This window comes from Pholcus phalangioides, unplaced genomic scaffold (assembly GCF_987345545.1).
Source record: "Pholcus phalangioides strain wild (caught in Gottingen) unplaced genomic scaffold, Ppha-v1.0 ptg000009l_1, whole genome shotgun sequence".
NCBI lineage: Eukaryota > Metazoa > Arthropoda > Arachnida > Araneae > Pholcidae > Pholcus > Pholcus phalangioides.
In genome coordinates, this window is record NW_028301602.1 from 21,710,328 (window position 1) to 21,827,327 (window position 117,000).

The 117,000-nt window shown below is 35.6% G+C and overlaps 2 protein-coding genes and 1 non-coding gene across 3 annotated transcripts; 1 reads left to right on the plus strand and 2 right to left on the minus strand.

The window, feature by feature from the left end:
• Nucleotides 1-13,089: 13,089 nt before the first annotated feature.
• Nucleotides 13,090-19,597, minus strand: Rsph9 (Radial spoke head protein 9). Its single transcript, XM_089236757.1, has 5 exons — nucleotides 19,398-19,597; nucleotides 18,969-19,119; nucleotides 16,927-17,056; nucleotides 15,183-15,338; nucleotides 13,090-13,250 (listed from the first exon to the last, which is right to left on the minus strand). The coding sequence occupies exons 1-5, from the start codon at nucleotides 19,595-19,597 to the stop codon at nucleotides 13,090-13,092; spliced, it is 798 nt and encodes a 265-aa protein (XP_089092883.1).
• A 1,392-nt stretch (nucleotides 19,598-20,989) lies between these two features.
• On the plus strand, nucleotides 20,990-21,066 carry TRNAA-GGC (transfer RNA alanine (anticodon GGC)). The gene has a single exon. It is a non-coding gene; the product is annotated as a tRNA-Ala (tRNA).
• A 23,841-nt stretch (nucleotides 21,067-44,907) lies between these two features.
• LOC149082525 (adenosine receptor A2b-like) lies at nucleotides 44,908-109,635 on the minus strand. The gene is made up of 2 exons (XM_089236879.1): nucleotides 109,476-109,635; nucleotides 44,908-46,161 (listed from the first exon to the last, which is right to left on the minus strand). The coding sequence occupies exons 1-2, from the start codon at nucleotides 109,567-109,569 to the stop codon at nucleotides 44,933-44,935; spliced, it is 1,323 nt and encodes a 440-aa protein (XP_089093005.1). The 5' UTR covers nucleotides 109,570-109,635; the 3' UTR covers nucleotides 44,908-44,932.
• Between the last annotated feature and the right edge of the window lie 7,365 nt (nucleotides 109,636-117,000).

Sequence of the window (117,000 nt, forward strand, 5' to 3'; positions counted from 1 at the left end):
GTTGAGTAGCAGTAGAGTTCTTGCCTGCTTTTTTGCCACCAAACATTATTTTGCCAGTGAGTGTGGGTTCGAAACCAGATTTTATGTTTCTATAACACATTTTTCTGTTTCTGTAACACATTTTTCTGATAATATGATACGGTGAAGCCTGTACAAGACGGAACATCAAGAGACAAATAAAATTCCATTTCGGACAGGTTTCCGTTTTGTGACGGTTCACATAAAAGCATTAATAAATGAAGCGACTATTTTTCGACTTCGTCAAAGACCGATTTCCGTCTCGTATCCTAAGTTTTACTGCATTTGCAACGTATTAGTTTGAGTGCCATCTATCTTTCACAAAAGGCAACTGAAGAAATGGGAATTTTTTTTGCACTGCCGTTTTGAGAGAAGCATTTCTCTGACTATTCCAGCAGACTAGGGGTTAGAGATCAGTTCTTTTGTGTATAAACAAATTCTTTGTGAGATCATTCGAAATGTTTCACCGAAAGCATTAAATGAACAACAGAGTATGGTTCAGTATGATGAAATAAGATTTATAAAATTAATGTTTAATTTGTCTCCCTATTAACAATGCATAGTCACAAACTTATTTTGAAATACTGATTGAATCGAAAATACATTCTATGAAATATGGATTTTTCCCTTATACTTGTATTTTGTGAGTAGGAAAATGAAATTTCCACATCCCTTCGTTTTATTCGAAACATTTCCAAAACGATTCGTTCTGAAACGTGAATCGAATAAATTTCTTGGATCGGTTTTCTTAGGAAATTTTCTTCTGTGTGTGTGTGGAATAAATCTCTGTCTTTTTTTTCAAGTTCTTTGAACATGAGTGGCATGCTCTGTCTTTTCCAGGTGAATTTAACGTTAACGTGCATGTACACATAATTGAGTTACATTAATACAAAATTTTGTTTCTAGGTTAGTGTGAGATTTATGTGCACAGTCGAGTCCCTATTTAACGAAGTCTCATCATTCTACTTGAAATCTTCGTTATAAATATAAATTCGTAAATTAAATTGTGAAACTGAGACAAAAACAAATACTGAACCCTACATGTCCACTTCACTGACTAAACATAAATCCTGATCTGTGAAAAATTTTATAATCTTGCTTTGTTTATCGCCTATTGCTAGAGAGTAAACTTAACAGGCTTTTCAAGTTGTTTTTTTCTGAATAACGCAGACTTATTGCTAGAAAGACAACTTAAAAGAGTTCGTTCTCTTTCTCTCCTGCTCGATTTTTCATGAATATATTAGCTAGTTATTCATCCCCTTCTCCAAAACACTGTGGTTGATTTTGGTGGAACTTCCACAAATTAGAAGTCACAAAATGAAAATTCATGAAGGAAAAGAAATTAGTCAGAAAAATTTTGTTATACAGAAATTATCTTCCGTAATATAAAGAATAAAATAACATGTAAATATCGTTCATATCCAGAATTCAGTAAGAATTTCGTTAAGGCGACTGCCTGCCTGCAAATAACAAATTTCACAAAAAATTATGAAATAAATTGTATGTGTTCATTAAAGTTCAGCTATTCTAGAATCCAAAACTGTTAAATTTTTGTCTCTACAATACATGAAGCTAGGTTATTGCCGATTAAGTAAAACAAATATAATGATCTGAATCCAGGGATGAAATTTTTGAATGTGTTTTCTGAAGATTTATGTTTTTGGCCTTTTCCCTTCACGAAAAACATCATAGCTCAAGCATTTTTCAAAATATTTCCATGAAACTTTTCCACTGTATTTTACACAATTCATGCTGTGCAATCAGGGCCGGACTTAGGCAGGTGCGAAGGGTGCGGCCGCATCGGGCCGAAAAGGAAATAAAAATGTTTTGATTACATTTTCACTTCAATGTCTTAACAAAGCAATTGCTTAAAATTCAGCCCAAGATAGAGAAAGAGAATCTCTAGGATTGAGGGCCTAGGTGGATAATCAGTTTCTAGCCCTGGGAGCCCTAAACCTTCAAGTGCCTGGGAGCTCACTCGCAATTTTTTCACTGGGAAGCGGACACTTTCGTCCAAATTTATTGAAGAATAGCACTTTTTATGACCACAAAGTAGTCTTACAGTCATTCTCGGGCACTTGGTGCACCTGACGGGCGCAAGAGTACCCATGGACCCCTGGGGTATTGAAAAAATCCTGTTCAGAGGGGACCGCAATTTTTTTTTTTTTTTTTGCACCGGGCCGCAAAATACTTAAGCCCGTCCCTGTGTGCAATGAACTAAAAAGTAACCAATATGATTGAAACTTTTAGATTTACAGGATTTTGAATTGAGAATATCAAGTATTTTCATTGAAAAATGTGAATTTTGTCATGTAAACAATCATATCGCAAAATGTTTTCACAGTATTCCAAAACGTTTCGTTCATTCCACAGAAACATGTAAGAGAAATAAGCTTTATTAAGGATATGTTGGTACACGCAGTAGTTTATAGTGTACAATGTCTAGCAGAAGTAGTAAAAAAATACGTTAATTTTACATATAGAAATGACAATAACAAATTTTTACCAAAATATTCATAATTATTTGGTAAACACACAGATCATTAAAAAAAATTCTAATGGTCAATTTTGGCTCAGATTTGAATAGGTTAAATTAGAGAAGGCACTTTTCAAGAGCTTCTAATTTTCATGTACAATATTCAGAAATTTCCAAGATAAAATAAAAGAGAACTTAAAAAATAAGCATAGATTTGAAAAATTAAGTTAATTATGATATTTCGTAAATTAAACCCCCAAATGAATCAAATTCAAATACAGTTAAGGGAGGAAAAATAGAAGATATGCGAGATATTTGGCATTGAAATGTAATTATAACACATATATATTAATGAACTTTATTAATTCCCTACTAATAGGTTTACGTCTATAAAGAGTCAAATTAAATAGCTATCATCCAAAAATTATCTTCTCGATCTCAATTTTTTTAATTGACAGAAATATGCAGCTAATTTAATAATTAGCTTACCTTTATCGTTTGGATATTATTATAACTTTTATCAAACAAAAGTAATTATATCATTAATATTCATCTTGATATTAATTAGTTGAAATTCAAGAAAAAAACTAGACAACTGAAACTCTTAAATTGATTTAAGTGTAGAAACGTGTATACTATCTATCAACTTAAAAATTGTCTTAATGCCTTAATTATTGTCTTAAAAATTGTCATAAATTGGATATCTTTTGTGATTTTTAGAAACATAATTTTTTGTGTGTGTCTATTCTACTGAAACGGGTTTCATTTGTTAAGTAGCCGTATCTAATTTGTTCGTGATTTCTAAAAATTTATAATGTATGTGGTTTTATTTGCTTTTTTTTTGGAATCGATGATGGAAAAAGAAATGTTGAAATATTTCCATTCCATTAATTACTGCTTTGCATAATGGTTCTGACAACATCGATGTCAAAAATAGCAGGCTAAAATTGTTTAATGGTTTGCTTCATCCAAAAACATGTCAGCATTTACTTTTCCGTAATCTATCGTTATGTTGATATTTTTGCCTTTCTAAATATAAATCGACCGTATTTTATTTTTCGCTGAAGGGACTCAAAAAAGAAAAAATCATTTTATGTCAAGAATATTTTCAATGAATGAGGAAATTAATGATCCTCCAACAGCGCAGGATGCTTTTTAAGAATTAGGATACGTACATCATTCCAACTTACAGACCTGTATTCGCACAAAACACTTTTTTCATCGAATAAAATAAAATTTGTGCATACATGAAAAATGTGTCTTCGCCATTCAATATTGACTTTTTTTTAAAAAAGATGAATTTTATTTGAATGAAATATCAAATTCCAATGTCTATATAATTCATATTGCAATGTGACATGAATTACACGTTAATTTTTTTATGGCTTTAAATCAGAAAAAACAGAAATTTACTGATTACAACTGACGATGTGTGTTCTCTAATGGACATAGACCAGAGGTTTTCAATTGTGGGCAGCTGGATCCCCTGGGACCCAAAGCTTTTTAACCGGGGGTCCACGGTACAGTGGTGGAATAATTTAAAGGGTCTCATATTCCTTTCAACATGGTGAAAAAATATGCTCTAATAGAAACATCATTGAAAATACTATGTTCTGTCATTGATTTATTTGAAATAGATTACACGTAATTTTGATTGTACGCGCTTTCCTATAGCAAGTACAAAGTTTTACATATCTCTGATACTTATTTTTTTTGTAAATTTAAAAAAAAGCATTAAAAACAGCTTGAACGCATGATATATACCATGATATCAATGTAATTAATTGAATAAAAATCAATTCAAAGTAGAAAAAAAGCTGTTCAGTTCATGAAATGAAGCAAAAGTGAGATTTGATTGTGATTCAATCTCATTTAACTTTCAAATTCAAATTTCGGAATTTAATTCAGTATTATTTAAAATTTCATTTCAAATGAGATTGTGTCACTCAAATTTTCAACTTTTGCTTCATTTCATGAACAGAAACCGTTTCTTTTCTGTTTTGAATTGATTTTCATTCAGTTGATGTCATGGCATTTTTTTAAAATTTACAAAAAAATATCAGAGATATATAAAACTTTATACTAGCATGCCATCAAAACTGTGTAAAATGTTTGAAATAAATCAAAATGATCATTTATGAGCATGTTAAAAGGTATGAGACCTCTTAAGTAGAAAAAATGAGTAATATAAATAAGTTACTAAAACTATAAAAGTTTTAATCAAGCTAACGCTTAAAAGCAACGCTGCAACGTTGGTAGATTACAGTTGTAATATGGTTATGATCTGCAAAAATTATGCTTCTGGTAACGTCTCTGGATAGGAGCATGACACATTGCTTTAGTTCTTTTGCATTTGTCCAGTAGATGCCATTGCTATCGCATCACATTTATTAGAACTAGATAGTGTCTGTCCTCCATTGTTCGAGAACATTATCGCTCGTAGATGGCTTAAGTTTCTGCTACAATAAATGGCAGACACCAGGATTTCCGGGGGTCCACGACTAAAAGTATTTGGGAACGGCTGACATCGACCGAGATAACTGTATCTACAAAGTGTGGTATGGCAGTGATTTTTAAACTAAGGGTCCATGGTTTCATGGGGTCCGTGAGCTTGGAGAGAAATGAGATATAATTAACTTAATATTTTTCATTATTATTTGATCAACATTGTCCTTTTCCATATTAGTTTTCACAAGGAATGTAGTTATTGAGTGGTCGATAGTATATTTCAATGAGGATGATATGAGAATCGGGGGATAAATAATGATTATGAACTTTCAGATTTGGCCTTATGATACCCTGATTGTATAATAAAAAGCCATAGAATTTACGTAGCTGAAAGCACACTGTGCAGTCATGCTATTAAAATAGAGGTGAACCCTATTAACAAATATTGGAAGTTTGCAGTTCATGAAATATTTCAGGTCTTTCTAGAATATTTTCAAGCCCGAAGCTAATTTCTTCCCATTGGAAATTAACAGTTATTTTATTAATGCGATGAGATCGAGATTTTCTAATTGAGAACGTCAACTAAAAACATCATTAATAAACATCAGAAATGAATAGTTCAGCCGCTGGGATAAATTATTGTATTCTCTTTGAGAAATATATTTTTTTTATTTATTTTAGTAATGAATAATTTCGATTTCTTTCGAGCTTTCGATGAAAATAATTAGCAGCAAGATGAGAAGAAAATAATTATGTTATTAATCGATATCTCTTCTTGGTCGGGGCTCATCGCTTATTTAAGACTTGGCTTATAATAGTTTAATTTCTAATGGAACTAGTCACTGACGCGTGAGTCGGGCACTAACGAAACAAACCTCCAACAGCATTAATTAGTCAGCCTCACCAATTGTGAAAATCGCTGTTGAAAATATTCAAAACTGTTTCTTGGAAAGTCGAAACCGTGTCTTTTAATAGTTTATTACTTGAAAATCTCATGAGATGAATAATACATTGGTTAAACGGATTCGTTGTTCTTGTCTTCTAATAAGCATCGGGATTGAGACTGACGGAAGATAATGGTGTCGTTTTGTATGTTAATTACAACGATAGTTCTCATGGGAACATGAACTAATTCTCAACCAAAAATAATGGATTTTCGGATTAAAAAAGAAACATTTTCTTGTCCATTTACAGCAAAGAAGTCATCAATCGAATAATTTGTTTTAACATTTTGAAAGGATGCCTCGGATATGGTTGGTTGAAAAATAGAATTATGAAAATACCGAGTGTAGCAATTAAAACAGTGGAACCTCCCGATAACGGACACCGTGGGACCGGAAGGTTTGTCTGCTAACGGGGAGGGATGTTCGTTAATATACAGTAAGATTACCTATTTAATTACCCCTTGGCCGGAAATTACTGGCGAACCGTTGATCCTAGAAGCAAATTTAGTACAACATTAGAAAAAGCACTGTAAAAAAAATAGAAAAAGTATCCAAATAACGTATAGAACTCAAGATACGTCATTCATATTGCAAGGCGTTGTGTAGTTGTTAAAATAAAAAAAAATAACTTTTTCACTAAGATCACCCTTCCTAAAAAAGCCCAATTAGAAAGTTATTACCATGTCCTCTTTTGAGCTCAGCAAAACAAATTTCACGCTTGTAAGTGCAAAATTTGCTGAGATATTTGAATTCGAAAACCTTTGGAAATGAGAAAAAGAACCACGCAAATTAACGGACAAGCTCATTTTATGCTATTATTTATTTATTTATTTATTCACAAAAAAAATACGAGACTGAAAGACAAAAAGAAAACTACAAAACAAACACTATTTGACCCAAAGAGATATACAGATCCTTCCATCGGTCATAAACATTAACACAAATGCGACAATTTTTATACAAGTTACAGCTAATTTTGAAATTCTATTTGACAATTAAATCGCTGTTTTTCTGAGCGAAAATGCAGCAAAAGGTACATCTTTTATCGCTTCCCCCTTCCTTTTCTCAATTCACTTTTAAAATGGGCCCGTCAATTCTAGGATACCCAGCATATAATGGTCACTGATAACATTAGTATTTAATGGAACTATCCACATACGAATCTTCATTAATCGGAGCTGTCATTCCCCGTTAGATTTATTACCATTATTTTCCATTTCTGCTCAATGTCAACTTGTATGTTGATCGGATCTGACATATTGCCTTCGTCAATTTACCTTTTCCCGAACGACGAAGTTCATTTGTGCGAATTAAAAGGAATATGTTGGACGAATGAATGGGATTACTCAGACAAGTCCTAATCCAATCAAAAGCCGTCACCGCGATCCGGTTAGAAATTTAAAAGAAAAAGCGATCAAGATACCCATTCTGTTGTTAATTCATTTTAATTCGGAAATAAATACTGCGGTTGATAGAACGTTATTCAAAATTTGACATTATCAACATTTCAGAAAGGTTTAAAAAAATCGAAAAAGTATCTAATAATTCAGAAATGTAATTGTAAAAAAAAATGCATGGATAAACATATCAATTATTAACTAATCAGAATAGATGACTTCAATCAGTTCAAACTACAGGGTGTTCCATAAATCAGAAATAGTTTAAACATTCATGACAATTGAATTAATCGGTATGAGATAGTTAACCCCCGGCCTAGCGAATATGATTCACTATATTGCTGGGTTTTATTTCTTCCAAAAAAAATCTCATCCCAGGAAACACCATTAATATTTCGCGAGCAGAAATTCAGTGGCCCTGATGCCATTTTTGCATCAAACGAAAATATAATTAAAGCATTTACAATAGGACCTCTTGATAACGAACACCCAATGACACCAAAATAAAAAACCATCCGTATAACGTATATGTTAATGCGAAAGTGATACACTGGTGGTTATGCATAGTCACCAATTGTCTCGATGAAGAAAGTTCGATTAAATTTCATTAAATTTATCATTTTTATTGGCGATTACGCACAATTCCCAAACAAAGTTGGAAAGTCTGATAAAAATGGAAAAAATTTATCATCTTTCTTCTCTAAAACCCCCATTAATTATTTTGTTACCCGTACATGATACGTGCACTGAACACATTTTGCAATAAAAATTAAATTATGTGTGAAGAAGATAAAAACTATTCGTAACAACACCATCAGTCTTGTAATGTTGACTTTCTTCACACATATCAATAAACAAAACCAACATTAACATTCGAACTCACCCTTCTGGACCATAGTTACATTCACTTAATTAATTGACGCTTTGTCACATTTACTAACACGAGCTTGGGATTAAACATAATCTTAGTTGAATATCGTCAATTCTCGGATTATGACCAATAGTTAATAAATTAGTATTTGGAAAAAAATTAGAGCTTGCCTGATTTTACTGTCCGCTGTCGGGAGTGTCCGCTAACGGGGAGTTGAAATACATTAAAACCCTATTCCATGGGACCGGAGATCATAAAAGTGTCCATTAATGGGAGGTATCCGATGACAGGTTTCACTGCATATGCCAGCCATCAGGAAACGCTGACAATCATAAGCTTCCTCACAAATATTTTCCAAATAAGAACATCATGGATCCCCGAGCCCTACCTACTACTGCTACACCACACATTCACCCCGCCCACACCCCCCCCCCTCCGCGGAACCCCCAATGAATCGGTATATGCGGGAATGTGCGTGTACGTGTAGTGAAACCTGACGTGAAGTCTTTTTGTTTCTCTGTAATGCTTGTTATGTGTAGTGCTGCCATCTGCCACCAGTTTTTCTAACTATGAGTGAAGTGTTATGATTGAATGATTTATCGTTGTAGGACTGTTGCTCTCTGTGGCGAGACTTTTTAACGGGGAGATCGGCTCGCATTTGCGCCTTGAACTTGGGAACCACAGAAAACCAACTTCAGCCGACCACCACTGTGGGGTTCGAACCCGGATCCTCGCATCGCGAGTCCGTCACTATAACCACTTGACCACCACAGCGGCCATAAAATTACATACGTTATAAAATACAGACAGATCAATATGAGATTTTAAAAAAAAAGACAAAAATGTTTGTTGATAGAGGGCGGCAAATCACTGGAAATATACAAATCAGAGACATAAAATGCAGGGTATACTCTTAAAAGCTCATTTCTGAATTTAACTGTTACTGGCGTGGTTTTCATTGTGATGTTGGCATTGGTGGATAAAGCACTAATGGTGAAGTTGTTTTACCTCAGCCGCGAATCATCGACTGATGCTTTACGACGAAATTCGGACGTAGAAGAGATTGAAGAAAGAATTTGAAACGGAATTCTGAGATTTGATTTCGTGACGCAACCTGTATTTTCAGAAATCTGCAATAATTCTTTTTCTGTACCAGAAAAAAAAAATCCCCCATCGCGAGAATAAGTTTTTCACAAATCGCATTCAAATCTACCAAAATTACGTCAATTTTTATGAATTTTCAAACACTTTACGAATTTATAGGACAACCTGTGAATAAATCTCAATTATATAGGAATTTCCTTGACACAAAAAATGTTATGATATATCGAAAGAGAGCTTTTGAACGATTAACTAAAGCTGATGATTCAGCTTTATTTATTTATTTTGAGATAAGAAACGCTTTTTTTGTCAAGTTCTCAGATATTTATGGATAACATTTCAACATTCATTGGAAGAAAAAAAAAATTGTGAAGGTTTTCCCGAGCAATTTCATGAAAAATCCAATTTCGATTAATCAACAAATTTTTATTCATGTCATGCAATAATCATAGCATATTCATTAATCGAAGTGGATTTTTTGAAGTTTTTATTTGAGAAATATTTTTAGATTATAATCCATCGCTGAAGTGCCGTAGGTGATTTTAAATATTTTATTTGCATTATAGGTACCGTTCAATGATGAAAAATGAACTAGAAATTTTTATTAAATATTGCTTACGAATTCCCAGAAATATGAAACGAATGGATTAGTGACAGATTTAAAATATCTTTCCATCTAAATATGCCTATGACTGAATTTTACGAGAAATTTTGATGATGTTTAACGACTTCATACTCGGTGTTTACATTTGATATATTCAAATTATATATAAATACCAAAAAGTAAAATACATTTGTAGTTTGTTTATTTAATGTTTCAAAGTACCAATTCATATTTAAGAAGTAAATGCTGCAGGTGCATTAACTATAATCGGCTTGAAATTTATGTGGATTATTCAATAATTTGTATTTTATTTTTTAAGTAATTACATCATACCCAATTCAATGTAGGACCATTCGGAAATATCACAAATAAATGAAGCAATGTTTCTTGAAAATTCAAAAATTATCATACGCATGAGATTATCTAATTTCAAAATATCTCTTTTAACTAATGTAAAAATGATTTTAACAAAATATATCTTTATGAAAGGAAACATATATTTTTCATTCATTTAACGAAATGTTACAGATAAAGGGTGGTTCAAAACTCCCGTTACTAATTTAAAGGAATGACAGAACCTCGAAACCCCCCCCCCCCCGACATTTTTCCTTGTTGGATTATGCGGTTAAATATAGACCAACCAGTTGGCTTTCTACGGTTTTCCAACTTCGATTAGTGAATGCGATCTGCGGGTCTCGTGGAGAAAGTCTAAGCTGGCAGAAACTAACATGAAAATTTAAGCATTTGTCACGTTAAGACATGAAAGAAAGATCACGGCACCGGGCATGACACAAACATAGTCCTGGCAACATAAATACGTCAGGGTCACGCACGTACACACACACACACAATACATTTCTGCATGTACCAATTTGTTACAAATTCCGTAAAGGGATGTTGACGAGGTACTACCAAACTGTGTAAACGAAAGCTTAGGCTGCCGCACCTCACATCTTGTCACCCGGGTCTACCGTACCCCTTGCTTAAGCCTCCCCTGGATTGTGATGTGATTGCAACAACTGCTTATAAATGGTAGTTTATAGCCTTTTTCAGTGCGTATCTGGTGCATCGTTTGTATTTTTAGTGTTCCCATCTATATTTCAATTTGTGAGTGAAGGCTACTGATTGAATATTTGTACTGTTGTAAGTCTAGTGCTCTCTCAGGTGAGACTTTTTAACGGGGGGGGGGGGGGGAGGGACAGCTTGCATTTTCGCCTGAAAATTGCGAACCACAAAAAAAAAACTTCAGCTGCCCATCACTGTGACATATAAACTGAAGAGCCAAAAAACTGGAACAGGCATGCGTATGCAAATAAAGAGATATGGGACCAATCAGAGTACGGCGCTGCGGTCGGCCACGCCTATATAACACAACAAGTGTCTGGCATAGTTGTTAGATCGGTTACTGCTGCTACAATGGCAGGTTATCGAGATTCAAGTGAGTTTGAACGTGGTGTTATAGTCGGCGCACGAGAGATGGGACATAGCATCTCCGAGGTAGCGATGAAATTTGGATTTTCACGTACGACCATTTCACGAGTGTACCGTGAATATCGGGAATCCGGTAAAAAATTAAATCTACGACATCGCTGCGGCCAGTAAAAGATCATGCAAGAACGGGACCAACGACGACTGACGAGAATCATTAAACGTGACAGACGTGCAACCCTATCGCAAATTGCTGCAGATTTCAATGCTGGGCCATCAACAAGTGTCAGCGTGTGAACCATTCAACGAAACATCATCGATATGGGCTTTCGGAACCGAAGGCCCACTCGTGTACCCCTGATGACTGAACGACACAAAGCTTTACGCCTCGCCTGGGCCCGACAACACTGACATTGGACTGTTAAGGACTGGAAACACGTAGCCTGATCTGACGAGTCTCGGTTCCAATTGCTTTGAGCTGATAGACGTGTACGGGTATGGAGAAAACCTCATGAATCCATGGACCCTACATGTCAACAGGGGACTGTTCAAGCTCGTGGAGGCTCTGTGATGGTATGGGCCGTGTGCAGTTGGCGTGATATGGGACCCCTGATACGTCTAGATACGACTCTGATAGGTGACAGGTACGTAAGCATCCTGTCTGATCACCTGCACCTATTCATGCCCATTGTGCATTCCGACGGACTTGGATAATTTCAGTAGGACAATGCGACACCTCACACGTCCAGAATTGCTACAAAGTATCTCCTGGAACACTCTTCTGACTTTAGACACTTGCGCTGGCCACCTAAATCCCCAGACATGAACATTATTGAACATATCTGAGATGCCTTGCAACGTGCTGTTCAGAAGAGATCTCCACCCCCTCTTACTCTTAGGGATTTATGGACAGTCCTGCAGGATTCATGGTGTCAATTACCTCCAGCACTACTTCAGACATTAGTCGAGTCCATGCCACGTCGTGTTGCGGCACTTCTGCGTGCTCGCGGGGCCATTACACGATATTAGGCAGGTGGACCAGTTTTTTTGGCTCTTCAGTGTATTAACCACACTAATTCTGATAATGAGATCATAGGGGTTTCAGTTGCAATCACGTACTTAAAAGCGTCGGAGCACGATTTTGCGTGAGGGTATTCCCACATAATCCCACAATTGATTTAGAATTCGAAATCATTTACTTCAGGCTCAAAATGATGATCCACATGCCTAATAAAACTTTGGATGCTCCTTGCGCCTATTCAATAGTCAAGAGGTGAATCCATAAAACGAAGTCGAGCGAAAAGGGACCTTGGGAAGGAGGGGGGGGGGGACAAATATTGCTTTGTGTGCCTATTTATGTTCTGAAGTGGTTCTTTTATAAGGGAAAATATATCTACTAAACTATTTTAGGAAGCCGCAGATGAGCCATGAATTTTTAAAGGTAGCCGCGGGTGACAAATGTTTGAGAACCACTGTTGTAGTGGTTTGAAATGTACTAAAAATATCGTTATAGGGGGAGTTGTCGTAATAAAGATACAGTTGCATTGAGAGAATTTTACCATTGGACTATGGGTGATTACAAACATGATTTGGAGAAATATTGTTGTAGAGAGATTTATATCGTTTCATCGAGTGTCGTTGTAGTCGCCGGGTTTATGTATTAATTCCCATACAAAGAAAAAGAATTCTCTATTGAAACGAAACATCATATTTATGTGTTCCTGATATAAAATATTTGTATACATTATACTCGACACACACACATACGATGACATGAGAGAAATGTTTCCATGCATAATGCATCACACCATGAAAGGTAGATCGTCGTTCCTATCGCCATAACCCATGTAGATGGACCCGAACCGATTAGTATTGACTTTGTGGTAGAATACGTATCCAGGCCACCACAGATTCTTTATCGTTACCAAGCTGTTAGATTCATCAAAGTGCAAAGTCCATCCAGCTGCAAAAAAAAAATAAAAAAAAAATAAATAAAAATTCACGCATGCAATCAAGTGGTATAACATTCAAAAAGCACCATCAACATTGAGAATTAATAATTGGCATATAGCCCTATCTCACACGGAAAGGTTCCCAAGGTGAAGCCTTCAAAATGCTTGGAAAATTTTCTTCACTGATTCTACACGTGATTCATGCACAAAAAAAAAAAAATTCGGTGAAAATATTGTGAGTCACTCAAAAAGAATTTTAATATTAGATATTTTGAACGCCTATAAAGGCCAAAATTGAATTTGAAAATCCCGCCATCCTTAGAGTGACGTCATTCGAACAACACGCGGTCTGGTATAGCACAGACAAAGAAAGAAAGAGAAAAAAAAAGAAAACTATAGTTACGAATGTCGGTGGAAGAATCCATAGACATGCATTATGTATAATATGAACATTTACTACACATAATAAAGTAAAGCGGCATTAACAAAGCTACAAACGTGCGTACGGTACGACGGACATATAGCAACTGACAAATAGTTCACATTACCGATTGAGGGCGCTGAGCTCAATACGGAAATTGCATTCTATAACATCAACGTAGTTTTCTTTAGAGAAGAGAAGCTGGTGGAGGAACGAAAAATGAGAGCTAGGGTGTGTGAGAGAGAGCGAAAAGAAGTTTTTTTAATAGATTGTGGTGTGCTGCCAAAGACCGAAAGTGGCAAGTTCGCGAATTTGCCCATTTCGTTGAATATTGATCCATTCATTGCCAATCCATACATTGCAATGTATCCTTGCAATGCCAAAGTCCGAAACCAAAAGACATGATTCATGATCGCCAAGTTGGCATATATTCTCATGATAAATGGCAACCCATCAAAACGCAATCAGAATGCGGTAATTATTTTTTCCCCTTCAAAATTTGACAGAAAAAACGATATGCCTATTGTTAATTACATAAATAGTTTTTCTCTCAAATTTCTGTTTTTTTTCTCTCTTGTCACATGGAACTAATCCAATACAGCTGCTAGATATAGTCAAGCATCACACGTTGGATTTGGCGCCTATTGAACTTTGGCCAAGGGTCTCCGACCATTTCGCGAATTCTCAGGGCAAATCCCGAATAATTTCTGAAAGTCGGACTTCGTCCATACCTCTCGGTCCTTTCGTGAATTGGCCACACTTCGGGCATTGGTAGTAACATACATAACCACTGTGATTGTCACGTGGTCATAGTAACGGACTTACAACCTACAACTATACAAATACTTCACTCATTTCACTTCTGAATGACAGATGACAGCACTGGAAAATCCGACACAACAATACATACGCATTAACACTTTTTAGGTACAAATACATTTACACATCTGGTACAACTCAATCGGTAGTAAATTGCCCATGGCGATAGACCGGAGATACGCTCAGTTTGAACGAAAGAAATGAAGGAAGGAAGAAGTAACATAGATATCGCCAAGAAAGACGGATGGCGATGAGTAGCCAACTGTTACCATTTTCAATATTTTTTGCGGCTTTATGACTTTACCGGCACTTCGCCCGTAGTGTTTTTTGTTTTTACATATGTTTCTGGGCGAGATGAATGTACTTACATTTTTTTAAAGTTCTTCAAAACGACACCTTGGGAGCTTTACCTTGTCGGTGATCTTTTTCTGATAAGTTTCAGTTGACAGCAGGGCCGTCGCAAGAGCATCATGAGCTCCCGGGCCAAGTGATTTTTCTGAGGCAATTACCTGGTAAATTCTAGAAACTTTTAACTAGATCTTATTTTCGTGAGGCTCCTCTACTCTTGGGACCCCCGGGCCGTTCCCCGGTGGGCCCATGCGTTAAGATGGCACTGGTTGAGAGATTGTTTCTCCAAATTTATAAATATGTTGATTAGTAAGTGCGAATCTTTGAAAGCTGTGTGTGTGTTGTGTAGAAATACCTGGGTTGGTATCCTTGCTGATCGGCTCTAGAAAATCGATGGCCCGGTCACCACCTGGTGGAAATGGAGGCATTTCTGGTGCGTAAGGGACTTCACTACGAATCAATCTCAAATGTCCGTAAGAACTGAGCAGAACCGCTTCGTCAACCGATAAGCCTACACACAGACAATACATGAATAAAATTATTAAAATCTAACTTAACACACATATGCTTTATATTAAAAAAAAAATAAATGCAAGGATGAAATTTTGAACAAAATGGTATTTAGATATACTTACAAAATTTCATATATATATATATTTTTTAATTTAAATTTTAAATCTAAATTTGGGAAAAAAAATTTAATTATATCATTAATAAATTGAAAAAATCTATATTTCCAATATCTACAGTCAAACTCGGTTATGACGACCTCGGTTGTTACGACACCTCGGCTAATGTCAATAATCGGCTGGATCGGGACTGATTCCCATAAAGACTAACGTTAATAAACCTTGCTTATAATGTAGGTGCAAAGCAACCAACTTGCATATAACGACAAATTTTTCGTCACTTTTATTTCCGAGAATTTTTTTACCAAAGAAATTCCTAAGATTAGAGCTGATCGCATGCAGTCAATGTTCGGCTATTTCATTTGTACCTAACGTTGAAAAAAATGATTTATATTATTGACATTTCATTGACATGACCATTATACGAAACATTTCCGTATTTTTCTCTTTTTCACACTATTCTTCATCAGAAAATGTCCCGGTTTTTTTTACGGAGCTTGCTTATATTCACAATCTTTACTAGAATCGGGAATGAATGTAATTTGCATAATTCTGCGGTGTTTGGTGAGAACATGATATCTCCAAAAAATAGCTTTTTGGAGTCTTACCAATTATAACTAATTAGAAGTGACATAAATGCACATAAATGCGGCTAAACAACATGCCGATGAATGGTATTTTCATTTGTATTTGTATACATGCTTTATTTTTAATTTTTAAATGACAATGCAAATACTTATATCTCAAAAATGTGATTTTGAAGTTATCATGTTCTGACCAAACACCACAGAATTGTGTTCTAATGAATATGACTATAAATATTCATCTCACATATGTTTGTCAAGTTTTTTTCTCCATGAAATATATTTTAGCGAAGAGAGACTTGCTGTAACCTTTTTTTCTCACCAAGGGTTAGCTATAAACCATATTTGGTCAACATTTGACAACATGTTTAGTGAGAATCGGCAATAACCTTCATTTATGGTCCTAATTTCCCGTGTTTTTACCGATCAAATTGGTCACTGAAATCATAAATAAATAAAAACCTTCATGTAAAGTATTCGATTAGCTCTGATTGTATTTTCCGTCATAAAACGGTTTCGAAAACGTCAACCCCGGTTATAACGACAAAATTTGGTAGAATTTTTGACGTCATCATAACTGAGTTTGATTGTATTATTCTGTGTATATTTTAACGCGTAGCAATATCTTATTCATGTCACTAAATATGATTGCAGCTATCGCGTTACCGAATTCTCCACGATATGCCTGGGGCTGACCAGATCGTACAGTGACGGGTCTCAAGAGCAATGTCTTAGAAAATAGTAATATAATAAAAGAAAACTCGCAGCTCTATATATTATTTTGAAAAAAATTCAATTTTCCACGTCTTTCTACAGAAGAAATGAGAAATGTCACGTGGAGCGCTAAAAAACAACAACAACTGACTCGGGTTTTCAGGGAAATCACCTCTGAAGTAGTCGTTCCTGACAGCCCGTCCTTTGGGGTTCAGTACGAATGCTCCCCTCGGTGCAATAGCCGCAGCAGCGTCCACCAAATACACAACTGTACTCAGGCGATCTTCTTCTTTCATAACTTCCTAAGAAAAGAGACCAGATTCAGTAAGGAAAGCACTATAATAATAATAATAGCAACTATGCCAAGCCAGTTTTCTTCGGAGAGTGTTAAATTTTGACGCTAAATATAGGCTAGAAAAATTTCTACTCCTGCAACCAATTTATTACCCATTTGGGGAAATCAATGATCGGAATTTGAGGAAAAAGACCTGTTTGACCGGATAGTAATAAATAAAAATAAGCAATGAATATACAGGGTAAAAACTTGGCCTGTTTCAAATCAAATCACTCGTGAGCCGTTCGTTATGGATACATGCTTTTAATTAGAAGAAGTATTCAAATAACGTGCTCATTTTAAGCATGCGATTTATTTTGCTGGGGGCCGTATATGTACCAAAATACAAAATTAAAGTTTTTATTCGGTCCACCTGCTCTTAGAGCAATAACCTTCTAATCGAAACTTTATCTCCAGAACCCAATAAAAAAAGTTAATGCTTTTAAGTGCAATATTAGGAGATATTTGATTTCAAAAAGCGCTGAAAATAAGGGAAAAAACAGCATGTATCAACCGTTACGACGGCAAACCCGATATATCTCGTCTAACTTGATACGCTTTATTTTATAAATCCCGAAATATCTCGCGTTCTTAAAACCCCTCTCATTTCGGCATTGGCGAGCTCAGATATCGTTGTACAGTTTTCTTCTCCTGTTAATATGTTTTCCTTCCCCCCTCCCCCGTTCCTGCTGTGAATCAACTGCCGCTGGGCGGATTCAGCTTTTATTCATAGTCTGATGAAGGGGAGGGGGAAAGAGATGTTTTTCTCTTTCCCTTCGAGGTAGTATACGATTAAGCGTATAGTACAAATAACAGAAAACTATAGTTATTTCTGCTCCTTATTTTTACTATTATTATAGTTATTTTGTGTTGGGGGAAAGCATTTATTAGCTCATGCAGAAGAAAACATTCTTCTTGAAAATAGGTGGCAATTTCTAGAATGTTTAATTATTTCCACTGTGGCAGTTATAATGTGGATCAAGATAATTTTAAAAACCGCTTAAAGGGATAATATGTTGCATTTTAGTTGTTTTTGAAACTGTATCACCATATGCTGTGAAAAAGTATAAATAATGCAGATAAGGAAAATTTATTATAATGGGTTAAAATTTAATATAATAATGCGGGTAAGGAAAATTTTAAAAGGTTTAAAGGAAAAAACCTGTGCTATGATGTTCATATGTATCATATCAAGGGGTTAGAGTCAGAGTGGTGGTGGTTGTGAATTAATTCTCATTTTGAGATGAAAAGGTTTTATTAGAAATATTGTCACAGGTTTGGGTGACATGTTAAAAATTTTGTAATTTCAAAATCTAGTGACGAACTGTTGATAAACCCTCTCATATCAACTCAGATACCTTGGCTAATATTACACTTAGAAACATGGAACTTTTTGCATTCAGTTCAGAAAAGACGGTACCTTCAGACGGTCAGAACTTCGGTACCTTTCGTATTTTAGGCACCTGCTCACATTCCCCCTTCCCCTCTAAAGAAGAAAATTCTCCTCTCAACTGTTCCTCAAACAACATTATATATAAGGGACCCAAAAATTCATATTTGCCGAGGGCCCGAACTTGTGAACAAGCCCTGGTAACAATTTTTTAAGTTGGAAGTTGTGAGACAGAGACGGTATAAAAATTTGAATTTTTTAATTTTTTTGTATCTTAGTACATATAAGCCTCTCCTCCACCCTAATAAAATCAATGATATTTCTGAACTGAGCACGTTATTTGAATACTTTTTCTAATTGAAAGTACGTTTCTCTGTAACCAACAGTTCACGAGCTATTTGAGCTTAAATTGCCTTGATTTTTTTTTCACTCTATAGGCCTATATATGATGAAATATCCCCGGTGTAATAACGGAATCATTTTCGCTCACCCTGGTATCCTCTTCATCATCGTACAGAGACGGGTCGATGAACCTATGGTACTCGGTAGGATCACCCACGAAACGTGATCGTACTAAATGGAATTTAGCGAGGTGTTCCGAGTTCGGAGCCAAAAGTAAGCGCCAAAGTTGACCATCTATGCTATAGAAACAATCATACAAAGTAGGGCATCTTTAGAATTCGGATTCAAATTTTGTCAACATTTTATTGAACTTCATTCATTCATTCATTCATTCTTCCCCTACTTCTAACATGAGAAGGAAACTTATTTTGCAAATTCATGACCTGTACTTCAAATACAGATCATGCAAATTTGTTGCCAAAAGCCTGTACATGAAAGGGCTAAGAGATAATCGTTCTTTTAAACTATTTTTTGAGAAAATTCGAAAATTCATAGGAAAAAAATAGAGAAAACCTGCCTGTAGAAAGACATCTTCGTCCTGATGTAGTCTTTGGCCCTACCTTGAGCCACGTAATAGTCCCCTTTGACGCCGAATATCTTACCCCAGAAAGAGACCTCACTGAAGTTATTCTCTTTCCTTAGGACAGGCAAAGAAGTCCTCAACAACAGTTGCTCCTCGACAGTGAGAACGCCACCGGCTGATGCGAAGTTCGTCATGTCCAAGTTGAGACCAACGAGATCCATAACCAACGATTGATACAAAACTGGGTATTCGAAGAAACGGTGATTAAGGCAAGACTTATATGGTTGGAAAATATCATAGAAATACAAACAGATTCTAACCCATGAATCACAAACCTGTGTCTTTACAACGTGCGTTTTTATTGCAAAATTAATAAAGGTAAGCCTTTCAAACGGTTTGGAAATTGGTGTATGTGTTAGAACATATCACAGTGGCCGTTGCTAGTATTTCAGGCTAAATATCCGTCGTGTGTTAGAAATATTTACTCATTCACGAAGTCGACAGCCAAGCAACCCGCAATCCGTCCAATATATTGATGCTGTGTGTTAGTGGATTCTGCCATTTATGCTGGCAATCGGCAACGTGGATGTTGGAATTAACAACGCGGCACTCGAAGGCTTTCTTTTGACATTTTGTCTACAAAAAAAAGTTTTGTTTTACATGTTTCTGAAAGTAAAATTTTTTTATTTGCTCATACCACAAAAGGGACTGGGGGAACCTACGAAAAGATGCATTTTGCAATTTTTAGAAGAAAAAAAAACGCAAATCTATCGGTATTTATGTCATTTAAAACATTTTTACAATCGGAAATTTTCGCCTCCGACAACGGTGGAAAAAGAAAAACCACAACTTTTGATCCTTTGTTTGAAAATATTTACCATAAAATTTATGGGAAAATTTTCGTTCATGTTTTCTGGACTTGAAACAACATTAACCTCTTCGCTTACAAGGTATTGACAAAGAAATCCGGATGATCTCTATTTGACGATTGGGCGATAAATATGTTAACCTTCTCCCAACCTAACCGCGTGTTAGAAAAAATTAAAGAAGGTGAAGGAAAAAAGAAAGTAGAAGAAAAGGACACAAAACCAAATGAAAGGTAAAAAGTGTAATAGATAAATAGGATAAAGATGAAGAGTAGGAATATGAAGGAGATTTCTCTTTCCACCTTCACCCACCTGTTCGCTTTTGCTATTAAATGTATATAGTAGAAGGGTACATCATATGTCAGGAAAAAACACTAATAATTGTACAGAACTAAAGGGAAGGTAAAAGTACAATTTCTTAGGGTTACAACAAATCTTCACGAGGATGAGGAGAGATTAAAGAAAAAGAAAGAGATTGTTTGAATTTATTCCTCAGTCGTTTGGACGCAATGCTACGTCCTTGATCGTAAAGTGGTTTAAATAAAAAACAAAAAATTTAAATTTTATTCTTCCTTAAATATAGATGATTTAAAACAATCAAATTTATGACATGAATGTCGCTCTCCACTTGTTAATACAAGATATACAGAAGACTGGATGTTGTGAAGATATTTAGTATTTGAGATGTTAATTTTTTAAGGAAGGAAAAAACTCATCTCTGCCTCTACTCTGTAGCTTAGTGGTCAGAGCACTCGTCCGGCAATCGAGGGACCCGGGTTCGACTCCCGGTAGAGGCAGAGATGAGTTTTTTCCTTCCTTAAAAAATGAACATCTCAAATACTAAATATCTTCACAGCATCCAGCCTTCTGTATATCTTGAATCAAATTTATGTCATAAAGTGCTGAAATTAATAAAATCTTTGTTGAAAATTGAGTTTAAAATCTCACACGTTCAGGAAAAAAAATGCTTTCCCATAAGAAAAATATTTTCTTCCAATTGATAAAAACCGGCGTTCCCAATTGGGAACACATTGGCAGTTAAAAGGTTAATTAAATTGTGTGCCCTGGCTGACTATTGTTTCCATTCTGCGAGTGAATTTGCCGTGTCTCTCGAGTGCAGTGTCACCTATCAGTGAATTTTCGAGTTCTATTGTTTTTCCTTCACGAACAAAATTCCATAGTTTCAAGTGTTATTATTTTACAGCGCTTTGAAATCGTAATTTTAATTATAATCACCCTGTTTGTATGCATGATCATACCCCGTATAAACAGGATGCACGGTCTTTCGAATATAATTTAGTGATAACACGGCTTGGAAAAGGGATTGACAGTCCCGTGTTCTAGGGAATCCTCAAACTTCTATTACACTTGAAAAATGCTATCAATTAAGAAATACTTGCCAACTTACTACAGACTTGACGGAGGGCCGTAGAATATTTTCGCGCGTGTGTGTGTATTTAATGCTGTTATCTGTACCTATCTCTGCAAGCGATATACAGGGTGATTCAGAAAAGTTGGGAAAAACTTTTAAAGGTGATAGTACATACCAATAAAAATAATTATCATTAAAGAATGCATGGTCTAACATGAAACGCAAACGCACAGGGAATAAAAGGAGCGGACACTATCCCGTACGTTACAGCAGTTACAACGGTTGCACGCTGGAATAACTTCACTGGGCTGGGGTCCGCGCCTGTTGTTCACTGCGACGCAGATTTGTATATGGTTTCTTCTTCTTCCCCAGGTTACATTTCCATGCATGGTGTTCTTTTTCTCCCGATAAATTCCAATAGGAATGTTGTTTTAACGTTTGCGGAGCGGCCGTTTCGAAACACGCTAGCGCGTTTGCGTTTCCTGTTAGACCACGCATTCTTTGATGACAATTGGTGTATATCACCTCTTAAAATATTTCCCATCTTTTCTGAATCACCCTGTATACTGTATAGTCTCCTTATAAAAATATTCCTTATTTTTCTTTGTTTTGAAGGAAACAATGTCGAACGGACATCATCTGACCGCTACGTGTTCACATCGTAAACCGCCTCTTTCTTTAATTTTATGGTGTCTTTTTTACTCCCATCACAAATATATATATCGGCGTATCATCATACCAATAAAATATATCTACATCATCCTAGTATAAAAATTAAGCAAATATATTTTATTTTGTGTTAGGTTATTTCATTCCTTCAATAAGCGCCTCGGGATGAGAACCACTGGCCTATTACGATTGAGAAACATTATCAAATCGATCCATGGGTTTTCAATACACCGTCAATCTACTGCTTCGGCAAGGGGACGCCAGTATCGTTCAGTATGAGAAAACTCCAGGTTGCGGTATCACAGGGAGTTTTTCTCCAATACGGTTGTTAATAAATGGAACAGCTTAACTCCGGCGATCGGGAATCCGATCATATTTGGCATGTGTAAAAAGAAGTACAGTAAACATATTGGATAAATCGAGAAGCTATCTACATTTAAATGAGACAACCAAAATCTTTTCTATGGGCAGTGTATTATATATTATTAATCATTTTCGAGATATACACTTTTATATTGGTTTGCTGTATTTTGATTATATTTGACATTTGGCAATTTGCTTGTTGTGGCCTTTGTATTTCTATTTGTCCAATTGAGCAAAAGAAACAACATCGATGGCAGATCATTATAAGATCACGGAGAGAATTTCATGAGCAATTAAGAAATACTAGCCAACTTATCACAGATTTGACGGAGGGTCGTAGTATATTTTCGCGCTCGCGCGTGTGTGTGTGTGTGTATTTAATACTGTTATCGGTACTTAACTCTCGAAGCGATATATACTACATAGTCTCCTTATAAAAATGTCGTTCCTTATATTTTTGTTTTAAAGGAAACGATGTCGAACGGACATCATCTGACAGCTACGTGTTCACGTCGTAAACTGCCTCTTCCTTTATTTTTACGGTGTCTTTTTGTTTTTTTCCTCGCCATCTTATACATCATCCTGGTATTAAAAAATAAAATAATTTTTTTTTTGTTTTGTGTTTTAGGTTATTCCATTCCTTCAATAAGCGCCTCGGTGATAGGGTCACCTTGGCCATTTTTTTTCGCTCCTTCATCTCTGTTTTTTTTTCCCCCTACACTTTTACGTGTGCTTTTATTTAATATAAGCCTTTCCCCTAGTCTTTTTTATTTTTAAAGAATTTTATCTATTTTTTTTTTTCTGTCCTCCGTTAGACACCGGAAAGTGAATTAAACATTAGTTGCGGCTGAAGTATTTCGATCAGTGAGAAAGGATCAAATGACACTTCAGTTTATGTACTTAAAAGGTGTTTTCTTTTTCCTTTTTTTTTTCCCCGACTCCTCTCTCTCACCTCGATAATCTATATCTAATTGTATATACGGGAATTTTTCGGAAAATTGAGGGAACTAGCAGGAAAAAAAACAGAAGAATTTGTCTGGTATAATCAAAAAGTAAAGTGTTATCATCAGCGGAACATATTCGGTCTGTACGAAAATGTCGGAGCATTTCTGATGGTGTGTTTATCGCACTATCTGCTAAAAATCGATGTCTCTTCTTAAATAATATAAAGCAGAGTTGATCAACCTATGGTCCACAGACAGACTTGATAAAATTATTCACCCTTTTGTAATTGATATTAGTATCATTCATACGGGTTCAAATAAAATACTCAGGTTCACCATACATCATCGAGGAGAATGAAAGAAATTGCGATCCTAAAAACGGGATATCACTAATTTTTAGAAAAAAATTGCAATTTATTTCTTTAAACCAGGGAGGTACAAATCCTGAGTGTCTGGTCTTCATGCCGACTAAAAAATTGGTATTGGCACCTAAAATGTTCTTTGTGTAGTTTTAAAATTGCAGGCTGAGAGCAGCACAAAATGTTTGGAATTTATAGCAGCACGTCTGCTAGCATGAAAGAAGGTCACTATACCATGAAAACGTCAAAAGGAGCATTATTTATGGACCTTTATGTTTGGGTAAAAACTTTTTTTGTTCTAAAAATAATTTTCAGGTGCCTAGATATTTTTGAGATTTCTCCAGCTCTGCTTTAAATGCAATTTGCTAATCACTGTTAAAATTGCTGAAGATGCGGAAATGAAGCGGGTGTTATTCAAATCCCAGTGAACAAAAATGTATTTCACGGAAAAATATTCAAATGATCTGATGACCATATTTCATTGATAAAAATAAAATTCAGTTTACTGTACGATCTCAAATAATAATTCGTAAAATACAGGACATCAGCAATTGCCATCAAAAACATTGTTGGAAGTAGGCACAATCACCAATCGTAAACCTGACAAATATGTGAGAGGAGTATTATTCATAAGTTTTACCATAATATTATCATAACATAATTTATATTATGAAAACTGTGCGTGCGTGCGTGCGTTCGTGTTTCGTACGATATCTTTACCTCTGGTTGAATATCCTGTTCCAGATATTGCATCCCAGTTTGCCAGAGATGGCTCATTTTATAGTCGGAAAGGCCTTGAATGCACTAGAATGCATGAAAGTTTAGGACAGTAGTTGCGAAACTTCCATGCTTCAAGTACCTCCGTGGAAATGCTTAGGTAACTTGCATGTACCCTCAAAGAAATAAGTCTGTGCATAGCGTGCCGTAAATAAAATAAGTTTATTTCTCGTCTCTAGAAGTGTGAAGACTTACTTCTCGTAAGATAGTAAGATAGTAAAAAGATAGTCTTGTTCACTCCTGTAAATGTGGTTGAAAACATGCGTATCCTTTGAAATGCATTGAAAGCATGCGTACCTCTTGAAATGAGTTGAAACATTGTACTTATTAGATAAGCGTGCTTACTTCTTAGAAGCTTACCTAACCCTCAACGTGCGTTCGTTACTTCCATGCCCCTAAAAATAAATGGACGCTCCTGTTTTGGTACAATTACAGCGAATCTTCTCCATAAGAGACATCCATGGGACCAGAATTTTTCCTCCTTTAAGGTACCCCTTCTTCGGAGTGTCCCTCAAATAGAGGTGTCCCTTCTTAAGAGGGTCCCTTATTCGGAGTGTCAATAAACGAGAGTTTTGACTGCATTTCCCACCGCATACATGTGAAGAGCAAGGCATGCCAGCGATGGAATTAACCAAACAATACTCTCATACTTAGCATGCTTCCTCAAAAAATGCATGCAACTCGTGTCTCACGGGAGTGGTTGTACATATTTTACATATTTTTGTACTTAACTGCATTTGAAATAATACAGCAAAAAAAGAGGGAAAAAGAATCGTTTTACGTTGCGAGACTTGATTACAAAAACCGCTTGAAATTCTTTTAAGTTATTCCCATAATTAAAACCAGGAAAACAATTGTGTGCGTTTCTGACATTTTTTATTCAACTTTTTTTTTTCATTAGACAAGGGGTAAAGTTGCAAGTAATTATTAATTTTTGAAAATCTCTGCGATACTTGTTTAAGAGGACGGCATCTGGAGTACGAGGGAAAAATAATATCCAACATGTTCAGATATTTAATTACCATGTTTAACATGATTACAAAATGCTTTTTTTTTCCCCCATAACGCAACTCGGGTCTAATGAAATAACAAAAAATCATTAACATTTCAACTACCACCACGGGGTGACCACGAGTCAGAATTCAACTTGGAATATCTCATTTTTTGTCGTATGTGCAGTCACCTATTTTATTTATTAGTAAGTAATACAGGATGTCCCATGAACGTGGATGGATTTTAAGAAAATGATGAAAAAATTTTACAAACTACTTTCTAGCTGAGTGCCATTTAGGGCACTTAGACTTGCCAGTCAGATTTTTTTGACAGAAGAGAAGAAATTAAGTCAGAATTCTAGCCAATAGTTGGCTCTGCGTAATTATTGATTCACGATGATAAAAAAGGATAGGATTTCTATGAATATACATATTTTTATGCATTTTACATATTTCGCTATTTTTACGCAATAGAGATTTCTTCATTATTTTCAGTAATTTTAGGATATTTTTCACGATCTTCAGAATTCAAGGCATATTTCCATATTTTGGAGCATTAGTTTGCATATTTCAGCATGACATTTCACCATAACAATGAAGAGTTTTTTTCCTCAAGCTACTTCTCCCTTCTTTAGCTTCATTTCCCGCTATTGCCGATATTAGAAATAATTGGCAATTTCATTTACCTTCGACATCGTTTTTAGTCCCAAAAAGTGAGAATTCCAAGGCACTCTAAGGCGAAGGCTAGGGAATTCTAACCTCCTTGTTTTTGGCAATGATTGGTGATTTTTCTGTAATATTAGTAACTATTGGCAATTTTATTTGTATAACTATGGGATCATTTTTGACCAAAGAGGTTAGAATTACCCTCTAATTAGGATTTATAACTTTCTTGATTTTTGACAATGACTGGCGATTTCCTATAATTTCCCGTATTTTTCTCGAAGAAATATGGTCAGCCCAAAAAAACAAAAGCATATTTTTAGGTTTTAACGACATATTTTTAGGGCATAAATATATTTTTTATGGAACATATTCTGTCGGTTTTGAACGTGGGGGAAGAGCGAATGCCCTTCTCTGCTTATGCCAATGATACAGAATTTTTACTTTCCTGAACGGAGATGAAGCTTCTTATTACTTATCGAACGACGATCCAGTCCATATTCTTAGGAATTTCTAACTGAAACGTCGTCGTCGGAGTATGCAAGTTATACCCCTACGGGGCAACAAGAGCGAGCCACCCAACACTGCAGCCAGGTCATCGATCTACCCCTGCAGCGCCGGTTCCCCCCACTCTCACTTTACCTGAAAATTCAAGAACAGACCAAAGTCCCCGGCTTCCTAGCCCCAACATGACAAGCCTCCAGCATGACCACGACAAATCCACAGCACCGGCCCCATCAAGAACGAATTCTGGAGGGCAGTCTATCGATGAAGCTATCGCTGCTCCATCGACCTCCCCCCCCCCTCTTTATCCGCCAGAGCCTACCAGTTTGTGCTGGCAGGGCGGGCAATGTGCGATTTACTCAGAGCATGGTGTGAAAAACCATACAGTTCACTTCAAAATAGCGAAAGCAGGTGGTAGCACCAGTATCAGACGGTACAAACACGGCTCTAACAGCATAAATACGCTAGGGCCACGCACGCATTCGCGCGGCATTTACCAATTCGTCAGAAATTCCCCAGAGGAATGTTCACGAGGTTCATGTACGGTTAAGTAGTAGTGATTTTACATCGCATAATAAATACCCTGAAATCTGTATCGGAAAATTACATGATATATGCTGTTACAACGAATTATTCAGAAGGCTAAACAGGAATCATTGTCGAATTTTCGTTTAAAACTAACATGGGAAATAGCAGCGTCCATTGAAAAGGCTGAGGTTGGAATTACGTACTAACGTGATAACGCGATCTCGATCTCCGAGGAGGACGTTGTTCTAGATGAACAGACGTTCTAAAACCATCTCATTCAGTAAATAGTGTCAGAGTGTCTTCATCAGAAGCTTGAGAAGAAAACTCTGTCAGTGATCCGACTTTTCGGGAATCGAACGCCAAGCAGTGAAACATAACATCATGGATAACAAGATCATCAAAAACCCCTCATCCGGAGGAGCCCAACAGCACCAGCAAGGTAACGTCGCCGTCACTCCGGGTCCGAAGATCGTGAAGCCAGTCACCAAACCTGCTGCTGCGAAAGTCCCGAAGGCACAGGCCAAGGCGAAGGCTTCTGCCGCCAAGAAAAAGAAGAAGGCTTCCGCTAAGAAGACCAAGAAGAAGTCCAAGGCCAAGAAAAAATCCAGCAAGAAGAAGAAGTCGGCCGCCAAGAAGAAGAAGCCTGCCGTACCGGCCATGTGATTGGATCTCCTGCCTACATCTATTTCGATCGGATAGACATTGACCAAAAAAAAATTCTGTATTAGAAATTTCCGTTGAGACTCTTCTAGTTGTAGTAACGCACGTCCGCCATTATTTGAGCTGATTTCAGATGATTTGTTGAATGAGATAAAAATAGATTTTGATTTCTTGATTGTTTTGTTTATATCGTTGAACGTATGAATTGTATAGTGTGTTCCAGAACACCCTATAACACTCTCACACTCTGTATATACACTCTACTTCCAAAATTCATGTCCCTCCACATCTTGCAACCAGGCCCCCTAGGCTAGGGTATATGAAGCGCGGATCTTGTTCTGGTATAGTGGATAAGTATAGCATCTATAGTATCTGGTATAGCAATAAATTGTAGGTCCTGGTCTACTTAGCCCTCGCGTGCAGAAAATGACCGTGGTATGACAAAAATAAGCTTAATGATTTCAATATCTACAGAAGAATATGTGCGAGGTACGTGTAAGGTTCATTAGCAGTAGTATTTAGTACGCGCGTTTAGCACGCGTCGCTGGTTTAAATTTACCTATCACTCACTGAGCCTTATATTGTGTCTGTTGCGTGCTACCACGTTCTGATAAACCGGACATGCATCTCGTAAACATTCATTCCCCAGTGGAACTTCTAACGAAATGGTGTTCGTCGGAATGTGATGCGTTGTACGCCACCTTACTTAACTGTTTTCACAAAAGATGGCGTCACTATACTTAAAAACAATTTTTTCTAGCAAAAAAAAAACAAACTTATTTCTATTTTTTCCCCGAGTTTTCGTCAAAAGTATAAATTTTTGACGTATTAAATAAAAAACAACCTATAACGCACATATAAACGCACAGATTGAAAGATATATATGTTCCGTAGTGCGATTTTTCCTCCTAGAAAGAAATAAGAAAAATAATGCTGGAAACATAAAAATGAGGACAACAGGGAGAAATTTTAAAAGTGTACGAGGACGCTTAAATTGAGCGTTAAAATATTATTCCGAGCGAATTGGCTTCCATTCGCACATCGTTGCTCTGAAATTATCAAGAAAGCCAAGGAAGCGAAAAGAGCTCTTAGCAAAATATGTCGAAGAAACTCGGCTTTGTCGATCAACATTAAATCAATTATCCACAAAATGATTTCTGTCCAAAGTCACTAAATTAGTCTGACAATGTGCCGCCTGCTGCCTACTTGAGTGCCCTGGAACTGTGCTGCTGGTCACTCAAATGATCTGGGAATCTGCCGTGGGTACTTAAAGGCTCTGGAATGCACATTTCGGGAATCTGTAGATTTTCCTTGGATTGAGCTCACGGGCGACATCAGATGACTCCGGACAGTCCCATAACTACTATATGCAATATCTATCTCTACAGGAATTTTTTTTAAGAACCCGGTTTATCCTTGTCAGGAACTTTCCCGGCACACGGGTACAACAGAAAAGGCGACATGACCACAGGAAAAGATCACGACCGCAGGGAGTCCCACATCGAGAAGTTAGCTCACCTCTCAGTGAGTATAAAAAAACGCTGCCGTTCGGAATCGGCAATAAATTCTAGGACCCAGTCTAGCGCAGAAAATGACCGTAGAGTGACAGAAATGATGAATTTTCCTGTTACTGGCGCTTACATATTGTGCCCATTGCGATATTGGCGTTAGTGGATAAAGCTCTGTTAGTGAAATTGTTTTACCTCAGCCACAAATCGCCGACAAAAGCTATACGAACGTTTTGGACACAGAAGTGATTGAAGAAAGGTTATGGTCCTATAGCTCCCCTGGCCCTCTATCGCTAAATTTTAAACTAAACTTTTTTTTTTTTTTTTTTTTGAGCCAAAAAAAAGAATCCCCTTTTCGTGAGAATAACCTTTTCGCGAAGAGCATTCAAATATACAAATTCTTTCAACTTGTATGAATTTACGGGACACGCTGTACAATGAGATTAGTACCACTATAATTGCAGAATTTATTGCTTAACAAAAGTAAATTTGAAGAAAAATTACATAAGACATCAAAGTGAAAAGCTCTTTATTGATTCTTAAAAAAGAAGCTATACTATATACTACTATATGTATTTCAAAAACAAAAAAAATTGTATATAGTTCATGTCCACTCAATTAATTTCTGAAGAAATTTATTAACTACTTAACTCCACGGTAATTTTTTTTTTTGCATGTCAGAACACTTTTTAATTATGAATTTCATTCAAAAAATATTTCTTATTTCTCAAAAACTGTTCCGTGACGATTAATTTTCCTCTTCCTCATGTAGAAAAATATATTAAAAGATGGAAAATAGTAATAATAAATAACATAAAATTAAAATGCATTCCAAGTGAAAAGAATTTGATTAACTTTCGATATTATAATACGGATGAATGATCCCAAAGAATGTATTTCAAAGGGGGAAAAAAATATTGTTTTTCCTAATATCTGAAAATTCTCAGAAATCAAGAAAAAAAGTTGATGACAAATTGTTTTTCCTTTGTATTTAGAAATATTCATGCGAATTATAATTAATAAATATGATTGTTTCGCATATGAAAAAATTGAGGAAATTAATTACCAATTATGGATATATATTCAGTTTTTCTCTCTCTCTCTCTCGATAGTTTCCAAGAAAAAGCAGAATTACTTATTAATATTGTCAGATCAATCCCTTTCTTGAATATATATAAGATTTGAAATAAAGTAGACGCTGCTTAATAGAATCAGGATAATATATCATTCGGGTATTTCTTTTTATCACTTTCGCTGAACGGATCAACATGTCGGTTACCAACTACCAATTTTACTTGAAGAAATGAAACCAATAATTTTGTTTTTATTTGATGGCGGTAGCAGGGATCCCACATCATGTTTCCCACATGATCAAATATAATGAGTCATAAAGGTTAGGAAATTTTCTCCTATCATATTTTTGGCATTGAAAAATTGAGAAAGAGAGGGTGAGGACGAAAGAGGACTCTACTGAACGTAGAGTCCCAATTCTATTTCTAACATGCGAACAGGAAACCAGTTTTTGACATTTGTCACTGATACTTCAAATACGGATTGTCCAAATTTGTTGCCAATGTTCCTATACGTGAAGAGGTTCTGTTTTATTCGGAAAATTATTGTTATTGTTCGCAAGTATAGTGATAATATCTGACAAAACAAAAATTTGTGACTGATAATTTTATCTGATTGTTACCATGTTATGTTTAATATTTGATAAAGTTTCCGGATACATCCAACTTTCGGGAACGATTTGAACTCACTCTCTAAAACGTGAAGCGGGATGTATCCGCTCCTACAATGTAAGTATAGTGGCACCATCTGTTGTAGATATATGCAGAAGACGTCATCAAGGGTGCTCATGCATGCGTCCTCATTTCAAAGTTCCGGAATCTGGCGACCTCACTCATATCAGTGTCAGTTGATGCCCCCATCTATATTTTTTAATAAGCAATAAGTGAATGAAATGCTGAAGTTGAGGTATTTTGCGAATGCTGTGTGTGTGTGTGGGTCTAAAATATAATTCTTCAAGACTTCCCCAACGGAAATTTTTTCTCATATCTCCCATTCAAAATGTAAACTTCAGCCAGCTAACCTTCTGGTCTACTATGGCTAAGATTTGTATCATCTAAAAACTGAAAATTATCCATAAAAAGTGCATTTATGCTCTAACACAACTAAAAATATGCTTGATAAAACAAGGAAATTGTCCAAAATATTTTTCTCTTCCGTTTCCGGTAAAGTTAATTTTAGTGAAATGATATAACGATGAGGAATATTATCGAAACCAAAACTATTTTTGAATCATCAGTTGTAGACTAAACTGCAATTCTTCAATTTATCAACTGCCTAGTGTATCAGCCTTTCTCACAGAATCAGTAACAAAGATTTTTTTAACTACTTTTGTTTCTATGCAGACCTGAAAGTTTACTGCTTAAAAGCATATCTCATTTAGGGGAAAAAATTGAAAATACAAGTTTTTATTCTATGAAACTCAATGCTAAAGTGGGAGTGTAGTTGAACCTCCTCAATACAAATATGACCAACATAATTTTCGCTTTGCATATATTACGTATTTTTCATATTGAACATAATTAATTCACATTTGTGTTGATCAATACAAATTCATTTAGTTCTGAATATTTTATGTATTTTTCGACTCTGTAAATACGTTTGGCTACATTTCATTTTTCTGCATTGATCTATTAATACATACAGGCGAATTCATCTACTGATTGTTGCTTCCGGATTGAAAGACAGATGGCAACTTTACTTGAACACATGACAACATGAATGATAAATCTATGTAATCAACAAAAATTATAAATCAATTTACTGCCATGTTATTCTTGGGAGGAAGGAGGGAAAAGAACAGTGGAAGGATAACTTGAGAGATTACCGTGAAACCTTGAGGACAAGACTAGCGTGCAACAGTACCTCGTAAAATTCTGTCTAGCTTGAAGAGAGTAGAAGAGGAATTGGTATCCTCACTAGCACGAACTTACAGATGTTCTGAACACTAAGATCCTCTTTTTTTTATCTCGACCTTGTATAAGTGTTTGAGTAGAAGATAGGATGGCAACGAAAAAAAGAAATATTTCTTATTGGAAAATGCAGATATATGCAAACTAATGAACTAAAATCATTGAAATATGTTCTATCACGTAAATGATTAGCATGAGGTTTAGCGTTGATAAGTGCGTGGTCGCTCATTTTGGTTCGAATAACCCACGGTTTTCTTACGAGTTGAATGGTGTCACTATCCCGGATGCAACTAGGGTCACCGATTTGGGAATTCTCATTGACGAGCGGCTTAGGTTTTCTGAACATTGTTCAGCGGTGGTCAAAAAAGCGAATAGAATGCTTGGTCTCATTTCAAAAAGGTCTCTTCGCGTTCTCCTAAAGTCATTCTTCCGCTTTTTTTCCTTGGCTTAGTTCGTCCTGGACTGGAGTATGCTGTAAGGTTTTGGAGACCATACCTACAGAGGGACATAGACTTGGTTGAAGGGGTGCAGAGAAGAGCTAGGCGTGTCCTTATTGGCACACGGGCCGTGAGCTATGAAGAGAGACTTCATTTTTTGAATATGTTTACATTGGATGAATGCAGGTGTCGAGGAGATATGATTGAAGTGTTCAAAATTTTCAATGGCATGGATAGGATGGACCATGAACTTTTAGTACACCGCCATTCGACTGCTTTTACAAGGGGACACCAGTATCGATTGGTGAGGGACAATGCAAGGCTATGGTGTCGCAGGGAATTTTTCTCTAATAGGGTTGTTAATAAATGGAATAGCTTACCCCCGGAGGTAGTAAATTGTAACACAATTGACACTTTTAAAAAGAAATACGATAAACATGTTGGGGTAAATCGAGAAGCTATCCATTCTTAGAATAAGACAACCATAAGTATTCTTTATGGGCATTGTATAATATTTTATCATGTGTATATATTGTTTGTAATTTGTGTTAATTGCATTTTTAATTGGGTTGCTGTATTTTTGAAACATATGACAACCATATTTTTATGGGCATCTTTTTATCAGCCACCTCGTTGGGCATTTTGCCTGTTGTGGCGTTGTATTTGTATTTGTAAAAATAGTGAAATATACAAAATAAAAATGCAAAGTCATATAGAAATTCTAGCCCTAGCGATTACAATACCAATATGGCTGCACGCATTCGCTGCAAATAGGTGAATTTTTAAAATTAAATTAAAAAGAGTTTTCAGTTTTTCATAATATTCCATCATTTTTTGTGTCATAAAATATTTTCAAGCTGTTTAGATCAGTGATAAATTAATGAACACAATTTACTCAATAACTTCCAAATAAATATACGATTAATTCTGAAGAACTCCAGTGCAAGAAAAAACTAAGACATTTGGATCTTTTTCTTGTAATTATCCTATATATCATCCAAAAAATTTCATAAATGCTTAAACATTCATGAAGATATTTATAAAATTCTTGAAGATGTTTATAAAATTCATGAAGATGGCTTGTAAAATTCATTTCGAACATTACTTCTCCATTCAAGAAATAGTACTTTGTGGGAATTTAAATGTATTTATATGAGGAAAAAAAAAGAGAGAGAGAAAAGTACCATATCCTGAAAACATTCAATGAATTAATGTGAAATTCATGAAGAATTTCGCTACATTAATGTTGATGAAATTCTAATTCCAAAATATTTAATATTTAACGAGAGATTATTCTGTTGTTGCGGTTTTTTTTTTGTTTGTTTTTTACGGATGAAGCTGTTTGGAATACATCTTTAAAAATAGATCTTTTTTTTTCGTAGATTATGGAAGTTTCTTAGATTTTAATACTAATTCCCTATTTTGTGAATAAAGGACTGTGAAAGAAGATTCCAGAAAAGCGTCTTTTCTTGATATAGTTTGACTGGGAAGAGAGAATTATTTTTAGTAATTATATAAAAATAATTTTTGCACAAAGCTATGTTATTTGATTTCTACTCTTTTGAAATTGAGATGAAAAAAATAAACAAAACAGCGATGAAAGGCACGTATCACAATGCATCAAAATTGAATATTCGTTTGAATGACAGAAATTTTATATTGGCAAAAAGATATATTTAAATGGAAATTTTAAGTCTGTCTTCCATGTTATATGTTATTTTAATTTGATTTCTTTTTCTTTTTAATTTCATGTTAAATATGTCAATTTAGTTTCTTTGGAGCGAATTGTTGATAAAACTGTGACTTATCTTCTTGGTTTGAAGGGCTTAATTTTGAAATTTTCATTGAATGAAGTTGTGAAATTAATTTGCAAATTATTTGTCGTAAACGTAGACCTGATCTTGAAATTTCAATGCTGCTCAGAAAAGAAACTATGTGATAAATATCAAAGTAATTCCCGTTATTTTCCGTCAAAAACAAGTAATCAATATCAAAAAAGGCCGTTCACGAGAGTGTTTATGAGATGCAAAGCAGTACATTATTTTTGAATATTTGTCGAAATATAAGGAGGAAAAAAAAATAATTTCCTGGCATAGGGAGTGCTGGGATTTGGGAATACAATTTTTTTTATTATCTAATTTAAAAGACGATATAGTAATCTGAAACCTGTTTTTTTTAGATTATTGTCGTTTTATTGATAAATGTATGGAATTTGAAAATATAACTGAGAAAAAAAAATATTTCAAAATAATGTTATAGTTGAGATATATAGAATATATGGGTTTCTAATGAAGAAAACATACAAAATTGAGCGAAAACAAGATTTAATAAATATGATGATAAGAAATAAAAACAACATAGTTTACATAGTTTGTTATAATAATTGAGTCGTAGATGCAATTGTGTAGAGCTTCTCTACTCGAAAATAGTCAAGATGGGGTCACAAAGAACAGGGCACACTTTATTTCCAGACCTTTCATCTAATTTATTTCTAAGCTTTTCTTCTTGAAGAGATATTCTAGCCAATCCCACAGATGATACTTATAGTGCTCCATAGTACTCAACAGCGACACACCATCTTAGAAAATGAAGTAGCGTCCCATCTGACCCGGAAAGGATCGCTAACTAAAAACAAAAAAGCACAGTGCAATAAAATTCAAGTTTTGTTACGCACGTTCTACTTAGTTTAAGATTATTAGGCCTATTATAATATTTAGTTAGGGGCCATTCAAGTATTACGTAAGCAGATTTTCAGCCATTTTTGACCCCCCCCCCCGTCAGCAAAATTTCGTCAGCAACTTAGAATATTTCATATCTTCAAAAAGGGGTGGCGTAAGCAACCTTCAAACCCCCCCCCCTTGTCATCAAAAGTCAGCAATTCCGAAACTCCCTTCCCCCCCCCCCCTCGATGCTGACGTAATACTTGAATCACCCCTTACGTCTCTGCAGAGAATAATTATTTTCCTATTTATAGTTAATAAACACTTTTTCACAACTTACCCAAGTAAATTTCTGTAAGCGGAGAAACAACCATTCTCCTTTAGCAGACGTAATGGTGAGAATCGAGCGACATTAACTCTATATCAGTGTTTCCCAAAGTGGTCAATATCGCTCCCTGGTGGGCGATGGAATGGTCCGGAGGGGGGGGGGGCGATGAAAGCTTCAGGTTTAACATAGGATCCTATGAGTTTGCTTGAGTAGGGGGGCGATGAGAGAGAAAAAAATTCTGAAGAAGGGGGCGATGGAACAAAAAGTTTGTAAAACGATGCTCTATAGCATCAAGACGGAAAATTTGAAGTAGTTTATCATTGTTCCATCTAACGGCAATGCGTGAAGACAGAAGTAAGCTCGGTATTCCATGCCCCCTCCCCCTCCCCCCCCCCCCAACCCCGACCGTTCCGTAATTCCCGTGAACAAACTTTGACGAAATTCGTAATATGAATATTTAAAAATACAGTAAAAAAACCTATCTTCAACAAAATCGCAAAAGACCGAGATTTTTGTTCCGTTGAACACAGGTTTCCGCTTAATAGAGGTTCAATTAATACAATGTGTAAAATTATGTAATGATCTCGTGTGTGATTGAAATAAAATAAAAATAAATTAATCGAAGATAAAATAAATAATTTAAATATAGATAAAATAAATACATAATTTTAGTCTGTAATTACTAAATACTGTACTATTTAGATTGCGGTGGTATCAGTATATAAAATTCTGACCTACACTGTTTTTCTTCTGAAGTAACGACGTAAAAATTTACGTTTTCTTTAACTTCCTCAAAAAATTTCAATCAGGGTGTCAATATCTTTCGTGTCAGGTTCGGTTTGACAATTATCGTACATGTTTATATAATCCTCAGCACCAGGGCCGTAACTGGGAATTTTGTGAGGGAAGAGAGAGCAGCATGATTTTGCCACCCTACCACTGTAAAATTTGATGATTTTATAACGATGTTTTCGTCATCACCTAAAATTTTCCACCCCCCCCCCCTGAATTTTGCCGCCAGGGCAGTTGCCCTTTGCTTCTCTCTAATTAATTTCGGCCCTACTCAGCCTCACGATCACAGAATATACACAGCTTGCCTACAATTTTGTAAGTCTTGCATTATCATTTGGAAATTCAACCCTCACACCGATTTCTCCCGTGGAAAGGCCTGCTTTGACGAAACAAATTTCTTACAATTTCAGAAAGCAACTGCTTTACTAAATATGGCTTTTCAAGACCACAGTATCAAGTGCAGAAACGAACTCACATTTGGGAGCATAGATTTGCTTAAACAATTTCGGTGTACCACTTCATAACATTTTGTATGATCCTTTAGTGCAGGCATCTTCAATCCGTTGCTCGCAAACACCAGGGTAGACCCCCAGGGTACACCCTGAAGCAACCAGAGTGCTCGATGCCCGATTTGGTGCTCGCGCGCACATCATCAGCGTTCCAATCAAACCACCTTGTACAATTTGCATTTAAGAATTTAAATCATCCTAATTTCATGCGTTTTTATGTAAAGTATGCCGTAAGGGTGTTCTTTTTATGATGGGTACAGGCAGTGCTCGCGACTTGAAAAATGTTGATGACCTCTACCTTAGTGTATTGGTCGCCAAACGCTAACAGTATTTCTGTGAAATTTTTCGTTAATGGGTACAATTTTCCTTTCCTTTTCCGCGTTAGACAGGTTCCGTTTAATTCAGGTTTTTCTAATGTGTTTTAGCATTGAAATCACGGTACCACGATTTTTTGCCGTTAAAGACAGGTTTCCGCTTAATACTGGTTCCGTTATACACAGGTTTTACTGCGTTAATATGTGACGTAAAATGCATTGTTATGCGTTACTGTAATACTGTATTAAGCCAGGTTTCCTAGGAGCAGGTTTCTACAATGCGTGCAGCGTAAAAATGCTGATTGGTCGGAAAACCTATATTTCAGGTTTATAACCAATCAACGTTTTCACGCTGCATTCGTCGCAAAACTTCTACTCCTAAGAAAACCCGGCATTAGTTTTATATGTTTCGCCGATGTCCGAAGCGGAACGAATTTTAGTTGCGGTAATCGAAATATTAGCATGCATTATTAATGTTAATATCATGTATCTCTATTTTGTGCCGTTTTGTGAATGCAATATCTCTCCGTATCTGCATGAATTTAGATGTGCAATTTTTCTCATAAACTGCTCATTCAATGAAGTAATGCCTTCTGGAAAGTACGTTTTTAACTGATCTATCATCTTTCTTCTTTGGTTTCTAAAAGAAAAAAACTTTTTTCGATACTGAATAGTTGTAATTGTGAAGTAATAATTAATGAAATGAGTAATTTCATTTTTTTTAATTTTATGGAAGAGAAATTATTTTCACGTTAGTTTGTTTATTAAACTATGCTGATAAACTTTAATAGGGAAAAATGACTATTTCATAAAAATGATAAATATCAATGAATCATAAATAAATATCCAATTTAGTTGAATAAATGAATTATTCATCATTAATATCTGTAATCATCATCTGACTTTCACTTTACCCAAAATACTGACGTAAACATATCCACGTATGAAATTGATTTTAATTGAGATTATGATTTTTTAATATAAAAAAAAGCGCAGCTTTAATAACTAATATTAAAAATTTTCTGATTGAAATGAGCTTTATCAATGCATATTCATGGATATCTCACGAATTTTTGATGAAAAGGTTCACGCACAGGAAGATTTTTCAAGCATAATTTTCGAACATTAATTAGAGAAATGAATAAATATGATTAGATTGCAAATTCTAATTTTCATTTAATCTGGAATGCCTTAAGAATATAAATTACGAGGTAATATTAAAAAAAATTCAAATAAATTTTGAAATAAAAAAATGAACAAGAAATTTCTTGTTAATCAAAAATATATCCTTTCTTTTTCCTCTTTTTAACGTGAAACGAATCTTAGTTGTGAAAATCTACTGCAGTAATATTTGGCAAAATTCATGTTCTTATCTTTAATTATATGCTATTAAAATCTATTTTTCGAGTTCTTCCGTTAAATTTTCTTCTCCCGACCCCTCAAATTATAATACTTGCTGCGAAATTATATTCATTCGTTACTGAAAAAACTTTCTTGACCTTAATGCCTATTTACTCAAAAAATTTGTTTTCAAAAGTACTTGTAAGAAAGATTGTATGCGAAGCTACTGAATTTTTTTTCCTCGTGCTTATTTTAGAATAGAAATAGCACGTTAAAATATGATTTCCGTTTTTTTTCCTTTGTTTTTGAATACATTCATGTATTTTCTCTTATTTAACCCTCGATATATTCCGGTGTATATTTGAATTATATATGTGGCAGATATTTTTTACACATGGACAAGAAAAAACCATTATGCCAATTTGTTCTCTCAATTTTTTTTGGTATTTCAGAAAGTACATGCTTTAGCGTCATTTTAGTACAAAATACACTATTTAAGTACAATATTTTTTTAATGTATACAAAAGACTTGATTCCTTGTTGGTGTCATTTTTTGAGAGCTGCTGAAATTTTACGTGTTCGGAGGTTTGTAAAAGCACATGAAATCGAAGGGATTGGAAACAAAATTTATGGTAACAACTCTCCGACTTTCCTAAGAAAGCCGGAGTTCCTAATAAGCCAGTTTATAGGTAACAGTAAAATGAAAGCAAACTATGTTTTGCGCTTATTCCGCCATTGTAACCGATTAATGGGTCTCCTACTATTTAACATAGGGAAAAACTATGCCCTACGAGAAAAATCATTATAAAAATATTATTTAACCATAAATTTATTTCAAACAGCATACATTATATTTAATTCTATATGCAACCCTTATGCTGCAGTACAAAATTTTACATATATTCAATACTTAAGTATTTGCAAATTTTCAAAAAAATGGGTTATCAACAGCTTGCGCTCATGATAAAATAGCATGACATTAATATATAATTGAATATAAGTTTATTCAAACTAAAGTGAACTGTTCAGTTCATAAAATGATGAAAATCATCGAGATTTCACTGTCTCAATATTTTTTTAATAATTTTTTAATTATTAATTAAAAAAATAATTTTTAAAAATTAAATTTTTAATTAAAAATATATTTTTTGACAAGGGGACTTGTCAAAAAATATAAAAATTATTGTAAGTTTCCCCTTAAGTATTTAAGATGGATCTCAAATATTTTCCGTCATTTAATGAACTGGAAATATGGTTGCTTTTTCTGAATCAATTTTTATATTGAATTAATTAATATACATTGAAATAATCAATTAATTAATATACATTGAAATAATCAATTAATTAATATACATTGAAATAATCAATTAATTAATATACATTGAAATAATCAATTAATTAATATACATTGAAATAATCAATTAATTAATATACATTGAAATAATCAATTAATTATATTGATATCATGTTAATTTATCATGCATGCAAGCTGTTAATAATGTTATTATTTTTTTTAATTTAACGTGATCCTCACGTTTTAACAAGTAATCAGAATCTACTGTCCAGGGAATGTGTTAGTGAATATTTGTAAAAACGTGAGTGTAGGATATGTAAAACCTTTTCTATTGGCATAAGATAACATATACAATCAAAAATATGTGTACTAAATTTGGAATAAATACAAAAGTTATAATGATATTTATAACAATAATTTAACAAATAATAACAATATTTAAATAACATTTTTAATATTTCTACTAGAGAATAGTTTTTCACCATGTTAAAAGGTAGAAAAAAACCTCCCTCTAATTAATTGAATTACTCTGTTGATATTTATTTTCAGTTAAAAACATGTTAACAGGGCTCATTTACATCAGTTTTTGTAAAACAAATTTTCAATATTACAATGGGGGGCAAACCATAAAATCTTAACAGTCAACGAGTGTATGAGTACAAAGAGATTACAAGAAAATTTATTACTTTTTTTTTTAATTGAAACAATACATCAACACAGTGCTTCAAATAATTAGAGTGGATTTTTAATTTTCTAAAATAGTTAATAAAACGTATATGCAGTTTGCTTTGATTGTAATAATGTTTATAAACAGATAAAATATTGCTCAGCAAAATATTAAATAGTTTTTCCTTAAATTTTATTTCCAATTCCTTGAATTTGGTGCGATTCTATAGATCTCTGAATACGTAAAATTTCAGCAGCGCTCAAAAAATGACAACGACAAGAAATATTGTATTTGCATAGCATACATTTATGTCATGCATGGTATAGCACATTTGCAAGTATACTGTATTTACATGGCACTCAAAGATGAACTTTCTAAATTAAAAGAAAATTGAGAAAAGAAATCAGTATAATAGATTTTTTTGCAATGCATATTCAAATACACTGCTAAAATAATTAAAGATTATTTATTATTCATAAAATATATTAAATTTATTTACAAAAATTTATTAAAATTTAGTTGATGATTTAAATGAATATTTAAGTTAACTCTAGTGACAAAACTCTTTGTGAATACCTATCAATGTTCTTTGTCAATATTTTATCAATTAAAATGTTTAAAAATCACAATTAAATAAAAACTGCATTTCCCTAATCGTTTTGAGCGGTGTATACACGGGGCCGCTGTGCGGTAGTGTGGGCATCGTGCTGGACTCTCATCCTGAGGATCCAGGTTCGAACCCCGTTGACGGCAGAGTGGTGGTCGGCTGAAGATGGTTTTCTTCTGCGGTTTCCCAGCTCCGAGGCACGAATGTGAGCCGGTCTCCCATTTGAAAAAGTCTCTCCGCAGACAGGCCTACAACATGATACTGACAAAACATGACAATTCAATCAATTTCCATCTTCACATCAAATAATGGAAGCCAGATGGCAGCATGAACACGAAACAAGCGCAACATAAATACGTTAGAGCGAAGCATACACTCAAAACACACATTCTCTCTCCGGTATGTGCCGATTCGTTAGAAATTCCGTAGAGGAATGTGTGCATGTTCGATTAAGTAAGTAGTAGTGTATACACGGGACCGTAGGAGATTAAGTTTTATCAAGTTATCCAAAACTCGATGGCGAATATTTAATTGTACCGAAACCAATGAATACGCTTTGCACAGCTCTTTTCAATGAAATGCATTCCACATTGTCGGAATCTGACACACCCTCAGCGAATTGAATGGGAGAGAAATACTAATTTAGAATTCTCTCAATTCCAGATTCAAGTAGTCCATTGAAGGGAACGAAAAGCGGTGACAAATCAATCATGTCTGAAAGCGTTTTCGCATTAAACATTCAGTTGGTTTAACGGCATTCTCGGAAATAGTTCATTGGAAGTATATCGAACACTCTCTCTCTCTTGAGTAAAAATTAAAGCTCCGGAAACTTTGTTCCAATGCGATTTAATTTAACCTTCTCAGCAACTATTTATAGTACGTACGTCCTTCGATTTTGTACGGATTAATAGAAACAGATTATGCCATCGCTTGAAGGTTTTTTGCTTTTAAGCGGCTTGGAATTCGATGTTTTTCATTCAAAGGAACGTGAGATGATTCTTGAGGAAATTGGATACCGTTTGATTTTTTTTTTTCCTGATCCCATTCCAAGACATATCGGACAGGAATTAAATCCGAGTCTTTTCTTTAAAAGTGAAATGAGTAAAAGGTTCGTTATGTGTCTCACTATTTCATCAAGAAGAACGTCTTTTACGGAAAAATATATGTAGAGATAGTTGTTTTCTCCTATAAACACGGTTGATTTGAGATCAGGAAGAGATTCGTACGTGTGTATATAAGATCGGTATTTTCGTAATTTTTATTTTTCTATGGCAGCAATTACAAATTCTATGTCGCTTTCTTAACTCTTCGGGGAATTTACCGAAGGAAATGTGTACTGTTTCCTTAAAGGAACGCGCACGATCAAACAAATTGGAATTTTTCTGTCGCTGTTGACTTCCGTAAAATTTAAGTTCGATATTTACTCATTTATATATTCATGTCTCTTTAAATTTTTAATGGCTTTATACATTTTACATGGGCAAAAAATCCTAAAACTATGCTTTAGTAGTGATATCCTAGTTTAGTGGGGAATAGTTAAAATCAGTTGAAAATATTACTCAACCATTGATTGATTTCAAATTTGGTACACATATTTGCGATCGTACAGGGTGTCCCATAAATTCGTGAATAGTCTAGAAATTTTTAAATGTTGTCCTAGGAAAAGTTATTCTCCCGAACGGAGATATTTTTTTTGGAGTACAGAAAATGTATGTAGTTCAAATTTTTTGCCAATAGAGGGCGCTGAACGAAAGTGCAGCACTAGTGATCGGAACTGAACTTTTCTTCAATCTCTTCTGTGCCCGAAACGGTCGTGACGCTTCAGCCGGTGATTTGTGGCCTGAGGTAGAAAACTTCACCAACATTTCTTCATCTATCTATATCAACATCACAATTTCAACATTATGTAAGTGTCAGCGACAAAAAAACATCGAACATCCTGCATTTTATAGAACTGCGATTTTCATATTTTCACTGATTTGCTTTTGTGTAGCGCCTCAAAGCGACAAATATTTGAATCATCATTTTTTCTATACAAAAATAAATTCTTCGTGAGAATAATTTTTCGCAAACCCCGTTCAAAATCACCAATTAATTGAATTTTTGTTAATTATTTTTAACTATTTACGAATTTATGGGGCACCCTGTTTATGATATTGAAAGACAATACAATGATTTACATATCTCTAGTTCTATTTTTAATGCAAATTTTGAAACATTAATGTTGTCTTTTAAATCAAATATTTCTGAATGGATGTCAAATATTTTGCTTCATTTGTTGAAATAGACAGTTTTTCTTGAATTAATTTTCATTTTAATATATTAATGCTATATGCTATTTCATCGTGCGAGCAATATGCTAATAATACTTTTTCTTATTTTCAAGTTTAAAACTTTATTTAAAAAATAAGTATCGTATAGACATGACAAAGTTCAGGTTGTCCCATAAATTCGTAGATAATTTGAAAATTCAGAAAAAAATGAAGAAATCGAAGGAAAATTTGGAGGACGTTCTTTCACGAAAAAAGATTTCTTTTGGTAGAGAAAAAAAAATTAGTTCACATCTTTGCCAATACAGAGCGCTGCACGAAAGCAAATCACTGGAATTATGCAAATCAGAATCCAATAAAGTTCAGGGTATACGATGTAATGATCATTCCTGAATTTTCCTGTTACTGAAGTTACATAAGATTGTCATTGAGATGTTGACATTAGTGGATATAGTACTACTGTATTAGTGAAGTAGTTTTTCCTCAGCCATGAATCACCGGCTGAAGCTTTACGAATGTTTCGGACAAAGAAGAGACTGCAGAAAGTTTAGGTCCAATCACTCCTGCCGGACTGGCATGCAGCACCCTCTATCGGAAAATGTGAATTAATTTTTTTCCCTATACCAAAAAATTTCCCTTCGTGAGAAAAACTTTTTGAAACTGCATTTTTAAATACATCAATTCCTTTAATTTCTATGAATTCATAAACTATTTACAGATTTGTGGACACCCTGTATATAAAATTGAAAACATATGTACACAATTTGAAATTAATCAATTACAACGTATATTTTTGATAATAAATAATATATTTTGGGCATTTTGTGCATGTTAAAAGGTATGAAACCCCCTTAATCATGAATCGGTTGATCACACATTTGCTACGTTTAGTTGAATACTTGAGACGGAAACCTAGAAATAAAAAAACATTTTTTCTCTTTTCCATGAATGTCCATGTTTATATGAATAACCATAAAACACAAATATGTACATGTGTGCATATATGATTTCATTTTCCAAATATATCACAAAAGTGTTTTGTGTAAGAGATGAGAAGAGAAAATCGCTCTTAAGCTCGCCAAATAGATACACAGAAAATTATTATTTTTCTTTCTTCCTTTCATTCACATGTAAGCTATCTCATCAACGTGTACCATCGGTATCTCGACGAACGTCGGTGGACACACCGTGTCCATCGAATGCCGAAGAGCGTTCGGCATCACGCGAAGCGTGCAACGATCTTGTGACACGTAGCTCGTAAAACCAAGGCTCTGCCTTCTGACACGGGGCTTGTAGAGGGCACCGCTGAGCTGCGGGGATATGTGCTCCAATATTCTCCAAGAAGCCATCCTGAACTCGGCGCTCCTGTAGCCGTACACCCACGGATTCACCGCGGCGTTAGACAACAGCAGTACGCCCAAGTAGACCGTGGTCATGTCTTCCAGAACGTTTCCCAGCATGGCTATCTGGAAAGGCAGCCAGGTCAGCAGGAAAGCTCCTACTGTAATCGTCAGAGTTCTGCCGTACTTAGGCCCGTGGCACGGGTGCTGGCCGAGAGTGATCTCTGAGCTCTGTATTGCGAGGGCGTGAGACCTCGCGACGGCGTAAACGTACCCGTAACTGGTAAGGATAAGGGAAGCGCACGGGAAAAATGTAGTCATAAACAGGAGGATCCTCACAACAGGAACGACGGCTATCACGAACGAACACGGACGTCCTGGTTCCAATCCGTTTGCTGAAGCGTACAGTAGAGGGAAGAAGGACGACAAGAGGGAATAGATCCAGAACATGGCTATGTATCTCAGAACGGACCTGTGCGTGATGATGTTGTTGTATCTGAGTGGAGACGCCAGGGATATGCAGCGATCGACAGCAATCGCCGTCATGCTCATCAACGAAACGGAACACAGCAAGATGAAGAAGCAGTAAGGTAACAGGCAGAGGATCACAGATCGCACGTGGTTTTTTGAAAACTCGAAGTACAGTCCCGGTGGCAGGAGAATCCCCACCCCGAAGTCCACAGAAGCGAGAGAAGCGACGAAGTAATTGCTGGAGCTCCTCAACCTCTTGAAACGATAGACCGACAACAAGATGAGTGCGTTGCTGCATATGATGATCGGAGCCAGGATAAATATGATGAGAATCGCGATGGAAACGTGAGCGTGGTAAGCTCTTGACGTTGATGAGGTCTTCAACGCCCATTCCATGACATCGATTCCATCACCCGTTGTCGTCATCGTAGTTAGAAAATCTTCAGGGATGATCTTCGGATCGCCTCTATTATCCATCCTCAGTGAGGTCATGTTTATCAGGGGACGGACATTGCTGGTGGGACTGCCGTCCTCGAGAATACCTGAAACGAAATTTTAATAAATTTCAATTATTTTCCTCACATTATGAATAGAAAACTGGTACACACATGGGAATTTCCCCTCATTGCGAGATGTGTACTCACGATCAATTTATTCTATTTTGCTGCTTATTTATCCCCCAACTAGCAAAAATACCCGTCGCTTCCTGGGTTTTCTTCAATTACTGGGAGGATAGAAAAAAAACGACAAACCATTATAAAGGAATAAACTGTTATACATAATACTGGTAGCATCAAAGAAGTGACAAACCATTGCAAAGGCATGTGCATGTACGAAACATGCATGATGTTATTGTTTGAAAACCGTGACAACCAAAGTAAACATTCCGAAAATGATTGTTGAGGCCTAGAAACCATTGTTGCCCGACAGTTTTTCGCATATTTCAGGCATTTTCCCAGCTCTGGTGAACTTTTAAAGTAGCCTATGGTTCAATCCCGGTCCTGTTTGGTATATATGCAAAATTTGGCTACGATCGGTCTGAAATTGTAGATTTGTTAAAGAACAAACAAGCATACATATTATATACATACATACTTTCACATTTATGTATAAGATATCTAGAAACACAGTCGAGTCACATTAATGTGACCACCTCCTATTTTTGACGGTAGCGGCAAAATAATCAATGACTTCACGTTCCATCAGCAGTACCTTATTGAGTACTACTCAGACAGTGGAGTAGCTGGAACCGTAGCTGCTGCGGGTTCTTGGGTAACCACGGAAATTTGTGGCATGGGTCCAAGGACCCTCACGAATTGATTCAGAAATCAAAGTTTCCTTATATGAAACTAAAGACGGAACACCCTCAGGTTCGAAACACTTCCAACGTTCCCTGCACCCAGCTCGCTTATTCTCTGTCTGGGCTACGTATAGTGGTTATTATGAGTCACATTAATTTCATGCTTTAATGTGCATATTATGTTATTTGAAAAAAATTATCGATTTTAATCACGATACATTTCATTCAAGAAAAAAAAATTATATTATATCAGCTGTCAGAGATTCTATTTTAACAAAAAATTTACGTATTCATAACTTTGAAAACAAAATCAATTGTTCCTAAAATTTAGAAATTTAGGTGTGAACTAACCGTGTTTCTGTAAGAGAGATTTTATTCATTGATGATTTATAATTGTCTAAGAAATTTATTTTGTTTATAATAGCATATATATTTCCAAATGCACACATAAATTCCAATTAACATTTCACAGCTAGCATCATCGATAATGGAATGGAAAGGAATAAAAAAATGTTTTCATGAGAAATAAGGAAACCGCGGAATTCGACATATTCCCAGTTGAATATTGTTAATTAATGATAGTGCGGGGAATAGGTTTCATGTATCAGTAGAGAAAAAAATATATATGTTTTAATCTCAAGAATTCCACTAGGAAAAACTATTTTTCATTTTAATGAAAATGTGCAACATTACGTGTGTAAACAACATCAACAATTTTTCAAGTTTCGAAAAACATTCTAAGAAAATTCAAATAATATTTTCTAAATATTTTTCTCCCCATTATTTAGGCTTCCGAATGGCGACTTGTCATGCAAAGTTGCACTCAAAAAATTATTTAATTCATGCAAAAAAACTAATAATTTTTTTGAAGAAATTTTATTTCATTTATTTTAGATTCAAAATGAATATTCAAAAAATATTTACTAAAATTTAAACAAACTCAATTTTTAATGATATTTTTAAACGACTTCTTATTTTTTTTATACTCACTAATGAATGATAAATTCAGTGTTGGTATTTCTAAAAAAAAAAAAGATATCCTGCAGAGAAAAGATATTTCTGAAAACAAATATATGTCATAAAATATAGGATGGACGGAAAGTCTTGGGCATGTTTTAAAAATGCTTAAAAAAAATCACCCAATTGACTCAAAAAGATGCTGTCGAAAATATATCATATGCTGTATCACAAAGAACTCTACATCGCACATACAAATGTAAAGCATAAATAGTGTATAATTAATGTTTATGATGATTTGTTTTATACCACATCTGCATTTGCGAACCATTTCAAATGTAATTTGATCTAATACAAAATACAAATACAACGCCACAACAGGCAAATTGCCCAACGAGGTGGCTGACTTAAGAACATCATGGATCCCCGAGCCATTTTTTGGAGGCCCTACCTACCACTGCTACACCACACATGCACCCCCCCCCCCCGCGGAACCCCCAACGAATTGGTACATGCGGGAATGTGCGTGTACGTGTAGTGAAACCTGACGTGAAGTTTTTTTTGTTTCTCTGTAATGCTTGTTATGTGTAGTGCTGCCATCTGTCACCAGTTTTTCTAACTATTAGTGAAGTGCTATGATTGAATGATTTATCGTTGTAGGACTGTTGATCTCTGGATAATCTCTTGGATAAATACTTTATCCTTTGGTGAATTTCAGTGCCGTCAGAGACATGGAGAAGAACGCTTATACAAATACAAATACAACGCCACAACAGGCAAATTGCCCAACGAGGTGGCTGACTTAAGAACATCATGGATCCCCGAGCCCCTACCTACTACTGCTACACCACACATGAACCCCCCAACGAATCGGTACATGCGGGAATGTGCGTGTACGTGCAGTGCAACCTGACGTAAAGTTTTTGTTTCTGTGTAATGCTTGTTATGTGTAGTGCTGTCATCTGCCCCCAGTTTTACTAACTATGAGTGAAGTGTTATGGTTGAATGATTTACCGTTGTAGGACTGTTGCTCTCTGTGGCGAGACTTTTTAACGGGGAGATCGGCTCGCATTTGCGCCTTGAAGTTGGGAACCACAGAAAACCAACTTCAGCCGACCACCACTGTGGGGTTCGAACCCGGATCCTCGCATCGCGAGTCCGTCACTATAATCACTCGATCACCACAGCTACAAAGGAGACATTCTATCCGTGACTGAAAATTTGAACTATTTTTCTTTTTAATTTATCAAAAAAAACCTATGCCCAATATAAACCCTACCTATGTGTGTCAATTGCTTGATTTTTTATTAAATTTTTAAATGCGTCTAAGACTTTCCATCCACCCTGTATATGTTAAGAGATATACATATTAATATGGAATGTGCAAATCAATAAGAAATGAGTTTTAATCACCTGAATTAATCAGGTACTACAGAAAATATGCAGGCTTTACCAAATTATACAGGCTGTGTTTGAGCAGCCGATGTCTCTGCAACTGACACCCGAAACGTGCTTTAAATTGTAATTTTAGTTTTCAAATGACGTGTGCCTACTTAAAATGCCATAAACTTCCCGAAGGATCGTGCACGTGGAAAAGTACGTGAAAGCAATCTTTTCATGTGGACCCCTTCATATTAGTGAAACGAATCTTCCAAACGAAAAAAATCCAAATATTTTAATGTATGGGGAGGGGGTGCACGTGCTCCGGGAGCCTTTTTTCTAATCTTAATTAGAGAAAAGGATGTAATATTTCGGTAAGAAAATAAAAAATATCGAGAGAAAATACCCTTTATATTAAAAAATTGCAGTTGATTTAATTTTTGAAGGGTGGTAACTCGAAATTTCTCGAGAAGAAAGTTTTTACGCCCCCAAGCCTTTTGTGCCCCCCTCCATAGACTTGTTCTGCGTACGTCCCTGAGTGGAAGTAATCTGGAAGAAAATTTCCAGTTCAACATGGGTTGATCGTGTTCAAGTGATAGTAATTGCGATGATGTTTGGCGCTGAATTTCAGCTCACGACGCAGCTGGTTTGTGCTTGCGCTTGCATCCACATCAAGTAAAATATTCGTTAGCCAAGGCAGTCGAAAAAAAGATTTCCGTTAACCGAAGTTTTCGCAAGCCGAGGCGTTCGTTAGCCGAGGTATAACTGTATTTCCAATACCTTATACATATTCATAAAGGATGTAGCTCAAAATTAATTATCTTCTGATAATAATTTTCTTGTTATATTTTGACTCAATTTTACTCGTTTTTTTTACTCTAGAGACCGATTTCTTGGAAGAAAATAATTTTTGTTTCTCGAATGTCATGCATAAATTTATGGCAGTTTCACAAAGTTGATCTGAAAACTGTGGATGCGACAGGTGTTGTATTTCCTGTCTTCAAACAAACATGAAATCCGAAAAAAATTTAAAACAATCAAAAAATATATTCCTAATAAAGATCTGTACACATGTATTATAGAAAACTCCTCCTGCATTCCATATCCAATTCTAATTAAAATTCAACCAAGCATACATGCTTAAGGGGATTATAACTTCCAAAACTGAGATGTAGTCAATATAGTTAGTTCATTATATAATCCTTAGTTCAGATAAAAAAAATACATGCATCAATATTGGTTAAGATTTATTTCTTTCCAAGGAAATGAGAAAATTCTGAAATCAGATGAGAGACTGCATCTGGTATGGAAAACAGTATGTACTAGACTCAATATTTGTTATAAACCGAATTTAAAATTATCAAAACATACATAAATAAATAAGTACAGTCGGCCCTCGATATTCGCGGTTTTCGTATTCGCGATCCCTTTCCCAGTTTTTTGGAAAACGCTGTTGTGCAGGAATATTTCTCATACTGAAACAAAAGATATATAAATTGTACATGTTTACTAAGGGTAAAAAACCTGTAAACGTTATTTCAGTGCTTCTGAAAAAGTTTCTGAAAGTGAAAACTTGCAAGGAGAATTCGAAATATTGACTATGGTGGTTAGCTTGATTGTTGATCACTAATCCTAGATTTATTTCTTCCAATAATTCTAGAATTGTTTCTTTTATTAATGCTAGAATCAATAGCCTTTCAATGTCTTCAGCATTTTCTGAAAATGATCTGCGGACCACGTCAAAAGAATCCTAGACGTTGAAGACCCTTGGTTTAGGGTCTGTGTTATTCGCGGATTTTCCGTATCCGTATACAGTCGAATCCCTTCATAACACTAGACAAACCACTCAGTTATAACGGAATTTCGTTATAAAGGAATTCCAGATTTTTACGTTGTTCCTATGTAAACATATATAGGGGAGGTTAGAAAAGTTTTCGTTAAAACGAGATTTTCACTATAACGGTATTCGTTGAAACGGGATTCGACTGTATTACGTATATCCCCTCGGAAAATAACCTGGTCGAATGTAATAATAAATGTACTAATAATAATAGTGGTACGCTATATAAGAATAAGTACAGTATATATCGATATGTGATTTTTTCTTTTATTTATTCGTTTTAAGTCTATCAATTTTTGGAATATTTCATGCAGAAAAAAAAATGGCTACCTGGACTTTTATGATAAGCATTTATTTTGCATTTAAGGATTGTTAAGGAAATAAATTTTTCAGTGGAATATAATTTAGAGATGTTTTCGTCGTTTGGAGACCCTGCGTGGAAAAAGAAGACAAATCCTATCGCTGAAAAATATTTGCATTCCTGTGGAATATAACAAGACATAATAAGCTATCCGAATATAATTAAATTTACTCACACACGCAGGTTTATTTCTTCATACATATTCTGAAGTAAATTTACGAGAATAACGGCGTCATAAACTGAAATTTGTGACGTTGGTTCTCGATTTGTATCCAACCCTTATCATTTGTCGAATGCTTTACAAATATTCTATGGGACTTGAAATATGAATCTCAAGTATACCGGTAATATGTATGAATTTTTTCCTTTCGTACGTATAGAGTTTCATGCAAGGAAATACATTTTTAGTTCACTGAAAATACTTATGTATTAGTATGATATTGAATCAAATAGCACATATACAGCGCACCACAACAATTTGGACCGGGGGTGGATGAACGTTTTTTTAATCCGTGCCACAATCAAGATTATTTTCGATGCCCGTGCCATCTTACGAACAAACACCAACAAGACCATACGTCCCATTTTACGGGACACGAACATTCTTCTTGTTTGTACAAAATATCATTCGGCTGTCCTCTAATTTTTGCAAAAAATATTCAGCTTGTCGCTCCGCTCTCTTTTGAGTTATAAAATATTTTTGACTCATAAATTTGATTATCGCTGTACATATTGTGTATGTATGTTCGTTGAAAATTCATCTCACCTACACAATGTTGGGCATAGACACCAGAGGCTGAACACTCGGGGTGCTTGAGCCCCTCAATAAACTTAATAAGAGGAGCTTATTCACCCCCCCCCCAAAAAAAAAATTTCATGAACATACAATTCATGTCTTCCTTGCGGAGGGTCCCGAATCTTGTACACATGGGGGCAGTCCAGCAACTATGCGCAAAGATGCAAAACCGAACACAAACGCATTGAATAGAAAGTCATCACATAATTATTATTTTAAGAGCTCCTAAAATACTAATTACAGGTTTGGCAGCCTATCATTCATATGAAAATGATTGCTAAAAAGTTGGAGAGTTTTTTATTTAAGAATTGAATAGAATTTCTCTAGTTTTTGAAAAAGTTCGCGCCGCTGGTTGGCCATCCCTGGTTTAGAGACGGTATTCCGAATATTCCGATTCCGAACGGTAATTTTTTTATACTCACCGAGAGTTTGGCACGCTAACTAATTGTTGTAGAGCTCCCTGTGGTAACAATCTTTTCCTGGGGTTATGCCACCGTTTCTGTTGTACCCCTGTGTCAGGAAAGTTTCTGACAAGGACGAACCGGTTATCGAACTCGTGGTGCCTCTAATCCATCCATTGGTACTTTAGGCGAGTATGCTACCGACCTGGACTACCGTGCCCTACAAATGTGTGCCATATGAACCAAAATGACATTCAGTTATTTTCATCGATAAGAAGTGGAACTTAAATGGGTAAGATAGGATGAGGATAATACCTGCACGATTTGTGCAAGATTAATTGTAGTCATATACAAGGCGGTGGTTCGGCTGCATTTCGCTGCAATGACAGGTACCAATAGCCTCCCTTGGAGGTCGCCAAAATGCTCAGCATTATCTACAGACACTAGAGTATAATCTATTACCATCTGGTGAACTTCTACCTGGTCTTCCAGTAGGACTTTCAGCAAGGTAATGCAGGCAGTCTAGTTTAATGCGCAAAATAGTGAAGTTCTCGACTGGGCAGCATGTGGGCCCCCGATCTCAAACGTATTTATAATCTTTGAGGGCATTTATCTAGAGGTTTATGACAATAATCTATACTATTCGTCTGTAGAAGTTCTTGGAGCATTGTTTGAGAGTTATTGCCATGATTTTGAGCCGCAGATAATCCAGAACTTAACTTCTTGGGTGTAAATCTGCTCAAACTGACTTATTAAGGGGAAGATACATCTACCAGACCAAAATTAAATTTTGGCTGATTCCCAACCCTATGGGCCGACTGTCAGCATAAAAACTGGCAATGAAAACCTTTGAAAATACATTTAACCAGATTTTTAATAATTTTTATTTTGATTGCCATATTTTGGGTTGATTGTTATATACAGGGTGGGTGAAAAGGAATAAATAAGGAATAAAAACCGAAAAATAACCGAAATAAAAAACGGTTTGCAGGGTTAGCATCGCTAGGTCACGGGAAATATTTTTACAGGAAAAAACCCCCTCAAGAAACAGCTGATAGGTGGCACTGGTACGAGCGACTTCGGTGGAAATATGCAAATGACATGGTTATAAGAACTTGCAGAACTTGCGCTAATAATCCACAATCAGTTCACCGTTGTAAACCGTGTATGTGGACCTGCTGCACTCTACCGTTGCTGGATTTGTGACTCGCCTGCAATGTGTTATCCCCTGTGTGTGGTTGTAGTCACGTGGAACACATACTTCTGTAATAAACGATTTGGAGGCATTCTGTTCGTTATTTGCATATCTTTTCTTTGACTTCTGCACGTCAGCACCACCTATCGCCTTTTTTGAGTTATTTTTTTCCCTGTCAAAAAAATTCCCGTGACCTAGCGATGCTAATCCTGCAAATCGCTTTTTATTTTGGTAATTTTCCGGTTTTTATGAATTTTTAAAGTTTCTACGGACTTTCTGCCCACCCTGTATGTTATTTTTGCTTATTTTGTGATTATGCTGTCAATCAATAAAAAAGCCTAAATTTATTACTTTCAAAATAAAATACATGTTCACCCTAGTAAGTGGTAAATAACTTGAGATTTTGCAATTAGTAATTATATAAAATGCCTATAATGTGTGATCACAAGTAGCATTTAAACTTTTGCGGTGCATTGTAAAATTTAAAACTGACGCTGCAAGGGTTTTTTTTTCTGTACTTGGAGCATTGAAGAATTACCAAGCTTTTGTGATGGAACAAGCCGCTGTGTGGTCGTGTGCGGACTCCTATCGAGAGGATGCTGGTTCGTACCCCGTTAGCGGCACAGCAGTGGCCAGCTGAAGCTGGTTTCACGTGGTTCCCCAACTACGAGGAGAGAATGCGACCCGGTAAGGCATTGAAAGAAATCTCTCCGTGGAGATCAGGCAGATTTCCAACATGACCCTTCATGTAAAATATACAGTCGACGTCATTTAATGTGATCACATCGGGACTCGAGGTTTCTGATAACAACCACCGAATAAGCATATCCCAAAAAAATCCCGTTTGCAAGTACAGTGACCAGTTTAGTCAAACGGGACGTGTGTTAAACGAGCATTCGTAAAAAACGGGACAATCCTTCTATTTTTTTAAAAATTCCGAAACGGGACTTTTTTTTTCGCTCAAGTTAGGAAAACCTGCGTTTTATTAAATATCACGCGAATTACGATACTTTTGAATGTGCATTATGTTATGTCAAGGTGACCATACGTCCCGTATTTCCCGGGACAGTCCCGGTTTTTCTGTTTTTTTGGCTGTCCCGACTTTTTTTTGCGAAAATGTCCCGGTTTCTCACGTATTTTCAACGACGCCAACTCGATTATTTATTCTTCAAATCAACGATAAAAATTATCTTTCTAACTCAGAAATTGCATTACGGTAATTACGACTACGCAGGAGTTGGCGGCTTTGCATACCTTCTGCCATCATTTTGGTGATACTTGGCAATGCCCCGTATTTTCCCGTATTTCGAAGCTGAATTTTCCGTATTTTTCTCAAGCAAATATGGTCAGCCTATGTTACACATAGATATCTTGAGGAAAAACTCTCGAAAAAAGAAATTTGAATCCGGCTAACTGAAGAAAACTGAAGAATGAACAAAAGAAAAATTTTTTCATACATTTACCTTGAATATACGTATAGAAAGGCCATTGCAAAAGCAGCACTACCGGTACATGTATCACAACGAATACTACGGATTGCTTTCGACAATGTTTGCAACAAGGAGGGGTAAGAGAACACTTTCTTGTTTCCTGCATAGTCTTGCAGGCTGATAACGATAACTTACAAAGAACAAAAATTATTCTGCTTGAACCTTATCTTGGAAATCCGCTAAAAAAAACACCTTTCCATAGAAACGATAACATCCGAAGTCTCGATAACTATAAACGAATTTTTCCCATGTAATAATATTTGTCCGTTAAGTTCTTTGCAAAATTGATAAGAATACCCTGATGATAACACTATCCACGATCCTAATACGCAGCGTTGGCTGTACAAATAAATTTTTATTGTATTCTGTGTACATGGTTTTATGCAAAGAAATGCAATTTTAATTCCCAAAAAATGGACGTATTCTTATGATCTGGAGTTAGCACAAACAAAATTACTTAAGAACTACTAAAAAAGGAAACTACCCCTGCCGGGGGGGGGGGGCGGCTTTCCACCTATTTGCAGCATCGTGCTAGACCAGTGATTCTCAACGTGAGCGTTAACGCCGCCTGGGGGCGTTGGAAGGTTCCAGATTGTTGTACCACTATAAAGGTAGAAACATTGGCATGCTGGTTTTGGATTCCGCGAGTTGGCACCGTTACGGGTCCGTCAGAAACCCGAATTATAATTTTTTTTTTACCAATCCCTAACGGCACCGACTCGCAGAATCGGAAACCAGCGTGCACCATGTTCGCAACCTAACACGAGAACAAGCCTAGCTCTGATTATATAAATACGTTGGGACGGTGGGGGGCACGTATTTACACACAATATGTTCCTCGATGAAACTAATTCGTTATAAATTCCTCAGTTTACGAGGTGCATGTGTGGTTTAAGTACAGGGTGGTCTAAAAATAATTTTGCTGACAAAAACGATCCCCTAGCGACAGCAAAAATCAACGAATGCGAATGAAATTCGAGAAAGTTAAAAAACCTAGCTCTCTCGTGGTTATGGGGTCACATCATCGAAAAATTAAACTGGCAACATTAACTGTCATGTATTGCTAATGGATCGGCACTATGAAAAACCATGAACGGCGTTAGAACACCTCTTGAACAATAAACGCCGGCGCAGGACGCAGACGGAGAAAAAAAAAGGTATTACCAAGGTTGTTGGTGCACTAACCACTCGGTAAGGGACTTCCTACGGTGATAATGTTATCTGCATTAGTTGTTTCCACATGTTTTTTTTTTCTTTTTTGTCTTTTGTCTGCATCTAACGTCGACATTTACCGTGCTATAGGTCACGTTCCAACTCTATTCATGTTTTTTTTTACTGCACTGATCACTTAGTAACGCATAAACGTGACTGTTGACATTGAAATTTTTCGAAATTTTACTGCTGTAATCGTAACCACGGAAAATAGGTTTTTGTTGCTGTCCTTATTCTTGAGCGAATATACTCTCACAAACACTTATAGCTCTAATATCATTCGCGTTCGTTGATTTTTGCGGCAGTTAGGGGGCTCGTTTATCAGAAAAATCATCTTAAGACCTCCCTGTAGTAGGATACACATGAGCCTGGTTTACACATGCAATATTGCGGTAGCGTTGGGAGTTCTGGCATCCGCTTGACGCGACTTTTTTTTTCTCGTAGGGAAAGAAGAATCAAGAAAAAGAGGAAAAAGTACTTGCACAAAATTTTACAGGGAATTTTTTGCGGGCACAATCCCCCCCCCCTTTTCCCATAATCCTTTGCGATTTTTCCTTATTGCGGACAGAAGAAAACCGAATTTTTCATTCCCCATGTAAACGAAGCTATTGGAACTCCATTATATACAGTGCACCCCCTTATAAATGTTTTCAAAAAATGTAATGAGCAAACCACTGTAAGCGGGAAAACGCTTCGGACGGGAAATCTCGATGTGTATTAGTTAGAGTTGGAACCACGAAAATAAGTCGTACTAAGCGGGAAAACTCTTCAAGTGAGAACGTTTTATAAGCGATACGCATAAATATGAATAAAATAATCTTATTCCCAATTCGATCTCGTTCATTATCCGATATTCCATGCTGTTTATCAAAGAAAAATATAATTGCTGTATCTTATTCAGAAATCATTATTATTTTCATATGATCATGTGAAATAGGTTTGTTAAAATATCTTTATAAATACAAATCATGGTTTGTGATAAACTATAAATAATGTAGTATGATGATTAATGATTTTCCATGTAATAAGAATTTTAAATTAAAAATAAATTTTTTTATCCCTGGGAATTGATTTAGATGAGTAATGGTGATATTTAGATATAAATATTTTATCAGGCTCTTTATAATTTTTCATCATTTGGAAATGCTAATTTTCTGTGATTATAAATATGTAGATATAACATTAATCATAATTTAAATGAAGAATTTCTGAAAAATAAAGGAAGCACATTTTTCTCTTGGGTATTAAATGTTTGCAACAAATTTCCTTTGATTTCATTAATTTGAATTATAGTTGAATGAAGTACTATTTTTTAAATAAAATAATAATTCAAGTCGAATAATATATACTTTGAGGAAAATAAGGTGGTTAAAACAAGGTTTCTGTTTTTTTTGTCAAAAAAACTATCGTAAAGTAGCTTTGAATTGCATTATATTTTTGGTTTAATACCCGTTTACTCGTATACTCTTTGCGTTTCGTTTGATATTTTTAACATTTTGTTTTTAGAGATCTATTTATTTTGGAATGGAATTAAGCTACAGTAACATTAATTTACTGAAACAACCAAAAACTTGACGAAGAAGATTTAATTCAAAAATATCATCCATACGCGAATTACTTCGGTAGAGATAAAGGAAACATTAGTAGGCCTATAACGTTGAAAAATTTGTATGTTAAGAAGACATAAATCATTCAAGATAAAATGTTTAATTAAAATCTTTTAAAAAAAATAAGACCAATGAGATTTAGGATTCACAAAATTTCTATGAAAGGACTGAATTCGAAAAATTATTTTCCTACAGAATTTTAATTATATATTAACATCCGTAATAAATAATTGTTAAATTGTAACTGTTAATTATATTAAATCCCTACAAATGTTATTGTCCTACATTTTAGTAAAATGTAGTGCTTTTCATGCTTTTATTATAGTTATGTTTTTCATTCAGGTTTTCAGGTTTGTTATCGTCTTACGTTTTAGTAAAATGTAGGACGATAACAAACCTCAAAACCTTAATGAAAAGCCACTGAGAAAATATGTTAAAAACCGTAAATAATATGAATTATTCGGAACGTTACCAACCAACGGATATGCTGTTGAATATATATAGAGTGTCCCATAAATGTGTAAATAGTTTAAAAATTTATGAAATTTGGAGGGAGAATCAGTATTTTATAGTATTCAATAGTAAGTATTAATTAGTATTTTATAATATTTATTAGTAAGTATTAATTAGCATTTTAATCAGTATAGTTATTGAAGTATATTTGAATGTGATCTGCAAAAAAATTATTTTAGAAAAACTTCTCTGCTATAAATTTTTTTTTTTTTGTTAAGAAAAAAAACTAGTTAAATTTTTAGTGGACAGAGAGCACAGCGCAAAAGCAAACCACATTCTAGATCTGAACCTTTCTTCAATCTCTAAAGTGTCCAAAACATTCATAAAGCTTCAACTGGTGATTCGCGGCTGAGGTAAAAAGATAAAACTACAGTAAAAATGATTCAGCCACCAATGTGAATAATCACAATGAAAACCTCATTTTAAACACCATCGACAACAAAATTCAAAAATGAGCTGATAATCGTACACCCGGCATTTTATACGACCCTGATTTGCATATTTCTATTTGTTTGCTTTCGTACAACGACTGACTGAAACTACAAACGTTTAACTTCAAAATAGTTTTTTTCCCTTAATAAGAAAGAAGAATTATCCTCATGAGAATAAATTTTTCTCTATATAACCGCATTAGAATATACAAATTCCTTCAATTTTCATGGATTTTTGAATTGTTTACGAATTTATGGAACACCCTGTAAAACATATTCGCTTCAAATCGACAAAATTAAGTAATTAGCAATTAACAAACACTAATTTCGTAAACAACGTTCCATGCAAACAAAAATCAATGAAATTTGAATAATAATTTGCGAGAAAATTATTTTTTTATGCTTGATAAAATTTCCGATATGGAATTATTGAAAAAAATAATCGTGCGTCAAAAATCATTTTTAAGGGTCAATTATGATTTCTCTCACGCTCCCTTCACCTAAAACTTCACAAACTCGAAATCTATTTGAGTTTTTTATAGTAACACAGAAAATGAAAACAACTCGTGTTGACGATGCAATTCAATCATCGAAATAATTCAAACCAATCTACATATGTAGCTCATCTCATATTAATTGATGATTTGTAAATATATATATTAGCCTCCGATTTTTCTTTTTGAAATTCGCTCTGGATATATCCGAAGAAAACTAATTTTTATATGCATAAAATACGCTTCCTTAATTTTCCTCTGCGATTATATTGACTGTTTCACTCTAAATTTTTGTATACACATTTTTTATTTTACATTTAAAATCAGTTATAAAGACCTCGGTTATAACGTCAACAATTCGTCGTCTGGATTACTACTACTAAGCCACACATGTACCTCGTTCATATTCCTCTGCGGAACTTCTAACGAATTGGTACGTGTTGGAATGTGCGTGACCGTGTTGTGAACCTAACGGGAAGCTTGTTTATGTGTAATGCTTGTTATATAGTGCTGTCATCTACCACATCTTTTTCGAACTATGAGTGAAGTGTAATGTTTGAAGATTTTACCGTTGTAGGCCTGTTGCTCTCTGTGGCGAGACTTTTTTAATGAAGATATCGGCTTGCATTCGCACCTCGATGTTGGGAACCACAGAAAACCAACTTCAGCCGACCACCACTGCAGCGACGAGTGGGTTCGAACCCAGGACCTCGCAATGCGAGTCCGTCACTATGACCACTCGACGTGGTCTGCACTGGCAGCGACGTGCTCACATGACAGGTTTTCGGGAGGCTTATTCTTTCGTAAATTTACTTTTTGACGCAAATTTCGTGAATTTCCACCTTTTTTGAATTACAAAATACCCCATTTTCAGGGAATTGTTTTGATGAAGTTTGCGCCAATCCTTATCTTTACTAGAAACGGTGATGAAGGTATTTTACACAATTAATATGACCACAAATACATACTGGTCTCTATTATTTGCCAATATTCTAGTTGTTTCTGCCTTGAAATGCATTTGAAATCAATGCGTATATTCTTGTGTACTGTTTTTATTACTAAGCTCATATTTGATGATTTCTCTGACAACTGGTAATATTTTGGTGAGAATCGGCGATATCTGGGCTAACCATATTTCTGTGGTGTTTGGTCAGAACATGATAACTCCAAAATCACATTTTTGAGACATAAGAATTTTTATTGTCATTTAAAAATCAAAAATAAAGCACACCGCACAAATACAAATGAAAATATCATACATTAGCATGTTTTTTAGCCGTACGCGCGTATTTGTACATTCATCTCACTTGTAATTAGTTATAATTAACAAGACTTACTTTTAGATCAAAAAGTCATTTTTTGGACATATCATGTTCTGACGAAATACCACAGATTTCTTCGAAATAATACGGCAAAATGGGATTTTAAATATGTAAAAATATGGGTCATCGCTAATTCTTGCCAAAAAAAAATAATGTCAAAATTAAACAAAGCTGCCAACTATTGCATGAATCACTGAAAAATCATGAATGGCAAAAACAAAATATTACTGTAAATTGCAATGGGTAAAAATGAGTTCCATGAAACCAAACGTTCGCCATGACAAAATATGCGAGATTAATATTCTTATATAAGTATTAATTATCATAATACAATTTATGAGTTGAAAAATTATTTTAATCAATAATTTCAATAAACAGTTAATGAAATTAGGCTTCGATGAAAACACGTGAAAAAACGGGACACTTTTTTAAAAAAGTCGGGATTGTCAAATATACGTTAAAAATACGGGAATGTCCCGAGACATACTAGACGTATGGTCACCCTAGTCATATCTCTATTTATGACGCCAGTTTACCGTTTTCTCTCAGTCGAATATGGCCACCTAAATCAATGAAATAAATGCTCAATGCAGAGCATTTGATTACGACATGAATGTCGCTCTCCACTTGTTAATACAAGATATGCAGAAGACTGGATGTTGTGAAGATATTTATTATTTGAGATGTTAATTTTTTAAGGAAGGGAAAAACTCATCTCTGCCTCTACCGGGAGTCGAACCCAGGTCCCTCAATTGCCGGACGAGTGCTCTGACCACTAAGCTACAGAAGAGATAGAGATTTTCCTTCGCTAGAGCGTATGTGTGCTGAACGGAACCGTGCAATGGACGGTGAACCGATCAGCTAATAGCTCATGCACGACGAGCCACCAGATGGCTATATATATGACATGAATGTCGCTCTCCACTTGTTAATACAAGATATACAGAAGACTGGATGTTGTGAAGATATTTATTATTTGAGATGTTAATTTTTTAAGGAAGGAAAAGGGACCTGAGTTCGACTCCCGGTAGAGGCAGAGATAGTTTTTTTCCTTCCTTAAAAAATCAACATCTCAAATAATAAATATCTTCACAACATCCAGTCTTCTGTATATCTTGTACATGTGATTATATTTTTCGTCTCGAAAACTGCAACTTCGGTTGTAACGACAAACATTTACAGAATCCACGATGTTGTTATAACCGAGTTTAACGGTATTTCGTTAATTTTTTGGTACATTTTTCGAATTTCTTATCGTTTCCAGTTTTTAAAGTTTTTTTTTCCTGCCTTTTCTCTATCGATTTTTTTTTTCCTGGAACAAATCGATTTCATTCTTCTTCGTTCATTTTCAACATCAGTCAATTTATCTTCTTTTTTTTTTTAATTTTCTGCCAAACGATCTTTCATATTCATTTTTTTTTCTTTCAACATTCTTTTTTCAAGTGTAAAACGAGAAGAGAAGAGAATATAATTCTCCCATATTTCCAACTTTATCCTCCGTATGAGTTCGAAAGTCACCAAAGTATCTCTTTTTAAACTTTTTCATCTCCAGTCTCTACTTCATACATTTTCTCGTCTAATGGCGTCAATAAAAATTTATTACTCTCTGCCCACGCAATGTCGATCGTTCACAAATCGTCGTTTTCCAAAGAAAGGGGGGAAAAAAAAAGATTCCATTTTCCCGCACACACACATATATATATACACGGTAAAACTCGGTTATAACGAAATTGAAGATTCCACGAATTTTTTTTCGATATAAACAAGATGTCATTACGACCGAGATTGACGTTTTCAAGACGTTTTGTTTGGCTTAAAATATAATCAGATGAAATAAAATACTGCGTACGAAGTTGTTGTTTCATCATACTGTCGTCGTTGTTGACCATGTTTGATCGAGAAAAATACGGGAAATCTCACAGTGAGAAATGAGGTATATCTGTTTCAGTAAATGTGATAAATAGATTATATATAATAACATTCTATTATGCATACCTAAAAAGCATTTTTGTAGGTTTGATAAATTTCCTTAATTTAATCAATTTTACTGGTGATTATGCATAGCGTAGTACACAAGCGTCACGTCGTTGATAAAAATGCTAATCGTACTATATGATATACAGTCAAACCCCGTTGTAGCGTCCCTGATTTGGCTGCAACCCCTCTTAGCGTCAAATTTTTTTTGTGATTAAATTTTTCATATACATATATGGATTCACACGTGAATTTGTGATTCGATATGACGCCAAACTCGTTATAGCGCCAGAAATCTGCGAAAAAAGTGGTGGCGTCACATCGGGGGGGGGGGGGGGTTCGCAGAATTTGTTATCAATACATCGGGGTATGATCGCAAAATATTTGTTATCATTATAACGGGGTACGATCTCAAAAAATTTGTTATTATAACGTGTACGATTGTAAAATTTGTTATCATTATATCGGGATACAACTGTATTCATCACACATACTACTTCACCAAACACCAACTCTGGCCATATCGCTATATTGCAATTTACTGCCATTAGTGAGATGGGTTGGAAGTGAAGGCGCTGTCTATCGGTGGCCGCCTCGAGTTCGTTAGGGAAAATATCTTATCCTCCCTTGGGTTCGAACCCGGGACTCTGACAACAACTTTGACGATGGTAGACGAGCATCTTACCACCATGCCACTCGGGCACCTATCACACATACTAGACTCATTTGTAATATTTTTCATATTTACCAAATTCACCAATTAAACTAGGATATTATGCATAATCACATATAAAGGCGATAAATTTCAAATATTTTTTTTCAAATTTACTAACTACACTTGGTTATTATGCCTAAACTCAGGTAAGAGTGATAATTTTTTTATTATTTAATCAAATTTATCAATGACGCTTGGATATTATGCTTAATCTCTGGAAAAACTTATAAATGTTTAGAAATTTATCAACTTGGCAAAAAAAAAAAATGCTTGGTAAAAAAAGTATGCATAATAACCATTTTGGGGGGTGGCAACATGGCGGCTAACGATGAAGACGCCAGTTTTCATGCCTCTTGTAAACAGTTGTTTCAGACGATTGAAAACGCATTGTTATCGAAGTGTAATATGAATAATCAAACAAGGGAAGATGGAAGGAATGCTTTAAGTGAGTTGAAAAGCTTGATTACCATTAATTTTGAGCGATTAAAGTCTGCTAATTTTCGCAAGGCTTGTGAAGAGTCCCTTCTCAAGGCCGTTGAGAGTCGTACCTACGCTCAGGTGTGCACTGTGCCGCCATCTATCGCGCCTTTAGCAAAACAAGACCAACGATCGTCACAAACATGCGATTTATTTGTCAGTTCAATTGAGGGCCAGAAATGCTCTTCGGACGAGGTCAAAAAACTTATCAAAGAGCAAATAAATCCGAGAGAGATGGGGATTGGAATCCAAGGACTGAGAAAAATTCAAAATGATAAAGTTGTGATTAAATGTGTTTCCGAAAATGACAGAAATAAGCTCCGCGAGGCCTTGACGAAAAGATGTTCCAACTTGGTCTCAGAAATACCGAGGGGCAGACAACCATCGATCTTGGTCAAGTATGTGCCGAATTCTGTCAGTGATGAAGAGCTAGTCCAAGTAATGTTTGACCAAAATCCGGAAATATGTTCCTCTGACAGTGACAGCAAAGAATCGAGGTTCAGATTTGTGTTGAGGAAAAAGTTCAATGACTCGAGACATGTTGTTGTCAATGTTCCTGCGGCAGTCCGAAAGCGATGCATACTACAAAAATGTCTTAGATTTGATTGGTCGATGTGCACTGTTGAGGACTTTGTTGTGATGAATAGATGCTTCAAGTGTTTGGGCTACAATCATAAATCTAGTGAATGTAGAGGTGTTCTTACATGTTTTAGCTGTGCTGGTCAACACAAAAGTGTTGATTGTGATAAGAAAAATAAAAATGTTTGTGCCAACTGCATTCGTTTTAACGCAAAAACCAAAAATCCATCCAAGTGTGTGGATGTAAATCATAAACCATATGACAGCTGCTGTCCGACTGACAATTTTATGAGAAATCTTACCCTTTCTCGAATCCATTATGAATAATAATTTGAATTCAGGATCTTGTCTGCGAGTTGTACAAATTAATTTGCATAAATGTAAGAGAGCTACGCAGCAACTTATTTTAAACATGGAATCTGATGACATTGATATAGCTCTTATTCAAGAGCCGCATTTTTTCGCAGGCAGTCTTCCGGGGTTTCTTCCCTCTTACACAGTTCATTTTCATCGGTCAGCGGATGTGGTGAAGGCAGCCATCGTCATCCGATCTAAGAAAATATTTTCTTTTCTGGATGTTCGTAACACTGACTTCAACATGGTTACTGTACATATTTCAGTTGAAGGCATAGATTTCTCTCTTCTTTCTTATTATTTTGAACCAGCTAAAAACATTGATTCGGATCTCGGTAAACTCTCTTCAACTCTCTCGAACATAAATGTTTCTCGACTTATTTGGGGGATGGATGCCAACAGTAAATCAGATCTGTGGCATAGCTCTAATACTGATTCTCGAGGACTCAAACTCACAAACTTCTTTTGCACATGGCATCTTGTTGTTGTAAATGAGGACTTTGGCCCAACTTTTGTTGGTAATCAAGGAAGCAGTTACATCGATGTCACTGTTGTCGGTCAAGAAATTCTTAGACAAATCATAAATTGGAACATTCCAGATATTGATTCAATGTCTGATCACAGAATGATTGCTTTTAAAATACTTCTCTCAAATAGAAGAAATCCGCTTCCTCCTTTGATGACGAAACTCTTTGACACCAGGAGAGCAAAGTGGAGCCGTTTCAAAACCTTTTGTTCACATTTTGAAAAGGATTTCGTTCGAAGTCTACAAGAATGTTCTGATCCTGAACTGTTGGAGGTTCTAGTCGAGAGACTACGAGACTTAATCATCAGTGCAGCAAATGATTCTATCCCGTTTAAGAGAATAAGAGAACACATTGTTCCTTGGTGGACAGCTGAAATTTCTTGCCTGAGAAAGCAGCTTAATGCCATTAGACGAAGATTCCAAAGAGAGAAATCTCTGCTTATTAAAGATATCTACAAGAGAAAATACCTTGAAACCAGATATACTTATAACCTCAAATTAAAGGAAGCAAAACTAACCTCCTGGAAGAGATTTCTTTCTGATATTGACACTCATAATGTTTGGAGTAAAATTTACAAATCAGTCAAAAACAACTTTTCGAGGACCGTTGAAATATCTGGTATTGAAATTTCTCCGGGAGTCTTCACGGCAACATATGGACAGTCCATCAGCGCAATCATTGATAAGTCTTTTCCTCCAGACGAGAGAAATGACGATGATGATACTCACAGAGCCATCCGGTCCGATGCTGCACTTCCATTCGAAACAGCTGATGATGTGCCTTTTACGCTTGATGAGGTGAACGGTGTTGTTAAGAAATTGAAACTGGGGAAGTCTCCGGGTCCTGATGGAATTGACAATGACATTATTAAGCATTTCCACCAATCTTTCCCGACGCTATTGCATCTCTTATTCAACAAATGCTTACAACTCAGCGTATTTCCTCTGTCGTGGAAAATAGCAAGGGTAGTACCTATACCGAAAAACAGAACATCTAAAACTGAAATCAATAATATCAGATGCATCAGTCTTTTGTCTTGCCTGGGCAAATGCCTGGAGAAATTATTCACTATGCGTCTGAGATGGCATTTCTCGAAGACGGGTCAACTGAGTGATGACCAGTTTGGATTCACTCCTCAGCGCTCAACGGAGGACGCCGCTGCGCGTTTGTGTGATGTCGTAAAGAAGGGAAAGATGAAAAAGATGTATACAATTTTATGTTTCTTAGACTTCAAGGGAGCTTTTGATAACGCTTGGTGGCCTGGGATCTTGCACCTGCTTAGGAAAGGTGGAACTCCAAAGAACATTTACTTGCTGGTCAAAAGTTTTTTGAAAAATCGTTCAGCAGAAATTTCTCTAGGCAATGCTTCTCGAGTCTTTTACCCGGAAAAAGGATGTCCGCAGGGATCGGTATCTGGACCCCTTCTGTGGAACCTAATAATAAATGACCTCCTGCGTGTTCTTTCAAATCACGAATACTGCTCAAAGATTGCTTTTGCTGATGATCTGCTTTTGATTGTTCAACGGAAGAAGTTTACTGATGCTTGCGGAACTTCTCAGGTAATTCTCGATCTGGTTACTTCTTGGGCCAAATCTTACAAGATGGAATTCAATCCTGAAAAAAGTAAAGTTATGATGGTGCATAAAAAATGTCCGGATGGAGGTGGAGTCAATGTAACTCTGGATGGCGTGGCAGTTGAAGAAGTTGAAGAAATGAAATATCTAGGAATCATTGTCGACAAAAAATTCCAGTGGAAAAAACACATCACATACCTCTCTAGGAAATGTGAAAGTGTTTTGAATGGCCTTTTGAGAGTATCTCAGAATACATTTGGATTGAAATCTGATGTCTTGTGTTTAATATACAATCAGGCCATCGTTCCTATTTTTACATATGCTTCCAGAGTTTGGGGTGATTCCCTGAAAAAGAAAATAAATCGTAAGAATATTCTGAAAGTTCAGCGGAGATTTCTTTTGAGAATTGTTAGAGGATATCGTTCAGTTAGCTACGAGGCACTATTTGCTATTTCTGGGCAAACACCTATTGACATCCTTATCCTCTACAATAACGAGGCCAAGAACATATTTTCAAGAAATTGTGATGACAATTCCCTTTCGGGTATAGTACCTTTTTCATCTCTTCCGCACCCAGCGACACGAGCTGCTATCGCACTTGTAAATTACAATGAAGAGTCTTTTCCTAAGTACGATCTCATCTGTTACACTGATGGCAGTAAAATTGATGGCAAAGTGGGTCTCGCTTACGTTGTTTATAAGCAAGAGAATGAGCTCCTGTTTCGCCAATTCAGATTAGAAAATAACTGTTCTGTTTTTCAAGCCGAGCTCCTCTGCTTGAATCTTGCCACCAAGTGGATTTCATTTTGTGTTGGAAACGATAATAATAGCGCGCTGATATGTTCAGATTCTCTCTCTTCTTTGCAAAGTCTACAAGATATAAATTCTACAGAAAAACTTGTGGTGGAGACACAATGTCTTATAAATGATCTTAAAAAGAAAAAATATATAATCGATTTCACACATGTTCGAAGTCACTGTGGCATCACTGGGAATGAGAGGGCAGATGATCTCGCACGGTCTGCTACACTTCTTAATGTCATAGAAAATGTGAAAGTCCCAAAATCTCACTATAAATATGTGTATCGACACAAATCAATCCATCAGTGGAACACAGAATATGTCAGTTCCAAAAATGCCAGGCCGGTAAAGAAATTCTTCCCTTCGATTCCGGCGAGAAGGAAGTGTTACCATTTCTCCACAAATTTCCATCTGACCCAATTTATTACTGGGCATGGGAATTTTCAAAGTTATCTCGCGAGAATGAAACTTGCCAGTAGTTCGCTGTGTATATGTGGAACCAATGAAGAAGATCCTATGCATCTTCTTCTGTCGTGCAAAAATCTAACGAAGGAGAGGGTTCACTTCAGAAAAGAACTTAAGAAACTGTCTATTTCTTGGCCGCCTGCATTGTCCGATTTGGTCAAATCAAAGGAAGTCCTTCGCATTCTAAAAATATATGTACAAAATATCTTTGCGAAAAAATAATTGGATTCTATTTTATTTTTTGTATATACAATGTGTACATTCTCATTTTCCTTGCAAGTGCTGTTTTCGATTCTTGAATAATTAATCAAAATTTCCATTTAAGTACTAATTATTATTATTGTTATTATTTTTATTTTTATTTATTTATTATTTTTTTTTTCTCACTATCCTTGTATGTATGTATTGGTGTGTGTATATATATGTGCATGTGTGGATATATATATACTTATGTGTGGTCGTATATTTTTCTATTCATGTGTGTGTATTGAAATTTTTTATTTTTTTTATTTTTTTTATTTATTTATTTATTTATTTTTTTTCATTGCATTGATACCATATGGCATTCACTGGTGCAATAGTGCGCTTTGAAGTGCATTCGTATATTGTTATTGTACATACTGATCTGATTTTTCCTTTCTTTTGTATTACGCTGTATTGCAAATTTTGAGTTTCTTGAACCGTATATGTTTGTTGTTGTTACTTACGTTTGTAAGCCTCGTGGCATACTCTGTGGAACACGGGGAGTTGTTTCTGAAGGACCCAAATAAAAAAAATAACCATTTTTATCACATTTACCGTAGCGTATCGATTCTTTTCGAAAATGATGCAAATTGTGGGCGAAACAAGCTGCCAAATATTGCTTCGCTTTGGCAAGCAATCAAAGTAAGATAATGCTTTAAAATGTATTTCACTAAAATTGTTTAAAGCATGTAAAATAGTATGAATAGATGAATTCATTCATGATAGAGATGAATTTTTTTAGCTGTAGCCATATTCATTATAACACAATTTATAAATTATTCAAATAACTTTCATCCCTGAATTCTAGTGATTGAAATACGCTTCGTTAAACAAAACGGGACATTTTTATGAACAAAAAAAAGTTCAAAATTATGGGAAAATACTAGAATGTCAATGGTCGAGTCGAAAAGCGTCAAACATAAAATAAATTTTAATTTTTTTTCGCATTAGTTATATAACAGAACAACAGGTAAGCTATTGCCATAATGTGCTAAGCTCTAATTCTAGGAATTCCTTGGGGAAATTTCGTTATATCCGAGGTTGATGCGTTATCATCGACGTTATAAGCAAGGCTCATTATTACTATTATCGATGGAATCAACCGGAAACACCTATTATTTACGTTATAGTTGTGGTATCGTTATAACGGAGTTCACTGTATCCAACGTTTGATAAACAGTTCCCCTGTTCAAGTAAGTCGATACATACTACACCAGTGTTACTCAACCGCCGGGCCCTGACATCATTCATACCGGGCCGGCGAGTGATCAGCGGTTTCATTTCTCCTCATTCATTTTCCGTTGGTCTTGTGTTTGACCGGGCCTTCCACTCACGAAAATGAATGAAACCGGGCCGCGGGCTTGCCAAGGTTGGGATCCACTGTATTACACTGCTCAACAAAAATAAATAAATTTCAAGTCCCCAAGAAGTTTTGCCTGTTTTGTGGTGTATTTATATGGCTGCTGATTTCATAACGGTGTTGGTTTTTCCGAATTGGCTCCAATGTGTGAGATAATGCCCACTCTCAACATTTCAATGTAGTTTTGCGCGTTTATTGTTTTGTCGCCTGTGGGCTATATAAATGAATTTTACCGCCCTTCTCTAATTCTAGTCTAATTTCTTTGATTACTCTTTTTTTTTTAACTCGCCACCCCATGCTATTACCCGATTAGCTTCCCACCCTCCCCCCCCTCCTCTTGCAAGTACCCCCGTGTCTCTAAATCACTCTTTTTGTCACTCGCATGCTCACACACACTCTTCAAGTCGCTAATTTAATCATTCACATACTTGAACGCTGTTTTGATCACTCGTATGCTCTACATCACTGACATACTCGCGCACGCTCTAGGTCACTCACTGAAATGGTTCTTTGCTTTATACATTATTCTTTGATGATTTACACGTTTACTCATGCTCTATGTCATTATTTTTTTCGTCATTCCCATTCTTGCACGCGCTCTAAATAACTCTATAGGTCACTCACTGACCTAATTCGTCACTATCTCTGCAGAGGAGGATTTATTTAGGTTTTTACAAATTTTACGCGGCCCCCCTTCTCCCATTGTACTAATTTTTCTTGGCCACTCATTCCTCAAATTTGCCGCTCCTCTGGAATTTTCGCCCTGTACTATAGCCCGCTAAGCCCCCCCCCCACCCGTCTGTAAATAACGCCTTTGGTCTGCAACCATTAATTTTGCATCGAATTTTTACTTTTAATTTTTTATTCATTTACCCTATTTCATTCATTCTGTTACTACAATTATATCATCATCAGACATCAGTGGTCTATATGCATTGATTGATCTTAAGTTTATTATTGATTCACATTTCACACAGATTTAATTTGATTTGTATGCTGCTTATGTATTACTTTTGAAATTTTATTTCCAATTTACCGCGAAAACTTAAGCAAATCTGATGAAACCAATGCCAGAATCGGAATCACCACACCAAAAACACCCTAAAGTCAATGAAATATCATTGACAATGATTTACATTTCACACAGTTTCAATGAGTTTTGTATGGTGCTCATACATTACTATTAAAATATTATTTCAATTTACGTAAAAAAATTGAGCCAATCTGGCGAAAGCAATCCCAGAATCGGAATCACTGCCCCCAAAATCACCCTAAAGTCACTGAAATATTTTTGGGAACAAAATCAGTGTTATCAATCTTCGAAATGATTTTCGATGTCGCAAAGAAACTTTCGTCACACTTCACGAACTACTAATTAAGATTCAATTTACACACAAACAGCCGCCTAATTAGTCTGAGAAAATCTTGTCTGTACCCGCCTTTCTCCTAAAACAGCAAGAAAGCTAACACACGCATCGTTCCACTCATTCTAATTCTTTTACAGTCCCCGATGCAGGTTTCCGATGAGGATGCTCTCGTACGCTAAAGATATTAGTTAGCACTTCGAAACCCATCAATTAGCTTCCACGGTTCTAACACGATGGCGGAAGATAGTTCAAAATTCTTTTTATCCGTATATGTATGAAGTGCTCTTTTCTACCATTAACCTTCTCAAAGTTTCCTATAATTTTAAGGAGGAAAATCATTATTTTTCCAGAACTAACAGAGCAGAGGAAGGGGGGGGGGAGGTCCACGCATGGCTCGCGGGCCACATTTGGCCCTCGGAGAATTTTGTCATGGCCCCCAATCATTTTCAGAAAATGGTTGAAAACATCGAAAAACGATTGATTCTGGAAATAATGAAGGAAATTATTCAAGAATAAATAAAAGAAATGATTCAAGAATAAATGAAAGAAATTATTCAAGAATAAATGAAAGAAATGATTCAAGAATAAATGAAAGAAATGATTCAAGAATAAATGAAAGAAATGATTCAAGAATAAATGAAAGAAATGATTCAAGAATAAATGAAAGAAATGATTCAAGAATAAATGAAAGAAATGATTCAAGAATAAATGAAAGAAATGATTCAAGAATAAATGAAAGAAATTATTCAAGAATAAATAAAAGAAATGATTCAAGAATAAATGAAAGAAATGATTCAAGAATAAATGAAATAAATAATTCAGGAATAAATGAAAGAAATGATTCAAGAATAAATAAAAGAAATGATTCAAGAATAAATGAAAGAAATGATTCAAGAATAAATGAAAGAAATTATTCAAGAATAAATGAAAGAAATTATTCAAGAATAAATGAAAGAAATGATTCAAGAATAAATGAAAGAAATGATTCAAGAATAAATGAAAGAAATGATTCAAGAATAAATAAAAGAAATGATTCAAGAATAAATGAAAGAAATGATTCAAGAATAAATGAAAGAAATTATTCAAGAATAAATAAAAGAAATGATTCAAGAATAAATGAAAGAAATGATTCAAGAATAAATGAAATAAATAATTCAGGAACAAATTGATGAAAACTCAGAAGTAATGAAAGAAACAATTTTAGAATTTTTAAAACAAATAATTTTAGAATTTTTAAAACAAATAATTTTAGAATTTTTAAAACAAATAATTTTAGAATTTTTAAAACAAATAATTTTAGAATTTTTAAAACAAATAATTTTAGAATTTTTAAAACAAATAATTTTAGAATTTTTAAAACAAATAATTTTGGAATTTTTAAAACAAATAATTTTAGAATTTTTAAAACAAATAATTTTAGAATTTTTAAAACAAATAATTTTAGAATTTTTAAAACAAATAATTTCAGAATTGGTGAAAAAAATACTTTATAAACCAATAAGAGAAATAGTTTCATAATTTCTGATTCAAATTATTTCACAATCAATGAAGGGAATAATTGCTTAATTATTGAAAGAAATGATTTCAAGATATGTGTATATAGCAGGAAAAACAATTCTTTTTTTCGGAATTACCAAAATATAATTATTCAATGAATCATTTAAAGTGATTTCAGATTGAAATTAATCTTAGAATTAATTAATTTACTCAGTAACTAATCAAAACTTTTTTCGGAATTAGTGAAAATAATTTCAGAACTAATCAAAATTGATAATAAGAATAAAAATAGTTTCAAACTGAATAGAAGGTTTCAATTATTATTGTCTCTGTTTAACTCGGGGGCTCCATCGGCCCCTTGTTTGAAAACATCACTAAATTACGTAAGTTTGTGACCCACGGGAAGTTTCAATTCGGCCTGCCGTGTCTGAAAGTTTGAAGACCCCTGTTATGGAGTAACTTTACTAGAATTTTCAAATTCCAGTTCGAATATAAATCTTTGTACATAGTTATTGATGACTAAATAAATGAATAAAAAGAAAAATATACAGTGTCAAAAAAGACGCTTATAAAGACATCGAAGACGTTATATCGGAGGTTGAGATTTTCCAAAACATACATTTTAAATGCGATACATACATACAGATTCAATCAATTACAAAAATGACGTTCTTTCACTTTGATTAGGGTAACCATGTTTCATCGAGAATTGGTAATATACACGTGCACAACCTCTTGCTCGTTGGCCAAATGCTGCCCACTAAGGGGTTCCATCCGGTTGTTGTTCCGGTAGAAAAGAATCGATGCACACAACCTAAACTGACCGTATTTCTTTCATAAAAATACGGGATATCGCCAAAAAAATTGTCAAGACAAAAATAAGTTTGCTAATTACAGTCGAAAAATTTGTAAAAGACAACTAAATTTGATATTTACAGCCCAGAAAATTGTCAGTGGCAAGCAAAGTCAATTACAACCAAACAATTTTCCAAATTCGAGTAAAGTTACCACCTATCCCAAAAATAGCTGAAAAATCGCCAATCGCGGAAAATGATTGGTACGTACTTCATGCCAAAATTTGTCACAAAAAATATTTTTGTCAAATATGTTAGATATATGACTCCAAAATATATTTAACTGACTATAATTAAGCATGATAGTGATAATTGTCATAATATAATTTATGTCATAAAAAAAATCATAATTCTTGGGCATTAGCATTATTCTTCATAGAAATCAGCTACAGCCACAAAATATTGACGTTATACCCTGGGTGCCATTATAACCGTGGTCGTTATAACCTGGTTGGAATTTAGTCGTTGATCATTTGACAAATTTTTTTGTCGCACGCTCTCGAGGGATAGTTTCACGGGGATCTACAGTTTATAGCGGGATCCAAATTGCATTTTCCTTCCACGGCTTCTAGCGACAGGTTGTTGTGCCCGCTCGGTGTTGGAACTTATATAATATTCATGCGATCTCTCCATTCGGTCTCAAGAACATTCTGCGCTTCCCCCCCCCCTCCGCGCAGTATTATTTTTCTGAGGCTCTGACTTGATTAAAAATGCCTGCCTACCAAATTGCATGCCTTAACAGTGAGAATTGGAACAATTTTGGATTTTTTGTGAAGCTCTTCTCTGTAATTGAGTCCCCAGGGCCGTGCTCGGGTGGGGCCATGCTTTAAGACGGCACTGGGCGTCATCAAAGAGATTTAATTTCCAATTAAAGCCAAAAAAAAATTATTAAAGATGTGACATGAAAATAATTTTAATTCTTGATTTCCATAATTCAAGTACTTTCGTTGAAAATGAGGGAAAAACGGGACATTTTATGAAAAAGCTGGGACGACCAAACTTACAAATGTTAATACAAACACAATGGCCACAACAGACACATTGTCCAACGAGGTGGCTGAAAGATGTCCATAAAAGATATTGATGTCACACACACACACACACACACACACACACACACACACACACACACACACACACACACACACACACACACACACACACACACACACACACACACACCACTATAACTACATACAGCAACGCAATATAAAAGCATATTGTCTCGAAAATAATCAATAATATGTAATACAGTGTCCGTAAAAAAGAGATCATGATTGTCTTATGTAACTAAACGGGAGTTACGGCAATGTCCATTATAAAATACCGGTTATATGGTCACCCCTAAAGGTAAAAGTTTCCGGCCCGCGAGCATCGGAATCACCACATATATGGTCCGCGATCTCAGAAGTTTGTGCAACCCCTGATGTAAGCTTTTGACAATGCTGATCAAGTTTCAAATTCATGAAACTTTGCAAAGTCGTTTGGTTCATTAGGCGGATGTCGTATCGACATAGGATACTAGACCAATTTGTTCACTTATACAAAATTTTAATACTATAAATACAGTAATCACTCGTTTGCTCACCTGCTCATTCACCACCTCCCCACTCACCCATTTGCTCATCTGCTCATTAACTACCTGATTTAACTGATCAACCACTCACTTGTTCACTGACTCACTCACCTGCTCATCCACTCGCTCACTATGTCACTTTGTCGATGAACTGCGTGGCGGTGAATTGTTGGCGATGAATTTTCCGCACGCGGCTGAATGACGGAGCCTTACAAGCATTAAAATCGAAGGCTCTTTTTGCCTCTGATTGATGGTAACATAAAAATATGAGACACGAATCTCTGCTTCGCATCTAATGATATCATCAGACCTTTATCCACTAAGAAATATTCCCTCGTGACATTAATAACGTCGCCTCGAGGGACAATAATTCACTCGACCAGCGACACACTCGAGACGTTTTCCATCGTGGTGATTGGACAAGATGATGAAATATTCTTCGCAACAACAATACATCTGTTCACATCAGCTCTTTCACGGAACGAAAGTCGTGTGCAAATAATTCAGATTGAATTATTAATTATGACAGAGAAGAGGAAAAATTAATTCGAAAGACATTCCTTGTCGTTTACGAATACTACTGCACATACTACATTCACTACCGGAAAGATACGAAATTATTGAGAGATGTTATAAGTGTGGGTGTGTGTGTTATTGTTATCATTATTATTTTGTATTGATTGGAATTAAAAGATAATGTCGCTCACAAAACGGATAATACTCCTCGATTTCATGCTTTATGGACCATGAACACGACGCAAATTCTTCATTCGTGGTTTTTTTCACACTGCATCCGCGATCAACAAATTCTAAAATGTTGTCTTGGCATAAGAAGCAAAAGTCCAGACAACCATGCTAATCTACTTGTAGTTTATATCATGTAATGGGGTTGTGGGGATTAACCGATTCCATCCACAGTAACTGTCATGAATAGTGGTAAATGAAGATATCGCTATTGAATTCGATATTAATTATATACAAAGTACAAAATATGCAGGAAACTAGTTATTTGTGTAGAGATGATGATTTCTGAAAAGTATCTTCACATCTGTCTCTTTAGGGACTCGAACCACAGCACGCTTGCAATCCAGGCGATTGCGCTATCACCACGCTGTAGAATAACAATGACAAAACTTTTGCTAGGAGCGCAAATATGACGTTCGAGTCCCAGTCGATGCAAATGGGATTTTTTTTTTAGAAATCATCACTTTTTGCACAAACCACCAGTTTGATGCACATCTTGTATTAACAAGTGGACAGGAGAATATCTTTCTCTGTATACATTAAAATACCCTCTTAACGGTCACCCCCCCCCCCCAGATGCGGTTTGGTTACATCTGTTTTACGGCGGAATGGAAATTTCTCGGCTGAAAGCATTTTTTTAAACGACGTATTTTGAGCCCCTGTATAACGTTCCCCCTTCGATACCGTCAAGGACATCATTTTCATCCTTCGTTCCATTCCATTGGACTAAAAACCCCTATACGGACACCAACAACAAATAGTTGCAATTTTATTTCGAATTATGATCACTAGACGGCAGCGGAAGGTTGATTTGATCAATTTTTTTATATTTGAAAATGAATGACATTTTGGCTTGAAGTTTGTTAATGTTTGACTACTCTGATGCCCATTGAGAATCCGAAATCATGTGCTGCTGATTGGGCTCGTATGTTTTACATTATTCCACGTTGCTTAATATATGGCCTAGTAAGCGTAAGTCTCTATCACTAAGGAAAAAAAATTGATGCCATCAAATGTAGCGAAAAACTAAAAAAAAAGAGTTTGTGCTCTTGCAAATGAATTAAATGCATTGATTAACCTCTTCACGTACAAACTTTTGGCAACAAATTTAGATTATCTCTGTTTGACTAAAGATCGTGGCATTTTCATCAACGAAAAATCAAGGTTCATTATCTCTATGAGAATTATCAAGAACCACTAATTACTGACATTATAGCCGAGCCGTCGTTACATTTATCTTTCTTCTGCGCTTATCGAAGCCGCTTAGTTTGCGTGCAAGTCTAATCTCTCGGAACGTTCACAAATTCTCTGATTTTTTCAGAAAATTTAAGTTTTTTTTTTTTTTTGCATAATTGATTATTCATCATAACTCGAAAACGGTTTGAGATATGACAGGGTTTGTGGGGTGTTTCATGATACACTTAGGCTCGTCTATCACTTCCTTTGGCAGAATAGGTCAGATTAACCTGTATAGCGTTACCAATCACTTCATCTCACAGCAACTCTGGCGATGTCGCTATAAAGCAATTTACGAGTTGGATTGGAAATGAAGTCACCCTCTATCAGTGATCGTCTCAAGCTCGTTAGGAAAACTTTCTCGTTATCGATATTCTTCCCCAGGTTCGAACCTACGATCTTACGGCAACCTTTACGATAGTACTCGAGCATCTTACCACAACGCCACACGGGCGATTAGCTATTTTCACCTTACTTATCAAACGACCTACGTACAAACATTTTCCACGATCTCGATGAAGCTAGTGGCAATACACACAAAACTTCATCTCATCATACTAGATAGAATATTAAGAAGACACCAACGAAGAAGGCAAATAAGGCCGTCTTCAGAGGAAAATTTAACCACTAGTCACGCTAACCGAGTTTCCACTTGGGTTGAATACCAAATCCTAATGCTCGGTTGCTCAGCGGAAGAAGTACATTTGTTCACTTCAAACGTGTGAATAGTGGTTAAATTTTCCTCTGAAGACGGCACCCATTGGTGTTGAAATGCATTAGGACTTTTTTATTTTCGTGTATTTGCCTTATTTATTGGTGTCTTCTTAATATTCTTGGGCAAAGTTGACCCACTCTTCTATAGATAGAATACCTTCGAGAAAAAAAGAGCCATTAAATAATAATGACATAAAAAAAATTGAAAAGAAAAACAAACTTTAAAATAATATATTATTTGTTTTCCTTGATTCAAATGTGCACTCTCGAGAGAATAAGCACGAGCTGTAAACTCACATACCGTGCACAAGGTCAGCGAACTACGAAAGTGACTTTTTGCCAAGAAGAAATATCAACGCTTCTTATCCCTTTGGGCCTCCTCCCTTCAATATCATTTGCATAGATATTGAAAACGCTTTCCTTCCGTGTATTTTTTGCTTCTCCATTTTTATGTATTGTTTAATACATCTACCTCGTCCATATATATATATATAAACTCTTTTATATTATTAAACTGCCCAAGGACGAAATCGTGTGTGAGCGAGAAAAAAAAATCACATTCCTTAAATTACATCGCCGTATATAGATTTTTCGAGAAATATACAAAATTTTTTTGCCCTTTATATATGTTTATTTATTTACGCATAAATTTACGCATAAACACACCATTTTTTGTCCTTTTCCTAATGTCTTTATCCACTCTTCCGTGAACATGTCGAATATTTAAAAGTATCGCTAATTGCCGTTCGTAATGTGCTGTAGCTAATGATCGCCCCTGAAATTCCACCCGTCAAATGTGATTAATGGACAAAATATATTACACGGGGGGAAAAAATTGATATTTTTGTTTAGAAGATATTTTTACAAGTGTGATGGAGAGTGGGAAAAACAAGCCGTAAATATTTCAGATAATTTATCTTTCCAGCAGAAACTATTGGAAGTATTTGGTGGATATCGGGTGATGGACTTCCATAACGTGACGTATTAAAACCAGCGGGACAATTGAACCGTTTTCTGGTCCATAACTCATATTTATGTCTACTTTCCACTGCAATAAATAACGTTATCAAAGAAATATAATAAATATTATGAAGACCATGTATTTATATATGTCGTTTATTATACGTTCAGAAAAAATGGTGCGTGAAATGGCATTTCTTCTGCATGAATTTAATGAGAAATGGTACAGTAGAGTCTCGATAATCCTGGGTGGATGGGACCGAGGCAACCTCGGATTATCGAAAAACTCGAATTATCTGAAAAAACGACAAAGAATGCTTTAAATGTTGGAGTTACTTGAAAAAACCAACAAGCGAAAGCTGTTTTAATATATTTATATTTTTATCCTTGAATGAGATCTATATGCCCTATGATGCGTTTTAGAAAATGAAGAATGTGAGAAAAGGGCAATTTCGAAGAATATGAAAAGGGCGCGAAGATGAGAGAGTGATTGAAAAGAGTTTGAAAGGGATTGATGGTAAGCGACACTCAGACACGCAGTTTCAACTGCCTTTCTAATTATTTTACGGACTGGACAATGATTTTGCAATTAGAGGACAATGCCACTGTCCACCACTACGAAGAAAATGGCCAAACTTTTCCTCAGCAACCACCCAAAAATAAAACTGCTCTACGTAAGCTCGAGGAGTCTAATATTTTATTTCACTAGTTACCCATCACAGGGATCCAGGCTGCCTAGAGTTAATTTTAAACTGAAAATCACTGTTCAATATGTACGTACTACGTAGTATTCCTGGAAAAAATTAAAGAAGAGTTGGATTTTTTTTTTTTTTTGGAGGAAAAAAAAGACGGTCTCGCGAAGAAAAATTCAAAAATTTCCAGTGCGGGAAGCGTAATTACAGCCCTTACATTCTTAGTAACACAAGAGGCATTAGCACGCCGGTGATTGGTTACTACGAGCAAGAAAGCTAGCAAGACGTCACGAGGGGCGGGGTTTTTGGCGAAACTGAATTTCTCTCTAAGTTCATCAACGAAAAATTAAAGCATTTTTTAGTGAATAGGTAAATGATAGCAGGGCTCAGCTTCGCTGGGCGCTCGCTTCTCTAGCCGTTATTATTGTCATCTTGATGCAACTGAACCGCATTTCATTAAATCAGGAAAAAAAATGAAATCATGTTTTATTATATCAATAAATGACAGAAAAGTTGAAAGGATTGGGGGACGAATCTCGGATGGATGTACGAGCGAATCGAACACAAAACCTTCGGCACGTGTACCCCCAGCACCTCCTAGAGATACAAGGCCTCCGCACTCTGCTTGTGACGTCAGTAAGTAGTCCATTTTCCCTCAGAATGTTTTAGGGAGAAAAAAAATCCCTGCTCGTACCAGTATCATCGTTGTGAAGAAAAGAAATGATCGGGCTTAGAATTGGCGATTCCTATGCCACACATCCCATCACTATGCGGTATATTTATGATCTAATCAGGAAGATTCTACGCAAAAACAAGAAGAAACGAAATAGGATGCTGTGTTTCAAAATGTGGCAGACTTGCTAGGTAGACTGAATGACGTTTACGGCAACCAGTGCAGTGGCCTTATCTCTCTAGGAGGTGCTGGTACCCCGCGCTCTAATCATTGCTCCAACTGTGGATGTCGTATTCAAGAAGAATTAAGTATATTTCTTGTCAAATGTCACCAGCAAACATTTATGATACGTAATGGTTCATCACTCATTTTGGCCAATCACGATGGGCTAAATTTCGAATTTAGCTAAGAATGCAGGATTTGTTAAAGCATCCGGGAACTCGAACTTTCGGGGTTCTGGTTTTCGAGACTTTACTATCGATATACATCGATATTGGTAAAAAAATATGGGATGAGCATAGTTATATATCTTACGTCATTCATTGCGTGCAAAAGAGGATAAGGTACGCTGAGGTAAGAGGAACCGTTTTTTTTCATCATTTCAAATTCAACCTAGCATCTACGTTAGAGAAGCCAACGAATTTCCTTGAAAATATAGCAGCAGGGGTTTTTTTTTCTTTTGAATTATCCTTTTTTTGCTCTAGCGCCTTAATTTCACTTTCATCAGTGTGTCCTTTTCAAGATTGATTTTATTTTTTATTGGGGCGCTGGTTACAGTAGCCGTAGTAGGTAGGGGGCTCCAAAAAATGGCTCGGGGATCCATGATGTTCTTAAGTCAGCCACCTCGTTGGGCAATTTGCCTGTTGTGGCGTTGTATTTGTATTTGTATATGGCAGCATTTGCATATAGTAGTGGCAAAACTTCGACTAATGAAGTTAATTCATTGCAGAATCACATTCATTGTCCGAAACGGGATTTCCCACAGGTTATTTCGGAAAATCGTTCAGTTCGTTCCAGGTCGGCACAAAGTTTTTAAAAAAATTATAGAAAACATAAAAAATGCACTCTGCACACATGTATTTGGTTTTCAGTTTTTTTCGTGAAACGCTTTTATTGATGGTCCCTGTAATTTTAGATATATTCAGTATCCATATTTTTTTATGGGAAATTTTTGTCATTTTCAGCTAAACCCCCCCCCCCGTTAGTCAGTTTGCCTTCCTTTGTATTTATATTATTCTTTCAAGGGGAGGCCGTGACTAAAATTGTCAATTGACAATAGAGTAATGGCAGTGTTCGGTGTAGAAGGTCCACAAGACAGCAGCTGCCTGACTTTCCAATTCATTTGCTTCGCTCGGTTTCTCATTAACTGAATCCTCTTCATCTGTTTTAACTCCACTTCACTTTCATTGAGATTACGTGGCTGTTCAAATGCACACCGCTGTTCGACCCTCCTACTTGTTTAATCCCTTCTGCGAATTCGACATAATGCTCCTTTGGTGTTCCAAGAATTCAGACTCCCCTAGTCCACATAAAAGATTTCCCATTTCTCTCTTCATAGCCTTGTCCAGAGTTGGTATGATCAAGAATCTCTGGGGGGCAATTTGACCAAAACAAATTTTTCTGCCATTTTCATTACCGTAATTTCTCAAGAATTCTCACGCTTCAATTCATTGTTCTTAGCCGTTCGCGTTACCCAGAAAACTTTACCAATGGAAAGTCATCTTTAATAGGAGTTTAGATTTGCAAGTTTATCGCGGTGAACGTCAGTATCTCACTTCTGACATATTCTATTATACTTACACCATCAAGACTCACAGGGCAATCCTGTCCAGGGCACTAGCAACAAGCGACATCAAAATATTTTAAACTTTTTAAAGAGTTGGTTGAACGTTGTGATTGCTACATCTTTGAGTAGTTTGCGTGGCTGGGTGGTCAACACATGGGTATGACTAGAGATCCTCAGGCCGGTCGTATATTGGCAGCGACTTGAAGCGATAAACCAGTCGCGTGGAATTGTCCGTATTTACAAGACTGACTCCATGGCACAGAAAGTAAGCGAACGTCATCCTTGCAAATAATCTTGAGCGAGCGGCATGATCAGTTGACTGTGGAATCACGATGACTTCGCTTGGATTGGGATTTTCGCGTTTTATATCATCTGCGCATGAGCAGTATGATTGTTTACTTGTTTTCGCGGCATCTCCGCTCCGGCTTTTTTTTTTCTCTTTCAGTGGGTCTTTCTCTCTCCGTGCAGACAAGAGCAGACAAGTCTCCCTCCCTGTGCGCATCAAAGATAGAAATTTAATAATTGTCATTAGGTTGTGATGGTAAGTATTAATCGATTAAATATAATTACTTATTTACAAAATGCCTTCGCTAAGATTGTGCATATTTTCTTAAGATTATTTAACAGACACACTCGTCTGCATGGACTGCAGTCACGAACCGAATAGCGTGTAAAGGTCGCTTTCAGTGGACGTCGTCAGACTCTCTTTGTCGTCGGTCCCAATGTCGGCTGTTGACTTTCGCGTAGAATGCCGCGTGTAGTCGCTTCCAACCGTCATCTGACTACGACGGCACATGACGTTGCGACCATACATAACGTTGGTGCTTACGACGGCATATGACGTCATGCCGATTTTCGGCTTTTCTCACATGGATATGACGGAATAATTCGAGATACAACTACTAAGAAACCACACATGAACCTCGTCCATATTCCTCTGCGAAATTTCTAATGAATTTGTAGATGTTGAAATGTATGTGCGTACGTATAGTAAACCTGACGTGGAGTTTGTGTGTAATGCTTGTTATGTGTAGTGCTGCCATCTGCCATCAATTTTTCTAACTGATTGTATAATTGTATCGTTGTACGCCTGTTGCTATCTGTGGCGAGGCTCGTTAATGGGGAGATCGGCTCACATTTGTGCTTTGAAGTTGGGAAAAACGAAAAACCAACCTCAGCAGACCATCACTGAGGTGACGGTAGGATTCGAACTTGGGACCTCGCGATGCGAAGTTCGTCACTATGACCACTCGACCACCACAGCGGCCGTAATACAGCTACTGCCACCTGCACAGGCATCTCTCTAATTTATTATCTCGCAACTAGATGAAGATGAACCATTACATGTAAAGGTCTGAGATTATTATTATTATTACAGTCGACGCTCGATATAACGACCCCTTCGTCCTGTTGAAAACGGGTGTTATATTGGGAGGTTCGTTTTCTCGAAAGTAAAAGATGTATGAGAGTCATTCTATGAAAACATTTCGGACCATTCCCTTACAGCGACCGGTAAGGAATGGTCACTATAACGTGGGGCCGTTATAAGAAGCGTCCACTGTATTATCTTTGCCATGCTTTGCAAAAGCTGCATCCCAAAGCGCTTTTTTTTCGATATAAGATTTCTTCCTTGGGACAACTGTTTTACTCACACATGTATCTTTTAGCAATGGTTTAGCTGCTATGGATCTACATAAATCCTGAGCAACATTTCTTACAGTTACAGGACATAATTTATAATGAACCTAAGCCCCCCCCCCTCCACTTTCTTTTTTGGGGCATGTTATTACGTCTCAACACATTCCCCGATGTTTATATTTTTTGTAAAGGAACCTCTCCCTAGCAGTTCATCACATGGGCTATTTGACACTTTCTACCACATAAAAAAATTCACTTCTCTTGTGTTTGTGATTTTTCAGTTCAACAAGTTATCATTGGTTTGACCCTGCGCATCCCATTTATATTTAAAAATGTTTTTTGCAAAATATTTTAATATCTTCAAACTTCCACAAAAAAAAGAAATAAAAAGCGCACGCATCTTCATAAAAATGGGTACCTATGAGTAGCACACGGAGAAATTAATTGACCAGATGACTGGCAGAAATACCAATTAATTGTATTTAATTTACTTCCAAATCCTCTATAAGCACCCCAAGTTCGCCTACTGCATCGATGGTGTCACTGGCTACCTCTGTCAAGTACTATTCTAAACGAGAAATTTACTGTTCGGGAGGAAAAAATCGGTTTGAGTTGAAGGCACACTTACTTGGCGTAGTCCATAGAAATCTACAAGGATCTATTTGTCACCCAATTGTCACACTCGGTCAATTCTGGAGCCTCATGAGATGAGGTCCAGTGGATTTCGACAGTGTGTAACTAATTTTCTCGCTCATGATAAGGGGTGCATCTTGTTAGAACTATTAGTATCACGATTTGAATTGCGAAACTCATGTTACTTTCAGTAGACAGAATGCAGAAGCATTCGTTATGGTATGTTGAGGCTTTGCATTTCAACGGAACGACCGATATCGGTGTTAAACGGATTTCCAAAGACTATCAGTACTTAGAAATCAATCGGGAAATTGGTATGGAAAGGATTTTGTGCGAGCAATTAGGTGATAAACGGCCACCATTACAAAAAAAAAAAAAAAAACTGCCAAGATTGCTCCTCTTTTTCAGTGACCCCCCTGAAAGTTAAAATGGTCTATGCCCATTCAAGCGAGTCTAATATTTTATTACACCAGTTACCCATCATATAGGGCTGGGGGCTTCCAAGTCTCTTACAAACTGAAAATTACTGTTTAATACGTATCTACTATGTAGTATTCCTGGGGGATACCAATTTCGCCAGTACTGAGTCTTTTAAAAAGAAACCTGAGGGAAATTTACCATAGGAGTGTAAATGCAAACCCTTGTGACAGATTTCAGATAAAAGATTTAATTGAACGGAATTGGTTTAAAATCTACCAACATCAGTCACATAAATTTATTCACTATATACTTGATAGAATTAATTTTCATATTTATTTGTAAAAATAAGTCAATTATCCAATCACGACACCGTTTCAAAAGAAAAAAAAAATAGTGCATTTTTCCAGCCAGAATGTCTTGTTTTATATTTAAACCCTTGAACTCATAGCTTAGCATATGCGCAATGTGTTCTTTAAACTGCATCGAAAATTGCCCACCGTCCCTTCATTAATATTTACCCGAAGTTTCATAATTTTCTGACGGTTCGTTAAGATCGTAGACAGCTCCGGACACGCCAACTTCAATCATAGACACCCTGTATATTTACAAATGACCTTCCTCAATAAAAATTGGAAAATTTCATGAATAGATGACGCATAATTGATGAGTTCTCTTTAAACGTCCTTCCAGGACGCTAAAGCGAGTACTAACGCTATTTCTTTTATGACATTGAAAGCTCACGCCATTAAGTCTAGAACAGTTATCGTCGCGTTAATCGAACTGAAAGATATGAAAATACACCGAATATATTTGGACTTATAATTCTTCTTAAGGCTACCAGACACAAGAAAAATTGAAACCTTCCCCTCCTTTATCTATTTGGGCAGTCTGGCACCGTCTACTACAAGAATAAAATACGTGTGTCTGTATCTACTTTAGTATACAGTATACATTTGCACGCACGTGGACTAACATTTCTTTTCTTTTTTTTTTTGGTAAATATTTCTAACTTCCTCAAAGAAAGGAAGTAGAAATTCTAATTTATTATGTTTACAAGGTCCCCTGTCCAAACGAATAAAAATTCCTGAAGCTTTTTGATAGTCTTACTATTTACACTGATTCGATGAATAATAATTTATTGAGTGCATTTATCTCCACACGAGGGTAAAAAGATGTTTATGATAATGCTCCGGATATTCAACTAGGGATGAAATGGAAGATCAAATAGCAAGGAGACGTTTATGGTTTCGCAATTCTTTGAGAAATTGCATTAATAAGCATTTAAAAAAGAATGAAGGATTAAAGAGAATTTCTAGGAATATTGCTTCTTGTTTAGGGACTATATATTTATGTTGGTCTATAAGAGAGCTGCATAATGTAGGTATTGTTTTGTTGTGTCGAATTTCATTTGTATTTGTATATTTGTTTTGTATTGTATGGTATGATGTCTGTGTTGTGTTGTTAGTTCATTTAAAAAAAAAATGTATCTCTTCGACGTGGCGGGCAAATTTAAGACCTCGAGCAGCTAACTCACACAGCATTACATAGGGGACATTGGTTAATTTGAATTTTTGGTTATAATCCGAATATTTTATTTTGTGGACCAGTAAAAAAATGAATAAATAGAACAAACCATTTACGGGTCAGTAAAAAGTGATCAGAAGAAAAGTGAAATAGCAGATATAATTTGCGGACCGGCAAAAAATAAATGAATGTGAGAAATAATTCGAACGTACAGACGACATAAATCATGCAATCATGAAGAGGGCAAAATATTTTACAGACCGGTAGGAAATTCCCGTGGACCATGAATGGAAGGGCACTGAGACCTAGATTATGGTTATCATGCCCCCCAACATGGGAAAAGCTGGCAGGGATGCAGCCCCGTAAGTCTGGAGTAAATTTTATACGCAGAGTGCACATCTAACTCCTCTCACCACAAATTACTGGCAAACCGTTGATGCTAGAGGTGTACTTCCAAATAGAAAAAGTATTCAAAGAAGAAGGAACACCTCAAATACGAGGGGGGTACGCAAAAGTAGATAGAATTCCTTTTTCAAAATTTGTTTTTATCCATTCCTTTTTACAAAAACGTTTCAATTACCTTGAAAGTACTCCTCATTTTAGCTAATGCACTTGTCGAGTCTTTTTTTTTTTTACATTATCGAAAACATTTTTGGAATTCATCTGTTCAACAGGACAGTGCCTCCATCGTTTTCGTTTGCACCTTATACATGTTGGCAAAACGCTTTCTCCCAACTTTAGTCCGTTTATTGAATTCGAATATCTCCATGAATATTGCACTTGGAAACATTAGTTTTATTTATTTTTAGCATCAGGAGAGGCAGGGCAACAACTTTCTAATTGGGTTTTGGAGCACACGGTGACACTATATAAAAAATTATTATTTTTTATTTTTTGCTTTAATAACTATACAACACCTTGAAACATGAAAGACATGTCTGAGTACTACACGTTACTTGGAAACTTTTTCTAATTGGAAGTGTGCCTCTAGGATCAACGGTTCGCCAGTAGAATGTAATACCCCCCTGTTTGCTATGCATCCTGTATATAAACATATTTTTAAACTATAAATCTACAACACAGATGGCCCAAAAAAACTTCCATGTATTAACTTTCTCTCCTTCCGCGTTGGCCGACAGAAATCTTGGACTAGGGATGTAGGATATGGAGCCCCGGGTAGACCTTGAATACAAAAATCTTTGAGATGCCAAAATCAATTGCTTGCTTAATTCAAAGGTGCCATTCAAGTATTACGTAAGCGGATTTTCAGCCATTTTTGACCTCCTCCCCTCCCCCTCCTGTGAGCAAAATTTCGTCAGCAGCTTACAATATTTCATATCTTCAAAAAGGGGTGGTTGATGACGTAAGCAACCTTCAAACCCCCTCCCCCTTCTCATCAAAAGTCAGCAAATCCGAAACCCCCCCCCCGATGCTGACGTAATACTTGAATGACCCCAAAACATTGTTCTGCGAAATCCTTCCAGGTTGTTTTCCATATCCAGTATTCCGTACACCGAGAGTATCTAATGGAAAATAAATTATATTTTATGCCCAGAAAATTTTTCAAACGTTTACTGATCTGAAGATGTTTTTCGTGACAACAGACACGCGCCCAACATTATCTTCCATCAAAATTCGAACGAAACTCGATTCCTCGAAGAAATCGAAATTTCGTCGATGAAATTATAAAACCTTGAAAACAGTAGTTTTAAATTTCCATTAAAAACAATTTCTTGGGAGAGGTTTTTCCATATTTTGGGAAATTCAATTCCGAAGGAATACTTCCGACAAAATATCATTCGAATAGAAATTTAATATTCAGTTAATATATAAGAAATTGAACGAGATTTCGGTAAAGTAAAAAATGGATTAAATTCAAACGAGGAGAGGATACAAAATCCTCCTTATATGGCAAAATAATCCTTATATGGAATATAGAGCGCTATTTTATCATTATGTTGTTGTTTTTTTACATCGAAACTTTTCTTGATAATACCCACAATATTTCAAACTGAATATCTACGTCAGCGTTTTTCAACCCTCCCTAAGAGCAGGTTTTATACGCCGCGTGTAGCGTGAAAACCTGCTTTGAGGAAAATCCGGTTTTTGGACCAATAAAATGTGAAACAATTTTGGACGGACTACAAACTTACAGCATGAGTAGTGTGTATATATGTCGTACATTTTACCAGAGCCGGCCTTAGGAGTGTGCGACAGGCGCAGTTGCACTGGCCCCCACGGTTTGTGAGGGTGGCGCACTGACGGTAATAAAAGTGAAAAAATATACATATCTATATTGAGCACATATTTTTGTAGTAAACAAGGTGTCTGAGCTGCTTTAACTGATTTTATTCTGGAATTTTCATCTATTCTGGAAATACTTCTTTTATTAATTCTGAATTTGCATCACTGCTAGAATTATTTCTTTCATTAATTCTGCATTTTCATCAATTCTGAAATTCTTTCAATAATTCTGAATATTTTCATCTCTCTCTCCCTTTCTCTCAATCATTATTATATTTGCTCCCTTTTATTTGCGCCGGAAACAGAGAAAGCATTGATCTTCTGAATTTCGACATGACTGTTTGACGGTAATCTACGTTGCACCAGACTGGCACGTCTTCAAACTGAACCCCCGACATTCTGGTTAAGTAATGCTCATGCAATAAGAATAAATGCATCGTAAATCTGGTTCCGTGCAATATTATGGATGTACAGGAGCACCTGGCAATGGCGCACGCGCTCATCTTTTCACATCTATAGGCAGGTAGCCTGCCTGGTCCATACGAAGCTGCTCTAACCAATACCACATAATTTGGAAACATCATGTAATCCAATACCACATAATTTGGAAACATCATGTAATCCAATACCACATAATTTGGAAACATCATGTAATCCAATACCACATAATTTGGAAACATCATGTAATCCAATACCACATAATTTGGAAACATCATGTAATCCAATACCACATAATTTGGAAACATCATGTAATCCAATACCACATAATTTGGAAACATCATGTAATCCAATACCACATAATTTGGAAACATCATGTAATCCAACAATCCATAATTTGGAAACATAATGCATCTCTGTATGTGAGATATATCGCTAGTAAATACTAGAGATAAATCTCACATACATATTTCTCTAGAATGGTGTTGATTTGTCTTATCTTGGTATCAACACGTATTTACTCATTCCGGATAGTCAACCCCATCCATACAACTGGATTTTAGTAGACTTTTCATCCCAATAATTAAACTCCTCTCGAAGTCAACCAGTGTGTTGAAGTCTACCAATGGGCCTTGGGCATCTACTCGACCCGTGGAGCATCACGGGAGTGCCGATCTAGAAAGCCTACCAAATCAGGGAGAAGGAAAAAAAAATCAGAAACATTTGGAAAAAATATGCTTTGTGTCTGTAAAATTTCCACTATGGATGTGTTGGGGGGGGGGGGAATAATTTGCAGAAGAAACTGTTATTCTTCTTCGATACATTGCATCTAGCTGGGAAGCAACCAGGCAAACAATGAATAAATGAGCCAGTTTACGGAAGAAATGAACGAATACAAAGCCTAGGGCAAAAGTGCAACGGTTACATTTCCCGTGTTTCACCATATTACTCACGTCGCATAACAAATCTGTGAGTTTTCCGGGTCATTTTACTAGTGCGGCTTATACATGGGATATGACACATGTTGCGGCCCGCGACGCTGCAGCTCACCATTATGACGGCCCTCGAACAGAGAGACGTTGGCTTTCCCTGGTATATGGGAAAGAAATAGAAATAAGAAAATTTCCTTGATTTTTTTTCCTCCATGTGTTTCTTTCACGCACAAAGTGGCGCTCACTGAGGGAACAGACTTTACACGGCGATGGCTGGAAATCCTGCAGATGCTTTCCAGAGATTGCTTTCCCCTGACGTCTGAAACATTGGCAAAAGGAATGAAGGAAAATGGAGTAAGAAGAAAAAAATAAATAAGAAATGGAAGATCATTTTCCTTTTTTTTTCCCCGCTTTTCTCCTGATGCTCTCGGAATTTCTGTCACATATTCGTACGTATAAGCTATCGGTGAAAATGGAGCGAGATTTAGAGAAAACTATTCAGTTTATCCGTTCGAATGGAAAACTAAAAGGTGCTTGTAAAGATACTTAGACCAAAAAAAGTTGTTTTTTTTTAAATAATTGTTTCTGCTGTAATTTTGTTCGTATTTTTTTAAATCAAAGAACAGATTACGAGCAGTTTTCTGTACATCAGGGATGCGCATTCTCTGGCACGCGAGTAAAACGCGGTTTTGCCAAAATGTTTATTTCCGGTCAAAAGTATCAATACATGCAAAACGATATACAGTGAAACCTCGCAACAACGATACTCGATGTAACGATAAATCCCTTTACAACGATATTTTTTCCGAATCTTGTTCGGAATTGCCTATAGCCTAGTGTTAAACTCGATGAAACGCTATCCTTTACTATGATAAGTCGTTCTATAACGATATTTTTTGAGGAGATTGTAAAACTGCTATAACGATATTCTTTATATATTTCACTCAAAATCATCTTCATTATGTTTTTTAATTCCTCACCGGTATTGTTCTTTCGAAAGCGTTTATTTTAGCATCTGTATTTCCCACTATCTAACCTCCGAAAATGTTAAGTAGTCGTAAAGATTTTTTTTCTGTGTAGTACACAACAGTGCAGCAAGGAAACCACTTTACAGGGTGCAACAACCAACAGAATTTTATTCATCAACTAATCAATTTTTTTACTGCCGATTAAGTGCTTATATGCTGCATTTTATGGTGATTACTAACAACGCCAATGAAGAAGAGATGCCAACAACAGCATAAATTGTCGGCACTTGATGATAATGCTACATCTTGATATAACGATGATCCCTCTACAACGATAATTTTTCCTGATAAAAGAAGTATCGTTTTATCGAGGGTTCACTGTATACTTTATCTGACTTTATTTCTGTAAAAATAAATGTTGTCAATCGGAATCTTATCTGGAAAAATATGGGACACTCGCCAATTATCGCCAAAAATGTTCTTAAATAATACGAGAAGAAACGGAATTTTTTATGAACAAGGTCGAGATAGGGAGAATGACAGTGATGCCCCGTAGCTGCTGTGCGGTTGGTCGTGTGGGTATTTTAAGGACCCTGGTTCGATCCTCACATGCGGCACAGTGGTGGGCGGCTAGTTTTTTGTGGTTTCTAACTTAGAGGCGTGAATGCGAGCCGATCGTTAAATTATTAGGCTACACTCCACTCACAATTTGAAATATAAGTGGCAGCACTGAAAATTCTCATACAATACTAGATACTCACACACACTATTAGGTACACATGCACACATCCGACACAACTCACTATATAAATAAGTTATACTCAGTAAATTGCTCATGGTGATAGACCAGAGTTGTGATCGGTTTGAAAGAAATGCCCCATGAAACCTGGGTCATATTGTTACCCTATATATACCAGATTCTGGCCCCGCGATGGTTGCAGTGATGAATAATTGGCCCGTGTTCAGAAAGTTTGTGCACTCCTGCTTTAGATATCAATGGTTTTCACTCTGGGATCACATGACCCCCCCTTACCTTGCGGTCTCGATATATTTTCTGGGGGAGGCATGATTTAAAATCAGATGAAAGGAAGAGCCATGTCAGGTGGTTTAGGGTGGGGATCACAGAAAGGGCAAAGTAATGTTTCTGCATCCCCGAACTTCGCTTGAAGTACAGTTTACATAAAAATGAACTGACGCTCGAACATCATAGTATCAGATCTCTGTTGCCCCGAATTCCCATAGCATTGGTTTCCAACTTGTGTTTCGTAAGAGCAATTCTAGGGTTCCGCACAATCATAATCTGTGAAGTTTTTTATTGGTGTTACAACAGAAGCATCGGTATTGGAAATATACTGTCTTGTAATAAGTCAAGGATTTATTTATAGCTTTAAATTAACCGTTGGAACTCTTTGCCTATAGCCCGGATGAGTCCGTAGTGTTAGATTGCCCTGATTCTATGAACAATTCTACTGCATTCTCTGAAAGTAGTCACACCTTTTACCCGCCATATTTAACTATAAAGTTTTATTCCTTCACAGCTATAACTTTTATCACAGCTCTCTGTGGTCACCCCGTCTTCGCAGAGAGGAAACAGACCAACAACGGTACAGATATTCAGTCATTGCATTTCATTCCTAATGTGAAAAAGGTGGCAGCACTAAAATTTCACTCATAACACTAGATATGCACTCACGCTAAGGCATACTTTCAGCACAACTCATTCGGTAGGAATCTGCCTTTGGCGATAGATCGGAGTTGGGTCGGTTTGAAAGAAAAGAATGTTGCCTTTCATATCCCTTCCATTGGATTTTTACCCGTGGTGCCTCCGAATGTCCCAATATTGCAAAGGAGCCGTATGACATCAAATCCACTTTTCTAGATCCATGGTTGCCAAACTGTGCTCCACCAAAGATTTCTTGGTGATCGCGAAGGAGTTGGAAAAGAAATATATAATTTGCCCAAAAGTGTTTAAAAAATTTACATTCATACTAGGTTAGTCAAACTGGGAGCTATCCTCTTCAGCGAAGGCAAATGCTTTTAATATGATAAAATGTATCGGAGCAAACATTGGAGGTTTCATTTCTGAAATAAATTCTGCATTTATTCAACCAGCGGGCAAATATTTCCGGAGATTTTTCTTCCCGAGTTGCGTTCATGCGTTAAGTCGGCTTTGCATCATCGAATCACGATGAACTCACACGATTCCAATTTGGAATGTTGCCATAGTTTTATGTGCGCTCCGCCCTTTTTTTAAACCGCGCAACAGCCTTGTAAAGTTTGAAATGGAACCAGTCATTCCATGCTATTTGATCGCATTTGCTCTGCATCTCCATGCTTTGGCAACGTTACTTGGGAGGAGGGGGGGGGGGCAGCAACGGTTGATGCCTTATTCGTTTTGATGGGGAGGGGGTGGATCTGTTCTCTCTCCTAGCAACTGGAGGTCATTTACCATGAACTTGATCCAGATTTTTCTCAAGAAGTTTCTTGAGATCCCCCAGTCTTGGATGATCGCCGGTCTCTCGCCATCCTGCGGTACCACTTCATTATTAATTCTACCCTCGATTTCACCACATACAATTAGCATGTGTGCTGTGTGCGAATAGGCAGTTGCGTAATGAAGAGGACTGGCAACAGCCTTGCATAGATGTTTGACGTGGCTTTTTTTTAAACCGTTCGAGGAAGGTCGGGAACGGACATTCGGGTGAGAGAAACAGAATCTTTTCTCTGACTCATTCCACTGGTTTCAGCTTAACCCTAGGCAAAACTAGGTGAATAAGGGTGGATCACATCTACAGACACGGAAAGCCTGCTGTAACATAAAGCCAATGAACATATTCATACTATCTACGTACCGTGGCTGGGCAGGCGTAGACAGACATTTTATGTTAAAGAATGTACATGTACGCCGAGTCCGACAAGACACAGTACTTGTCTGTAGATATGAAACTATCCTTACCCTATCCTTGGTTTCCTCATCATCCCATAAATTCTGCCATCTGGACCACATCCTTTCAGATAAAATTGCGAAAACCCTCAGATATGAAGCAACTCCTCGAAAAAGAATAGATAAAATTATCGAGCTTTCTTACGACAAAATAAAAATTAGCACAAGAAAAAAAAAACGTTGCCTGTTCAGGAAACGTGCATTTTAACTAAGTAAAAATATATTTAATAAAATTACGCTTGTTTCCTAAAAACGGGACATTTATGTTAAGATCGGGACGTATGGTCATTCAAACCGAATGTTAATGAGTGTGACTATCGGCGTCCCTATTAACTGTTCGCCTAGTGCTCCTTAACTGAAAAAAAAAGTTTGGGAACCACACTGCAATACATCATTTTGATTGCACCATGGCCAATTTCAACGAAGAAGCGCTGTGTTATCACACACAGACGTTAATAAATAGGAAAATTAGCAATTATTAGCAACTTATTACTTTAGTTTTACTTCAGTATCTGATAATAATATCTTTTATCAAACGTTGAACATTAAAATGAACTTATTTAGCAAAAATTGTTTTGAGAAACATATACTTTTAAAATCATATTTACAAAATCTTGCTTTAAAATTTCATTTTAAAACTTTTTTTTAGGTTTGTTTAATCGTTCTACCACAAATAATAAATCGCTGATTATTTCTAACCAACAGATGACGCTTTAAAGACAATGAAGATAAGGAATATTTCGGTTTCGTTTTTTCCTAATTAGATTGATTAGAATGATTTATTTATTTATCACACAACCCAGTAGGAAGATGCACTTACACTTTCTAATGATATTATTTTATACTTTTTTTTTTGGAATGTTATGCAGACCATCTTAACACTTTCCGTCCATGGCCACCTTTCGTCTATATTTCTTCCTGTTGCATTCCCCCCTCCCGTCTTGTAAAGTTTGCCTCTTAGTCTCATCCCGGATTCATATCTTTTCTACTTATTCAAATGGGTTTTTTCGGTAAATTTATAGTGAACAAAACATTTTATAAATAAGGTCGGTCTCTGGATCCCTGGGGCAAAAATTCCTTGCGCTTCTCTCTCGTCTCTTGTCCTGGTACTATGCAGAGCCATTTCAACATCATGATCCCGGGTAAAATGGTGTTCTGGGAGATCCGTAGTTACCTGGAAGCAACAGCTTACATTTTTATACGCTCACTCACAAAAAAGTATAGTGACAGACCTTATCGTGGTTTTCCCCCCCCCCCTCCCCATGAACATGGGATCCCTCTAGCAATCCTTATATGTCATTAAGATTAGTTCTAGGAGCAGTTTTGTTGAATTCCACTGTTTTGTTTCATTTCACTAAAAAACTTCATTTCTTTACATGAAGTATTCTTTTTTTTTTCTGAGTGATTCGCTGAACGACATGTTATGGCTTCCCCCTTCTGCTTCATTTTCGTCCGCACCCCTGTGTTGGAGGGAAGGACCAAACTGACCCAGGTTGAGAGCCACTGCATTATATAATTTTGATTACACCACGGTAAATCTATTCATACAGGAGCTGATTTGTTCCGTACTGGTGTTGATGCCGTGACGTAAATGGTGTTGATAAAATAACTTGAGTGGCTTTGCGGCTTTCTCTTGCATCAAGCTTGGTTCTTGGGTCAGTATTCTTAAAATATTTGAATTGTGACCAAACGACAATTGATCAATTTCTACACTGCTATTCAGCTTTCTTTGATTACCAAACTTCTCTGCATAGAATTTAACGCGTATCAAGCTCGGTTCTTGGACTAATGTTAGTAAAAAGTGGAATTGTGACAACACGACAATGAGTTATTCAGCTACCTTTGGTTACCAAACTCGTCTGCTTGGAATTCATCGTGTGTCAAGCTTGGTTCTTGTATTAATATTGATGAAAAAGCTTAATTGTGGCAACACGACAGTGAGTTACTCAACTTTCTTCAGGTATCAAATTCATCTCCATGCATCCTGATCTCGAACGAACTGAATACATGTCAGAGCAGCGGGTTAGTGTATTTCAATCTTAAATTCCAGGAAAAAAAACTAAAACTCTACCAGGAAAATTTCATAAAAATTTACTCCAACTTGTCATCAAGAATATCCGATCACTCATGGGGTTAGACTTCTTGTGCTTGGAAGTCATGGTTCTACAAAAAATTGATTCATAGGTCATAAGAATGATTTAAAGCTTGCACACAGTGCAGTTAATACTACTGCTACTGCACTTAACCATGCATGCACTTCGTACACATTCCCCTGCGGAATTTCTAATAAATCGGTACATGCCTGAATGTGTGTGTTCTGGGTGTATGTGTGGATCCTAACTCATTTATGTCATAAGAGTTGTGCTTGCTTCGTCCTATTACGCTGGCTCAAGCTGCCATCTGGCTTCAATATTTCAAAGTGAGGATGGTAAAAAGTGCAGACATATGGAAAAAAATGTTAATTATATATTCCTCTATATATATTTTTCAATTTAAAAAGAAAATTCCAACATTCATCACCGATGGACGTTTTTCTTCATGACGAAAAGATAACTATTGCTCTTTACAAATGTATCCGACACCATGTAAATTAATTTAATATTAATCAAAAATTCATGCGGGGGGGGGGGGCTCTATTTTTTTTTTAATCAATGTAGAATGTTAGGAGGGAAAAAATTAAAATTTGGGATCACGGAGTGGATTAATTAGTGAGAGTTCAAAAGAGAAAGTTCTAATTGGGACAAATAAGAATTCCTATTAATCCTGCGTTTACGAAGAAGACAAAATGCTAAGAGAGTACAATAGAGAAAGCAATAGTTCCTTGAATGATAAAATATAAAAATTCTACGATAACTATATATTTTTTTCTGATCGATCAAAAAAATAAAAAATTTAATACCGTATAAATTTTGAGAAATGCGATACTCTCTGTTCCATATTCAATATTTCTTGCTCCTGCATTTATTTTACTATTTCCGGAATTTCAATGGGAAATGTCCTGTCCCTGCTTATCCGCATCGGATTTCTTTGGAATTTCTTGAAAAAGTTTATTTCGAAGAATCGGAGAAGTAAGAGAAACATTTTTCAGCGAGGTTTTTTTTTTCTTTTCTCTTTAATAATAGGAATCGCTTATAGACATGAATTATTAAGAATATGCTATCGGACACCGTCCTTATCGAAATGGAGAAATCAAAATTGTGAAAGTTTAGTGAGTGTGAATTCAAGGGAACAGCTTGAAAATAAAGATGAAAAGTATTGCTTTCGATGGTCTTGGGGGAAAAAGAATTTCAACATAGGGCGAGATGACATTTTACGTTATTTTAGTGACAAGTTTTACAAAATGGCCCTGGAAGGATGATACATAAAAAATTCGAATGAAATTTCGTTACCTCTTTGATAGTATCAAAACGATGTAATTTTTGAAAATGTATTAAACTATACTCTAACACAGCGTTTCTTAACCTTTTTTGCCCGTGGCCCCCTTTGAAGCATATTTTTTTGCCCGTGGCTCCCCTGTCTTACCCAGAGTCTTCGACTTTCATCTAGAAGCAAGATCCTTTATGCGTATTGAATTGATTTTTTTAGTGAATTTATACTGAATGAAAATTTTGCAAATAAGATTGGCCTCCAGTCCGCTGGCCTAGAATTTATTGAGCTCCCCGCTAATTCGAATTTTATCCAGGACCGTCTCAACATCATGCGCTCCTTAGGCAAATTGATGCTATGGTAGTCCCATACTTAGCCGGAAATAAACAGCCTACATATTTCCTACTTATTTTCAAAATTTATTGCTCTGTACAAAATATCATAAGGTGGGATCACTTATGGACATAAGACCCCCCGGGCATGAACTCTCACAAGAGTGGGACTGACAGAGCTGCAGCCCGGGGACTGATATGGTATTCATCATTTTTTGTTTTTCACACTATAATTTTATATAGAGGACGGGGGGAATGTGAGGACTGGGTGAGTCCCAAGACGGCTCTGGTTTTGTGGATGGTTTTGTTGGATTCTGTAAGTGTTATATAAAATATTCTGTCACTAATATAAAATCATTATTTCTTCACACCTTAATTTTTCTTCTGCAACCCTCCAAACCACCTGTCATGGCCCCTTTATAAATTTTCTTCTGTGACCCCCCTTGAAGTATCCTAGTACCACTAGGAGGCCGGTTGAGAACCACTGCTCTAACACATTGGGTGGGGTGTCACGTGGGGGAGTGGGAAGGAGGTCTGTGGCTGGTCTTCCGGCAGCGACGGACACACACACACGGCCAATCTTTTCCAGCATGGTTCAGGTCTTTGACGACCTGCTTATATTTCTTCGTTGAGACAGAGCGGCGGGCCATGTTCTGGATGGAAGGAGGAGGTAGTAGCAAAATGATGTAAATTTTGTAAGAACCCACACTCCAAATAAGTACGGTACTAAATTGGGAAACGCTTGGATTTTGGAACGAATGGTGTTACAATAAGAGAAAATCCATACGAAAACGTTTGTTGTCGCATAAGGAAGGGAAAGCGTATTTGAAGAAGTTTTAACCACTTGCATGTGACATGCACGTGTCAGGCAAGGGTATCTTCTTCCCGAAGAGCATCTTCTTCACAAAGTTTTACATACTGAATTTACATCATTTGGGAGAAAAATTGATTAATCGATGTTTAGTAGGTTTCGCTAAGTATCCTAACTCCTTTTCTAACACTGGTCGCATGCTGCCCGCGGTGTAATCCGCGGCCATATGTTGGCCATCCCTTCTCCTAACCAGAACATGTGCATATGAATTACATCAATGTGTGTTCAGATTTTTCGATATGGCCCATTGCTACGTATAGCGCATATTGTTTTCGAATACTCGAAGAGAATGTGAATGTGTATGTATCTCTACAAAGTTATCGATTGCTGCTCTAACGGGAGGCTACACGTTCATGTGATTTTCTGGATCACTTTTGGTTTCCCAACCTCGAAATATGAGCTAGATTCTCCCTCGAATTGATGATATCCATTGATGATGTGAATCAATTACCATTTGAAAAAGATATTTATGAAAAACTTTCTTCATCTAAAACTTTAGTTGTGAATTGAAAATTATTAGATTAGAATGAATTAAATTATTAGATTAGAATGAATTAAATTATTAGATTAGAATGAATTAAATTATTAGATTAGAATGAATTAAATTATTAGATTAGAATGAATTAAATTATTAGATTAGAATGAATTAAATTATTAGATTAGAATGAATTAAATTATTAGATTAGAATGAATTAAATTATTAGATTAGAATGAATTAAATTATAAAATTATTAGATTATTAATGAATCGGATAGTTGATTAATAATCCACTATAGTGATACGAACCGAGAGATAACAGTTGATCATTTATGAATAATCTGATTTTAATTTCAATTTCATAGTTAAAGTTTCAAATGAAGAACGGGTTTTCAAAGTAATCAACTACCATAAACACGGGCTACTTTGGCCCCACAGATGTTACTTTGCCCTAAAAGTAAAATGATTGAAACATCCGCTACGAGCTGATTGCTTCAGATTCGTACAGCAGCCGACGATTCCACCAGGCCGTTTCACTAGTCAGGAAAAAGCCCACTTTCAATAGAGCTCCACTTTCCGCCGCTATGTTGCAGCAAGTCTGCTGTTTCATAATCCCTGTTAAACACACGTGTTTTCTTGTAGTCAAACTTCCGTTTGTGCAAAAAATACAGTGTGTGTTTTAGTTTAAGTAAGTACCAAATTGTAAAGCCACCGATTCAGAATATACAAAATGTTTATGTTGAACTATCAAGGTGTTTTGGAAAAACGCATACATAGATGAAATAGCACCGGTAATTCCAAAAAGAAAACGAATTACTTTGTCCTAAGATAAAAAGTGGGACAAAAGTAGTGTAAAATGCTTGAGCCAACAGCAGGAATTGGTTGTGGTAAAGCCAGTGCCGGATTAAGATTTGACGGCCTCTAAGCACTTGAATGGTTTTGGTTCCCCCACCCCCTCCGGTCCTTATAACTATATTTTACTCGATATTGAATCTAAAAATTTTAAAAAAATGAAACTTAAAATTTCAGAAGTAATTAATCTAAGGCAGAACTATGATGTGAACATTTCTAAGCATGGACATTGAAATTCTCTCTCTGCTCTTTTTTTTGTACTTGCAAAGTCGTTGATAATATCTCCTGGATTTTCCTTGCAACAAGAATGATGTATCTGAAATCAACACGTTATTTGGATACTTTTTCTAATATGAAGTATGCCTCTAAGATAAACGGTTCACCAGTGAAATACCATACGCTCTGTTACCTATGCATCCTGTATATACGTAGTATAATAGCATGTTCTGAGTTACTGATTCATTCATCATCGCCGAGCCAAAACTGCTGAAACTATAAACATGAAATTTGGTCAGTAGTTTTATTTCATAACTAGCTATAATACCCGGTGCTGCCCGGGGTTTCTTCAATTTATGGGAGGATTGAACAATTGTAGATTTGTATAGAGAACACACACACAGAAAATCAATTTTATATATATATAGACTAGCTGATACCCGGTGAGACGTTGCCCGCCCCGTAAAAAAAAATGTATATATGTATAGCTTATTAATTATTTCTTAATAGAAAAAAATTCTGCATCAAGTAAGAAAAAATTACTTTTATTTTAAAATATTTTAATTAAAAACTTCAGGCAGTCGCTTGTGGATACACAATATTTCTTGTTTTTCCATCTGGTGTGTAGATGCCAAATTTTTGGGATTACCAACACGCGACGTAAAGCTGTCCGTGTGAAAAACAGGACTCAAGTAGGTTGATACCTGCCACTGCTAATAACTGGCCTTGCGCTTTGTTGATTGTCATGGCAAAAGCTAAATGAATCGGGAACTGTAATCGCTTGAAAGTGAATGGCATTTCTTCAGTGATAATTGGGATTTACGTGGAATGAAGACGTCTCTCCTTTGGCACATCCAGTTAGAATCGGTGCTTCGATGATGTAATTGTGCAATTTCTTCACGCAGAGTCTGCTGCCATTGCAGAGTCTCGGTGTCTCCAAATTTCTTAAAAGAAGTTTTATTTTATAATGTAGAGACTCACTGAGGTGGAATTTTTCGAAATTAAATCTCTAACGGGAGTCATGAGGTTTAAAGTTATGTGGGGAAATCATAACCGAGCAGAAACCGTTGAAGCTATGAATATGAGATTTGGAGAGTCAATATAAGAAGGGATTTTTCAGAACTCAAACGTTAAAGGGGTCTTAAAGGAAGGATTTCTATGATCACCGCACGAGCGGAGCACGGATAACAGATTGTTTTTAAAAAAAGAATAGATTAGTCAACACACGAACACACACATTACCCATTCGAATTCGCACTATACGGCATCTATTCGGACCTTTACACATTGAGAAAAAATTCCCCCCAATTCCCTTAACCCCTCAATGATACGCCAAAATATAAAGATATGAATAATATAATCTCAAAAATAGACTTCATAATTAAATCATCGATAAACCAGGATATAATATCTTCACGCAGGAGGGAGGCCGAATAAAAACGTCAATATTAAATACGAGAACGTTACGCCCGTTTGGTAATAGTAATAGTAGTAGTAATGACGATATAAATATTAAATATAGTTCATGTTTTCGTAAAACGTCGTTCACGAGAATTCTCCCAATTTCGTGGTATAAAAGTACACAGAAATAAACTAGTGTGTTTTGTTTGCCCTCCCTTTTTTACCCATTACCTGTCAGGAGCACGAATACGAAGCAAGAGAGAGAGAAAATGAATCACTTTCCATTTTTTTAATATTTTTTTTATGAAGACATATTCCATTGTGTCCTGGAAAAAAAGTAAACCAACAAAAAATGCCTCGATATCATCGAAAGAAACTACTAAAAGGAAACGTTTTTATATCTCTAGGTTGGCCTTGTTATCGTTTACTACATATCATATGCGCGTCCTGTTATTGATCCACTCATAAAAATTGCTTTCTATTTTTATATGCGGTTTTTTTAATGTATATTGCATATTATTCATGCTATTATTAATTTTTTCTGTAATCTCTATCGTCATTTAGAAAAATTGTAGCTATTAGGTAAACATTTTCCAAGTAGTTATAAGTTAAGTAATTATGAGTTAATTGGCATTCATATTTGTTTTACTTTTCCTTAATTATTTCAGCGCCCACGGATTTTAATTCTCGTAATTAGTGGATATACAGTAAAACTCGGTTATAACGACATCGAAGATTCAGCGAATTTTTGTCATTATAACCGTGTTGTCATTACAACCCAGGTTGAAGTTTTCAAGACCTTTCACGACGAAAAATGTAATTAGTTACAATTAAATAGTTTGCAATGAAGTTGTTTTTTTTTCTTTATGATTAAGGGTGACCATGTTTAATGGAGAGGGAATACGGGAAATTTGGGGGTCATAAGTATGAGATGTCACTAATTCTTGCCATAAATATTGCTAATCGTAGACGCCAATCATAATAACAACAAATAAATAACCTCAAGTGAAAAAAAGATATAATAATAAAAATGAGAGAAGAAACTTATAGGAACTAGAAAAGAAAGTTACAGAAATGAGAGAAGAAAATTTTAAAAAAATGGGAAAAGAAAATGATAAAATCTAGAAAGGAAATTACAAGAAATAAAATTAAATATAAGAAACAAAATAAAAATGGGTAAAGAAATCTACAAAAGAAAGAAAAACTATGAAAGAAAGAAAAGAAAATTATATGAAAATGAAAAAAGAAAATTATATGAAAATGAAAAAAGAAAATTATATGAAAATGAAAAAAGAAAATTATATGAAAATGAAAAAAGAAAATTATATGAAAATGAAAAAAGAAAATTATATGAAAATGAAAAAAGAAAATTATATGAAAATGAAAAAAGAAAAATATATGAAAATGAAAAAGAAAATTATATAAATGAGAAAAGAAGTTATATATATAAATTGATAAAAGAAAAGAAATTATATAAAAATGAAAAAAAGAAAATTATATGAAAATGGAAAAAAGAAAATTATATGAAAATGGAAAAAAGAAAATTATATAAAAATGAAAAAAAGAAAATTATATAAAAATGAAAAAAAGAAAATTATATAAAAAAGAAAAGAAAATTATGAAAATGTGGAAAGAAAATTACGAAAATGAGAAAAGGAAATTATAAAAGAAAGAAGAGAAAATAATTAAACTGAGAAAAGAAAATTGTAAAAATGAGATGAGAAAATCCATCCACATATACATATATGCAGGAATTGGTTTTTTCACAACCTTTAATGCCTTTGAAGTTTAATTTCAAGTCACTCATTTTATATAAATATCTAATCCTTTTATTTGTCATATTTTCATTGAACCTGTTTGGTGGGAAAATTAGAAAGTTTTCATACTTTGAATCCAAATTAAAACAACTACAATTTTTTTTTCGGCCGTTTTTCATTGATATTTTTCCTCTCTCCAAGTCTTTGAGTTTTTTTAATTGGCGCAGTTTATGGAGAACCTAGGCTGTTGAGCTTTTTCAATTAAGTCTATTTATTATTGGAAATCAGTTCTAATAAATATCTTCAAAGGCGGCGGTAAATGACAAATTTGTTCAACATTCCATTCGCCTTTATTTTATTCCTTAATTTTTTTTTAAATTTCATCTGTTATTGTTTTTATTCCTTTCAAATACTTATAAGCCAGTCTTAAAATTTCAATGAATGTGAATCATTTTTCATACATGTAAAATTAATGTTCACAGAAATGACTGAAATAACATATTTCAGTGTTTTATTTATCTTCGGAAAAAAGTCTAAATATTACGGTAAAAGCCTGAAAAGATTGGTAAAACCTAGGTTTCCGAGGTGGGGGGGGGGGGGGTTAAATGCCCGAAATACCCTTGTAAACGTTTCCATTTCGGACAGTTACGAAATCGAAGCCCGTTTTTAATGAGTAAACGACAACCACTGTGAACTCATTAGTTCCTAATTAATCAATAATTATCGTTACTTAGTAATTGTAAGGAAATAAATAAATTAACTGCCATGGACTTATTAGTTGCTGACATTAATTAAACAATTGTTAAAATTGTTTACTCCTGATTATAATCATTATTAATTACCTAATTAATCTATTCCGACCATCAATAATCATCAAGATCATCTATGGTCAATTGGTTCATTGAAGACGGATTTTAACTGCTCAAATTAATTAATTTTCTCCGAATGGTTTGAAGTTTAAATCAATCAATTAATAAATGATAAGTGATCATTATTTCGTTAGCGTAAGGAAGAATTGAGTTCTAGGTGGTCGATTAATTCAAGAGTTAATTATTAAATAAATATAATTATTAAATAAATATAATTGTTAAATAAATATAATTATTAAATAAATATAATTATCAATGTTAATTAATGATAGTGTGGAATTTTCATAATGGTTAATTTATTCATTAGAAACGGGGACTTTGACTTGGTAAAAGTCCGAAATGGAAACGCTTACAAGCGTATTTGGGGCATTTACCAATTCGCCTTGGAAAATCTCCGTTTTTATCAGTCTTCGGACTTATAGATCTCGAAGGTCACCAAGTAAATCCATTTAATCAGATTTTATTTGTTTAAATTAAATTGAATACTCACAAAAGATGAGCATGTATACGGAGCATCAGGTTCATGAAATTCTTGGTCATTTAGACAAATCCAAATTTATCGAAGATATTCTGAGTTCTTTAAAAATGCCTCAATATGCCTTGCGTCCAAAAATCCAATTAGAAAGTTTTTACCCTGTGTCTCCTGATGCCAACAAAAAAAAAAAAAAAAAAAAAAATCCACATTTCTAAGTGCAATAATCGCTGAGATATTGGAATTTTTAAACGGGGAAGTTCTTTCGCAACTTTCCTTTTTTGGCTGTATACGGATCAGCAGAGTACGGGAACCTTAACTATAAACGCCCTGTATCATACAGACATCATAATTATTAATCATTTTATGAATAAATTAACCATTAATATAATTATTAATCATTTTATGTGATGTTTAACTTTGTCATTACAGAGGCCCATGTCATCTTATCACAGGGGTTCTTAACCTTTTTTAGTCGGACCCAAAATCAACAACATGATCAAATTTGCGACCCATCGGCTATTTTTAATTTGAAAATTGCTGTTAAATATCTCTGATTAGCAAAATGTTTAGTTTTCGTACATAGTAAAACCTAGTCAAAAGTCTGCCTCAACAGGTGGACCGATAGTGCCTGCCACCAAACGGGAAACGAAGGTTGTTGAATTGTACATCACAATCATTAAAAGTATTCTAAAATTATTTTTTTCGCAAATTCTGGAATTACATATTACTCTTTATAATTTCCAGTTATTTTTCACTAATTTCAGAATTATTTTTCATTAATTTCAGAATTATTTTTCATTAATTCTTGAGTTACTGTATGCCAGTTCTGGAATTATTTCTCTCTTTGACTTCCGATTATGTTTAATTAAATTTTGAATTATTTCTCTCTTTAATTTATAATTATCTTTCATTGATTTTTGAAATTTTTGAGTCATTTCCCATTAATTCTAGAATTATTTCATTAGGAATAATTTCATTCATTAGGAAATGTTTTTCATTAATCCTGGATTGTAAGTAGAAATTCTCTCTCTTACGACCTATCTGAAGAGCCCCTGAGACCTAAGTTTGAGTCGCGACCCATAAGTTAAGAACCCCTTTCTTATCCTCTGCTCGACTTTTAAATTTCAATCCATGTGTCTCTACAGCACTTGAAAATAATACTTTTTTCTAGTTGGTTGAGAATGCAATGAAGTGTAAATTTTTCTCCGTTTTTTACCGACAAGAATATGCAAACGGAAATCCAATCTCCCTAAAATTTTACGATTCGGTTGCAACAAATTCTGGAACGTTTATGATCAAGGTTATTCCATTTTTATTGTACTAGGTATATTGGATACGTTTCTGGTTTGGACAAATTCAAATAGAATCATACGCATCCAACCAAGACAGGTTTCACTGAGTGGAATGTTTAGAATTAAGGTATCTTGCGAGAGTATAGTGAGTAAAAGTCTGAGAGATATTCAAGAAATGAGGAAGGTAAAAATGCTGAAATATGTGTATTTCAGGGTTTTTCTTCTCCTGATAGAGAAAAATATTGTCTTATAAAAATATGGCATCGTTAAAAAACTATAAACATTTTAAATAATAAATAATAGTAACAATACATTATAAATAAATACAGTAAAACCTGTGTTCAACGGAATCGCCAGGGACTGAGATTTTTTTCCGTTGAACACAGGTTTCCGCTTAATATAGGTTCAATCGACGTTATATGTAAAATTATTGTAACGATCTCGTATGTAATTGAAGTGCAGCATAATGAAAATAAATCTCGGAAATAAACTAATTGATTTAAATGTACATAAAATAAAGCAATGCGCATTGCTTGCTGGCAGTCCAGTAGTTAGAGAGCTAGCTTCTGACTGCCCGGTTCGGGCCTGGATGTCTACTAACAAGTTCCCTGGACTGATCATAAAGATCTGTTGGCAGTACGCGATGATCACGTTGTATAAACTCCATAATTACTAAATGTTTAGGTTTGCACGGCAGCTGTATGAAACGTCACCCCACACTGTGTTGTTCTCATCTGAAATGACTACATTTACGTTTTTTTTTTTACTTTCTATGAAATTTTCAATGAGGGTGTCAAAATCTGTCGTGTCAGGTTCAGATTGCACATTGTCGTCTATATTTATGTAATCCTCAGTATCAGGGATAAAACTAGGATTTTTGTGGGGGGGGGGGGGGCTGGCAGCTACATGATTTCGCTACCCCGACCACTGTAAAACTCGATGATTTTCCCACGAAAAAAATTGCCACCTCCTAAATTTTGACGCCCGAGCAATTGCCCCAACCCCGATCGCTTCCATCTAATTCCTGCCGTGCTCAACACTTGCAATCACGGAAAGCGGCTTTCGCACAATTTTGAAAGTCATTCTATATCATTTGTAAATCTAACCATTACACTGATTTCTCAGATAGAAAAGCCTGCTTTACCAAAAAGTGGTGTTACAATTTTCCCGAAAGCAACTGTTTCCCCTACATGTGGCTTTTCAAAAACCACAGCATCAAATACGGTAACGGTTTTTATAAATGTAAGGGTGGGTGAAGTAGAACTCGCATAGGCAAGCAGTCATTGCATTAAAATTTTTTTATAGAAAAACTAATATTTTGTAAGATTCTTTTGTCAGTTGGGTAAGAAACAGTCGAAGTGTTTGTGTGAAATTTTCCTTTCCGTTTCCGCGTTAGACAGGTTCCGTTTAATCCAGGTTTTTTAGTGTGTATTTGGGCATTTATATATATAAATCACGAGACCACGATTTTTTCCCGTTAAAAACAGGTTACCTCTTAATACAGATTCCGTTTAAGACAGGTTTTACTGTAATAATTTAACCCCTCCATTGGCAAATATTGAAATTTAGAAAATTTCAGAGGAGAAAATTTTTGAGATATTATTTAAGCAAATGGGGTACGTGAATGCTATTACATGACAAAAAAAATTATTGTCAATATTTAAAAAAATATGGGATGTTGCACTCACCCATTCCATTATACAGAGTGTTCAGGAAACACGCTGCATAATAGAGAATGAACACCCTGTATTTATATGCTTTACATAGATTTGAATAGTTAGAAAAATTTCATTTATTGCTTGCCAACTTACTTTTCTATCATAGTTGAAGAATGCACAGCAATATATGTCTCCTCCACGCATTTTAATACATTCCAAAATGCGAGGGTCAAAAATCGTTCTTGCTTGGATTGTCAAGAAATAGGAGACGTGTACTTTTGAGCCATTCCGTTGGTTATTATAGAAACTTCGTGACCATCTCTTAAGTAAAAATCGTATGTTCAGGTGTTGCTTATAAGCATCAATGCCAAAACGAGTTCAAAATATAAAACGCGTTTGCTAAAACAATATAAGAAAACCATGTTGCTTGAAGGCATAATGGCCAAACAAGAGGTTCAATAAAACTTAATTTAAAAAATGGGAAATATTATTTTTTATACTTCAATTATTTATTTACATAAAACTTAAATAAATAATAAGTTACAGTAAAACTTCGCAGCAACGATACTCGGTATAATGGTAAATCCCTGTACACACATAACGATATTTTTTCGAATCTTGTTTGAAACTATCTATAGTCTGATACTACATTCCTCTCGATACAACGATATCCACGATAAACCACTTTATAACGATATCTTTTGAGGACACTTTGAAACCACTAAAAAACGATATTCTTTAAATTTCACTCAAACTCACCTTCAATACATTTTTCAAAATCCTCACCAGTATTAGTTCGCTTTACATCGGTATTTTGCACTATCGAATCTCCGAAAATATTGAAAAAATTGCCATGAAGCTACTTTCTGTGTAGTACACGAAAGTGCAATGCAAAAAAACTGTTTCACAAACATTTGAAACCGTCTCAAACATATAACTGAAGTTTATTCATCGAGTAATCGATTAGAATATTTTGGAAATACTTATAAATATGCATTTTATGGTGGTACTAACAACGCCAATTCAAAATAAATGCCAACAGCATAAATTTTTGGTGGCACCTGATGATATAGCTACCTTTTGATACAAAGATATATATATATAATGCCTCTTTTTACAATGACATTTTCTTAAATAATATTGTTGTGTAATGTAATTTCAGTTTTGAAAAATCGTCTATATTTGGTAAATTTTTGTTCCGATTCATTTTTTTTTCTCATAATTTATGATTGAATTTTTCTCCAAAAAAGTTTTTTTCTTTTTATTAGCTTATTTTATATAGCTTACCCCCGGAGGTAGTATATTGTAACACAATTGACATGTTTAAAAAGAAATACGATAAACATGTTGGGGTAAATCGAGAAGCTATCCATTCTTAGAATAAGACAACCATAAGTATTCTTTATGGGCGTTGTATAATATTTTATCATGTGTATATATTGTTTATAATTTTTGTTAATTGAATTTTTGAATTGGGTTGCTGTATTTTTGAAGTATATGACATCCATATTTTTATGGGCATCTTTTTCTCAGCCACCTCGTGGGGCATTTTGCCTGTTGTGGCGTTGTATTTGTATTTGTATTTGTATTAATGATTCTCGAAAATTACATAAAATTTTGTTTCGTCGTTTTAATATTGAAATTTATTCGAAAGGAATGTTATCTGAAAAAAAAATTTTCTTCGTAAAAATTTAAGGCAAAAGAAGACATTAAATCAAAAAATGTATGCAAAAATACCCCATTACTAGTTCTAGACGAATAGAGGGGAAAATACTCTGAAAATTTAACCTAGATATATTCTAACACTGAAATTTCGAATGACAATGATATTATTGAATCGTAATTATTAAATATTTTCAATATGAAACAATAATCCACACACACGCAACAGAAAATTTGAATATTTCCACTCATTAAATAATCAATTCAGTGAAAGCGTATTAATTTAGAGAATTACAACACTATATTTCAAGAGATGACAAAATATATCAATCTATTTTAAAGTTATTTTTTTCATTCGATTCAATTGCATGTTTGGTGATTGTAATAATAATTTTATGAGAAATAATGATTGTGTCTTACCAGTTTGGAGGACTGGAAGCATATTTATGTAAAAAATGCAAAATAATTTAACTTGTTTATCCCTCAGGCGAAACGTATGTAAGTGAAAAAGCATTCACTGGAAATATTTAGTTGTTTTTCCGAAATTCCGTGAATTTCCAGGCATCTTGCTACTCGTGAGTTGCCGCTTCTTGCAATCATTTCGAAATTTGCGAGCGCTGTGATCACAGAAATCCTTTTCGGAACACCGAGAGCACTTTGTGACGTCACGCTGTCGTCTCGCTTTTTGATTGGTCAATAGTGATACTCTTCAACCACTGATCCGAAGCCGCTAGTTTCCTTCAAGGTCAAGTTCCGAAGAAATGTGGACTTATTCCCGAGACAGTTCCGATAGATCTCATCCTCTTAACCGAATTAGTTACTACGTAGAAACTATTCGCTCTTTGCTGCAAGGATTTCTTCTTGGTGCACGCCTTACTTAAGATAATAGTAATAGTTCCGTATACAGTACAGCCTACATATAATATAATAAAATATATAATTTATTTGTTTCCTAGCCGTATACTTTTGTTATAATTAATCTAATTATAAAAAAATAGAAATATAAACTTATAAGAAATATTATAACAAAAGAAAAATGCATAAAATTGCTATTAGCAAAAACCTGATAACGAATTATCCACACAATTCAAATCATCCTATTCATCAATATAAGGAAACCAACTTTCATAAAAAAAATCAAAAACTCTTGATAATGGTAACAAAAAGTGTTGAATGCTATCACTCGGGGCCGCAACTAGGGGGGGAGAGCAAGCGGGTCTGATGCCCCGTGCACAGAACCAGAGGGTGCGAAAATTTCCCTTTTTGACCTCTCCTTCAAAAAGTGACCTCTCCTGTTAAAAATTCGAGACAAACTTGATAATTTAACTAATATAATTGTTTATAAAATAATAACTAATACCATATCATATTGCTTTTTTCATGCGCTAAACTAATCAAAATCATGTCGCAAATTCCAATCAAAGAATCGTTACAGTTTGATTTTATAGGTGGCGCAAAGGGTTATGAATCATTGATGTTTTTCTCATTTATAATATAATACTGTTGCGCTATATGATTGTTTTCAATATTTTCTAGAAGACATATTTTTGCTGATGAAATTTTATTTTTACCCGTTTTATTGGTTATGGACAAAAGTGCCTATAAGAAAGGTGCCATTTTTTCATTGGCAAAAAATTTACAAAATATGGAGGTTTTGAGTCTGAGAATGAATGCTTCCGTGTACACAGAGATTTTTTGCTGAGTAGAAAAAAATTCCGTATGTTGTATAAGGCAGCATGTTATTTTGTCATTCCGCACAGATATCGAAATTCTGTGTGTAGGGAAACAGGTCTGTGCATGTGAAGTAAAAGACTATGTGCGCACTATCTGGAAAAAAAAACCAGTTAAAGGGCACATTAGATGTAAGAATAAAGCTTTTCCTTCTTGCCGCGAGCATCTCGGTTCTCATCATGCCCCCCCCCCCTCTCCGTGCATCCTGAAGAGGCCATGCAGGAACCTCTGTTGAATAGGAGCATCAACGATAAGATCTGGCACAATGATTTATGATAACAAATATTTAAATTAAGAGGTGCTGCCTAGGCCTTCTTTCATTTTGCCGTAGGGCTATGATGTTGTTGTGACGGCAGTAGGGACACATGCTTATAGATAAATATTCAAAATTTATACAAAAAATTGCCACGTTTTTAAGACAAGAAAAAATTTCAATTGGTCGACTGGTTTCCGCTCTACAAATTCGACCAATTAAATTTTTTTTTGTCTTAAAAACATGGAAATTGTTTGTGTAAATTAAAACGAGGCAAAGTTTCAATTTTTGTGAATAAATATTCAAGAGTTTGTTCGCGTTCTGTAAAACAGTCTCACTGTCATCACCAAGGGTTCCGCGAGAAACTTTACATTGGAAACCCCTGATATAAAGAACAGATAAAAATATATAAAAATTGGCAGCGTCCAGAGGAATGGGACATTCCGGAGCTGAAACAGCACCACAATAGAGATTCTATTATGGTGTTCGCTGAAAGAGACATTCTTCAGAAGATGGACAAGGAATCCAAACTTGAGCTGGAGGGGGGAGGGGGGGGGGGATTCAACTAAAAAAAAGAAAGTTAACTGCAAAAATATGCTCATAAAGAGCTAAAAAATCCTTAACAAAAAAATAGGAAAAAGGCCTAATTTTTTTTTTTTTTCAGAAACCAGCTTCTCCAGAGATAGGTGGCATTTTTTGGAAGTACAAGAAACAAGGTGTTGAGATAAATTAAGCATTGAATAGCATTTCAACACTGAAAATTACTGTATTTACCTGTTCTTATTTATCCACTCGCACTTTCCCTTCAAAATTATTTCGATGTGTAAAAAGCTTCGAATTTGAAAACACTATCACATAATAAATCTGCCATAAAAAATGCCGCCCATGCAATCATGCCCCCTTAGGCGGTCGCATCGTCGCTTCGTGCCTGGCGCAGGCCCTGCAGTTGAGCGTAATTGATATCTTCCAACGTTGAAAATCATCTTTAGTTACAGAAAAGCAGCTCTCGGCATTCATGTGGTTTTTTTGTTTTTTTTGTGCGTTATTCTACACTCACTAATGACCATATGACCCATATTTTAAGGGACACACCTTTTTTCTTTTTTTAAATAAGAGCTTTCGAAAATAGTTCTTTCCTTATTTCATCAAATTCATTTGAACAAATGTAATTCAATGACATCAAGTTTATACCAAATCCGTTTGAAGAATTGAATTACTTTAATATGGCATGATATCGCTCTCCATTTTCTTATGCAAGATATACAGAAAATTGTAATGTTGCGTGAAGATGCTTGATGCTTACTTTTTGGAAACGTCGAATTTTTCTTTAGGAAAGAAAAGAGGGGTTCGAAAACTAGGTTCGATTCCCGGCAGAGGCGGAGATCAATTTTTCTTTCCTTTTCAAAAAAAGAAATTTACAACCATCTTTCCAAAAAAAATAAGCATCTTCACACAACATCCAGTTTTCTGTGTATCTTGCAATTAAGTTAATGGCTTTTAACTTAGGGGTCATTCAAGTATTGCGTCAGCATTGATGGGGGGGGGGGTGTTTCCGATTTGCTGATTTTTGATGACAAGGGGGGAAGAGGGGTTCGGATGATGCTTACATCATCAAGCAACCATTACGAAAATATGAAATATTCTTAATGGCATCTTACCAGCAGCTCCTAGAGATAGAAGGTCTCTGCACTGTTTGCCATAAACGTCATTCAGACTACCCAGCAAGTTTGCCAAATTTTGAAACACTGCATCCTATTTCGTTTCTTCTTATTTTGGCGTTGAATTTTCCTCATTTACTCACAAATACCGCATAGTGATTGGATGTGGGGCATAGAAATCGTCGATTCTGAGCCCGATCATTTCTTTTCCTCAGAACGATGATACTGGCTCGAGCAGGGAATTTTTTCTCCTGAATATTCTGAGGGAAAATGGACTACTTACTGACGTCACAAGCAGACTGCGGAGGCCTTCTATCTCTAGGTGCTGATCTTACTCGGTGCGCCAAAAACGAGGAAAATCTTTCGCTAGTTTGTGGGCACCTGGGCCCGAGTGGCGCCGTGCTAGGATGCTCGTCTGCCGCTATGACTGTTATCATCCAGGTCCATGGGTTCGAATTCGGGCATAGAACGTTAGAAGTAAGGTCTTTACCTACCGAGCTTGGGGCGACCACCGATGGATAGAGCCTTCATTTCCCACCCAACTCCTCTTCTTGAAAATTGCCGTATGGTGATATATGACCACGCGGCAATTACCGTATGGTGATATATCACCGGAGTTGGTGTCCGGTAAAGTAGTAGCCAACAAGACAAAGCCAACATTACCAATCGAATTAACTACCCAGGACCATGATTACGTTCAGTTGATTTAAGTAATTAATTATTTACCAACACGAGCTTGGGATTCAGCATAATCTTAGTTGAATATGACAAATTCTCTGTTTATGACAGAAAATGAATAAATTACAATTTGAAAAAAAAGTTATTTTGTCTGATTTTACTGTCCGCTATTGGAAGCGTCCACTAACCGGGAGTGAAGTGACCTTGAATCCCTTTTCCACCGGACAGGGGATCTACTGGTACGCGGACCAATACAGTGGTCTCGGACCTGCAGACCACCAACACTGCTGTATATCGTACCTTCCCAATTAGCTAACAAAACTTTTGGTCCCATGAGTGTCCATTATAGAGAGGTTTTACTGCATATTAGGATCCCCAATACGGTAAAATACGGAACATCGCCAATTATCACCAAAAATGATGCCAGAGGTGAGAAAAGTGACCAATTACTGCTAAAATCACTAAAAATTGCAGACCATGGGTAATGAAGGAGAGTTCTGCATGAATGAATGAACGCCAGGGTCTCAGCGACCGGACTTATCCCGTTGCCGAGATCTCTTCCAGCCCAGCTTCGTGGCAGAGTCTGGAACAAAGTGAGTGTGTACACCTAACAGTCTGAGTGTGTAGCTGGTGTTGTCTAGGATATTTCAGTGCTGCCATCTATACTTCAAATTGTGAGTGAAGTGTAATGATTGAATATTTGTAACGTTGTAGGCCTGTTGCTCTCTGTGGCGAGACTTTTTAACGGGGAGATCGGCTCGCATTCGCGCATTGAAGTTGGGAACCACAGAAAACCAACTTCAGCCGACCACTTTTGTGGGCACCTGAACTAACATTCTTCCCAATGATAAATCCCTTACAGAGCCACTTCAGTGATCTCTAAATGTTTCACGGATCCTTCAAGTGCTCTGGAAATGTGTCCGGGCCGCTTAAGTGCTTTGGAACTGTGCAATGCATCACTCGAGTGATCCGTAATTATGCCACGGATCATTTAAATTATCTGGGAATGTTCTGTCAAAAATGACTAAAACTTTGCTGACGTAATACTTGAATGGTCCCTTAACTACAAGATACTAAATAATATTAGTATCTTGCAATAATATTAGTATTTTGCAATAATATTAGTGTCTTGTAAAATAATATTTCATCGGCCGAATTAAGATTTGGATTAACTTTTCACTTTTTTTACTTTTATTTCTCTTCCTGATTCCTTATATTATTAAGGCAACTGACTAAGTTCAAATACCGAATTTTTTTCAAAATTATCGAAAATGGTTATATAAATTCATTTGCAAGAATGTTTTATACAGAATCCAAAACTGTTTTATTCTTTGGCCGGGATTAAGTTTGTTAAAAAATGATTTATAGAACGTGAAAGGAAAAAAAAAACTAATAAGCCTATTAGTTAAATTCACTCGAATGTAACCGATACGCTTAACGGTTGCATTTTTCAAGTCTTATAAGAGAACTTTTTACTAAAATTTTTATAGTGCAATCTCGGCCTTATACATTCAATAAATTAAAACATAGTTATGGGGATGATTTAAATCATTTGGAACAATGATTTCAAAGGCAAAAAATAATTTTCAAACGAGCTTTTTGAAGATTCAATTTTTGTTACTTCGACAATGATGCTGCTGACGCAACAGCCTGAGTGATGCTAAATTTCCATTACTAACTGATTTTCCATTACCGAAATCCTTTACTAAAACAATATTAGAAGATTGACCTAGGAAAAAATCAGAAAGGGAATGAAATGACTTGGACAATCGAGTAAATATTCATGAGGTAGCTCTACAAGTTCAGATTGAGAATGAAGTCACTGGTCACTTCTAAAGACAATTTTTCTTTTATAACACGGCCCATTTTCAACTTATCTAAAACTCTTCAGACTTTCCAACAACAAATTCTGTAATTGTGGCGGTAATAGGGACCTACTGCACTATTTCGCACTGTGCCCGTACGCTAGTGATGCTCATTTTCCACAGTTAAATCCATTTTATGGAAGAAACAAGAATTAGATCGAAAGTCCTCACCAAAAAGATAGAAAACCTAATAAATTTTATGCAGGCAAATATGCATATATCGTGTAGTCAGACTAGACCTTTTGCTAGCCCATCGCCAGACTCACGCAGATCTTCAACTTCAATTTTATCAGATTACTCACCGCCTATTACTCGAAGCAAATCCCTGATACGGAATAGACTGAAATTGTGAACAGAATTCAATAACCTTTATACAAGCTGATTTAAAACTCAACGTACAAACTTTTAGGGGCGATAGAAAACACACAAAAAAATAGTATGACTGGAAAACCCAACCTGATCAGCTGAAGGATAAACGAAGATGCAGAAATGACAAGCCAATAATGGGTGGATAAACTCTTTATTTGGCGATACATTACATGATGGCAGTACGTGTACGCATTAAGTTTCCCAACAAGTGCTCAAAATTCGTATCATCCACAGAGTTATGCACTTTTACATTTTTTTTATTATTACTGTGATACATTCCTATGTGATACTGTGTTTCATGTTTTTATCTTTTCTACCTCTCTAAAAGTTTGTACGTTGAGTTTTGAATCACCCAGTAGTTATTGTATAGATCTATGGCAGTGTGTTGCATGTCTGATGACTGGTCATATGTGACTGGGTAATCTGATGTATGCATTTTTTGTTTGTATTACTATCTCTGAAATGTTTGAAAATATCTGAATGTGTATGGGATGCACATATGTACTACAGTATAACCTCTCGATAACGCAAAACGATGGGATCAAAAATGGTGTCCACTTACGGGGAGTGTCCGTTAAGAGATACAGTGGAACCTCGTTCATACGACTTTCACTTTTATACGACATTTGACTTCCGTCGCAATTTGTATATGTCACTGTAAATGTGTAAACGTGATACACTGGTGATGCATAATCACTAATAGTGTGATTAAATTTCACTACATTTTTTATCGGTGATTAAGCATAATTCGTAAATAACGTTGGAAAGTCTCATAAATATGGAAAAATCTATAACCTTTTTCTTCATTGAACCAATTAATCATTTTAACTGTATATGATACGTGCACTACACGTATTTTGCAATAACAATTAGATTGAAATAATAGTAAAGAAAATAAAAGCATTCATAACAAAATTATCCGTCTTGTAATGTTGGCTTTCATCATATGTTATCAACAGACAAAGCCAACATTACCAATCGAATTAACTACCCAGGACCATGATTACGTTCAGTTGATTTAAGTAATTAATTATTTACCAACACGAGCTTGGGATTCAGCATAATCTTAGTTGAATATGACAAATTCTCTGTTTATGACAGAAAATGAATAAATTACAATTTGAAAAAAAAGTTATTTTGTCTGATTTTACTGTCCGCTATTGGAAGCGTCCACTAACCGGGAGTGAAGTGACCTTGAATCCCTTTTCCACCGGACAGGGGATCTACTGGTACGCGGACCAATACAGTGGTCTCGGACCTGCAGACCACCAACACTGCTGTATATCGTACCTTCCCAATTAGCTAACAAAACTTTTGGTCCCATGAGTGTCCATTATAGAGAGGTTTTACTGCATATTAGGATCCCCAATACGGTAAAATACGGAACATCG

What these genes read in the sequence shown, in the direction of transcription:
- LOC149082525 (XM_089236879.1), bottom strand. Translation starts at nt 109,569, where the DNA reads ATGCTTTTTCACTTACATACGTTTCGCCTGAGGGATAAACAAGTTAAA. An exon ending in GCTTCCAGTCCTCCAAACTG is followed by an intron (nt 46,162 to 109,475) that starts GTAAGACACAAT and finishes ATTTCGTTTCAG; the next exon opens with GTATTCTCGAGGACGGCAGT.
- Rsph9 (XM_089236757.1), bottom strand. Translation starts at nt 19,597, where the DNA reads ATGACGAACTTCGCATCAGCCGGTGGCGTTCTCACTGTCGAGGAGCAA. An exon ending in ACGAAGATGTCTTTCTACAG is followed by an intron (nt 19,120 to 19,397) that starts GCAGGTTTTCTC and finishes TTGTTTCTATAG; the next exon opens with CATAGATGGTCAACTTTGGC. An exon ending in CAGGAACGACTACTTCAGAG is followed by an intron (nt 15,339 to 16,926) that starts GTGATTTCCCTG and finishes GTCTGTGTGTAG; the next exon opens with GCTTATCGGTTGACGAAGCG.